A 144,179-nucleotide genomic window follows, 5' to 3' on the forward strand; every position below is an offset into this window, starting at 1 on the left:
TCAGTGTACAAGGTGACTGCAGCGCTCACACGCAGCACAGCCATCTCCTCTCCTGTCAGGTGTGTATTATGTCAGTGTACACGGTGACTGCAGCGCTCACACAGCACAGCCGTCTCCTCTCCTGTCAGGTGTGTATTATGTCAGTGTACACGGTGACTGCAGCGCTCACACACAGCACAGCCGTCTCCTGTCCTGTCAGGTGTGTGTTATGTCAGTGTACACGGTGACTGCAGCGCTCACACACAGCACAGCCATCTCTTTTCCTGTTAGGTGTGTATTATGTCAGTGTACAAGGTGACTGCAGAGCTCACACACAGCACAGCCGTCTCCTCTCTTGTCAGGTGTGTGTTATATCAGTGTACACGGTGACTGCAGAGCTCACACACAGCACAGCCGTCTTCTCTCCTGTCAGGTGTGTATTATGTCAGTGTACACGGTGACTGCAGCGCTCACACACAGCACAGCCGTCTTCTCTCCTGTCAGGTGTGTATTATGTCAGTGTACACGGTGACTGCAGCGCTCACACAGCACAGCCATCTCCTCTCCTGTCAGGTGTGTATTAAGTCAGTGTACACGGTGACTGCAGAGCTCACACACAGCACAGCCATCTCCTCTCCTGTCAGGTGTGTATTATGTCAGTGTACACGGTGACTGCAGCGCTCACACACAGCACAGCCGTCTCCTCTCCTGTCAGGTGTGTGTTATGTCAGTGTACACGGTGACTGCAGAGCTCACACACAGCACAGCCGTCTCCTCTCCTGTCAGGTGTGTGTTATGTCAGTGTACACGGTGACTGCAGCGCTCACACACAGCACAGCCGTCTCCTCTCCTGTCAGGTGTGTGTTATGTCAGTGTACACGGTGACTGCAGCGCTCACACACAGCACAGCCGTCTCCTGTCCTGTCAGGTGTGTGTTATGTCAGTGTACACGGTGACTGCAGAGCTCACACACAGCACAGCCGTCTCCTCTCCTGTCAGGTGTGTGTTATATCAGTGTACACGGTGACTGCAGAGCTCACACACAGCACAGCCGTCTTCTCTCCTGTCAGGTGTGTGTTATGTCAGTGTACACCGTGACTGCAGAGCTCACACACAGCATAGCCGTCTCCTGTCCTGTCAGGTGTGTGTTATGTCAGTGTACACCGTGACTGCAGAGCTCACACACAGCATAGCCGTCTCCTGTCCTGTCAGGTGTGTGTTGTCAGTGTACACGGTGACTGCAGCGCTCACACACAGCACAGCCGTCTCCTGTCCTGTCAGGTGTGTATTATGTCAGTGTACACGATGACTGCAGAGCTCACACACAGCACAGCCGTCTCCTCTCCTGTCAGGTGTGTGTTATGTCAGTGTACACGGTGACTGCAGCACTCACACACAGCACAGCCATCTCCTGTCCTGTCAGGTGTGTGTTATGTCAGTGTACACGGTGACTGCAGAGCTCACACACAGCACAGCCGTCTCCTCTCCTGTCAGGTGTGTATTATGTCAGTGTACACGGTGACTGCAGAGCTCACACACAGCACAGCCATCTCCTCTCCTGTCTGGTGTGTATTATGTCAGTGTACACGGTGACTGCAGCGCTCACACACAGCACAGCCATCTCCTCTCCTGTCAGGTGTGTATTATGTCAGTGTACACGGTGACTGCAGCGCTCACACACAGCACAGCCATCTCCTCTCCTGTCAGGTGTGTATTATGTCAGTGTACACGGTGACTGCAGAGCTCACACACAGCACAGCCATCTCCTCTCCTGTCAGGTGTGTATTATGTCAGTGTACACGGTGACTGCAGCGCTCACACACAGCACAGCCGTCTCCTCTCCTGTCAGGTGTGTATTATGTCAGTGTACACGGTGACTGCAGAGCTCACACACAGCACAGCCGTCTCCTGTCCTGTCAGGTGTGTGTTATGTTAGTGTACACGGTGACTGCAGCTCTCACACACAGCACAGCCATCTCCTCTCCTGTCAGGTGTGTATTATGTCAGTGTACACGGTGACTGCAGCGCTCACACACAGCACAGCCGTCTCCTCTCCTGTCAGGTGTGTATTATGTCAGTGTACACGGTGACTGCAGAGCTCACACACAGCACAGCCGTCTCCTGTCCTGTCAGGTGTGTGTTATGTCAGTGTACACGGTGACTGCAGCGCTCACACACAGCACAGCCATCTCCTCTCCTGTCAGGTGTGTATTATGTCAGTGCACACGGTGACTGCAGCGCTCACACACAGCACAGCCGTCTCCTCTCCTGTCAGGTGTGTGTTATGTCAGTGTACACGGTGACTGCAGAGCTCACACACAGCACAGCCGTCTCCTCTCCTGTCAGGTGTGTGTTATGTCAGTGTACACGGTGACTGCAGCGCTCACACACAGCACAGCCGTCTCCTCTCCTGTCAGGTGTGTGTTATGTCAGTGTACACGGTGACTGCAGCGCTCACACACAGCACAGCCGTCTCCTGTCCTGTCAGGTGTGTGTTATATCAGTTTACACGGTGACTGCAGAGCTCACACACAGCACAGCCGTCTCCTCTCCTGTCAGGTGTGTGTTATATCAGTGTACACGGTGACTGCAGAGCTCACACACAGCACAGCCGTCTTCTCTCCTGTCAGGTGTGTGTTATGTCAGTGTACACCGTGATTGCAGAGCTCACACACAGCATAGCCGTCTCCTGTCCTGTCAGGTGTGTGTTATGTCAGTGTACACGGTGACTGCAGCGCTCACACACAGCACAGCCGTCTCCTCTCCTGTCAGGTGTGTGTTATGTCAGTGTACACGGTGACTGCAGCGCTCACACACAGCACAGCCGTCTCCTGTCCTGTCAGGTGTGTATTATGTCAGTGTACACGATGACTGCAGAGCTCACACACGGCACAGTCATCTCCTCTCCTGTCAGGTGTGTGTTATGTCAGTGTACACCATGACTACAGCGCTCACACACAGCACAGCCGTCTTCTGTACTGTCAGGTGTGTGTTATGTCAGTGTAGACGGTGACTGCAGAGCTCACACACAGCACAGCCATCTCCTCTCCTGTCAGGTGTGTGTTATGTCAGTGTACACGGTGACTGCAGAGCTCACACACAGCACAGCCGTCTCCTCTCCTGTCAGGTGTGTGTTATGTCAGTGTACACGATGACTGCAGAGCTCACACACAGCACAGCCGTCTCCTCTCCTGTCAGGTGTGTGTTATGTCAGTGCACACGGTGACTGCAGAGCTCACACACAGCACAGCCGTCTCCTCTCCTGTCAGGTGTGTCTTATGTCAGTGTACACCGTGACTGCAGCGCTCACACACAGCACAGCCGTCTCCTGTCCTGTCAGGTGTGTGTTATGTCAGTGTACACCGTGACTGCAGCGCTCACACACAGCACAGCCGTCTCCTGTCCTGTCAGGTGTGTGTTATGTCAGTGTACACGGTGACTGCAGAGCTCACACACAGCACAGCCGTCTCCTCTCCTGTCAGGTGTGTGTTATGTCAGTGTACACGGTGACTGCAGCGCTCACACACAGCACAGCCGTCTCCTGTCCTGTCAGGTGTGTGTTATGTCAGTGTACACGGTGACTGCAGAGCTCACACACAGCACAGCCGTCTCCTCTCCTGTCAGGTGTGTGTTATATCAGTGTACACGGTGACTGCAGAGCTCACACACAGCACAGCCGTCTCCTCTCCTGTCAGGTGTGTGTTATGTCAGTGTACACGGTGACTGCAGCGCTCACACACGGCACAGCCGTCTCCTGTCCTGTCAGGTGTGTGTTATGTCAGTGTACACCGTGACTGCAGCGCTCACACACAGCACAGCCGTCTCCTGTCCTGTCAGGTGTGTGTTATGTCAGTGTACACGGTGACTGCAGAGCTCACACACAGCACAGCCATCTCCTCTCCTGTCAGGTGTGTATTATGTCAGTGTACACGGTGACTGCAGCGCTCACACACGGCACAGCCGTCTCCTCTCCTGTCAGGTGTGTGTTATATCAGTGAACACGGTGACTGCAGAGCTCACACACAGCACAGCCGTCTCCTCTCCTGTCAGGTGTGTGTTATGTCAGTGTACACGGTGACTGCAGCGCTAACACACAGCACAGCCGTCTCCTCTCCTGTCAGGTGTGTGTTATGTCAGTGTACACGGTGACTGCAGAGCTCACACACAGCACAGCCATCTCCTCTCCTGTCAGGTGTGTGTTATGTCAGTGTACACGGTGACTGCAGAGCTCACACACAGCACAGCCGTCTCCTCTCCTGTCAGGTGTGTATTATGTCAGTGTACACGGTGACTGCAGAGCTCACACACAGCACAGCCATCTCCTCTCCTGTCAGGTGTGTATTATGTCAGTGTACACGGTGACTGCAGCGCTCACACACACCACAGCCATCTCCTCTCCTGTCAGGTGTGTATTATGTCAGTGTACACGGTGACTGCAGCGCTCACACACAGCACAGCCATCTCCTCTCCTGTCAGGTGTGTATTATGTCAGTGTACACGGTGACTGCAGCGCTCACACACAGCACAGCCGTCTCCTCTCCTGTCAGGTGTGTATTATGTCAGTGTACACGGTGACTGAAGCGCTCACACACAGCACAGCCGTCTCCTCTCCTGTCAGGTGTGTATTATGTCAGTGTACACGGTGACTGCAGAGCTCACACACAGCACAGCCGTCTCCTCTCCTGTCAGGTGTGTGTTATGTCAGTGTACACGGTGACTGCAGCGCTCACACACAGCACAGCCATCTCCTCTCCTGTCAGGTGTGTATTATGTCAGTGTACACGGTGACTGCAGCGCTCACACACAGCACAGCTGTCTCCTCTCCTGTCAGGTGTGTATTATGTCAGTGTACAAGGTGACTGCAGCGCTCACACACAGCACAGCCATCTCCTCTCCTGTCAGGTGTGTATTATGTCAGTGTACACGGTGACTGCAGCGCTCACACAGCACAGCCGTCTCCTCTCCTGTCAGGTGTGTATTATGTCAGTGTACACGGTGACTGCAGCGCTCACACACAGCACAGCCGTCTCCTGTCCTGTCAGGTGTGTGTTATGTCAGTGTACACGGTGACTGCAGCGCTCACACACAGCACAGCCATCTCTTTTCCTGTTAGGTGTGTATTATGTCAGTGTACAAGGTGACTGCAGAGCTCACACACAGCACAGCCGTCTCCTCTCTTGTCAGGTGTGTGTTATATCAGTGTACACGGTGACTGCAGAGCTCACACACAGCACAGCCGTCTTCTCTCCTGTCAGGTGTGTATTATGTCAGTGTACACGGTGACTGCAGCGCTCACACACAGCACAGCCGTCTTCTCTCCTGTCAGGTGTGTATTATGTCAGTGTACACGGTGACTGCAGCGCTCACACAGCACAGCCATCTCCTCTCCTGTCAGGTGTGTATTAAGTCAGTGTACACGGTGACTGCAGAGCTCACACACAGCACAGCCATCTCCTCTCCTGTCAGGTGTGTATTATGTCAGTGTACACGGTGACTGCAGCGCTCACACACAGCACAGCCGTCTCCTCTCCTGTCAGGTGTGTGTTATGTTAGTGTACACGATGACTGCAGAGCTCACACACAGCACAGCCATCTCCTCTCCTGTCAGGGGTGTGTTATGTGAGTGTACACGATGACTGCAGAGCTCACACACAGCACAGCCGTCTTCTCTCCTGTCAGGTGTGTATTATGTCAGTGTACACGGTGACTGCAGAGCTCACACACAGCACAGCCGTCTCCTCTCCTGTCAGGTGTGTGTTATGTCAGTGTACATGGTGACTGCAGCGCTCGCACACAACACAGCCGTCTCCTCTCCTGTCAGGTGTGTGTTATGTCAGTGTACACGATGACTGCAGCGCTCACACACAGCACAGCCATCTCCTCTCCTGTCAGGGGTGTGTTATGTTAGTGTACACGATGACTGCAGAGCTCACACACAGCACAGCCGTCTCCTCTCCTGTCAGGTGTGTGTTATGTCAGTGTACACGGTGACTGCAGAGCTCACACACGGCACAGCCGTCTCCTCTCCTGTCAGGTGTGTGTTATGTCAGTGCACACGGTGACTGCAGCGCTCACACACAGCACAGCCGTCTCCTCTCCTGTCAGGTGTGTATTATGTCAGTGTACACGGTGACTGCAGAGCTCACACACAGCACAGCCGTCTCCTCTCCTGTCAGGTGTGTATTATGTCAGTGTACACGGTGACTGCAGCGCTCACACACAGCACAGCCGTCTTCTCTCCTGTCAGGGGTGTGTTATGTCAGTGTACACGGTGACTGCAGAGCTCACACACAGCACAGCCGTCTTCTCTCCTGTCAGGTGTGTGTTATGTCAGTGTACACGGTGACTGCAGCGCTCACACACAGCACAGCCGTCTCCTCTCCTGTCAGGTGTGTGTTATGTCAGTGTACACGGTGACTGCAGCGCTCACACACAGCACAGCCGTCTCCTCTCCTGTCAGGTGTGTGTTATGTCAGTGTACACGGTGACTGCAGCGCTCACACACAGCACAGCCGTCTCCTCTCCTGTCAGGTGTGTATTATGTCAGTGTACAAGGTGACTGCAGCGCTCACACACAGCACAGCCGTCTCCTCTCCTGTCAGGGGTGTGTTATGTTAGTGTACACGATGACTGCAGAGCTCACACACAGCACAGCCGTCTCCTCTCCTGTCAGGTGTGTGTTATGTCAGTGTACACGGTGACTGCAGAGCTCACACACGGCACAGCCGTCTCCTCTCCTGTCAGGTGTGTGTTATGTCAGTGTACACGGTGACTGCAGCGCTCACACACAGCACAGCTGTCTCCTCTCCTGTCAGGTGTGTGTTATGTCAGTGTACACGGTGACTGCAGAGCTCACACACAGCACAGCCGTCTCCTCTCCTGTCAGGTGTGTGTTATGTCAGTGTACACGGTGACTGCAGCGCTCACACACAGCACAGCCGTCTCCTCTCCTGTCAGGTGTGTGTTATATCAGTGTACACGGTGACTGCAGCGCTCACACACAGCACAGCCGTCTCCTCTCCTGTCAGGTGTGTGTTATGTCAGTGTACACGGTGACTGCAGAGCTCACACACAGCACAGCCGTCTCCTCTCCTGTCAGGTGTGTGTTATGTCAGTGTACACGGTGACTGCAGAGCTCACACACGGCACAGCCGTCTCCTCTCCTGTCAGGTGTGTGTTATGTCAGTGTACACGGTGACTGCAGCGCTCACACACAGCACAGCCGTCTCCTCTCCTGTCAGGTGTGTGTTATGTCAGTGTACACGGTGACTGCAGAGCTCACACACGGCACAGCCGTCTCCTCTCCTGTCAGGTGTGTGTTATGTCAGTGTACACGGTGACTGCAGCGCTCACACACAGCACAGCCGTCTCCTCTCCTGTCAGGTGTGTGTTATGTCAGTGTACACGGTGACTGCAGAGCTCACACACAGCACAGCCGTCTCCTCTCCTGTCAGGTGTGTGTTATGTCAGTGTACACGGTGACTGCAGCGCTCACACACAGCACAGCCGTCTCCTCTCCTGTCAGGTGTGTGTTATGTCAGTGTACACGGTGACTGCAGCGCTCACACACAGCACAGCCGTCTCCTCTCCTGTCAGGTGTGTGTTATGTCAGTGTACACGGTGACTGCAGCGCTCACACACAGCACAGCCGTCTCCTCTCCTGTCAGGTGTGTATTATGTCAGTGTACACGGTGACTGCAGAGCTCACACACAGCACAGGCGTCTCCTCTCCTGTCAGGTGTGTATTATGTCAGTGTACACGGTGACTGCAGAGCTCACACACAGCACAGCCGTCTCCTCTCCTGTCAGGTGTGTGTTATGTCAGTGTACACGGTGACTGCAGCGCTCACACACAGCACAGCCGTCTCCTCTCCTGTCAGGTGTGTATTATGTCAGTGTACACGGTGACTGCAGAGCTCACACACAGCACAGGCGTCTCCTCTCCTGTCAGGTGTGTATTATGTCAGTGTACACGGTGACTGCAGAGCTCACACACAGCACAGCCGTCTCCTCTCCTGTCAGGTGTGTGTTATGTCAGTGTACAAGGTGACTGCAGCGCTCACACACAGCACAGCCGTCTTCTCTCCTGTCAGGGGTATTAATGTTTTGGCTGACCGTCACCACAGAGGTCTCATCACGTGACTGCTGCGGAGAATGACGGCGCTCACAGGGTTAATATCTGAGGATCCGCGCGCTCTGCCTGCAGCTCGTGAGACTACAACTCCCACAATGCATTGCCCCGGGAACAGACGGTGCCGGAAGTGAAGTGACCTTGCCGGTCACTCAGTAGGACAGCTATGATAATGCTACCGGCCGCGGTGTCCCGAGGTTTTCTCCGTCATATCGCCTGCAGGTAAGAGACTCCCGGGACCGGGGAAGATAACATGTCTGATGATTATCTGACCCCTAGATAGTGTAAAGTGGTACAGTCTGCGCGGTTTGCCTAATGCGCGATATATGATGTTGACTCTGCCATTGTCCTGGGGCGGGTGTGGTAAAGAGATTTATAGAGCGCTTATATTTCACCCCTCTAAATATTTATGGGTTTACCCGCTAATGTACAGTGTGTATGCGAGATCAAACCAATATACAGCGTGTACGGGGGAGGAACCATCCAATATACAGCGTGTACGGGGGGGGGGGGAACCATCCAATATACAGCGTGTACGGGGGGGAGGAACCATCCAATATACAGCGTGTACGGGGGAGGAACCATCCAATATACAGCGTGTACGGGGGAGGAACCATCCAATATACAGCGTGTACGGGGGGAGGAACCATCCAATATACAGCGTGTACGGGGGGGGGGGGAACCATCCAATATACAGCGTGTACGGGGGGGAGGAACCATCCAATATACAGCGTGTACGGGGGAGGAACCATCCAATATACAGCGTGTACGGGGGAGGAACCATCCAATATACAGCGTGTACGGGGGGAGGAACCATCCAATATACAGCGTGTACGGGGGGGGGGGGAACCATCCAATATACAGCGTGTACGGGGGGGGGGGGGAACCATCCAATATACAGCGTGTACGGGGGGGGGGGAAGAGGAACCATCCAATATACAGCGTGTACGGGGGGGGGGGGGAAGAGGAACCATCCAATATACAGCGTGTACGGGGGGAGGAGGAACCATCCAATATACAGCGTGTACGGGGGGGGGGGGGGAACCATCCAATATACAGCGTGTACGGGGGAGGAACCATCCAATATACAGCGTGTACGGGGGGGGGGGAACCATCCAATATACAGCGTGTACGGGGGGGGGGGAACCATCCAATATACAGCGTGTACGGGGGGGAGGAGGAGGAACCATCCAATATACAGCGTGTACGGGGGGGAGGGAACCATCCAATATACAGCGTGTACGGGGGGGAGGAGGAGGAACCATCCAATATACAGCGTGTACGGGGGGGGGGGGGAAGAGGAACCATCCAATATACAGCGTGTACTGGGGAGGAACCATCCAATATACAGCGTGTACGGGGGGGGGGGGAACCATCCAATATACAGTGTGTACGGGGGGGGAGGAGGAACCATCCAATATACAGCGTGTACGGGGGGGGGGGAAGAGGAACCATCCAATATACAGCGTGTACTGGGGAGGAACCATCCAATATACAGCGTGTACGGGGGGGGGGGAACCATCCAATATACAGTGTGTACGGGGGGGGGAGGAGGAACCATCCAATATACAGCGTGTACGGGGGGGGGAAGAGGAACCATCCAATATACAGCGTGTACGGGGGGGGGAAGAGGAACCATCCAATATACAGCGTGTACGGGGGAGGAGGAACCATCCAATATACAGCGTGTACGGGGGGGGGGGAACCATCCAATATACAGCGTGTACGGGGGGGAGGGAACCATCCAATATACAGTGTGTACGGGGGGGGGGGGGGGGGAAGAGGAACCATCCAATATACAGCGTGTACGGGGGGAGGAGGAACCATCCAATATACAGCGTGTACGGGGGGGGGGGGAACCATCCAATATACAGCGTGTACGGGGGGGGGGGGGGAAAGAGGAACCATCCAATATACAGCGTGTACGGGGGGAGGAGGAACCATCCAATATACAGCGTGTACGGGGGGGAGGGAACCATCCAATATACAGTGTGTACGGGGGAGGAACCATCCAATATACAGCGTGTACGGGGGGGGGGGAAGAGGAACCATCCAATATACAGTGTGTACGGGGGGGGGGAAGAGGAACCATCCAATATACAGTGTGTACGGGGGGGGGGAAGAGGAACCATCCAATATACAGCGTGTACTGGGGGAGGAACCATCCAATATACAGCGTGTACGGGGGAGGAACCATCCAATATACAGCGTGTACGGGGGGAGGAACCATCCAATATACAGCGTGTACGGGGGGGAGGAGGAACCATCCAATATACAGCGTGTACGGGGGAGGAGGAACCATCCAATATACAGCGTGTACGGGGGAGGAGGAACCATCCAATATACAGCGTGTACGGGGGGGGGGGGGAACCATCCAATATACAGCGTGTACGGGGGAGGGGGAACCATCCAATATACAGCGTGTACGGGGGAGGAACCATCCAATATACAGCGTGTACGGGGGGGGGAGGAACCATCCAATATACAGCGTGTACGGGGGGGGGGGGAACCATCCAATATACAGCGTGTACGGGGGGGGGATCCATCCAATATACAGCGTGTACGGGGGGGGGAGGAGGAACCATCCAATATACAGCGTGTACGGGGGGGGGAAGAGGAACCATCCAATATACAGCGTGTACGGGGGAGGAACCATCCAATATACAGCGTGTACGGGGGGGGGGGAAGAGGAACCATCCAATATACAGCGTGTACGGGGGAGGAACCATCCAATATACAGCGTGTACGGGGGGGGGGGAAGAGGAACCATCCAATATACAGCGTGTACGGGGGGGGGGGGGAGAAGGAACCATCCAATATACAGCGTGTACGGGGGAGGAACCATCCAATATACAGCGTGTACGGGGGGGGGGAAGAGGAACCATCCAATATACAGCGTGTACGGGGGAGGAACCATCCAATATACAGCGTGTACGGGGGAGGAACCATCCAATATACAGCGTGTACGGGGGGGGGGGGGGGAAGAGGAACCATCCAATATACAGCGTGTACGGGGGGGGGGGAAGAGGAACCATCCAATATACAGCGTGTACTGGGGAGGAACCATCCAATATACAGCGTGTACGGGGGGGGGGGGGGAAGAGGAACCATCCAATATACAGCGTGTACGGGGGGGGGGGGGGAAGAGGAACCATCCAATATACAGCGTGTACGGGGGAGGAACCATCCAATATACAGCGTGTACGGGGGAGGAACCATCCAATATACAGCGTGTACGGGGAGGCACCATCCAATATACAGCTTGTGCGGGGGAGGAACCATCCAATATACAGCGTGTACGGGGGGAGGAGGAACCATCCAATATACAGCGTGTACGGGGGGGGAACCATCCAATATACAGCGTGTACGGGGGGGGGGGGAGAGGAACCATCCAATATACAGCGTGTACGGGGGAGGAACCATCCAATATACAGCGTGTACGGGGGAGGAACCATCCAATATACAGCGTGTACGGGGAGGAACCATCCAATATACAGCTTGTGCGGGGGAGGAACCATCCAATATACAGCGTGTACGGGGGGAGGAGGAACCATCCAATATACAGCGTGTACGGGGGAGGAACCATCCAATATACAGCTTGTGCGGGGGAGGAACCATCCAATATACAGCGTGTACGGGGGGAGGAGGAACCATCCAATATACAGCGTGTACTGGGGAGGAACCATCCAATATACAGCGTGTACGGGGGGGGGGGAGAGGAACCATCCAATATACAGCGTGTACGGGGGAGGAACCATCCAATATACAGCGTGTACGGGGGAGGAACCATCCAATATACAGCGTGTACGGGGGGGGGGGGGGAAGAGGAACCATCCAATATACAGCGTGTACGGGGGGAGGAGGAACCATCCAATATACAGCGTGTACGGGGGGAGGAGGAGCCATCCAATATACAGCGTGTACGGGGGGGAGGAGGAACCATCCAATATACAGCGTGTACGGGGGGGAGGAGGAACCATCCAATATACAGCATGTACGGGGGGAGGAACCATCCAATATACAGCGTGTACGGGGGGGAGGAGGAACCATCCAATATACAGCGTGTACGGGGGGAGGAGGAACCATCCAATATACAGCGTGTACGGGGGAGGAGGAACCATCCAATATACAGCGTGTACGGTGGGGGGGGGGAACCATCCAATATACAGCGTGTACGGGGGAGGGGGAACCATCCAATATACAGCGTGTATGGGGGGGGGGAAGAGGAACCATCCAATATACAGCGTGTACGGGGGAGGAACCATCCAATATACAGCGTGTACGGGGGAGGAACCATCCAATATACAGCGTGTACGGGGGAGGAACCATCCAATATACAGCGTGTACGGGGGGGGGGGAGGAACCATCCAATATACAGCGTGTACGGGGGGGGGGAACCATCCAATATACAGCGTGTACGGGGGGGGGGGAAGAGGAACCATCCAATATACAGCGTGTACGGGGGAGGAACCATCCAATATACAGCGTGTACGGGGGAGGAACCATCCAATATACAGCGTGTACGGGGGGGGGGGGGAAGAGGAACCATCCAATATACAGCGTGTACGGGGGAGGAACCATCCAATATACAGCGTGTACGGGGGGGGGAAGAGGAACCATCCAATATACAGCGTGTACGGGGGGAGGAGGAACCATCCAATATACAGCGTGTACGGGGGAGGAGGAACCATCCAATATACAGCGTGTACGGGGAGAGGAACCATCCAATATACAGCGTGTACGGGGGGGAGGAACCATCCAATATACAGCGTGTACGGGGGGGAGGAGGAACCATCCAATATACAGCGTGTACGGGGGGGAGGAGGAACCATCCAATATACAGCGTGTACGGGGGAGGAACCATCCAATATACAGCGTGTACGGGGGGAGGAACCATCCAATATACAGCGTGTACGGGGGAGGAACCATCCAATATACAGCGTGTACGGGGGAGGAACCATCCAATATACATCGTGTACGGGGGAGGAACCATCCAATATACAGTGTGTACAGGGGGAGGAGGAACCATCCAATATACAGCGTGTACGGGGGGAGGAACCATCCAATATACAGCGTGTACGGGGGAGGGACCATCCAATATACAGCGTGTACGGGGGAGGAACCATCCAATATACAGCGTGTACGGGGGGAGGAGGAACCATCCAATATACAGCGTGTACGGGGGGAGGAGGAACCATCCAATATACAGCGTGTACGGGGGAGGAACCATCCAATATACATCGTGTACGGGGGAGGAACCATCCAATATACAGCGTGTACGGGGGAGGGACCATCCAATATACAGCGTGTACGGGGGAGGAACCATCCAATATACAGCGTGTACGGGGGAGGGACCATCCAATATACAGCGTGTACGGGGGAGGAACCATCCAATATACAGCGTGTACGGGGGGAGGAACCATCCAACATACAGCGTGTACGGGGGGAGGAGGAACCATCCAATATACAGCGTGTACGGGGGAGGAGGAACCATCCAATATACAGCGTGTACGGGGGAGGAGGAACCATCCAATATATATCGTGTACGGGGTAGGAGGAACCATCCAATATACATCGTGTACGGGGGGAGGAGGAGCCATCCAATATACAGCGTGTACGGGGGAGGAACCATCCAATATACAGCGTGTACGGGGGAGGAGGAACCATCCAATATATATCGTGTACGGGGTAGGAGGAACCATCCAATATACATCGTGTGCGGGGGAGGAACCATCCAATATACAGCGTGTACGGGGGAGGAACCATCCAATATACAGCGTGTACGGGGGAGGAGGAACCATCCAATATATATCGTGTACGGGGGGAGGAGGAACCATCCAATATACAGCGTGTGCGGGGGAGGAACCATCCAATATACAGCGTGTACGGGGGAGGAGGAACCATCCAATATACAGTGTGTACGGGGGGGGAGGAACCATCCAATATACAGCGTGTACGGGGGAGGAACCATCCAATATACAGCGTGTATGGGGGGGGAAGGAACCATCCAATATACAGCGTGTACGGGGGAGGAACCATCCAATATACAGCGTGTACGGGGGGGAGGAACCATCCAATATACAGCGTGTACGGGGGGAGGAGGAACCACCCAATATACAGCGTGTACGGGGGGGGAGGAACCATCCAATATACAGCGTGTACGGGGGAGGAGGAACCATCCAATATACAGCGTGTACGGGGGGGGAGGAACCATCCAATATACAGCGTGTACGGGGGAGGAGGAACCATCCAATATACAGCGTGTACGGGGGGGGGGGGGAGGAGGAACCATCCAATATACAGCGTGTACGGGGGGGGGGGGGGAGGAGGAACCATCCAATATACAGCGTGTACGGGGGAGGAACCATCCAATATACAGCGTGTACGGGGGGGAGGAGGAACCACCCAATATACAGCGTGTACGGGGGGGGGGGGAGGAACCACCCAATATACAGCGTGTACGGGGGGGGGGAGGAACCATCCAATATACAGCGTGTACGGGGGAGGAGGAACCATCCAATATACAGCGTGTACGGGGAGGCACCATCCAATATACAGCGTGTACGGGGGGGAGGAGGAACCATCCAATATACAGCGTGTACGGGGGAGGAGGAACCATCCAATATACAGCGTGTACGGGGGAGGGACCATCCAATATACAGCGTGTACGGGGGGAGGAACCATCCAATATATAGCGTGTACGGGGGGAGGAGGAATCATCCAATATACAGCGTGTACGGGGGAGGAACCATCCAATATACAGCGTGTACGGGGGGAGGATCCATCCAATATACAGCGTGTACGGGGGAGGGACCATCCAATATACAGCGTGTACGGGGGAGGAACCATCCAATATACAGCGTGTACGGGGGGAGGAGGAACCATCCAATATACAGCGTGTACGGGGGAGGAGGAACCATCCAATATACAGAGTGTACAGGTGAGGAGGAAGCATCCAATATACAGCGTGTACGGGGGAGGAGGAACCATCCAATATACAGCGTGTACGGGGGAGGAACCATCCAATATACAGCGTGTACGGGGGAGGAGGAACCATCCAATATACAGCGTGTACGGGGGAGGAGGAACCATCCAATATACAGCGTGTACGGGGGGGAAGGAACCATCCAATATACAGCGTGTACGGGGGGAGGAGGAACCATCCAATATACAGCGTGTACAGGGGGAGGAACCATCCAATATACAGCGTGTACGTGGGGGGGGGGGGAGGAACCATCCAATATACAGCGTGTACGGGGGGGAGGAACCATCCAATATACAGCGTGTACGGGGGAGGAGGAACCATCCAATATACAGCGTGTACGGGGGGAGGAGGAACCATCCAATATACAGCGTGTACGGGGGGAGGAACCATCCAATATACAGCGTGTACGGGGGAGGAACCATCCAATATACAGCGTGTACGGGGGAGGAACCATCCAATATACAGCGTGTACGGGGGAGGAACCATCCAATATACAGCGTGTACGGGGGGAGGAACCATCCAATATACAGTGTGTACGGGGGGGGGGGGAGGAACCATCCAATATACAGCGTGTACGGGGGAGGAACCATCCAATATACAGCGTGTACGGGGGAGGAACCATCCAATATACAGCGTGTACGGGGGGAGGAACCATCCAATATACAGCGTGTACGGGGGGGGGGGAGGAACCATCCAATATACAGCGTGTACGGGGGGAGGAACCATCCAATATACAGCGTGTACCGGGGGAGGAACCATCCAATATACAGCGTGTACGGGGGGAGGAACCATCCAATATACAGCGTGTACGGGGGAGGAGGAACCGTCCAATATACAGCGTGTACGGGGGGGGGGAGGAACCATCCAATATACAGCGTGTACGGGGGGGGAACCACCCAATATACAGCGTGTACGGGGGGGAGGAACCATCCAATATACAGCGTGTACGGGGGGAGGAACCATCCAATATACAGCGTGTACGGGGGAGGAGGAACCATCCAATATACAGCGTGTACGGGGGAGGAACCATCCAATATACAGCGTGTACGGGGGAGGAACCATCCAATATACAGCGTGTACGGGGGAGGAACCATCCAATATACAGCGTGTACGGGGGGGAGGAACCATCCAATATACAGCGTGTACGGGGGAGGAGGAACCATCCAATATACAGCGTGTACGGGGGGGAGGAACCATCCAATATACAGCGTGTACGGGGGAGGAGGAACCATCCAATATACAGAGTGTACAGGTGAGGAGGAAGCATCCAATATACAGCGTGTACGGGGGAGGAGGAACCATCCAATATACAGCGTGTACGGGGGAGGAACCATCCAATATACAGCGTGTACGGGGGAGGAGGAACCATCCAATATACAGCGTGTACGGGGGAGGAGGAACCATCCAATATACAGCGTGTACGGGGGGGAAGGAACCATCCAATATACAGCGTGTACGGGGGGAGGAGGAACCATCCAATATACAGCGTGTACAGGGGGAGGAACCATCCAATATACAGCGTGTACGTGGGGGGGGGGGGAGGAACCATCCAATATACAGCGTGTACGGGGGGGAGGAACCATCCAATATACAGCGTGTACGGGGGAGGAGGAACCATCCAATATACAGCGTGTACGGGGGGAGGAGGAACCATCCAATATACAGCGTGTACGGGGGGAGGAACCATCCAATATACAGCGTGTACGGGGGAGGAACCATCCAATATACAGCGTGTACGGGGGAGGAACCATCCAATATACAGCGTGTACGGGGGAGGAACCATCCAATATACAGCGTGTACGGGGGGAGGAACCATCCAATATACAGCGTGTACGGGGGGGGGGGAGGAACCATCCAATATACAGCGTGTACGGGGGGAGGAACCATCCAATATACAGCGTGTACCGGGGGAGGAACCATCCAATATACAGCGTGTACGGGGGGAGGAACCATCCAATATACAGCGTGTACGGGGGAGGAGGAACCGTCCAATATACAGCGTGTACGGGGGGGGGGAGGAACCATCCAATATACAGCGTGTACGGGGGGAGGAACCATCCACTATACAGCGTGTACGGGGGGGGGGAGGAACCGTCCAATATACAGCGTGTACGGGGGGAGGAACCATCCAATATACAGCGTGTACGGGGGGGAGGAACCATCCAATATACAGTGTGTACGGGGGGGGAGGAACCATCCACTATACAGCGTGTACGGGGGGGGGGAGGAATCATCCAATATACAGCGTGTACGGGGGGGGAGGAACCATCCAATATACAGCGTGTACGGGGGGGAGGAGCCATCCAATATACAGCGTGTACGGGGGAGGAGGAACCATCCAATATACAGCGTGTACGGGGGAGGAGGAACCATCCTATATACGGGGGGGGAGGAGCCATCCAATATACAGCGTGTACGGGGGAGGAGGAACCATCCAATATACAGCGTGTACGGGGGGGGAGGAGCCATCCAATATACAGCGTGTACGGGGGAGGAGGAACCATCCAATATACAGCGTGTACGGGGGAGGAGGAACCATCCAATATACAGCGTGTACGGGGGAGGAACCATCCAATATACAGCGTGTACGGGGGAGGAGGAACCATCCAATATACAGCGTGTACGGGGGAGGAACCATCCAATATACAGCGTGTACGGGGGAGGGGAGGAACCATCCACTATACAGCGTGTACAGGGGAGGGACCATCCAATATACATCGTGTACGGGGGAGGAACCATCCAATATACAGCGTGTACGGGGGAGGGACCATCCAATATACAGCGTGTACGGGGGGAGGAACCATCCAACATACAGCGTGTACGGGGGGAGGAGGATCCATCCAATATACATCGTGTACGGGGGAGGAGGAACCATCCAATATACATCGTGTACGGGGGGAGGAGGAACCATCCAATATACAGCGTGTACGGGGGAGGAGGATCCATCCAATATACATCGTGTACGGGGGAGGAGGAACCATCCAATATACATCGTGTACGGGGGGAGGAGGAGCCATCCAATATACAGCGTGTACGGGGGAGGAACCATCCAATATACAGCGTGTACGGGGGAGGAGGAACTACCCAATATACAGCGTGTGCGGGGGAGGAACCATCCAATATACATCGTGTACGGGGGGGGGGGGGGAGGAGGAACCATCCAATATACAGCGTGTACGGGGGAGGAACCATCCAATATACAGCGTGTACGGGGGAGGAACCATCCAATATACAGCGTGTACGGGGGGGGGGGGGGGAGGAGGAACCATCCAATATACAGCGTGTACGGGGGAGGAACCATCCAATATACAGCGTGTACGGGGGAGGAACCATCCAATATACAGCGTGTACGGGGGGGGGGGGGAGGAGGAACCATCCAATATACAGCGTGTACGGGGGAGGAACCATCCAATATACAGCGTGTACGGGGGAGGAACCATCCAATATACAGCGTGTACGGGGGGGAGGAACCATCCAATATACAGCGTGTACGGGGGGGGAGGAACCATCCAATATACAGCGTGTACGGGGGGGGGGAGGAACCATCCAATATACAGCGTGTATGGGGGGGGGAGGAACCATCCAATATACAGCGTGTACGGGGGAGGAGGAACCATCCAATATACAGCGTGTACGGGGGAGGAACCATCCAATATACATCGTGTACGGGGGGGGGGGGGAGGAGGAACCATCCAATATACAGCGTGTACGGGGGGGGAGGAGGAACCATCCAATATACAGCGTGTACGGGGGAGGAACCATCCAATATACAGCGTGTACGGGGGGAAGGAACCATCCAATATACAGCGTGTACGGGGGGAGGAGGAACCACCCAATATACAGCGTGTACGGGGGGGGGGAGGAACCACCCAATATACAGCGTGTACGGGGGGGGGGAGGAACCATCCAATATACAGCGTGTACGGGGAGGCACCATCCAATATACAGCGTGTACGGGGGGAGGAGGAACCATCCAATATACAGCGTGTACGGGGGAGGAGGAACCATCCAATATACAGCGTGTACGGGGGAGGAGGAACCATCCAATATACAGCGTGTACGGGGGAGGAGGAACCATCCAATATACAGCGTGTACGGGGGAGGGACCATCCAATATACAGCGTGTACGGGGGGGGGGGGGGAGGAACCATCCAATATACAGCGTGTACGGGGGAGGAACCATCCAATATACAGCGTGTACGGGGGAGGAACCATCCAATATACAGCGTGTACGGTGTTATGGCTGGCAATCGGGCAACACAGCGTGCAGTAATCAGCGCACATACAGAGATCTGGCAATAACCAAAAACAATAGGACGAGCTCTGAGACGTGGAATCTCTGTAGACTGCAGTACCTGATCTATCCTCACACAACTATAAGCAGCAGTGGATTGCGCCTATCAACTACCTATGCAACTCGGCACTGCCTGAGGAGCTGACTAGCCTGAAGATAGAAATACAAGCCTGACTTACCTCAGAGAAATCCCCCAAAGGAATAGGCAGCCCCCCACATATAATGACTGTTAGCAAGATGAAAAGACAAACGTAGGAATGAAATAGATTCAGCAAAGTGAGGCCCGATATTCTAGACAGAGCGAGGATAGCAAAGAGAACTATGCAGTCTACAAAAAACCCTAAAACGAAAACCACGCAAAGGGGCAAAAAGACCCACCGTGCCGAACTAACAGCACGGCGGTACACCCCTTTGCTTCTCAGAGCTTCCAGCAAAAGTTAATAGCAAGCTGGACAGAAAAAACAGAAAACAAACTAGAAGCACTTATCTAGCAGAGCAGCAGGCCCAAGGAAAGATGCAGTAGCTCAGATCCAACACTGGAACATTGACAAGGAGCAAGGAAGACAGACTCAGGTGGAGCTAAATAGCAAGGCAGCCAACGAGCTCACCAAAACACCTGAGGGAGGAAGCCCAGAGACTGCAATACCACTTGTGACCACAGAAGTGAACTCAGCCACAGAATTCACAACAGTACGGGGGAGGAATCATCCAATATACAGCGTGTACGGGGGGGAGGAACCATCCAATATACAGCGTGTACGGGGGAGGAGGAACCATCCAATATACAGCGTGTACGGGGGGGAGGAGCCATCCAATATACAGCGTGTACGGGGGAGGAGGAACCATCCAATATACTGCGTGTACGGGGGAGGAGGAACCATCCTATATACAGCGTGTACGGGGGGGGAGGAGCCATCCAATATACAGCGTGTACGGGGGAGGAGGAACCATCCAATATACAGCGTGTACGGGGGGGGGGAGGAGCCATCCAATATACAGCGTGTACGGGGGAGGAGGAACCATCCAATATACAGCGTGTACGGGGGGAGAAACCATCCAATATACAGCGTGTACGGGGGAGGAACCATCCAATATACAGCGTGTACGGGGGAGGAGGAACCATCCAATATACAGTGTGTACGGGGGAGGAACCATCCAATATACAGCGTGTACGGGGGAGGAGGAACGATCCAATATACAGCGTGTACGGGGGGGGGGGGAGGAACCATCCAATATACAGCGTGTACGGGGGGAGAAACCATCCAATATACAGCGTGTACGGGGGAGGAACCATCCAATATACAGCGTGTACTGGGGGAGGAACCATCCAATATACAGCGTGTACGGGGGGGAGGAACCATCCAATATACAGCGTGTACCGGGGGAGGAACCATCCAATATACAGCGTGTACGGGGGAGGAGGAACCATCCAATATACAGCGTGTACGGGGGGGGGGAGGAACCATCCAATATACAGCGTGTACGGGGGGAGAAACCATCCAATATACAGCGTGTACGGGGGAGGGACCATCCAATATACAGCGTGTATGGGGGATGAACCATCCAATATACAGCGTGTACGGGGGAGGAACCATCCAATATACAGCGTGTACGGGGGATGAACCATCCAATATACAGCGTGTACGGGGGAGGAACCATCCAATATACAGCATGCACGGGGGGAGGAACCATCCAATATACAGCGTGTACGGGGGGGAGGAACCATCCAATATACAGCGTGTACGGGGGAGGGACCATCCAATATACAGCGTGTACGGGGGAGGAACCATCCAATATACAGCGTGTACGGGGGGAGGAACCATCCAATATACAGCGTGTACGGGGAGGAACCATCCAATATACAGCGTGTACGGGGGGAGGAACCATCCAATATACAGCGTGTACGGGGGGAGGAGGAACCATCCAATATACAGCGTGTACGGGGGGGGGGTGAAGGAACCATCCAATATACAGCGTGTACGGGGGGGGGGAGAAGGAACCATCCAATATACAGCGTGTACGGGGGGGGGAGGAACCATCCAATATACAGCGTGTACGGGGGGAGGAACCATCCAATATCCAATATACAGCGTGTACGGGTGGGGAGGAACCATCCAATATACAGCGTGTACGGGGGGTGGGAGAAGAAACCATCCAATATACAGCATGTACGGGGGGGGGGGGGGAGAAGGAACCATCCAATATACAGCGTGTACGGGGGGGGAGGAACCATCCAATATACAGCGTGTACGGGGGTGGGGGAGGAACCATCCAATATACAGCGTGTACGGGGGAGGAACCATCCAATATACAGCGTGTATGGGGGGGAAGGAACCATCCAATATACAGCGTGTACGGGGGAGGAACCATCTAATATACAGCGTGTACGGGGGAGGAACCATCCAATATACGGCTTGTGCGGGGGAGGAACCATCCAATATACAGCGTGTACGGGGGGGAGGAGGAGCCATCCAATATACAGCGTGTACGGGGGGAGGAGGAACCATCCAATATACAGCGTGTACAGGGGGAGGAGGAACCATCCAATATACAGCGTGTACGGGGGAGGAACCATCCAATGTACAGCGTGTACGGGGGAGGAACCATCCAATATACAGCATGCACGGGGGGAGGGACCATCCAATATACAGCGTGTACGGGGGAGGAACCATCCAATATACAGCGTGTACGGGGGGGAGGAACCATCAAATATACAGCGTGTACGGGGAGGAACCATCCAATATACAGCGTGTACGGGGGGAGGAACCATCCAGTATAAAGCGTGTACGGGGGAGGGACCATCCAATATACAGCGTGTACGGGGGGAGGAACCATCCAATATACAGCGTGTACGGGGAGGAACCATCCAATATACAGCGTGTACGGGGGAGGAGGAACCATCCAATATACAGCGTGTATGGGGGAGGAACCATCCACTATACAGCGTGTACGGGGGAGGAGGAACCATCCAATATACAGCGTGCACGGGGGGAGGAACCATCCACTATACAGCGTGTACGGGGGGAGGAGGAACCATCCAATATACAGCGTGTACGGGGGGAGGAGGAACCATCCAATATACAGCGTGTACGGGGGGAGGAGGAACCATCCAATATACAGCGTGTACGGGGGGGGTGGGGAGAAGAAACCATCCAATATACAGCGTGTACGGGGGGGGGGAGGAGAAGGAACCATCCAATATACAGCGTGTACGGGGGGGGGGGGAGAAGGAACCATCCAATATACAGCGTGTACGGGGGGGGGAGGAACTATCCAATATACAGCGTGTACGGGGGGGGAGGAACCATCCAATATACAGCGTGTACGGGGGGGGGGAGGAACCATCCAATATACAGCGTGTACGGGGGGGGGAGGAGGAACCATCCAATATACAGCGTGTACGGGGGGGGGAGGAGGAACCATCCAATATACAGTGTTTAGCTTTTCTTCTCAATGCCTGCCCTGCCCCTGGGTTTGCCAGGAAGGTTTATTGCGCTGGTAGAGGCCCAAAGCACCCTCCAGCAGAAACTGGTCTGATAAAGACATGTGGTTCTTTGTTCTGTTATAGTAAGATATTGGGCCTCCGATTGGGGCTAGAAAAATAATGATATATTGTGAATCTCCATCGACGGATTTATCTGCCACTGTAAGCACTAGCCTCTAATTCCACCAGGTAAAAAAGTACTGATTTCTCTGGAACTGCATGTCCCAACTAGCCCAAATTTGGTTTCATTGGAAAGCCAATTTTAAAATAAGCTGAATTAGGGGTGTTCTGGGATTCTGGCATGTTCTGGAGCAGAGATACGAGCATTCTAAAACTTTGTTAAATTTGGTATGTTTGAAGGAATTGGGAGGGTCCGAGGAAACCAACCCCTTTTGTTAGGTCACGAGGCTGGAGTATCTAAGCCCCACACTTAACTCAGCCTGCAGTCTGTGTTTTTTTTTTTTTTTTGCCTGAGGACTGGGCTGTGCTATGCATTGGGACATCTGGGGTCTGCCTGCAGCATGGTTTGGCCTGACATGAACTGAGAACATGTAAGTGTTGATTTTCTCATTTAATCCCTTTATTTTATAATTTCCTTGTACATATTTCAATTGTCTCATATTGTAACATCCTTCCTTTTATGGAGTATAATATTTAATATACTAGATTCGTTCTTCCTGTTCTAAAACGTACCCTAAGTCTTCTGAAGGGAATTACGCTACTTTTTTGGGTTAGCTTCGGACCCGTTTAAATGAAGCTGGTGGCAGCATACCGTGTGCGGGCCTTTGGGTGTCGTTGTAGCGACTACGGCATTGATAATTATTGTTCCTGCCTGAGTGGGAGTAGTTATATCGCCTTGCTGCAGCGTGCCCAATAGCCAGTACATAGCAGGCAACCTTTCTGGCGACTAATTACCCTAGGTGCAGTCCCTAATCTGACCTGAGGGTAAGGGGGCGCCAGAGAGCTGCAAGTTCAAGCAGAACTGTAAAGCGGGATATACATAAATCCCTGCAGTTCGTGGCACATTGAAGAGCAGTGGGATCACTAGAATAAGCCCCTGCTGTAAACTAAGAGGTCAATAGCCTTGTGTGTGTTTTCATCACATTGTAGCAGTGGAGGGATAACTAAGATAAGACCCCTGCACATGTGATAGCCGTCTATTGGCCTAAAGTCACCCCGATCCGTGACGTGGGGGTGACGGTCACGGTGTGAATCGTGACAGCATCAATGATTGGTACAGTCTGAAGCATTCTTTCATACACTAACCAGGTTTATCGGGGCAAGTGTCGCATTGATAAATGGCGTCATGGTTCACATGGAGGATACCTTTATCATCCCCACCACTTACACCAATTTGTCATGAACTGGGGTTCGGTTGCCCCTGGTTCTTTCTGAAGGGGATTTATCTATATCCCAGTTCTCGTTTGGAACTTGCAGCTCTCTGGTGCCCCGCTTACCCTCAGGTCATACAGGGTACTGCACCTAGGATAATTAGTTACCAGAAAGGCTGTCTTACTATGTACTGGCTAATGGGCACACTGCAGCAATTCCGATTATAACTACTCACACTCAGACGGGAACATGTTATGGACCTGGTGGTTAGGAGCACACGGAACGAACTGATGGTTAAACTAACACTGGACCAGCTCTGGGAAGTGGGAGCTCTGCTGACCGCAACCCCTAATCCTATCATACACACTAGAAATAGCGGTGGAGCGTACCTAACACGACCTAGACGCCTCTTCACAGCCTGAGAGCTAACTAGCCCTAGAGATAGAAAATAAAGCCTACCTTGCCTCAGAGAAATTCCCCAAAGGAAAAGGCAGCCCCCCACATATATTGACTGTGAGTTAAGATGAAAGTCACAAACACAGAAATGAAAGAGGTTTCAGCAAAGGAGGCCGGACTCACTAAACAGACTGAGGATAGGAAAGGTATCTTTGCTGTCAGCACAAAAACTACAAAAAGACCACGCAAAGTGTGCAAAAAGACCTCCGCACCGACTCACGAAAGAAGAAAATTATTGTATGTACAATACAATTATAAATAAAATGGGATTAAAGTTGAAAAAACACTTACGTTTCGTTATGTCATATTTCATGGCTGACCATGTGCTGTGGGGGGAAGGACGAGCATATATCCAGATGCATCACCCCTGTCTCTCAGCAGGACTCTGGACCAAAGACACGTGAAGACTGCTGCTTCACTTACATATTTCCTAGCCTAAAACCAAGGCACTCCCCCTGTGGTGACCTCACTTAGAGGCTAAATCCTCCCCTTTTCTTAGAGTTATGGCACCCATTTTTATGCCTAGCTCGCTGTACGAACCTCGTATATGAAAGACATAATGATCAACATTCAACACGTCAAAGGGATTCTTTTAAGTGTAAACACGGCGTAGTTACATGACCCGCTTATTTAACTTCTAGCGATATCAAGGAGTTATAGATCTCTCGATGGACATCCGGAATTTATAATCCTTATATCTCTAGCCCTACTCGGTGCCACTATATAATCTTAAAAGAACAATAGAAGCTCATGGTTTCTATACCAGTTTTAACTAGTACCAGGTGGGAGGGGGAATGAGTAGGGTTCGGAGACTTGTCTGCCGCAGCATAGAGCCATATAAATTCTTGAGGGAGGGGGAAAAATAGAATTATTCTTACCGTTAATTCGGTTTCTAGGAACCTTCCACGACGGCATACGGAGGTTGCCTCTTTGCCCTAATGGGGAACAGGAAATGGAGGGGTTAAAAGGCCCTCCCACCTCCCCCTCACCAGTGACTTATAACTGAAAACCATAGCACCGGTTTACCTTGAATCCCAGATTTAAATCCAGGAGTATAGGGAGGGAACTAGCGCAGTCGTGGAAGGTTCCTAGAAACCGAATTAATGGTAAGAATAATTCTATTTTCTCTAGTCACCTTCCACGACGGCATACGGAGGAATACCAACTAAGTTGGCGCTAGGGAGGGACAACGGCATGGAGTACTTTCCGGCCGAAGGCTAAATCCTTGTTGGGCATTACGTCCAATCTGTAATGTCTGGAGAAAGTATGCAACGAAGACCATGTAGCTGCCCTGCAGATTTGTTCTGCTGATGCACCTTTTCTTTCTGCCCAGGAGACTGAGGTTGATCTAGTCGAATGAGCCTTGATCCCTACTGTAGGGATTTTATCTTGAGCAAGATATGTTTCTGCTATCACTTTCTTGATCCAGTTGGCAATAGTACTTTTTGCTACTTTCTTTCCTTTGTTTTGTCCCGATGGATGGACAAATAGATTCTGATCAATTCTGTAAGAGCTGGTTTGCTCTAGGTAAAATAATACAATGCGTCTGACATCCAGCGTATGAAATCTCTCTTCTTTTGGATTTGTTGGATTTTGGCAAAAAGAAGGTAGAACAATTTCCTGAGAGCGGTGGAAATCTGATACGACCTTTGGAAGAAAGGAAGGGTCAAGGCGCAGTATTATAGAGTCATCCCGAATAGATAAGTATGGTTCTCTCATTGAGAGGGCCTGTAATTCTCCCACCCTCCTTGCTGAGGTAATGGCCACTAGAAAAATTGTTCTATACATAAGATTTTTCTGAGAGCTGGAGGATAATGGTTCAAAGGGTGGACCTCTAAGCCCTTGTAATACTAGATTGAGGTCCCATAATGGTACCTCAATATCATGAGCTGATATCATGAACCTCTTAATCCAGTGATGATTTGCCAGATCCTGATCAAATATAGAACTTAGGGCAGAAACTTGGACTTTAGGGTGCTAGGCCTGAGACCCATTTCTAAGCCTTTTTGCAGAAAGTCTAGAATTTGTGATAAATTCGGATTGAACGGATCTGGTACTTCAGGAATACAAAATGATGAGAATTTCTTCCAGACCAGCTGTGCTGGGGGAGAGAATGGCTAGAAGGTTGGAGGAGTGTTTAATCTAGGGATTGGGGGGGGGGGGGGTATTCATTTTATAGGAGGGGAAGATAGTGCAGACAGAGACCTGGGCACAAATAAGGAAGTTGGGGGTGGCGGTGGCATGGGGGGTGGGGTCAGAACAGTTAATAATTTAAGAAATAGAAGTACAGAGAGGAACATAAAGTGCATGTATACTAATGCCAGAAGCCTCGCCAACAAAATGGACGAATTAGAACTAATGTTGGAGCATAATTATGACATGGTGGGGATATCTGAGACATGGCTGGATGAGAGCCATGACTGGGCTGTTAACTTGCAGGGCTACAGCCTGTTCAGAAATGACCGTACAGATAAGCGAGGGGGAGGGGTGTGTCTATATGTAAAATCGTCCTTAAAACCCATCCTGCGCGATAATATAGGTGAATTTAATGAAAATGTAGAATCCCTGTGGGTGGAGATAAGGGGAGGGGGGGAAAATAATAAATTACTGATAGGGGTTTGTTATAAATCTCCAAAAATAATGGAAGCAATGGAGAATATCCTCGTAAAGCAAATAGATGAAGCTGCGAGAAGTCATTATTATGGGGGACTTCAACTACCCTGAAATAGATTGGGGAACAGAAACCTGCAGTTCCAGCAAAGGTAATCGGTTTTTGACAATTATGAGAGACAATTACCTTTCACAACTGGTTCAGGACCCAACAAGAAGGGGGGCACTGCTAGACCTAATATTAACCAACAGGCCAGACCGCATATCAAATATAAGGATTGGGGGTCACTTGGGAAATAGCGATCACAAAATAATAAGTTTTCAAGTATCCTTTAAAAAGATGTGTAATAGAGGGGTTACAAGGACACTAAACTTCAGGAGGGCAAATTTCCAACGGATGAGAGATGATCTTGGTGCAATTAACTGGGACGATATCCTGAGACACAAAAATACACAAAGAAAATGGGAGACATTTATTAGCATCCTGGATAGGACCTGTGCACAGTATATACCGTATGGGAATAAACATACTAGGAATAGGAGGAAACCAATATGGCTAAATAGAGCTGTAAGGGGAGCAATAAGTGACAAAAAGAAAGCATTTAGAGAATTAAAGGAAGTAGGTAGTGAGGAGGCATTAAATAAATACAGAAAATTAAATAAATTCTGTAAAAAGCAAATCAAGGCAGCAAAGATTGAGACAGAGAGACTCATTGCCAGCGAGAGTAAAAATAATCCTAAAATATTCTTTAACTACATAAATAGTAAGAAACTAAAAAATGATAGTGTTGGCCCCTTAAAAATAGTCTGGGTGAGATGGTGGATGAGGATGAGGAAAAAGCCAATATGCTAAATGACTTTTTTTCATCAGTATTTACACAAGAAAATCCCATGGCAGACAAAATGTCTAGTGATAAAAATTCCCCATTAAATGTCACCTGCTTAACCCAGCAGGAAGTGCGGCGGCGTCTAAAAATCACTAAAATTGACAAATCTCCGGGCCCGGATGGGATACACCCCCGAGTACTGCAGGAGTTAAGTACAGTCATTGATAGACCATTATTTTTAATCTTTAAAGACTCGATAATAACAGGGTCTGTGCCACAGGACTGGCGTATAGCAAATGTGGTGCCAATATTCAAAAAGGGAACAAAAACTGAACTCGGAAACTATAGGCCAGTAAGCTTAACCTCTACTGTGGGTAAAATCCTGGAGGGCATTCTAAGGGACGCTATACTGGAGTATCTGAAGAGGAATAACCTCATGACCCAGTATCAGCACGGGTTTACTAGGGACCGTTCATGTCAGACTAATCTGATCAGCTTCTATGAAGAGGTAAGTTCCGGATTGGACCAAGGGAACCCAGTGGATGTAGTGTATATGGACTTTTCAAAAGCTTTTGATACGGTGCCACACAAAAGGTTGATACATAAAATGAGAATAATGGGGATAGGGGAAAATATGTGCAAGTGGGTTGAGAGCTGGCTCAGGGATAGGAAACAAAGGTGGTTATTAATGGAGCACACTCGGACTGGGTAGAGGTTAGCAGTGGGGCACCACAGGGGTCAGTATTGGGCCCTCTACTTTTTAACATATTTATTAATGACCTTGTAGGGGGCATTCAGAGTAGAATTTCAATATTTGCAGATGACACTAAACTCTGCAGGGTAATCAATACAGAGGAGGACAATTTTATATTACAGGATGATTTATGTAAACTAGAAGCTTGGGCTGATAAATGGCAAATGAGCTTTAATGGGGATAAATGTAAGGTCATGCACTTGGGTAGAAGTAATAAGATGTATAATTATGTGCTTAATTCTAAAACTCTGGGCAAAACCGTCAATGAAAAAGACCTGGGTGTATGGGTGGATGACAAACTTAAATTCAGTGGCCAGTGTCAGGCAGCGGCTACAAAGGCAAATAAAATAATGGGATGCATTAAAAGAGGCATAGATGCTCATGAGGAGAACATAATTTTACCTCTATACAAGTCACTAGTGCGACCACACTTAGAATACTGTGCACAGTTCTGGTCTCCGGTGTATAAGAAAGACATAGCTGAACTGGAGCGGGTGCAGAGAAGAGCGACCAAGGTTATTGGAGGACTGGGGGGTCTGCAATACCAAGATAGGTTATTACACTGGGGCTATTTAGTTTGGAAAAACGAAGACTAAGGGGTGATCTTATTTTAATGTATAAATATATGAGGGGACAGTACAAAGACCTTTCTGATGATCTTTTTAATCATAGACCTGAAACAGGGACAAGGGGGCATCCTCTGCGGTTGGAGGAAAAAAGGTTTAAGCATAATAACAGACGTGGATTCTTTACTGTAAGAGCAGTGAGACTATGGAACTCTCTGCCGTATGATGTTGTAATGAGTGATTCATTACTTAAATTTAAGAGGGGACTGGATACCTTTCTGGAAAAGTATAATGTTACAGGGTATATACACTAGATTCCTTGATAGGGCGTTGATCCAGGGAACTAGTCTGATTGCCGTATGTGGAGTCGGGAAGGAATTTTTTTCCCCAATGTGGAGCTTACTCTTTGCCACATGGGTTTTTTTTGCCTTCCTCTGGATCAACATGTTAGGGCATGTTAGGTTAGGCTATGGGTTGAACTAGATGGACATATAGTCTTCCTTCAACCTTAATAACTATGTAACTATGTAATAACTATGTAACTATTGTATATAGCATTGGTTACCGGTTTCCTTGATTTTTGAAGTGTGGAAACCACTGTTTCTGATAGTCCTTTGGCTCTCAACACCTGGGCTTCAGTAGCCATGCCGCCAGATTCCATTTGTGGGCATCTAGGCGATGGATTGGTCCTTGAGAAAGAAGGTTTTCTTCCATCGGAAACTGGAACGGGCCATCCACCTGTAAATCCACTATCAGGTTGTACCAACTCCTCTTTGGCCACAACGGGGCTACCAATATAGTTGGTGTCTGTTCTTCCCGAACTTTCTGCAAGACTTTTGCCAATATCAGAATTGGTGGAAACGCATAGGCCAGCTGAAAATTCCATTTGTGTGCCAGTGCATCCGCTCCTCTGGAGCCATCTCTGGGGTTTAGGGAGAAGAAGGTTTCGACTTTCGCGTTTTGCCGGGATGCAAAGAGGTCGATTTCTGGAAGACCCCATTTGTTCACCAACATTTCGAAACTTCGGTTGCTCAAACACCATTCCCCCGGATGTATGTCCTGGCGACTTAGATAGTCTGCTTGAGTGTTGGACGAGCCTTTCAGGTGAACTGCTGTCAGGGATAATAGATGTCTTTCTGCCCAAGAACATAGTCTGGCAGATATGTTCTTCAGGTTGTTGTTCTTTGAACTGCCTTGATGTCTGATGTGAGCTACCGTGGTCACATTGTCCGAATATACTCGGACGTGATGTCCCTTGATAAGATGACCCCCTACTAGCAGGGCTTCCTCTACAGCTTTTAGTTCTCTGTAGTTGGATGACTTCCTGCTTGTTGACTGGTCCCAGAGACCTTGGAAAGGGGTGTGATTTATCATGGCCCCCCAGCCCCTTTTGCTGGCATCTGTTGTAACTGTAGTCAGTGGGACTTGTGTCCAACTGACTCCCTTTTGTAAGTTTTTTTGAGATTATCCACCACGCCAGGGAGGCCTTGACACGACCCGGTGTGTACAACCTCTTGTTCAAAGAACTGGGATGACCGTTCCAATTCTGCAGGATATGTGCCTGAAGAATTCTGGAATGGGCTTGGGCCCATGGTGCGGATTGGATGCAGGCTGTCATCGATCCTAGAAGAGACATGCCTTCTCTGATTGTAGGGGATCTGGTGTCTCTGAACGTCTTGACCTTTGATAGTAGTGTTAGACGATGTTCCAATGGAAGGAAGGACATTTGTCTTGCAGAGTCCAGAAGAACTCCCAGGAATTTCCTGCATTTGGAGGGTCGTAGGTGTGATTTTTTCCAAATTTGGAACCCATCCAAGAGACTTCAGAATATTGAGAGTCTTTGATACATGAGACTCCAAGGTTTGTTTGTTTGGTGGGAGCCACTAACAAAAGGTCGTCTAGATAGGGCACTATACAGACGCCTTGCCTCCGGATAAAGGAGACTACTTCCCCCATTATTTTGGAAAATACTCTTGGAGCTGAGGAGATCCCAAACGAAAGGACATGAACTGATAGTGTTCTATCAGACGTCCCTTCTGTACTGCAAATTTGAGATATTGGCGATGTCTCTGGTGAATGGGGATGTAAAAGTATGCGTCTTTCAGATCGATAGTAGCCATGAAGGAGTGTGGGCTTATCAAGGGAATGGCATTTTTTACAGATTCCATCTTGAATCTTCGGTATTTGACATGCCGGTTGAGGCCCTTTAGATTTATAATAATATGGGACTCGCCCGATGGTTTGGGAACCAGAAACAGACGGGAGTAATGCCCCCGATCTCTCTTTCTGATTCCGGAACCTGAGATATCACATTTGACATCTTTAGGGCCCAGAGACCCGACTCTAAAATGGACTGGTCTTTCAAGGAGGGAAGGGAGGTAATCTTTAGACCCCGAGGGGGGAGGAAATGAATTCTATTAGAAGACCCTCTTTGATGACGTTGAGGACCCAGGGGCAATTGGTGATGTTTTGCCACTGGAGTACAAAATTTGAGTCCAAACCCCCCCCCCTCCCACCCCCACCGGGTCGAAGTCACCGCTTCTCCTGTTGAGACTGCAGCTGCTGTTGTTGAGGGATAAGGATATTTCTCCCCCCTCCCTTCGGGTAACTCCACCTCCCGGACTTGCCTTTCCTTCTCTGAGAGGTTTGGGCCTGAAAGGGACGAAAACTTCTTTTTGGGAGTTTTTTGTTCTGGGAGGGCTTTCTTTTTATCGGTTGCCTTTTCCAAGATGTCATCTAGGGAAGGCCCGAAGACATAGTTACCCTTAAACGATATGGCGCACAATTTGGCCTTGGAGGTGATATCACCAGACCACATCTTTAACCAAAGCGCCCTTCTAGCCGAATTAGTCTGTACTAATGACCTAGCAGCAATTCTGATAGTTTCCATAGATGCATCTGCTAGGAAACCCGTGGCTCTAAGGAGACTGGGTAGAGAGTCTAACAATTCAGCTCTATACGTACCCTGGGATATGTGGGATTCCAGTTCACCTATCCAGCGGAAAAGTGCTCTAGCCACACAAGTTGAAGCAATATTGGCTTTGAGGGCTACCGTGGAGGTCTCCCATGATTTTTTTTTTCAACAGACTTTCTATTTTCCTGTCCATTGGATCTTTTAATTGTGACGAGTCTTCGAACGGAAGAGCCGTTCTCTTAGCCACCCTTGCCACCTGTGAATCAACCTTGGGGACATCCCATTTGGCCGAATCCCCATCTAAGGGGGTACTCAGTACCCCACCTTCATCTCGGATGGGGTACTGAGACGTTTTTCAGGTAGTTCCCACTCTTGATCAATCATATCAGATATATTCGAATGAATTGGGAACCCCACGCGTTTACCCTTAGTTATTCCACCAAACATCTGGTCCTGTATGGACTGTGGTTCTGGCTCTTCCTCCAGCCCCATAGTACTGCGCACGGCGGCCACTAAATCCTCAACCCATTCTGAAGAAAAAAGATATTTCCTAGCTTCAGAGGTTATAGGGGACGTAGGTTCCTCCCGTCGACCCGAGGATGAGGCATAGGAGAGGTCTGATTCAGAATCCTCCTCCTGGATTTTCCTTTTTTTAGCTGGAGAAAGTAGCAGTGGGGGTGCAGGGGTAAAGGCCGCTAGGGAAGATTGCACCTCTTGTTTGACCAAGGAGCAGATTTCTTCTAATAAAGAAGGTTGCTCTGCCCTGACAATCTTGTCAGTACAGGTCCTGCAGAGTTTTTTTTTCTCCCATAATGGTGGCAACTTAATGTTACAGATGGCACACTTCTTTTTAGTAGTAGTTTTGGGGGCAGACTTTTCTCCCTGGAACGAGAGGGGAGAGAGAGTCATGACTAATAAAATCCCAATATCACTAGCTAAGTACCCCTGTCCCTGCAGCACTTACTGTGGCACGGGCAGCACTGGGCTCTGCAGACACAGGGCAGGTACTGCTCTCCATGACAGGACAGTCTTACCTGCGACGTTTTCTGGCAGCTTTTATGCTCTGCAGCATGTCCCTGCCCCCAGCGATTGCGAAATCCTCCTCCCCTCCATGGTCCTGGGTGGAGGAACAGCGTCCTGCACGAGGCGCCGCCGGCGGAAGTGCCTCCAGGGAGCGCAGAAAAGACCAGAAGTGACGCGCGCGATCACTTCCGGGTCGCCAGCGGCATGCAGAGGAGAGGAAACCGGAGAGCTCCAGGAGGACTCCGGTCAGGATCGCTGGCCTGCTTTGCCCTCACGGGGGCGCAGGAAGGCCAGGAACTGGTCCCGAGGACACCGCAGCGCGACGGGAGCAGCATAAGGGGGAGGCAAGATACAACCCCATGCTGCCCGGTTTCATATAAGCCAGAGCCTAGTAGGTGCAGTAGTTACCGGCCACCACAGCACATGAAGTAAACCTCTCCTGTCCCATGGGGAAAAGGAAAGACACTGGTGAGGGGGAGGTGGGAGGGCCTTTTAACCTCTCCATTTCCTGTTCCCCATTAGGGCAAAGAGGCAACCTCCGTATGCCGTCATGGAAGGTGACTAGAGAAAGAGGGGTTTATAATTACACACAGGCAGAGGGAGAAAGAGTGGCTCAGAATTCCAGCCTTGTGTTGGCAAGCAGAGGAAACTGCAGCTGAAAGCTTTGTATGTGTAACTGAAGTCAGAAGTTTCCTATTTCCTGACAGGTGTCCTTGTGTATTCCCCTTCTGTAACACACTCTGCACCTTTTTTGCGACTTACCTTTTTTTCCACTTTGAGAGACCTCTCCCGGGAAATGTTGACCTGGTACGATACGAGCACCATCCGTTCCGGAAGTACTGGGCCCGCTCATTCCTGAACTCCAAAGATTAAGTCCTTGATCATTACCTCCTGGGACTGAAGGTATGACGTTGCATTCTGGCCTGCACATCGTGACGGCAGCAAAGCGTTGAGCATTGCCATCTGTACGATGTGCACAGCCGGCTTCTTGTACCACTCCTTGGCCGTTTCTCAAAGCACTGTTCGGTTGGAGGAGTTCATCAGAGAGATCAATACCCCCCATGTTTTTGTTGTACCCCAGTACACAGTCCGGTTTGCAGACCTGTGTAGCAATACCTCGTACAGTGCCGAGGGCGCTGCCATCACCATGTACGGTGGTAAAGAGAAGGACATCCCTCTTGTACTTTATCATCAGCAGGTGGTCACTACATTGGACTCTGCTGTCACCCCATCTGAGCATCTGCCCAAGTAGCGTTTTCGGGAGGCGTCTCTCTGATTTCTTCGGACAGTAACGCAGGCTGTGGTACCCCGCACATAGAGGGATCTGAAGAGTGGGATGCTGGAATAAAAGTTATTGGTGTAGAGGTGATAACCTTTATCAGTGTGAATGTACAATTTTCATAGTGATGAAAATACAGAAAAATCTTTAAATGAGAAGGTGTGTCCAAACTTTTGGTCTGTGCTGTGTATTGGGAATACTTTCGATACATGTATCCAGGGTGGGAATGTCTGAGGAGGTGATGGGGTGCACTTTATTATCATTACACCCCATTATTCCTTGTTGCCCTGTGAGTTTTGAGCTCTGGGTGTCAAAGATGAGATACCCTCACTGTGTTGAGGGAGGATGTAAATTGATCCTTCACGGTTAACTCTGTGATTTCCAAATTTATCTACAGGGCGTTGCTGGCAACTGAAAATGACCAGACGGAGACGTTTGCCTCTGTATGGGGGATCGAGCAGATCTCTGGGCCCCCGTTTATTGTGTATCACTCTTCATAGTCATAGAAATTATACTTCAACCAATCAGCATAAGAACACGCTCACAGTTCTTAACCTATAAGAATGCAGGAAAAACTTAACCCATGAGGATACAGAAAAAATGGAAACTACAGATATGGTCATGACTTCTTGGCATAAAAAAGACATACTAACAGGTGCCTCAGTCTTGTATAGCGATACACCCCCGAGTCCCCTCCCTGGCTCGAGTTAGAATACTCAAGGTCTTTATACCAATTATGAACCATAGCCTAGTTAAATAACAGACTTATGAAAAACAAGGTAAAATTACTTCACGGCAGCTGTAACCTTCTACCTAATTAAATAACAGAATTTATCTTTAACCAACAAGAAAATGGAGTCAAAGCACAAAATGGAGAATCTTAATTTGTTCCTTCACAACTGTCCGTTATTTAACCCTTTATGGACTGTGGGCATTTTCAGGGGTCCCTCCTTATTCCACGTAGGACATAGATGTATGACCTCAGCATTGGGCAGAGCTTCTAGAGACGCACTCACACGAGAGCGCTCTACTGGAGCAGCACACACATCAGTACAAGCTTCTGGGGGTGCCTGGAACAATATGACCCGGGCGGGAGTCGTCCGTGTCCCCCACTGATTAGTTGGGGGTAAATATTTCATTATGCTTGGTGTCTCCCTTTGGGGTCATAGCTCTGTATCTGACTGTATGTGTTTTACACAGGACCCAGGCTGGATGTGTCCGGGGGTACGCCCAATCTGCAGAGGTAATCGCTGTCTATCACTCGTCTGTGCCCCTCACACATTCCCCCCTTGTGATACTCAAATTGTGCATTTCAATGCTTTCTTCAGACTGTTTTGGATAAAGATGGCGTGTCCGCTTCAGCGACCTCCTCCGGACATGTCCATGTGGCACAGAAGAGCTCTCCAGTAAGTTTTGCTCCAAAGATTGACTCCTATATATCATGTTCGGTTGTGTATGAGGTTTCACAGTGCGTACAGACTACTGGTGGGTGTAGTGTACAGTGGGAGCAGTCGTACACCTGGGTATATAGTACTGGTGGGTGTAGTGTACAGTGGGAGTAGTCATACACCTGGGTATATAGTACTGGTGGGTGTAGTGTACAGTGGGAGCAGTCATACACCTGGGTATATAGTACTGGTGGGTGTAGTGTACAGTGGGAGCAGTCATACACCTGGATATATAGTACTGGTGGGTGTAGTGTACAGTGGGAGCAGTCGTACACCTGGGTATATAGTACTGGTGGGTGTAGGGTGTACAGTGGGAGCAGTTGTACACCTGGATATATAGTACTGGTGGGTGTAGTGTACAGTGGGAGCAGTCGTACACCTGGGTATATAGTACTGGTGGGTGTAGTGTACAGTGGGAGCAGTCGTACACCTGGGTACATAGTACTGGTGGGTGTAGGGTACAGGGGGAGTAGTCATACACCTGGGTATATAGTACTGGTGGGTGTAGTGTACAGTGGGAGCAGTCGTACACCTGGGTACATAGTACTGGTGGGTGTAGGGTACAGGGGGAGTAGTCATACACCTGGGCACATAGTACTGGTGGGTGTAGGGTGTACAATGGGAGTAGTCATACACCTGGGTATATAGTACTGGTGGGTGTAGTGTACAGTGGGAGCAGTCGTACACCTGGGTATATAGTACTGGTGGGTATAGTGTACAGTGGGAGCAGTCGTACACCTGGGTATATAGTACTGGTGGGTGTAGTGTACAGTGGGATCAGTCATACACCTGTGTATATAGTACTGGTGGGTGTAGGGAGTACAGTGGGAGCAGTCATACACTTGGGTATATAGTACTGGTGGGTGTAGTGTACAATGGGAGTAGTCATACATCTGGGTATATAGTACTGGTGGGTGTAGTGTACAGTGGGAGTAGTCATACACCTGGGTATATAGTACTAGTGGGTGTAGTGTACAGTGGGAGCAGTCATACACTTGGGTATATAGTACTGGTGGGTGTAGGGTGTACAGTGGGAGTAGTCATACACCTGGGTATATAGTACTGGTGGGTGTAGTGTACAGTGGGAGTAGTCGTACACCTGGGTATATAGTACTGGTGGGTGTAGTGTACAGTGGGAGTAGTCGTACACCTGGGTATATAGTACTGGTGGGTGTAGTGTACAGTGGGGGCAGTCGTACACCTGGGTATATAGTACTGGTGGGTGTAGTGTACCGTGGGAGCAGTCATACACCTGGGTATATAGTACTGGTGGGTGTAGTGTACAGTGGGATCAGTCATACACCTGTGTATATAGTACTGGGGGGTGTAGGGAATACAGTGGGAGCAGTCATACACTTGGGTATATAGTACTGGTGGGTGTAGTGTACAATGGGAGTAGTCATACATCTGGGTATATAGTACTGGTGGGTGTAGTGTACAGTGGGAGCAGTCATACACCTGGGTATATAGTACTAGTGGGTGTAGTGTACAGTGGGAGCAGTCATACACTTGGGTATATAGTACTGGTGGGTGTAGGGTGTACAGTGGGAGTAGTCATACACCTGGGTATATAGTACTGGTGGGTGTAGTGTACAGTGGGAGTAGTCATACACCTGGGTATATAGTACTGGTGGGTGTAGTGTACAGTGGGAGCAGTCTTACACCTGGGTATATAGTACTGGTGGGTGTAGGGTGTACAGTGGGAGCAGTCATACACCTGGGTACATAGTACTGGTGGGTGTAGTGTACAGTGGGAGTAGTCATACACCTGGGTATATAGTACTGGTGGGTGTAGTGTACAGTGGGGGCAGTCGTACACCTGGGTATATAGTACTGGTGGGTGTAGTGTACCGTGGGAGCAGTCATACACCTGGGTATATAGTACTGGTGGGTGTAGAGTACAGTGGGAGCAGTCATACACCTGGGTATATAGTACTGGTGGGTGTAGTGTACCGTGGGAGCAGTCATACACATGGGTATATAGTACTGGTGGGTGTAGGGTGTACCGTGGGAGCAGTCATACACCTGGGTATATAGTACTGGTGGGTGTAGGGTGTACCGTGGGAGCAGTCATACACCTGGGTATATAGTACTGGTGGGTGTAGGGTGTACAGTGGGAGCAGTCATACACCTGGGTATATATTACTGGTGGGTGTAGTGTACCGTGGGAGCAGTCATACACCTGGGTATATAGTACTGGTGGGTGTAGAGTACAGTGGGGGCAGTCGTACACCTGGGTATATAGTACTGGTGGGTGTAGTGTACAGTGGGAGCAGTCATACACCTGGGTATATAGTACTGGTGGGTGTAGGGTGTACAGTGGGAGCAGTCATACACCTGGGTATATAGAACTGGTGGGTGTAGGGTGTACAGTGGGAGCAGTCGTACACCTGGATATATAGTACTGGTGGGTGTAGGGTGTACAGTGGGAGCAGTCATACACCTGGGTATATAGTACTGGTGGGTGTAGAGTACAGTGGGAGCAGTCATACACCTGGGTATATAGTACTGGTGGGTGTAGGGTGTACCGTGGGAGCAGTCATACACCTGGGTATATAGTACTGGTGGGTGTAGGGTGTACCGTGGGAGCAGTCATACACCTGGGTATATAGTACTGGTGGGTGTAGGGTGTACAGTGGGAGCAGTCATACACCTGGGTATATAGTACTGGTGGGTGTAGGGTGTACCGTGGGAGCAGTCATACACCTGGGTATATAGTACTGGTGGGTGTAGTGTACCGTGGGAGCAGTCATACACCTGGGTATATAGTACTGGTGGGTGTAGGGTGTACCGTGGGAGCAGTCATACACCTGGGTATATATTACTGGTGGGTGTAGTGTACAGTGGGAGCAGTCATACACCTGGGTATATAGTACTGGTGGGTGTAGGGTGTTTCGTGGGAGCAGTCATACACCTGGGTATATAGTATTGGTGGGTGTAGGGTGTCCCGTGGGAGCAGTCATACACCTGGGTACATAGTACTGGTGGGTGTAGTGTACCGTGGGAGCAGTCATACACCTGGGTATATAGTACTGGTGGGTGTAGGGTGTTTCGTGGGAGCAGTCATACACCTGGGTATATAGTACTGGTGGGTGTAGTGTACCGTGGGAGCAGTCATACACCTGGGTATATAGTACTGGTGGGTGTAGTGTACAGTGGGGGCAGTCGTACACCTGGGTATATAGTACTGGTGGGTGTAGTGTACAGTGGGAGCAGTCATACACCTGGGTATATAGTACTGGTGGGTGTAGTGTACAGTGGGAGCAGTCATACACCTGGGTGCATAGCACTGGTGGGTGTAGTGTACAGTGGGAGCAGTCATACACCTGGGTATATAGTACTGGTGGGTGTAGGGTGTACAGTGGGAGCAGTCGTACACCTGGGTATATAGTACTGGTGGGTGTAGTGTACAGTGGGAGCAGTCGTACACCTGGGTATATAGTACTGGTGGGTGTAGTGTACAGTGGGAGCAGTCGTACACCTGGGTATATAGTACTGGTGGGTGTAGTTTACAGTGGGAACAGTCGTACACCTGGTTATATAGTACTGGTGGGTGTAGGGTGTACAATGGGAGTAGTCGTACACCTGGGTATATAGTACTGGTGGGTGTAGTGTACAGTGGGAGCAGTCATACACCTGGGTATATAGTACTGGTGGGTGTAGTGTACAGTGGGAGCAGTCGTACACCTGGGTATATAGTACTGGTGGGTGTAGTGTACAGTGAGAGCAGTCGTACACCTGGGTATATAGTACTGGTGGGTGTAGTGTACAGTGGGAGCAGTCGTACACCTGGGTGCATAGCACTGGTGGGTGTAGTGTACAGTGGGAGCAATCGTACACCTGGGTATATAGTACTGGTGGGTGTAGGGTGTACAGTGGGAGCAGTTGTACACCTGGGTATATAGTACTGGTGGGTGTAGTGTACAGTGGGAGTAGTCCTACACCTGGGTATATAGTACTGGTGGGTGTAGGGTGTACAGTGGGAGCAGTCGTACACCTGGGTATATAGTACTGGTGGGTGTAGGGTGTACAGTGGGAGCAGTTGTACACCTGGGTATATAGTACTGGTGGGTGTAGTGTACAGTGGGAGCAGTCGTACACCTGGGTGCATAGCACTGGTGGGTGTAGTGTACAGTGGGAGCAATCGTACACCTGGGTATATAGTACTGGTGGGTGTAGGGTGTACAGTGGGAGCAGTTGTACACCTGGGTATATAGTACTGGTGGGTGTAGTGTACAGTGGGAGTAGTCGTCCACCTGGGTATATAGTACTGGTGGGTGTAGGGTGTACAGTGGGAGCAGTCGTACACCTGGGTATATAGTACTGGTGGGTGTAGGGTGTACAGTGGGAGCAGTCGTACACCTGGGTATATAGTACTGGTGGGTGTAGTGTACAGTGGGAGCAGTCGTACACCTGGGTATATAGTACTGGTGGGTGTAGTGTACAGTGGGAGTAGTCGTACACCTGGGTATATAGTACTGGTGGGTGTAGGGTGTACAGTGGGAGCAGTCGTACACCTGGGTATTTGGTACTGCCGGGTGTAGTTTGTGAGCGAGTGCTCATCTGTTGTAATCATATACTCTGTTCTCTCTGCTGATTGACTGCTGTTCTTCGTTCGTCCGCAGGAATCGCTGTCATTTGCGGTGGGGATGTTCAGTGGATTGATTCACACACAACAAGTCTTCCCATATCCATCAGGTAAGATACTGGGAGAACTGTGGATGTCAATGTATCTGATTCTCCACACCCCACCGTCCACATCTGTCCTGTGTGAGTCCTGTCCACCCTCATTGTATCTTCTCTACTTGTAGTGTTGAGTGAGGATCAGGCGCAGTTCCTCAGTGAGTTGGTCAGTCCGGTGTCCAGATTCTTTCAAGTAAGGAAATTGCATAATATGTAGATTATATAGGAAAGGGGGATGAAACCGAAAAAGACCTAGGACAACGGGGGACTAGGTAGGGACGGGGGAGGGGCAAGGACAGGAGAAGATGGGACACGGAGGGGCAGTGACGGGAGCCGACGGAGGGGCAGGGATGGGAGACGACGGAAGGGACGGGAACCGAAGGGGGTACCGGGTGGCAGGGACGGGAGACGACGGAGGGGCAGGGACAGGAGATGACGGAGGGGCAGGGACGGGAGATGACGGAGGGGCAGGGGGGGACAGGGAGGAGCAGGAATGGAAGACGGATGGGTGGGAGACATGTGGCAGGGACGAGAGACGACGGACAGGGAGGGGCAGGGACAGGAGACGATGGGGGAGGCTATGTAGAATAGTAAGTAGAACGGTTAGTAAAGTTGTGAAGACTAAATGCCAGAATTGTCGTGTGTTGGGGTAATGGCTGCTTTTGATCATTGGGGATGGGACATTAATTTCTGCAGCTCGTCCCGGAGAATATCTTATGTAAGGTGTCTTTCTGTATCTTCCTATTTTAGGAGGTTAACGATCCTGCCCTGAATGACGACCTCCAGAGAGTGGATGACAAGTCCATGTCTGCCCTGAAAGAGCTTGGGGCGTTTGGTCTGCAAGTGCCCGCTGAACTGGGAGGCTTAGGACTGAATAACACTCAGGTACTGGGCTGTGGTGGGGACCGGTGGAGAGAGTGCTGCAGTTACAGGCTCACCTGGACATGTTAAATGTGTTACTGTGTGCTAATTGTATTACCGGAGGAGGAGCTGAGCCTTGTCCTTGCTGCAGGTCCTTGCTGCAGGTCCTTGCTGCAGGTCCTTGCTGCAGGTCCTTGCTGCAGGTCCTTGCTGCAGGTCCTTGCTGCAGGTCCTTGCTGCAGGTCCTTGCTGCAGGTCCTTGCTGCAGGTCCTTGCTGCAGGTCCTTGCTGCAGGTCCTTGCTGCAGGTCCTTGCTGCAGGTCCTTGCTGCAGGTCCTTGCTGCAGGTCCACAGTGGTCAGGGCACCGTGTACAGAGGTCTCAGCAGTGCAGAGGTCACCAGATCGGCATTCTCTGCAGATTTCCTGCCTTCACCTGTATACTCCTGAATGCTGTTTGGATGACGTTGATCAGGTGATTTGTTTGTATAAGGGGTGTGGCCTCAGAATGCCCCACCCTTTAGCGAGTGTGAACGGAATTATTAGCAGCTCATTCTCCTCAAGCAAAATGGTCAAAAAGATATTTCCGGCCTCTTGAGACGTCCTAGATTATTCCCGGTCTACAGAGTACGCAGCTCACAGAACTAGCACCACAACAAGGCTGCAGTGAGGAGGCCGAGCCCGACCACCACTGAACAAGACATATAAGTGGAATCATCAGGCCTGGGCCCAGAAATCTGATCCAGGTTGTTCACAGATTTCATGGACTGATGAGATGATAGACTCTGGACGGAGCAGGTGGCTGGGCAGACCTTCACATTCCCTCAGACCCCAGCAAGGTGTGCACTGCTATATTATGGGTGGGATAAGAGCTCGTTGGACCATTTTTTTTTTAGGTTGAAGATGGATCACAATCACCTCCCAAACCTGCTGCAATGGAGCAGGAAAAAGCTGAAGATTTCACAATGGCCCTACAGTCCCCTGATCTGATCACCATTGAGAATCTGTGGCTAGAAGTCAAAATAGCAGGAGATGCGAGACTCCCCAGGAATCTCAGAGCCGGAGGAATTCTCCAAGGAATAATCAATGAAAATCCCTCATACAAAAATTGAAAGACTCCTGTCTGGCTACAAAAAACATTTACAAGCTGTGATACTATGAAAACGGGGGGTGGAGGGTTACTACAGTGGGGGAAATAAGTATGTGATCCCTTGCTGATTTTGTACGTTTTCCACTGACAAAGACATGAAAAGTCTATCATTTTAAGGGAAGGTTAATTTTAACATTGAGAGATAGAATATCAAAAATAAAACCCAGAAAATCACATTGTAAAAATTATATAAATTTATTTGCGTTTTGCAGTGAGAAATAAGTATTTGATCCCTCTGGCAAACAAGACTTAATACTTGGTGGTAAAACCCTTGTTGGCAAGCACAGCAGTCAGACGATTTTGTAGTTGATGATGAGGTTTGAGCACATGTCAGGAGGAATTTTGCTCCACTCCTCTTTGCAGATCATCTCTAAGTCACTAAGATTTTGGGGCTGCCGCTTGGCAACTCGGAGCTTCAACTCCCTCCATAGGTTTTCTATGGGATGAAGCTCTGGAGATTGGCTAGGCCACTCCATCACCTGTATGTGCTTCTTTTTGAGCTACTCCTTTGTTGCCTTGGCTGTATGTTTTGGGACATTGTCTTGCTGGAAGACCCATCCATGACCCATTTTTAATGTCCTGGCGGAGGGAAGGAGGTTGTCACTCAGGATTTTACAGCACATGGCTCCATCCATTCTCCCATTGATGCGGTGAAGTAGTCCTGTGCCCTTAGAAGAGAAACACCCCCAAAACATAATGCTTCCACCTCCATGCTTGACAGTGGGGATGGTGTTCTTTGGGTCATAGGCAGTATTTCTCTTCCTCCAAACACGGCGAGGTAAGTTAATGCCAAAGAGCTCAATGTTTGTCTCCTCTGACCACAGCACCTTCCCCAATCACTCACAGAATCACCTAGGTGTTCATTGGGAAACTTCAGATGGACCTGCACATGTGCCTTCTAGAGCAGTTTTGTAAACCTTTACAGTGTAATGTGTTACCAATGGTTTTCTTGGTGACTGTGGTCCCAGCTGCCTTGAGATCATTAACAAGTTCCCCCCGTGTAGTTTTAGGCTGATCTCTCACCTTCCTCATGATCAAGGATACCCCACGAGGTGAGATTTTGCATAGTCGACTGACAGTCATGTTGTATTTCTTCAATATTCTTACTATTGCACTAACAGTTGTCTCCTTCTCACCCACCATCTTACTTATGGTTTTGTAGCCCATTTCAGCTTTGTGCAAGTCTATTATTTGTGAAAAAATCTGAAATTTGGCGAAAATTTTGAAAATTTCACAATTTTCAAATTTTGAATTTTTATTCTGTTAAACCAGAGAGTTATGTGACACAAAATAGTTAATAAATAACATTTCCCACATGTCTACTTTACATCAGCACAATTTTGGAAACAAATTTTTTATTTTGCTAGGAAGTTATAAGGGTTAAAATTTGACCAGCGATTTCTCATTTTTAGAACAAAATTTACGAAACCATTTTTTTTAGGGACCACCTCACATTTGAAGTCAGATTGAGGGGTCTATATGGCTGAAAATACCCAAAAGTGACACCATTCTAAAAACTGCACCCCTCAAGGTGCTCAAAACCACATTCAAGAAGTTTATTAACCCTTCAGGTACTTCACAGCAGCAGAAGCAACATGGAAAGAAAAAATGAACATTTAACTTTTTAGTCGCAAAAATGATCTTTTAGCAACAATTTTTTTTTTTTTTCCCCAATGGTAAAAGGAGAAACTGAACTACGAAAGTTATTGTACAATAAGCAGAGGGTATCAGGCACCATCTCGCTGACAGGTCTCAGGTCTGCAGGTCATGAGTACAACGTCGCATGAGACCAGCGATCAAGAAAAATAGGTGCGTCCCACCGTGGGGCAGCATGAAAACGGAGAGAGCGTGAAATAAAATGTGTAAAAATTCACAAACCAACCGCCAGAAAAGCTGTCTCGCCAGTAAAAAATAAAGGAACGTACACATTGGTATCGCTACAACCCGCGCTTTAAGCGCCTGTGCGCACATTGCTGGTTCGTTACACAACCTGTAAAATAAGATTATTTATTATTACCTGAAGGGTTTCCTGGTGCAGCAACGTGCATGAGAGTCCTGAAGTCTTGTTCACACGGTGCAGGTATAATTCTGCATCACGTCCATTCTTTCAGTGTTTTTGCTGCAGATTTCATTTTATGCGCTCTTCACATAATAATAATATTATCAATCACGTTTCTTGCTGAAATGTCTGCACCAAATATTTAACATGGGCACATAACCTAAAACCGTCACATTATTCTGTACAGAGAACACCAAACACAGAATTAATAAAACTCGCCAAAAATTTTGCTTTTTCAACGCACAAAAAATGGAACGGAAAGCTGTCAAGTGTAAAAAATATATTTATACACACACACACACACACACACACACACACACACACACACACACACACACACACACACACACACACACACACACCAATTCGTACCACAAGAAAACAAATCCTAATGTGGCTCATAAGGCAAAAAAGCTCCAGCTCTCAGAATATGGGGATGCAAAAAAGTATTTATAAAAAGTGTCTTAGTGTGTGTGACAGCAGCCAAATCTGAGATAAATCTGGTATTGCAGTAATCGCACCAAATAAAAGAATAAAGTCACATAATCACTTACATCGCTCGATAATAAGTATTCTTATTTTGCTGTCTGCTTATTCTACCTCCCAAACATTGGGACAAGGATCGGCTCGCACTTATCTTGCACTCTCCGCTGAGCGCTTACATCAAAGTCTCCGTGTAAATTCCCAAAACTTCAATTCGGACAAAACCTCGGACAGAACCACTGACTTATGAGGCAGATGGAGTCACTTTGGACTGGTTTGGGTGACCACAGACCTATGTGCGCCTAAGATGATGAAGACCTCCGGAGCAGACACCAAACAAAGTATGAAGTGTCTCGATCTGCCTCATTATGGTGGGTGGCTCTGTTGGGGGTTTCGTCTGAATCGCATTTTTGTGGGTTTTACAGAGACTGTTACCAGTGATCGGCTCCAGGATGATCACAGTCTCACGTTACCAGTGATCGGCTCCAGGATGATCACAGTCTCACGTTACCAATGATCGGCTCCAGGATGATCACAGTCTCACGTTACCAGTGATCGGCTCCAGGATGATCACAGTCTGTGTCACGTTACCAATGATCGGCTCCAGGATGATCACAGACAGTCTCACGTTACCAATGATCGGCTCCAGGATGATCACAGACACTCACGTTACCAATGATCAGCTCCAGAATGATCACAGTCTGACGTTACCAATGATCGGCTCCAGGATGATCACAGACAGTCTCACGTTACCAATGATCGGCTCCAGGATGATCACAGACAGTCTCAAGTTACCAGTAATCGGCTCCAGGATGATCACAGTCTCACATTACCAATGATCGGCTCCAGGATGATCACAGACAGTCTCACGTTACCAGTGATCGGCTCCAGGATGATCACAGACAGTCTCACGTTACCAATGATCGGCTCCAGGATGGTCACAGTCTCATGTTACCAGTAATCGGCTCCAGGATGATCACAGACAGTCTCACGTTACCAGTGATCGGCTCCAGGATGATCACAGACAGTCTCACGTTACCAGTGATCGGCTCCAGGATGATCACAGACAGTCTCACATTACCAATGATCGGCTCCAGGATGATCACAGACAGTCTCACATTACCAATGATCGGCTCCAGGATGATCACAGTCTCACGTTACCAGTGATCGGCTCCAGGATGATCACAGTCTCCCGTTACCAATGATCGGCTCCAGGATGATCACAGTCTCACGTTACCAGTGATCGGCTCCAGGATGATCACAGTCTCACGTTACCAATGATCGGCTCCAGGATGATCACAGTCTCACGTTACCAATGATCGGCTCAAGGATGATCACAGTCTCACGTTACCAATGATCGGCTCCAGGATGATCAGTCTCACGTTACCAATGATCGGCTCCAGGATGATCACAGACAGTCTCACGTTACCAGTGATCGGCTCCAGGATGATCACAGTCTCACGTTACCAGTGATCGGCTCCAGGATGATCACAGTCTCCCGTTACCAATGATCGGCTCCAGGATGATCACAGTCTCACGTTACCAGTGATCGGCTCCAGGATGATCACAGTCTCACGTTACCAATGATCGGCTCCAGGATGATCACAGTCTCACGTTACCAATGATCGGCTCAAGGATGATCACAGTCTCACGTTACCAATGATCGGCTCCAGGATGATCAGTCTCACGTTACCAATGATCGGCTCCAGGATGATCACAGTCTCACGTTACCAATGATCGGCTCCAGGATGATCACAGTCTCACGTTACCAATGATCAGCTCCAGGATGATCACAGACAGTCTCACGTTACCAATGATCGGCTCCAGGATGATCAGACAGTCTCACGTTACCAGTGATCGGCTCCAGGATGATCACAGTCTCACGTTACCAATGATCGGCTCCAGGATGATCACAGACAGTCTCACGTTACCAGTCATCGGCTCCAGGATGATCACAGACAGTCTCACATTACCAATGATCGGCTCCAGGATGATCACAGACAGTCTCACGTTACCAATGATCGGCTCCAGGATGATCACAGACAGTCTCAAGTTACCAATGATCGGCTCCAGGATGATCACAGTCTCACGTTACCAGTGATCGGCTCCAGGATGATCAGACAGTCTCACGTTACCAATGATCGGCTCCAGGATGATCACAAGACCGTCTCACGTTACCAATGATCGGCTCCAAGATGATCACAGTCTGTGTCACGTTACCAATGATCGGCTCCAGGATGATCACAGTCTCACGTTACCAATGATCGGCTCCAGGATGATCACAGACAGTCTCACGTTACCAATGATCGGCTCCAGGATGATCACAGTCTCACGTTACCAATGATCGGCTCCAGGATGATCACAGACAGTCTCACGTTACCAATGATCGGCTCCAGGATGATCACAGTCTCAAGTTACCAATGATCGGCTCCAGGATGATCACAGTCTCACGTTGCCAGTGATCGGCTCCAGGATGATCACAGACAGTCTCACGTTACCAATAATCGGCTCCAGGATGATCAGTCTCACGTTACCAATGATCGGCTCCAGGATGATCACAGACAGTCTCAAGTTACCAATGATCGGCTCCAGGATGATCAGTCTCACGTTACCAGTGATCGGCTCCAGGATGATCACAAGACCGTCTCACGTTACCAATGATCGGCTCCAGGATGATCACAGACAGTCTCAAATTACCTGTGAGGACCGTGACAGAAGACGCCTGTGTGACACTAATCTCTTACCAAGAAGTCCCTGCAAAGTCCCACTGATAAAAAATGACATGTACTGAAGCGGATACAATTTGCCAGAAAACCCATCAACTGGCCTAAAGAGAAATAGAGAAACATGTTGTGGTCTGATGAAAGAAAAATTGTTATTGTTGGGTCCAAGGGCCGCAGACAGTGCATCAGATGACCCCCTATCTCTGCAGCCACAGTCCACTCTGAAGACCGTGAAGCATGGTGGTGAAGCATCATGATATGGGCAGGTTTATCTTACTATGGTGCCGGACCTATGGACCAGTTTGCAGATATTACAATACTTGAAGAGGTCATGTTGCCTTACACTGAAGAGGATATGCCCTTGAAATGGGGTTTCAACAAGACAATGACCCTAAACACCAGTGAACTAGCAAAATCTTGGTTCCAGTCCAGCAAAATTGAGGTTATGGAGCGGCCGGCCCAATCCCCGGACCTTAATCCGATAGAGCACTTGTGGGGTGACATCAAAAATGCCGTTTCTGAGGCAAAGCCGAAAAATGCCAGAAAATAGTGGATGTAATCCGAGCATCCTGGGCTGGAATAACAGGTGACCGGGGCCAGAAGGTGGTGACTCCATGCTACATAGATGTGAAGCTGATCTAAATAACTGCGGGCAACAACTAAATATCAGGTCAGTGATTCACAGGAAGGATAAATCCTCATAAAGAATAGAAAAGACAAAATGCCGGCACTGCTGATTATTAGAACAGACAATGGTCATTTCTTGTTATTTTTTGTGAAGTAGTTATAAATTACGGTATCTACATTTCTCTTTATATTTTTAATTAGAAAACAGCGAGCGATGGTTCCCAATGCTGGAAATAACAAGTAGGAGAAAGATTTCGTGATGTACTCGTGTTTCTGAACACACTGCTATTATTTTGAACACTACTGTACTTACCTTCTCTTCTCTGTCCTCTTCTCCTTACCCGAAGTCAAGCTCATATCTTACCCCTGTGGAAACCTCAATCCCTCACACTCTCCAACTCTGTTCTAATGCTGTCCTCCGTATCTTCACTTCTTGACATAAACTGTGACACGGCTTCCTACAATGCTACACTCACATCAGCTATTGACTCAGTCTTCCCTTCTGTTCATGGCAAAGTGCGACAAATCAATAGACAACCCTGGCACACAACCTCAATAACAAGGTTCGGCGAGTGTACAGGGTTGCAGAGCCGTGTTGCAAGAAAACAAACTCACAGGAAGACTTCACCACATTCAAAAAAGCAACTTTCACATTCAAGTCAACCCTCAAATCTGCTAAACAGGTCTACTTCACAACCCTCGTATTCTCTGTATCCCACAACCCCAAGCAGTTATTTATTAACACCTTTAACTCCTGCCTCTGCGCACCACTACCCCCACCGACCTCCCTCATCTCTGTCGACTTCGCTTTTCACTTCAACAACATGATCAATCATTTCAGGCAAGTCTTTATTACTCAACCACCACAACCCCTATGTATACCAGACCGCTACCCACCCCCACTATTCTTTCTCCCCACCATCACTGAAAGAGCGCTTACTCATCTTCTCTCCAAATCACACCTCACCACCTGTGCCCTTGACCTTATCCCACCTCCTCCCCTACCTCACCACCAGGCTTATCCCACCCCTAACCCATCTCTTCAAATTATCATTAACTTGTGATACCTTCCTTTATGCTTTCAAACATGCCACAATTACACCTATCCTGAAGAAGCCATTCCTTGACCTAACCCCTACATCCAGCTATCGGCCCATATCACTGCTCCCGTTCGCCTCCAAACTTCTTGAAAAGCACATCCACACTCTACTTTCCTCTCCCCTGTCATCTAACGTACTCTTTGACAATGTTTAACTTGGATTCCGCCCTCGTTACTCCACCAAAACTACCCTAACCAAAATCACCAATGACTTACTCTCTGCCAAAGCTAACAAACATTTCTCTATACTCCTCCTTCTAGACCTGTCCTCTGCCTTTGACACAGTTGACCACTGCCTCCTAGTACAGATACTTTCTTCCATTGGTATCGCAGACCTTGCCCTCTCTTGGATCTCCTCCTACCTCTCTAACTGCACATGTAGCATCTCCCACAATACGTCCATCTCATGCTTTCTCTGTCTGAGTCCCTCCAGGCTCTGTCTTAGGACCCCTACTCTTCTTCATGTATATCTTTGGCTTGGAACAACTCATAAATACCATCTTTATGCTGATGACACTCAGATCTACCTATCTGGCCGAGACATTACCTTTCTGGTTGCCATAATCCCGGTTTTTGACAACAAAACTTAACTCCTTCTTTCCTCCATCTCACCTACCAACCCTACCTGATCTGTCTATCACAATAAATGACACCACGCTTTCCCCTGTACCTGAATTTCGCTGCCTCTGAGTAACCCTTGACCCTGCCTTGTCCTTCAAACCACATATCCAAGCTCTCGCCACCTCCTGTCACCTCCAACTCAAAAATATTTCCAGAATCCATCCTTTCCTCAACCCTCAATCTTCTAAAATAATAGTGCCCTCATCATTACCCACCTCGGCCATAACACTATCCTCCTCTGTTGCCTTCCTGCCAAAACTATTGCAGCTCTCCAACCTGTCCTTAACTCTGCTGCATAACTAGTCCACCTTCTCCTTACTGTTCCTTCACTTCTTACTTTTGCAAATCCCTTCACTTGCTCCCAGTTTCCTTCCGCTTCACACTGCTAATTCTGACCTACAATCCTGTCCATAACCTATCTTCTCCATATATCTAACTAATCTTCCACCACATAATCTCTGGTCTTCCCATGACCTCCTTCTCTCCTCCACACTCGTAAGTTCCTCACCCAATCGCCTGCAAGGTTTCTCCCAGTTATCCACCCTTCCTGTATAATTCTGTGGCCCAACTCATCCGATTATCCCCTACATTCGGAACTTGAAAACCCATGTCTTAAGAACAATTTACAGCCTGAAATGACCACGCTGCCATCTCACCAACACCGGAGCTGCCTAATCCCCAACCTACTGTCTCCTTCCCCATCATCCTGTAGAATGTAAGCCCCCAAGGGCAGGGTCCTCTCCCTTCTGTACTGTCTGTCACTATTAGTGTGTTCATTGTAATTTCTATTTGGAATTTTTATGTAACCTCCTCATGTAGCGCACCATGGAACCAATGGTGCTATAAAAATAATAATCATAATCTCATACCTGTGACCCCCCTGGCCGAGCCTGGCCACCACTACTGCTCTATGGTGGTCAAGTACTGTGATAGATCACAAAAAAGAAGACTGAGACAAGACTTAATAGCTGTCTACAAATATCTCAAGGGCTGTCACATTGTAGATGGATCATCATAATTCTCATTTGCTCAAGGAAAAACTAGAAGCAATGGGATGAAACTGAATGGGAGGAGAAACAGATTAGATATTAGAAAAAACATTTTGATAGTGAAGGTGATCAATGAGTGGAACATGCGGCCACGGGAGGTGGCGAGTTCTCCTTCAATGGAAGTCTTCAGAGGCTGGACAGACATCTGTCTGGGATGGTTTAGTGAATCCTGCTTTGAGCCGGGGGTTGGACACGATGACCCAGGAGGTCCCTTCCAACTCTTTCATTCTATGATTCTATGACCCTTTCTTGAGTTGATGGGTTCTTCTTTTCTTTCCTGCTCAGTATGCCCGGTTGGTGGAGATCGTGGGGCAGCACGACCTTGGTGTTGGTATCACTTTAGGTGCTCATCAATCAATTGGCTTTAAAGGGATCCTCTTGTATGGCACTGAGGAGCAGAAGAAGAAGTACCTGCCGCGTCTTGCTTCAGGTGAGGATGGAGGATGAGCGCTTGGAGGATCTCCAAGTTGTGGAAGCGTTACACTAATTTTTTATCCTATTAAATGATCCAGGTGAAATTATTGCTGCGTACTGTCTCACCGAGCCAACCAGTGGATCCGATGCCGCCTCTATCAGATCCACTGCCAAGAAGAGCCCCTGTGGAAAGTTTTACACCCTGTCTGGTGGCAAGCTATGGATCAGGTGAATCCGGGAGAGAGTAAAACCCCTGAGAACAAGCAGAGATCCCCATATTACCTGCACTCTGTTGTCATGTGGGGCTGGAAATGAACAGATTATATGAGGATCTCGATGTGACCAACGGCAGTAGGATCTGGAGACACACACCCACATCATTCCCAGTTATCCCAGCCTCCACGTGACCGAAGAGATCCCCTTATTGTCCTGCCCCCAGAATAACATCTGTCTGTTGTTTTGCAGTAATGGGGGCATCGCGGAATTGTTCACAGTGTTTGCAAGAACTGAGGTTCGGGACGCAACGACCGGAGAGATGAAAGATAAGATCACGGCATTTATCGTGAAGCGAGGAGAAGGGGTGAGCAGGTGAGGATCGGGATGGCATGGTGTGGATCGGGTAGATGAGGAGCAGAATAGGATCTGGGAGGGGATGAGAAGGTGAGGATTGGGGAGGGAGAGAAGCAGGTGAGGATCGGGAAGGCATGGTGTGGAGAGGATGAGCAGAATAGGGTCTGGGAGGGGAATGAGCAGGTGTGGATCGGGGAGGGGGAATGCAGGTATGGATTGGGGAGAAGATGAGCAGAATAGGATCTGGGAGGGGAATAAGCAGGTGTGGATTGGGGAGGGAGGGAAGCAGGTGAGGACCGGGGAGGCATGGTGTGGATCGCGGAGAGGATGAGCAGAATAGGATCTGGGAGTGGATGAGAAGGTGTGGATCGGGGCGGGGGGAGAGCAGGTATGGGTTGGGGAGAAGATGAGCAGAATAGGGTCTGGGAGGGGATGAGAAGGAGAGGATGAGGGAGGGGGTTGAGAAGATGAGGATCGGGGAGTAGGGTGAGCAGGTGAAGATCAGGAAGGCAGGGTGTGGAACGTGGAGAGGATGAGCAGAATAGGGTCTGGGAGGGGATGCAAGGTGAAGCTCAGGGAGGTGGTTTGCAGGTATAGATGGTGGAGGTGGGTGAGCAGGTGAGGATCGTGGAGGTGGGAGAGCAGGTCAGAATTGCAGAAGGGGATGAACAGGTGAGGATCAGGTAGGGGGTGAGCCAAGCACGTCTGCTGCTGTGGGTCCAGAACGTCTCCCCTCTTCATGTCTTCCACTACAGCGGGCCCCCAGATAAGAAACTAGGCATTCGGGCGAGTAACACGGCTCCCGTGTACTTTGATGAGGTCCGTGTCCCTGCAGAGAATGTCCTGGGGGGCGAAGGCAACGGCTTTAAGGTGGCCATGAACATCCTGAACAATGGGCGGTTTGGGATGGCTGCGGCCATGTCTGGCACCATGAAGGGCCTGATCCAGAAAGCTGTAAGTGCACGGACCGTTACTAGAGGGGGGACAGAGCACTATGGAGTCGTGAACCATGCCTCACGCTGCAGTCCTATCTCACGTCAGGTGGAGCACGCCACAAATCGCTCCCAGTTTGGAAATAAACTTCATAACTTTGGCGTCATCCAGGAGAAGCTGGCCCGCATGGCCGTCCTGCAGTATGTGACGGAGGTAACCTGGGGCAGGATGTGAAGCGGTGTCATGGGGAAGATGCTCCATGTAATCGGCGTTGCTTTTTATTGTCTAGTCAATGGCGTACATGATCAGCGCAAACATGGACTCTGGGGCCAAGGACTTTCAGGTAGAAGCTGCCATTAGCAAAATCTTTGGCTCGGTGAGTATGACTCTCTGCTGACAATCAGTGGTCCTTGATGGTGCTCTCGCCTCCCGGCGGTCATGTCATCGGCAGCTGGATGGTTATGGTCTCTCTGACGTCCATTTTTCCCCCTCAGGAGGCGGCCTGGTCAGTGGCCGATGAATGTATCCAGATTCTGGGAGGAAACGGCTTCATGAAGGTAACGAGCACTGGTTCCTGCACTGGTGCCCGGGGTGTGAGGTAGCGCCATTTGTCGCGGGCGTGGTAATGGCGCCACACCTGACTGACCTAGGCTGCTGGTAACGCTGGTTTCTCTAATGGCCAGGACACAGGGGTGGAGCGCGTTCTCAGAGACCTGCGCATTTTCCGCATCTTTGAAGGCGCCAATGATATTCTTCGCCTCTTCGTGTCCCTGTACGGACTGCAGGTACCTCTTCCGGATGGGCGCTCTGACTGGGCGTGAACGTGAATATGTGCAGAAAGGGGGTCTGTACAACTAACTCGGCTTCGCCTAAAAGCAGAGCATTGACTAAAGGACATGCAACACTAGAACTGACAACTCTCGCCTTACTACAGAGTGCCGGGAAGGAGCTGAAGTCCCTGCAGAAAGCGCTGAGCAGCCCCCTGAGCAACACGCCACTACTGGTAAAGGAAGGTCTACGGAGAGCAAGGAGGTGAGTGGTCTGGTGGGGCTGAGAGGGGGAGACTGAGCAGATGGGACTAAAGGGTGAAGACTGTAAATGGGGCCAGGGGGCATGAGAGGCACAAGACTGAGCACATGGGACTAAAGGGTCAAGACCGTAGATGGGGCCAGGGGGGATGAAACGGGTGAGACTGAGCAGATGGGCTGAGAGGGTCGAGATAGTAGATGGAGTCAGGGCGTATGAAAGGGGCGAGACTCAGCAGATGGGACTAAAGGGTGAAGACCGTAGATGGGGCCAGGGGGGATGAGAGGTGTAAGACTGAGCAGATAGAACTAAAGGGTGAAGACTGTAGATGGGGCCAAGGACTGAGCAGATGGGACTAAAGGGTCAAGACCGTAGATGGGGCCAGGGGATGAGAAGAGCGAGACCGTAGATGAAGCCAGTGCTGAGACTGAGCAAATGAGGGGACAAGAGAGTCAAGACAGTAAATGGTGTCAGGGGATGAGAGGGGTGAGACTGAGCAGATGGGACGAGAGGGTCGAGATAGTAGAAGGTGCCAGGGGGGATGAGAGGCACAAGACTGAGCAGATGAGACTAAAGGGTCAAGATAGTAGATTGGGCCAGGGGGGATGAAAGGGGCGAGATTCAGCAGATGAGACTAGATGGTCAAGACAGTAGATGGAGTCGGGGATAAGAGGGGTGAGACTGAGCAGGTAGGACGAGAGGGTCAAGACAATAGATGGGGCCAAGGGGACGAGAACTGCAAGACTGAACAGATGGTTCAGAGTGTCGAGATAGTAGATTGGGCCAGTGGGGATTTGGGGGGTGTGAGACCGAGCAGATGGGATGAGAGGTTCACGACTGTAGATTGCGCCAGGGGGATGAGAGGGGTGAGGTGGGATAAGAGATGAGACTGAGCAGACGGGGGTACAAGACTGTCAAAACTGAGTAGACGGGGGGTACGAGAGGGGCAAGACTGAGCAAATTGGGGTACGAGAGGGGAGAGACAGCAGACGGAGGTACGAGAGGGGCGAGACTGAGCAGACGGGGGGTACGAGAGGGGCGAGACTGAGCAGACGGGGGTACGAGAGGGGTGAGACTGAGCAGACGGGGGTACGAGAGGGGTGAGACTGAGCAGACGGGGTTACGAGGGGGGTGAGACTGAGCAGACGGGGGTACAAAAAGGGTGAGACTGAGCAGATGGTACAAGAGGGGCGAGACTGAGCAGATGGGGCAACGAGAGGGGTGAGACTGAGCAGACGGAGGTACGAGAGAGGTGAGACAGCAGATGGGGGAACGAGAGGGGTGAGACTGAGCAGACGGGGGAACGAGAGGGGCGAGACTGAGCAGAGTAGACAGGTGAGATAGATCGGGTGAGAGACTGAGCAAATGAGGGGACGAGAGGGTGAAGACTGAGAAAGCAAGAAGAGTATGACGGAGTATATGGGGTGAAGCCGAGCAGATGGAGGGACGAGAGGTGAGGGGTGAGACTGGGCAGACAGGATGTGGAGGGACGAGAAGTGTGGGGTGGGACTGGGTAGACAGGATATGTAGGGACGAGAGGTTAGGGGTGGGACTGGGCAGAGCAGATGGAGGGACGAGAGGTGAGGGGTGAGACTGGGCAGACAGGATGTGGAGGGACGAGAAGTGTGGGGTGGGACTGGGCAGACAGGATATGTAGGGACGAGAGGTTAGGGGTGGGACTGGGCAGAGCAGATGGAGGGACGAGAGGTTAGGGGTGGGACTGGGCAGAGCAGATGGAGGGACGAGAGGTGAGGGGTGAGACTGGGCAGACAGGATGTGGAGGGACGAGAAGTGTGGGGTGGGACTGGGCAGACAGGCTATGTAGGGACGAGAGGTTAGGGGTGGGACTGGGCAGAGCAGATGGAGGGACGAGAGGTGAGGGGTGAGACTGGGCAGACAGGATGTGGAGGGACGAGAAGTGTGGGGTGGGACTGGGTAGACAGGATATGTAGGGACGAGAGGTTAGGGGTGGGACTGGGCAGAGCAGATGGAGGGACGAGAGGTGAGGGGTGAGACTGGGCAGACAGGATGTGGAGGGACGAGAAGTGTGGGGTGGGACTGGGCAGACAGGATATGTAGGGACGAGAGGTTAGGGGTGGGACTGGGCAGAGCAGATGGAGGGACGAGAGGTTAGGGGTGGGACTGGGCAGAGGAGATGGAGGGACGAGAGGTGAGGGGTGAGACTGGGCAGACAGGATGTGGAGGGACGAGAAGTGTGGGGTGGGACTGGGCAGACAGGCTATGTAGGAACGAGAGGTTAGGGGTGGGACTGGGCAGAGCAGATGGAGGGACGAGAGGTGAGGGGTGAGACTGGGCAGACAGGATGTGGAGGGACGAGAAGTGTGGGGTGGGACTGGGCAGACAGGATATGTAGGGACGAGAGGTTAGGGGTGGGACTGGGCAGAGCAGATGGAGGGACGAGAGGTTAGGGGTGGGACTGGGCAGAGCAGATGGAGGGACGAGAGGTGAGGGGTGAGACTGGGCAGACAGGATGTGGAGGGACGAGAAGTGTGGGGTGGGACTGGGCAGACAGGATATGTAGGGACGAGAGGTTAGGGGTGGGACTGGGCAGAGCAGATGGAGGGACGAGAGGTGAGGGGTGAGACTGGGCAGATAGGCTGTGGGTGGACGTGAAGTTAGAGACTGGAACCATACGGTTGGAAGGGTGGTGTAGAGAGGTGGGGGATGAGCAGATGTAGGTGGGGTGGACACGGTTGGAGGGGGGGATACGGGCAGAGTGTGGACAGAGTGGGGAAGGATGTGTTGGGTTCAGGTGCAGACTGTTAGTCCCCAGTGTTTTCCCTCCTGTCTGCAGGAAGGCCGGCCTGGGCACAGGGCTCACACTGAAAGGCCAGGTGCACCCGGAGGTGGAGAAGAGCGCGGAGCTGGTGAGTTGGGTGCAGGCATCGTAGTCTGTGCCGCCATATGCCATGGTGAGTAGAGTTCACGTCTGCTGCTTCACTTACACTGCAGGCAGTTGGCGCCATTGAAGATTTCGGCAGTGCTGTAGAGGAGCTGCTTATCAAGTACGGCAAGAGGATTGTGGGTAAGACGACGTCCCTGCCCCCACTGCCCGCTGTCTGTGCTGTGCCACCTGTAATGTCTCGTGCTTCTTCCAGATGAACAGTACGTGCTGCAGAGGGTGGCAGACTGCGCCATCGACCTCTACGCCATGGTGGTGGTGTTATCCAGGTGAGGACTGGCTGCAATCTGTCTGCACCCACCTGGCACACAACAGGCAACTTCTGGTCCGATAACCCATTCATTGCTCATGAAGTGTATGGACTACCTCTGCCCATTGGGGGAGCCAGCGAATGAGCGCGACTGAGGGGATCTCGCAGCATTAAGGGTTAATGTCGGAGCCACACCAGGATACGGACTTCTGCTCCGAGTTATTCCTTCTGCTTTCTCTGGCAGGTCCTCCAGTGCTCTGTCCCAGGGACTCCCAACGTCCGCTCACGAGAAGATCCTGTGTGACATCTGGTGCGCTGAAGTAAGTGAAGCCTTGTGTGACTACTTGTCTACACGCAGGATCAATGCTCACGGATCTGTGTTACAGGCGTCCACCCGCGTGCACGACAGACTGAGGACCTTACGGAGCGGAGGAACTGGAGCAACTTTATTCAGGAACCTGCGCTCCGCGTCTGCGGCCCTGGTGGAGAACGGTGGCGTGGTGGCCTCACATCCATTGGGGTTCTAGGTTTACCCTCACCATAGAAGCCTCCAGCGATTGTAACCCTGCCTTACACCAAGGTGCCAGAAATAAAGGTGTGAATGACGTCTGTGGATGTGTCCTCATTACAGCAGTCACGACATTGGAGGACAGGGTCAAAAGTATCATATTGGTTTCTTTTGATGACCTCTTGATGACCTCTTGAACGGTTTGTGTCTCGGGGTCTTTGGATCGCGGACGTTAATCTCAGGCCACTGTGATAATTAGTCGCCAGGTGAACAATTACAGGAAAACTCCTTAAGGCCATCTTCATACGTTGCAGATTTCCCTGCGGATTTTTCTGCACTAAAAACCACAGCTCTTGGCAGAAAACGCAGGTGCGGGTTTTGGTGCGTTTTTTGATGCGGTTTTTAGTGCGTTTTTTTATGCAGTTTTCTCTGCAGATTGTCTGTGTGTTTGCTAGGAAGTTTTTTTGCTAGGAAGTAAGGGTTAAAATGGCTGAAAATACCCTAACCCTAACCCTAGTTCTAACTGTAGTGGGGGGAAAAAAAAAAATTCTTTATTTTATTATTGTTACTACCTATGGGGGTGATAAAGGGGGGGGGGGTCATTTACTTTTTTTTTTTATTTTGATCACTGTGAGGTTATCACAATGATCAAAATATGCCTGGAACGAATCTGCCGGCCGGTAGATTCGGCAGGCGCACTGCGCATGCGCCCGCCATTTTGGAAGATGGTGGCGCCCAGGGAGAAGACGGACGGACACCGGGAGGCCCGGTAAGTATAAGGGGGGGAGATGAGGGCAATGGGGGGGGGGGGGAGGTGTCGGAGCACGGGGGCGGCATCGGAGCATGGGGGGGTGGGATTGAAGCACGGGGGGGCAGCCACACTGCAGCGGTTCTGCACCACAAACCGCAGAAAACCCGCAGATATTTTTTCATCTGCGGGTTTTACTGCGGGTTTGACCTCACAATGGAGGTCTATGGGTGCAGAACCGCTGCAGCTCTGCACAAAGAAGTGACATGGTCCTTCTTTTTTCCCGCAGCTATTCAGCGCGGTTTTTTTCGGGATTTTCCACAGTGTGGGCACAGCAGTTCTTGTTTTCCATAGGGTAACATTGTACTGTACCCTGCATGGAAAACAGCTGCGGACCCGCAGCGGGAAAATCGCGGCGATTCCGCAGTTAAAAACGTATAGTGTGAACATGGCTAAGAAGGACGTTCCACATTATTAAGGAGACTGGAAAAAAGGATCTTTGCTGCTGGAAAGCCTTGGACAAGGGATGAAAACATTTGATGCTTCATGGAAACTTAAGTGCGATATTATCTTCTGAAGAGATTTGTGGCGGATACAGAGCACGCTCCTATACAGAAAAGAAATTCCAAAATAATAATTTTATATAGTCCACGAATACAACCAAAATATATCACCTCCCAAAAATTCATCAGACCAAATTAGATAATAAATAATATTTTATTTATACATAATCATAATATCACCTGATTTAAAAATGGAAACTTTATTGATGCTGATATAAATAAATAAAAAATTATATTTATTATTAAAAATTTAAAACAAAAATAATTAAAATAAATATCACCGAATATGGGGGTCAACCACAAAAACGATGTATGCACAGGGCAGGGCATACTGAAACTGATTGGCACAAAATAAACTGGCAATCCGTGTACTTAATCAATGTGCATGATATATATATATATATATATAGACAAATTATACTGTGAATCACATATAATCTATTAGTAAACATTCATTACATAACCAGAATAAAAGTGCTAATAAAATAAAACCACAAATCACATACAATACAGTGAATAAATCGCGCCAACAAAGATTGAGTGCAAAAAATATGTATAAAAAGTTTTTTTGTGCAAAGTGCAACCATATATAATGGATAATTATTATTGCCTCAAACCACAATAATTAATATCAAAACCAAAATAATTTGTGCCAATCTGTCAAATATATAGATCAAGTGCCACAGAAAAGTAACCACAATACCAACCAGTATCAGGACGCCACTGCCCTGCACACACCACTCCAACGCACGTTTGGCTTTCCGCTTCGTCAGGGAGTGATGTGTGCAGGTACAGAGGCGATATATAGCAGGAGCGCAGCTGCAAACTAACAATCAGGAGACGCCATGTGTATATGGCGCCGCGACTACTCATGCAGCAAACCGCCGTCACCGAGTGCGTCACATGACACAGCGCCGCGTCTCCCAGAACCCATCAAAGGACGGAGGCAGCGCATGCGCATCATCGCACAGCAGCCATATTAGAAAAGGGAGGCTGTGTAACATAGTAACATAGTTAGTAAGGCCGAAAAAAGACATTTGTCCATCCAGTTCAGCCTATATTCCATCATAATAAATACCCAGATCTACGTCCTTCTACAGAACCTAATAATTGTATGATACAATATTGTTCTGCTCCAGGAAGACATCCAGGCCTCTCTTGAACCCCTCGACTGAGTTCGCCATCACCACCTCCTCAGGCAAGCAATTCCAGATTCTCACTGCCCTAACAGTAAAGAATCCTCTTCTATGTTGGTGGAAAAACCTTCTCTCCTCCAGACGCAAAGAATGCCCCCTTGTGCCCGTCACCTTCCTTGGTATAAACAGATCCTCAGCGAGATATTTGTATTGTCCCCTTATATACTTATACATGGTTATTAGATCGCCCCTCAGTCGTCTTTTTTCTAGACTAAATAATCCTAATTTCGCTAATCTATCTGGGTATTGTAGTTCTCCCATCCCCTTTATTAATTTTGTTGCCCTCCTTTGTACTCTCTCTAGTTCCATTATATCCTTCCTGAGCACCGGTGCCCAAAACTGGACACAGTACTCCATGTGCGGTCTAACTAGGGATTTGTACAGAGGCAGTATAATGCTCTCATCATGTGTATCCAGACCTCTTTTAATGCACCCCATGATCCTGTTTGCCTTGGCAGCTGCTGCCTGGCACTGGCTGCTCCAGGTAAGTTTATCATTAACTAGGATCCCCAAGTCCTTCTCCCTGTCAGATTTACCCAGTGGTTTCCCATTCAGTGTGTAATGGTGATATTGATTCCTTCTTCCCATGTGTATAACCTTACATTTATCATTGTTAAACCTCATCTGCCACCTTTCAGCCCAAGTTTCCAACTTATCCAGATCCATCTGTAGCAGAATACTATCTTCTCTTGTATTAACTGCTTTACATAGTTTTGTATCATCTGCAAATATCGATATTTTACTGTGTAAACCTTCTACCAGATCATTAATGAATATGTTGAAGAGAACAGGTCCCAATACTGACCCCTGCGGTACCCCACTGGTCACAGCGACCCAGTTAGAGACTATACCATTTATAACCACCCTCTGCTTTCTATCACTAAGCCAGTTACTAACCCATTTACACACATTTTCCCCCAGACCAAGCATTCTCATTTTGTGTACCAACCTCTTGTGCGGCACGGTATCAAACGCTTTGGAAAAATCGAGATATACCACGTCCAATGACTCACCGTGGTCCAGTCTATAGCTTACCTCTTCATAAAAACTGATTAGATTGGTTTGACAGGAGCGATTTCTCATAAACCCATGCTGATATGGAGTTAAACAGTTATTCTCATTGAGATAATCCAGAATAACATCCCTCAGAAACCCTTCAAATATTTTACCAACAATAGAGGTTAGACTTACTGGCCTATAATTTCCAGGTTCACTTTTAGAGCCCTTTTTGAATATTGGCACCACATTTGCTATGCGCCAGTCCTGCGGAACAGACCCTGTCGCTATAGAGTCACTAAAAATAAGAAATAATGGTTTATCTATTACATTACTTAGTTCTCTTAGTACTCGTGGGTGTATGCCATCCGGACCCGGAGATTTATCTATTTTAATCTTATTTAGCCGGTTTCGCACCTCTTCTTGGGTTAGATTGGTGACCCTTAATATAGGGTTTTCATTGTTTCTTGGGATTTCACCTAGCATTTCATTTTCCACCATGAATACCGTGGAGAAGAAGGTGTTTAATATGTTAGCTTTTTCCTCGTCATCTACAACCATTCTTTCCTCACTATTTTTTAAGGGGCCTACATTTTCAGTTTTTATTCTTTTACTATTGATATAGTTGAAGAACAGTTTGGGATTAGTTTTACTCTCCTTAGCAATGTGCTTCTCTGTTTCCTTTTTGGCAGCTTTAATTAGTTTTTTAGATAAAGTATTTTTCTCCCTATAGTTTTTTAGAGCTTCAATGGTGCCATCCTGCTTTAGTAGTGCAAATGCTTTCTTTTTACTGTTAATTGCCTGTCTTACTTCTTTGTTTAGCCACATTGGGTTTTTCCTATTTCTAGTCCTTTTATTCCCACAAGGTATAAACCGCTTACACTGCCTATTTAGGATGTTCTTAAACATTTCCCATTTATTATCTGTATTCTTATTTCTGAGGATATTGTCCCAGTCTACCAGATTAAGGGCATCTCTAAGCTGGTCAAACTTTGCCTTCCTAAAGTTCAATGTTTTTGTGACTCCCTGACAAGTCCCCCTAGTGAAAGACAGGTGAAACTGTACAATATTGTGGTCGCTATTTCCTAAATGCCCAACCACCTGCAGATTTGTTATTCTGTCAGGTCTATTAGATAGTATTAGGTCTAAAAGTGCTGCTCCTCTGGTTGGATTCTGCACCAATTGTGAAAGATAATTTTTCTTGGTTATTAGCAGAAACCTGTTGCCTTTATGGGTTTCACAGGTTTCTGTTTCCCAGTTAATATCCGGGTAGTTAAAGTCCCCCATAACCAGGACCTCATTATGGGTTGCAGCTTCATCTATCTGCTTTAGAAGTAGACTTTCCATGGTTTCTGTTATATTTGGGGGTATGTAACAGACCCCAATGAGAATTTTGTTACCATTTTTCCCTCCATGAATTTCGACCCATATGGACTCGACATCCTCATTTCCTTCGCTAATATCCTCCCTTAAAGTGGACTTTAGACAAGACTTTACATAGAGACAAACCCCTCCTCCTCTCCAATTTTTACGATCCTTTCTAAACAGACTGTAACCCTGTAAGTTAACTGCCCAGTCATAGCTTTCATCTAACCATGTCTCGGTTATTCCCACTATGTCAAAGTTACCTGTAGATATTTCTGCTTCTAGTTCTTCCATCTTGTTTGTCAGGCTTCTGGCGTTTGCGAGCATGCAGTTTAGAGGATTTTGTTTTGTTCCAATCTCCTCACTGTGGATTGTTTTAGAAATGTTCTTACCTCCCTTCTGAGTATGTTTTCCTGGGTCGTCTTTGTTCGAGTCTAATGTTTTTCTTCCCGTCCCCTCTTCTTCTAGTTTAACGCCCTCCTGATGAGTGTAGCGAGTCTTCTGGCGAATGTGTGTTTCCCAGGTTTGTTGAGGTGTAGTCCGTCTCTGGCGAGGAGTCCATCATACCAGTAATTCACACCGTGGGTAATGCTGGGATTCCCCATATAACCACCACAGTCACCAAGACAGGGATCAGGGAATGCACACCGATCGCGGAAAAGAACACCATCGGCAGCACCCCACCGAAAACCCACCAAAAGACAGCAGCCGTCTCCGAGCATCACATAACTCACATAATATTAAAGAAAATTTGTTTGCAAAACTATATTCTACCAATATCAATAATAAAATATGCACTTTATACTCAACCTTTAAGAAATTATTATATATATATGCGCATAATAATAAAATAGGTTTAAATAAAAAGTATATGATAAAAAAAATATATACACAACCTATACATACAAAAAATCATATATACTAACCACAAAAATAATAATAAAAATTAATAAAAAAATGATAATGAAAAAATATATATATACATATGCGTACATACACATGAACATATCAAACAAACCCTTAAACTAATAATCTCCCAAACTAATATAATATGAATATAAAATAATACACACTCATACATATCAGTGCCATACCCCAACCTCCATTATTACGAACCACCCAAGCTGAATAATATTGACTAAAAAACTACAGAAAGCTAGAAAAACCCCACTGTTCATTCAAATCCCTGGGATCCATGCTTTGTAGACGTGTAATCCACGTACACGCTTTCTGCGCCAAAATACGATTAAAATCCCCTTTTCTATTACCCACCTGTATACGATGTATACAAAGCATGGATCCCAGGGGTATGAATGAACAGTTGGGTTTTTCTAGTTTTCTGTAGTTTTTTTAGTTGGCTTGGGTGGTTCGTAATAATGGAGGTTGGGGTATGGCACTGATATATATGAGTGTGTATATTATATTTTATATTCATATAATATTAGTTTGGGAGATTATTAGTTCAAGTTTTTTTTATATGTTCATGTGAATGTATGCATATGTACCGTATATATTTTTTTTCATTATCTTTTTTTATTATAATTATTATTTTTGTTGTTAGTATACACTGTGTTCCAAATTATTATGCAAATTGGATTTAAGTCATAAAGATTTAATTCTTTTGTTTTTCAAATAAACTCGTGGATGGTATTGTGTCTCAGGGCTCAATGGATCACTGAAATCAATCTTAACCCCTTCATGACCCAGCCTATTTTGACCTTAATGACCTGGCCGTTTTTTGCAATTCTGACCAGTGTCCCTTTATGAGGTAATAACTCAGGAACGCTTCAACGGATCCTAGCGGTTCTGAGATTGTTTTTTCGTGACATATTGGGCTTCATGTTAGTGGTAAATTTAGGTCAATAAATTCTGCGTTTATTTGTGATAAAAACGGAAATTTGGCGAAAATTTTGAAAATTTCGCAATTTTCACATTTTGAATTTTTATTCTGTTAAACCAGAGAGTTATGTGACACAAAATAGTTAATAAATAACATTTCCCACATGTCTACTTTACACCAGCACAATTTTGGAAACAACATTTTTTTTTGCTAGGAAGTTATAAGAGTTAAAATTTGACCAGCGATTTCTCATTTTTACAACGAAATTTACAAAACCATTTTTTTTAGGGACCACCTCACATTTGAAGTCAGTTTGAGGGGTCTATATGGATGAAAATACCCAAAAGTGACACCATTCTAAAAAATGCACCCCTCAAGGTGCTCAAAACCACATTCAAGAAGTTTTTTAACCCTTCAGGTGCTTCACAGCAGCAGAAGCAACATGGAAGGAAAAAATGAACATTTAACTTTTTAGTCACAAAAATTATCTTTTAGCAACATTTTTTTTATTTTCCCAATGGTACAAGGAGAAACTGAACCACGAATGTTGTTGTCCAATTTGTCCTGAGTACGCTGATACCTCATATGTGGGGGTAAACCACTGTTTGGGCGCACGGCAGGGCTTGGAAGGGAAGGAGCGCCATTTGACTTTTTGAATGAAAAATTGGCTCCACTCTTTAGCGGACACCATGTCACGTTTGGAGAGCCCCCGTGTGCCTAAAAATTGGAGCTCCCCCACACGTGACCCCATTTTGGAAACTAGACGCCCCAAGGAACTTATCTAGATGCATAGTGAGAACTTTGAACCCCCGGGGGCTTCACAAATTGATCCGTAAAAATGAAAAAGTACTTTTTTTTCACAAAAAAATTCTTTTAGCCTCAATTTTTTTCATTTTCACATGGGCAACAGGATAAAATGGATCCTAAAATTTGTTGGGCAATTTCTCATGAGTACACCGATACCTCACATGTGGAGGTAAACCACTGTTTGGGCACATGGTAAGGTTCGGAAGGGAAGGAGCGCCATTTGACTCTTTGAATGAAAAATTATCTCCATCGTTAGCGGATACCATGTCGTGTTTGGAGAGCCCCCGTGTGCCTAAACATTGGAGCTCCCCCACAAATGACCCCATTTTGGAAACTAGACCCCCCAAGGAACTTATCTAGATGCATATTGAGCACTTTAAACCCTCAGGTGCTTCACAAATTGATCTGTAAAAATGAAAAAGTACTTTTTTTTTCACAAAAAAATTCTTTTCGCCTCAGTTTTTCATTTTCACATGGGCAATAGGATAAAATGAATCCTAAAATTTGTTGGGCAATTTCTCCCGAGTACGCCGATACCTCATATGTGGGGGTAAACCACTGTTTGGGCACACGGCAGGGCTCGGAAGGGAAGGCGCGCCATTTGACTTTTTGAATGGAAAATTAGCTCCAATTGTTAGCGGACACCATGTCGCGTTTAGAGAGCCCCTGTGTGCCTATGCATTGGAGCTCCCCCACAAGTGACCCCATTTTGGAAACTAGACCCCCCAAGGAACTTATCTAGATGCATATTGAGCACTTTAAACCCCCAGGTGCTTCACAGAAGTTTATAATGCAGAGCCATGAAAATAAAAAATAATTTTTCTTTCCTCAAAAATGATTTTTAGCCTGGAATTTCCTATTTTGCCAAGGGTAATAGGAGAAATTGGACCGCAAATGTTGTTGTCCAGTTTGTCCTGAGTACGCTGATACCCCATATGTGGGGGTAAACCACTGTTTGGGCGCACGGCAGGGCTCGGAAGGGAAGGCACGCCAATTGGCTTTTTAAATGGAAAATTAGCTCCAATCATTAGCGGACACCATGTCACGTTTGGAGAGCCCCTGTGTGCCTAAACATTGGAGATCCCCCACATATGACCCCATTTTGGAAACTAGACCCCCAAAGGAACTAATCTAGATGTGTGGTGAGGACTTTGAACTTCCAAGTGCTTCACAGAAGTTTATAACGCAGAGCCATGAAAATAAAATAAAAATTTTATTTTCTCTAAAATGATTTTTTAGCCTGCAATTTATTATTTTCCCAAGGGTAACAGGAGAAATTTGACCCCAAAAGTTGTTGTACAGTTTCTCCTGAGTACGCTGATACCCCATATGTGGGGGTAAACCACAGTTTGGGCACATGTCGGGGCTCGGAAGTCAAGTAGTGACATTTTGAAATGCAGACTTTGATGGAATGCTCTGCGGGCGTTACGTTGCGTTTGCAGAGCCCCTGATGTGGCTAAACAGTAGAAACCCCCCACAAGTGACCCCATTTTAGAAACTAGACCCCGAAAGGAACTTATCTAGATGTGAGGTGAGCACTTTGAACCCCCAAGTGCTTCACAGAAGTTTATAACACAGAGCAGTGAAAATAATAAATACGTTTTCTTTCCTCAAAAATAATTTTTTAGCCCAGAATTTTTTATTTTCCCAAGGGTTACAGGAGAAATTGGAACCCAAAAGTTGTTGTCCAGTTTCTCCTGAGTACGCTGATACCCCATATGTGGGGGTAAACCACTGTTTGGGCACACGTCGGGGCTCAGAAGGGAAGTAGTGACTTTTGAAATGCAGACTTTGATGGAATGGTCTGCGGGCGTCACGTTGCGTTTGCAGAGCCCCTGGTGTGCCTAAACAGTAGAAACCCCCCACAAGTGACCCCATTTTGGAAACTAGACCCCCCAAGGAACTTATCTAGATATGTGGTGAGCACTTTGAACCCCCAAGTGCTTCACAGACGTTTACAACGCAGAGCCGTGAAAATAAAAAATCATTTTTCTTTCCTCAAAAATGATGTTTTAGCAAGCAATTTTTTATTTTCTCAAGGGTAACAGGAGAAATTGGACCCCAGTAATTGTTGCCCAGTTTGTCCTGAGTACGCTGATACCCCATATGTGGGGGTAAACCACTGTTTGGGCACATGTCGGGGCTCGGAAGTCAAGTAGTGACGTTTTGAAATGCAGACTTTGATGGAATGGTCTGCGGGCGTCACGTTGCGTTTGCAGAGCCCCTGGTGTGCCTAAACAGTAGAAACCCCCCACAAGTGACCCCATTTTGGAAACTAGACCCCCCAAGGAACTTATCTAGATATGTGGTGAGCACTTTGAACCCCCAAGTGCTTCACAGACGTTTACAACGCAGAGCCGTGAAAATAAAAAATCATTTTACTTTCCTCAAAAATGATGTTTTAGCAAGCAATTTTTTAATTTCTCAAGGGTAACAGGAGAAATTGGACCCCAGTAATTGTTGCCCAGTTTGTCCTGAGTACACTGATACCCCATATGTGGGGGTAAACCACTGTTTGGGCACACGTCGGGGCTCGGAAGGGAAGGAGCACCATTTGACTTTTTGAATAAAAGATTGGCTGGAATCAATGGTGGCGCCATGTTGCGTTTGGAGACCCCCTGATGTGCCTAAACAGTGGAAACACCTCAATTCTTACGCCAACACACCCCTAACCCTTATCCCAACTGTAGCCGTAACCCTAACCACAACCCTAACCGCAACACACCCCTAACCACAACCCTAACCCCAACACACCCCTAACCCTAACCACAACCCTAATTCCAACCCAACCCTAACCCTAAGGCTATGTACCCACGTTGCGGATTCGTGTGAGATTTTTCCGCACCATTTTTAAAAAAATCCGCGGGTAAAAGGCACTGCGTTTTACCTGCGGATTTCACCTGCGGATTCCACCTGCGGATTCCTATTGAGGAATAGGTGTAAAACGCTGCGGAATCCGCACAAAGAATTGACATGCTGCGGAAAATACAACGCAGCGTTTCCGTGCGGTATTTTCCGCACCATGGGCACAGCGGATTTGGTTTTCCATAGGTTTACATGGTACTGTAAACCTGATGGAACACTGCTGCGGATCCGCAGCGGCCAATCCGCTGCGGATCCGCAGCCAAATCCGCACCGTGTGCACATAGCCTAATTCTAAAGGTATGTGCACACGCTTTGGAAAACGCTGCGGATCCGCAGCAGTTTCCCATGAGTTTACATTTCAATGTAAACCTATGGGAAACAAAAATCGCTGTACACATGCTGCGGAAAAACTGCACGGAAACGCAGCGGTTTACATTCCGCAGCATGTCACTTCTTTCTGCGGATTCCACAGCGGTTTTACAACTGCTCCAATAGAAAATCGCAGTTGTAAAACCGCAGTGAAATGCGCAGAAAAACCGCGGTAAATCTGCCATAAATCCGCAGCGGTTTAGCACTGCGGATTTATCAAATCCGCTGCAGAAAAATCCGCAGAGGACCAGAATACGTGTGCACATACCGAAACCCTAATCCTAACCCCTACCCCTAACCCTACCCCTAACCCTAACCCTACCCCTAACCCTAACCCTACCCCTACCCCTAACCCTACCCCTAACCCTAACCCTACCCCTAACCCTACCCCTAACCCTAACCCTAACCCTAGTTCTAACTCCAACCTTAGTGAAAAAAAAAAAAATTCTTTATTTTATTATTGTCCCTATCTATGGGGGACAAATGGGGGGGGTCATTTACTGTTTTTTTTATTTTGACCACTGTGATAGATTATATCACAGTGATCAAAATTCACATTGGAACGAATCTGCCGGCCGGCAGATTCGGCGGGCGCACTGCGCATGCGCCCGCCATTTTGGAACATGGCGGCGCTCGGGGAAGAAGACTGACGGACCCCGCCAGGATCGGTAAGTATAAGGGGGGGAGATCAGGGCACAGGGGGGGGAGATCAGGGCACGGGGGGGCGTCGGAGCATGGGGGAGAGTGATCGGTGTGCGGGCGGGTGGATCGGTGTGCAGGGGGGGGGGGATCGGTGTGCAGGGGGGGTGGTTCGGAGCACGGGGGGGGATCGGAGTGCGGGGGGGTTTGATTGGAGCACGGGGGGGTGTGATTGGAGCACGGGGGAGCGGACAGGAGGACAGGAGAGCGGAGCACAGGACGGAGGAGAGCGGGCCACAGATCGGGGGGCTGGGGGGGCGATCGGAGGGGTGGGGTGGGGGCACATTAGTATTTCCAGCCATGGCCGATGATATTGCAGCATCGGCCATGGCTGGATTGTAATATTTCACCATTTTTTTAGGTGAAATATTACAAATCGCTCTGATTGGCAGTTTCACTTTCAACAGCCAATCAGAGCGATCGTAGCCACGAGGGGGTGAAGCCACCCCCCCTGGGCTAAACTACCACTCCCCCTGTCCCTGCAGATCGGGTGAAATGGGAGTTAACCCTTTCACCCGATCTGCAGGGACGCGATCTTTCTGTGACACAGCATATGCGTCACAGGTCGGATTGGCACCGACTTTCATGACGCATACGCTGTGTCACAGGTCGGGAAGGGGTTAAACACGTGATAATTCATTTTCCAGGTGATTCTAATTAAAGGAAAATTACTTAAAAATTATGTTCCACATTATTACACAGGCCACAGGTTTCAAGTAATATGGGAACTAAAAAGGATCTCTCTGCTGCTGAAAAGCGTTAAATAGTGCAATGCCTTGGATAAGGTATGAAAACATTAGATATTCCACGAAAACTTAAGAGTGGTCATCATACTGTGAAGAGATTTGTGACTGAAACAGAGCACAGGCAGAGTTCATGCAGAAAAAGGCATAATGAGGAAGTTTTCTGCCAGACAAATTCATGGGATTAAGAGAGCAGCTGCCAAAATGCCATTACAAAGCATCAGACAGTTATTTGAAGCTGCTGGTGCCTCTGGAGTCCCTCAAACCTCAAGGTGTAGGATCCTTCAAAGGCTTGCTGTGGTGCATAAACCTAATATTCAGCCACCTTTAAACAGTGTTCAGAAGCAGAAATTATTAAAGTGGGCCCAGACATACATGAAGACTAATTTCCAAACAGTCTTGTTTACTGATGAGTGTCAAGCAACCCTGGATGGTCCAGATGGATGGAGTAGTGGATGGTTGGTGGATGGCCACCATGTCGCAACAAGGCTGCAACGTCAGCAAGGAGGTGGATAAATCATGTTTTGGGCCGGAATCATGGGGAGACAGCTGGTAGGGCCCTTTAAGGTTCCTGAAGATGTGAAAATGACCTCTGTAAAGTATGTAGAGTTTCTGACTGACAACTTTCTTCCATGGTCTAAAAGCATAACCGTGCCTTCAGGAGCAAAATCATCTTCATGCTGACAATGCCCCATCTCCTGCTGCAAATAATACCTCTGAGTCATTGGTTGCTATGGGCATAAAAAGAGATAAACTCATGGTGCGGCCGCCATCTTCTCCTGACCTCAACCTTATAGAGAACCTTTGGAGAATCATCCAGCACAAGATCTATGATGGTGGGAGGCCGTTCACATCAAAACAGCAGCTCTGGGAGGCTATTCTGACTTCATGAAAGAAATACAAGGAGAAACTCTCCAAAAACTCACAAGTTCAATGGATGCAAGAATTGTGAAGGTGATATCAAAGAAGGGTCCTATGATAACATGTAACTTGGCCTGTTAGGAGGTTTTGGAGTTAATAGTAGAGTTGAGCGGTGTTTGAGTCAAACTGGTCGCCAATCTCAAATTCGAGCTGTTTTGGGCGGTGTTCGAGTCGTTCGACGAACCCGAACAATTTGCTTAACATTCAGCTGTTCGAGTTTCTGTTCCATAACTGTTCGTTCACCAAAATCCTTGCTTAATTTGCACATTAAAAGTGTTTATCATTGTTAATAGACTGTTTCCGTGTATAGGGGGCGGGGGATAGATCTGTCCTGAAATAACGCCGACCTCCATTTTTTCCCCCCCCCCCCGCATTTACAGTGGGGCGGTGCAGTCTCTCAGCCTATCAGCAGTGCACACACACAGCAATGTGCATGGGATGCTCACAAGCATGGGCATGTGTCATTGGCTGTGTATGTCACATGTCCTTGCCCTATAAGAACCAGCCATTTGCTTCGTCGTCGCCATTTCCTCACTGCTGCAGCTTAGTGTTAGACGGCACCGCTGCTGCTGTGGCCGCTATACAGACTAAGAATGTTTTTTTTTGGAGCGAATTGTCAGGGAGATAGGTTTAGGGAGTCGGGACTAGTTGTAATATCAGCCCTTTTCAGGGTAAGTTACAGCAGTTCATAGCACTGTTTGCCAGGCAGGTCTGTGCCAGTGCTGTGCAAGTGTTTGTCACAGCATTTGGTGTAATCTAGATCAGCCAATCCTTTTGGGCTAGTAGCATTGTCTGATAGTCATCTGAGTAGCCCACCTGTGAAGCTAGCTACACCGCCTGTGTATCTAAATTTTTACTGCACCTAATCCACTATCCTAATCCAATTATTAGTTTAGGGCCTAGGAGCAGTATCTGCACGTCAGCAGAGTAGCCAGCCTGTGAAGCTAGCTACACCGCCTGTGTTTCTCTATTTTTACTGCATCTAATCCAGTTAAAGGGAACCTGTCACCCCGTTTTTTCAAGAAGAGCTAAAAATAGCGTTAAATAGGGGCAGAGCTGTGCTTTACATTAGTGTATTTTGGAGCCTTTATTCCCCACCTATGCTGCCGAAATACCTTTGTAAAGTCGCCGTTTTGGGCTGTCACTCACGCTGGTCAGGTCATATGGGCGTGGTGACAGCGCTGTTTCTCCCCCAGATCTCCGTTGGTGGCGTAGTGGTGTGCGCATGTCCAAGTGGCGAATCCACTGCGCAGCTTCAAGGAAAATATCTGCGCTATTCAGCCGTTTATCGGTGGGCGCGGCCATCTTTGTGAGGCTGCGCGTGCGCAGATGGTTCTTCTCGGCTTCCCGGGGCTTCAGGAAAATGGCCGTGGGATGCCGCGTGTGCGCAGATGGAGATCGCGGCGGCCATTTTCCTGCAGCCGAGATGCGAACTCTGCTTCAGGAAAATGGCCGTCGAGATTGCCATCTGTGCACGCGCGGCATTCCGCGGCCATTTTCCTGAAGCCCCGGGAAGCCGAGAAGAACCATCTGAGCACGCGAGGCCTCACAAAGATGGCCGCGCCCACCGATAAACGGCTGAATAGCGCAGATCGCGCTATTTTCCTTGAGAAACTCTGTGTGACAGGGTGCATTTCACCACAGACACTTGGACGAGTAGACATGGACAGGGGCGTTACATGTCGGTGACTGGGCACTGGGTAACTACGGCAACATCAGGAGAATGGGCTGCTGTCCAAGTCTTGTCGTCCCCACGAGTTGCTCGTCGATCCTCTGTATCTAGAAGTTCCTCCACTGCTTCTGCCTCCTCAACCTCCTCTCGGTCCTCCACCTACACCCAAAGCCTGTCTGGTAATGCAACCCACGTTGTAACTGCGCAGAAGGAATCCTGCACACCTCCTCACTATGCTGTCACCAGGGCTCAACGGCATCAGGTAGTTTTTACATTGAAATGTCTGGGAAATGTGAGTCACACAGCTGAGGAGTTGTGGTCAGCTCTGGAGACCGAGTTCCATCAATGGTTGTCTCCACTCAACCTGCAGCCAGGGAAGGCTGTGTGCGACAATGCTGCAAACCTGGGTGCGGCCCTTCCCCGGGGCAATGTCACACACGTGCCTTGTATGGCTCACGTTTTGAACCTGGTTGTCCAGCAATTTTTATCCCACTATCTTGGGCTTCTGCAGAGGGCACGGTTGCTGTGTGCTCACTTCCGCCGTTCGCATCCCGCAGCTCGACGACTTGCATCTCTACAGAAGTCGTTGGACCTGCCAGTTCGCCAGCTGAAATGCGATGTGCCCACACGGTGGAATTCAACTCTGCACATGTAGCAGCGACTGTGGCAGCACCGACGAGCCCTGGTGCAATACGTTATGATGTATAGCCTGGGCCAACGAGATCAAAAGGTGGGGCAAATCACGCTGCAGGAGTCGTCTCAGATCAGGGACCTATGCACCCTTCTGCACAGTTTTGAAATGGCAACGAAGATGTTTAGTGCTGACGATGCCATTATCGGCATGACCATTCCGGTGATTTACATGCTGGAGCACACCTTACACAGTGTTTGGAGTCAGGTGGTGGAACAAGAGGAGGAGGAACATCTCACCAAGGTCAAGAAGGTTGGCAGCACCAAGGCGGCTGGCATTGGAGGCTGGGGGAGAGGGATTACCGAGGGCGCATGGTAGCAGCCAAACTGTTGAGGAAGGTGCAGGAGGTGAGGAAGAAGTGGAGGACGAACTGGCGCTGGGCATGGAAGACTCATCAGATGAGGGAGACCTTGATCAAATTTCTGTTGTGCGAGGTTGGGGGGAGAGGGCAGACGAAGGAAGCATGATTCTCACCTCGCCAGCACCAAGACGACAAAGATTTGGTCCTCCTGGATGCGCAAGACAAGTGCCTTCTTGCTGCACTACCTGCAACATGACCCTCGGATTGTCAGAATCCGAAGTAATGCCAACTACTGGGTTGTCACACTCTTAGATCCCCGGTACAAAAGCAAATTTGGCAAAATAATTCCTGCCATAGAAAGGGATTCACGCATGCATGAGTATCAGCAGAGACTGTTACAGAATCTAACATCTGCTTTTCCACAAAACACCACTGGTGCACGTAGTGAATCTCTGAGTTCTAACTTGCCAACCGTGGGACTATCGAGTCATCACTCAAACCGTAACAGTAACATCGTATCTGGTAGTAACAGCAACTTTTTCCAATCGTTTCAAGATTTTTTTATACCATCCTTTGCAAGGTCACAGGAGACAAGAAGTCTGACGCACAGCCAACGCCTAGAGAGGATGGTACAAGAGTATCTCCAAGTTAACATCGATGCCATGACTGTGGAACTGGACCCTTGCTCATTTTGGGCTTCCAATCTTGAAAAATGGCCTGAGCTCACCACTCACGCCTTGGAGATCTTGTCGTGCCCCGCAGCCAGCATTCTCTCTGAACGTGTGTTCAGCGCTGCTGGTGGTGTGCTGACAGATAAGCGCACACGGCTGTCCAGTGACAATGTAGACAGACTAAAGGTACCGTCACACTAAGCGACGCTGCAGCGATACCGACAACGATCCGGATCGCTGCAGCGTCGCTGGAGAGCTGTCACACAGACCGCTCTCCAGCGACCAACGATCCCGAGGTCCCCGGTAACCAGGGTAAACATCGGGTTACTAAGCGCAGGGCCGCGCTTAGTAACCCGATGTTTACCCTGGTTACCATCCTAAAAGTAAAAAAACAAACGCTACATACTTACCTACCGCTGTCTGTCCCCGGCGCTCTGCTTCTCTGCTCTGGCTGTGAGCGCCGGGCTGCCGGAAAGCAGAGCGGTGACGTCACCGCTCTGCTTTCCGGCCGCTGTGCTCACAGCCAGACCAGAGAAGCAGAGCGCCGAGGACAGACAGCGGTAAGTATGTAGCGGTTGTTTTTTTTTACTTTAACGATGGTAACCAGGGTAAACATCGGGTTACTAAGCGCGGCCCTGCGCTTAGTAACCCGATGTTTACCCTGGTTACCAGCGAAGACTTCGCTGAATCGGTGTCACACACGCCGATTCAGCGATGTCTACGGGGAGTCCAGCGACGAAACAAAGTTCTGGACTTTCTTCCCCGACCAGCGACAGCACAGCAGGGGCCTGATTGCTGCTGCCTGTCACACTGGACGATATCGCTAGCGAGGACGCTGCAACGTCACGGATCGCTAGCGATATCGTCTAGTGTGACGGTACCTTTACGTTCATCAAGATGAACAAATCCTGGATCCGCAAGGACTTTTCTACCCCTGTGTCATCTTGGGGAGACTAAAAGCTTGATGATTTTTCAAAATCACCTCACCAACCGTTTTAAAAAAACTCTGGCGAAATTGATGCCACTTAAGTGGTGTCTGTGGCCGAATTTTTGAAAAAAATGGAGACTCTTTTATTTAGTCCCCTTGCTGAGTTTTACATGACGTTGCCATCGTCAATTCCAGGTGGGTGGGGTCGTCTGCAGAGTTGTTTCCTCATACTATGGCCTGGGATTCAGAGGTCTGCTCCAAAGCTTCATTGTCTGCTAGTCAGCAGAGTAGCCCAGCCACCCACCACCTGTTTACCTAAGTACTATTTATAACGGCATCTGGACCAGGAAATCCTTTTGGGCCTAATAGAATTTGGTGCAACTCAGCAGCGTACCCCACCCATGATTAAGGGAGCTTAGTCTCCAGAAACGCGTTGAGATTCTTACCCATATGGTTCGAGCTGAGGTCTGTATCCTCTATGTTCAAAGTTTGTGAATAAAGAAAACTTTTTTTTACGGATTTGGTGAAGCTGGACATTCTTTTCTTTTTTGGACTCAGCAGAGTACCCCACCCATGAAGCAAGCTACACCGCCTGTTTACCTAAGTACTATTTTTTAACGGCATCTGGCCCAGGAAATCCTTTTGGGCCTAGTAGCAATTTCTGCTACTCAGCAGAGTACCCCACCCATGAAGCAAGCTACCCCGCCTTCTTCCTTTCTCAATCTAACCCCTCGGCTCTGGGGTGTCCACTCTCCCTCTAGCTCTCTCCTTCTCACAGGTGGATTACCGCGTGTTTTCACATTGTGGTGAATCTTTTGGGCCCAGGCATAAGAAGTCTTCGAGGTAATGGATAATATGTGCCGCCTTACAAAGGTCCATGACGACACATTCGAGGAAGCAACTAAACGCCTCAAATAGTGAGCAGGATATGGAGCACCCCATGGGCAAACAGCGATCTATGTAGTATGCTCCTTCACATAAGCAGCCCAATGGGAGGACACTATTCGGAGGCACAGGTAGTAACCGGAACACCCCCTCAATGTCTGTTTTGGCCATTAGGGTGCCCGTTACCAACTTCTTCACCCGCCTGATTGCCTCGTCAAAGGAGGTACAGTACATAGTACAGTACTTGGTTCTGTGTCGATGTTGTCGTTTACTGACCTGCCCCTTGGATATGACAAATGGTGGATTAGTCTGAATGTATTGGGTTCATTTTTTGGCACAACTCCCAACGGGGGGTACCACTACATCTTCTAAGGAAAGTGTTCTGAATGGACCCGCAGCCATTCTACCTAAAGATATTTTTTTTTTTTTTTTTGTCAAGACGTCTGGGTGTTGGTAGAGTGATTTTAGATATTTACTCCAGCCTTTCTTGACTTTAGAAGGGCATGACATGCCTATATCTGTGTCTCCTCCTCCTTTTACTCCTCCACCTCTTTTCTTTTCGCATTACTATATGTTTGTTGTGTCTTCTGAGCAGTTTGTCAGCTTTTGGACACCTTTTAAGGTATTTTCTATGTGTTTTCCATGTGTTTGTATGTGTTTGTGTTCGCCTGCCATTGGTTTCAATGGGGTTCGACGAACAATTCTTTGAACACGTCCCTGTTCGACGAACCGAACCCGAACACTAGGGAGGTGGCTCATCTCTAGTTAATAGCTTTTTTGTTCAGTGAATGTGACCTCCTAATGCTGCAAATTCCACAAATGAGACTTTTCAGTTCTTTATATCAAATGTATAGAAATTCTACTGGGCCTAATAATTTGGAGCAGTGCATTTTGAGTTTTTATTCATTTTGGAGATTATACTGTTATCATTGGGAGGTTTCTTCAATAAAATTCAATGTATTCTCTAACGGGTGATGACTTTTATTAGACTGACTGTCATTTGCACCGACCATTTAGGAAAATCCGAAAAAAATATCATTTGCATAATAATTTGGAACACAGTGTATATGATTTTTTTGTATGTATAGGTTGTGTATATATATATTTTTTATCATATACTTTTTATTTAAACCTATTTTAATATGCGCATATATATAATAATTTCTTAAAGGTTGAGTATAAAGTGTATATTTTATTATTGATATTGCTAGAATATAGTTTTGCAAACAAATTTTCTTTAATATTATTTGAGTTATGTGATGCTCAGAGACGGCTGCTGTCTTTTGGTGGGTTTTCGGTGGGGTGCCGCCGATGGTGTTCTTTTCCGCGATCGGTGTGCATTCCCTGTCTTGGTGACTGTGGTGGTTATATGGGGAATCCCAGCATTACACAGCCTCCCTTTTCTAATATGGCTGCCGTGCGATGCGCATGCGCTGTCTCCGTCCTTTGATGGGTTCTTTTTACTAATATCTAATCTGTATCTTCTCCCTTTCAGTTTCATCCCATTGTTTCTCGTGTTTCCATGTGTAGATGAGAATAATGATGATCCTTCTACAATGTGACAGACCTCCAGATATTTGTAGACACCTATTAAGTCTCCTCTTGTCCTTATTTTGAGAACCTTTGGGGTATCCTTAGCAGAAGATTTATCAGGGTGGGGGGCCGATCATATCAGAACAGCAGCTCTGGGAGCGATTCTGACATCCGGCAAAGAAATTCAAGCAGAAATTTTCCTTAAACTCACAAGTTCGATGGAGGCAGAATTGTGAAGGTGAAATCGCAGAAGCTCGGATGTTACATGGACTCGGCCTAGTAGGAGGTTTGTAATTAGTTACAAGCGAATATACTCGTTGCTCGGGTTTTCCCCACCACGCTCAGGTCTCCGAGTAAGGTTTTCCTTACCTCAGCTGAATGATTTACATCTGATAGCCAGCATAAGTACATGTGGGGGTTGCCAGGGAATCCCCACATGTAATCAGCCTGGGTAACAGATGTAAATCATTCAGATGAGGTGATGAAAACTAAATCTCCGAGCACTAAAAAAGTACTCAGAGGACATCCGAGCGTGCTCTGGGAATCTCAAGTAACGAGTATATTCGCTCATCACTATTTCTAATCAAAACAACTTCTGATGTCAGTAGTGTGACCTAATGCCGCAAATCCCACAAGTGTTTGGAAACTGTTGTGCAGAATCATTTGCTGCATTTTAACTTTTGAAATAGATCTTGTCCAATAAAATCTGATATCTAGGACAGGGAAAATAAACCACGTAAAATGGCAAGTGTACCTTTAAGAGGAGCCAAGCGCTAGAACTGTGTGCATTGTCTTTGGCGCGGTGGACAGGAATCACTGTGGCCAGTGATGTCGCCCTGCAGCATGCACCACTACTGAGAGCATCCTGGATCAGCCACGTTGTTGTCTGGATAATCCCATGGTTTCCTGTGATCTGCTCCATACCCAGCTCTGTTGGCTCTGGATGAAGGCAGCATTGCCAAGATGGGAAGATGAAATGGGGTGAGAAGAATCTGCCTGCGCACTCAAAGTGGGGATTGAGCAGTGGCTGGAGAATCTGAACTGCAGAGATCCATTGAAAAAGTGGAGTAATGCTTCCCTGGCTTCTGTTCATGTAGCCCGAGCTATCGGCGTGCTGTGTAGCCAGACAGCGTCCACAGGAAAGACTTGATGGCTTCCCAATTACTCCTAAACACCTGCAATCCCTGACTTAAGTCTGAATGTCAGCATTGACTGATTTACACTCCCTCAGGTCTTGGGTAGTCACTCGAGCACCCACTCAGGACTGATTTGTGGCTCCATCACTGACTTGTTCAGGACTGGGGTTGTCACCAAGCATGGTGTCACTCAGGACTGGGGTTGTCACCAAGCATGGTGTCACTCAGGACTGGGTTGTGGCTCAAGCACTGTCTCGCTCAGGACTGGGTTGTGGCTCCAGCTGTGACTCGATCAAGACTGGCTTGTGGCTCGAGCACCAACTTGATCAGGACTGGGTTGTGGCTCCAGCACCGACTCGCTTATGACTGGGTTGTGGCTTCAGAACTGACTCGATCAGTACTGGTGTTACGGTTCGCGGGGAGGATACTCTTCTCTTCCCCACCACTCACACCAATTTGTCATGAACCGGGACGGTTTGGTTGCCCCTGTGTGATACGCACTCGATACCAGATGCTTCACCTGCATTCTTTTACAGAGAGCATCCACTAGGCGAGAAATGAATTGGGACCCTTGATCGGTAAGCATCGCCCTGTGAAATCCAACCTGAGAAAAGATAGCCAACATTGCATCTGCCACCTTATTGAGGACAGAGCTACTGCCTCTGGGTACCGGGTAGCGTAGTCTACCACAGTAAGGATGTATTGCTTTCCAGAGCTGCTGGGGACGGCCAGTGGGCCCACAATGTCCACCGCGATCCTCTGGAAAGGCTCCTCTATCACTGGCAAAGGGATCAGGGGAGCCTTAAGAGCAGGCCCCGCCTTCCCCACTCTTTGACAAGTGATACAGGAGCGGCAGTAGTTTGACACATCTGTCCCCATCTTAGGCCAATAGAAGTGTTGATAATACAAAACCCGGCACTCAACTTTGTGGTGTGAAGAAACGAAAGATTTATTATCCCAAATCAGAAAAAGTTTCGGTCCCACAGCTGGACCTTCATCAGTAACGTTTACTGGGACAATGTATAGATTCAAGTGGCTATATGGCCTGCCCGGAGGTTGCTACCAATATAGTATTGGATATCCAGAGAGAAAAGTTACAGCCTATATGGGTGCTGTCATCGCGGCGTCCACCGCTGATTAGCAGGTCACTGCTAATCAGCGGTGGACGCCGCGATGACAGCACCCATATACAGTGGGGCAAAAAAGTATTTAGTCAGTCAGCAATAGTGCAAGTTCCACCACTTAAAAAGATGAGAGGCGTCTGTAATTTACATCATAGGTAGACCTCAACTATGGGAGACAAACTGAGAAAAAAAAATCCAGAAAATCACAGTCTGTTTTTTAACATTTTATTTGCATATTATGGTGGAAAATAAGTATTTCGTCAGAAACAAAATTTCATCTCAATACTTTGTAATATATCCTTTGTATTATTTGCTGATTACGGTTTGGGAACCTACCTGTGCACCTCATACGGTTGTGCACACGTGTTTCTAACTAAATAGAAGTGTTGAGACAGCCGGGCCTTAGTTTTTCTGATCCCCAAGTGTTCAGCGAGTGGGATCTCGTGGGCAATCCGCAACAAATAACCCCTGAATTGGTACGGGACGACCAGCTGTCTTTCCCTCAACCACTCCTTTTTTGATTCTCCGGGAACCGTCTCCCGGTATAACCTGCCTCGTTCCCAGAACACCCTCTCTGGGTCCATCTCTGGTTCAGTCACACCTGTGACTGCGGAGGGTCCAGAAGGCAGAACATTATCTGCTTTCCGGGCACTCTGTGGGTGACAGCAGCTACATAGGCTGTTGCAAACCACCCTTGGGGTAAAGGGGTTAAACAGGCTAATAGGAGGTCTAAGAAATTTTTTTACAAGAGAAGAAGGGAGGCGAGGTTTTTTGTTGGGGACATGGTTTGGTTATCCTCTAGGAATCTGTGTTTGAAGATCCCTTCTAAAAAGTTGGGGCCGAAGTTTGTTGGACCTTTCAAAGTGGTTCTCATTGTCAACTCGGCAGCGGTGAGATTAGACATTCCTTCGTCCTGGAAAATTAATTCAGTTTTCCAGGTCACCACCTGACAGCACCATGGAGGACGTCCTTCTTATTCGCAGTGGGACAGGAAACACGAGAGTTTAAAAGGACCCTCCCCCTTCCACCCTTCAGTGTTTTTCCTGTCCCACTGTGGATAGGAACGACGAGAGATCGCTGTCCCTACAGAGCGTGCGGATCGGGGGGGCTCAGCCTCTTCCTTCCCACGGGCCGAATCTCTGTATCGCCGACACCCAATTAAGCGGGTCCCTCAGCGACGCCAGTGCAGCGCTGCTCCTGGCGAGGAGGTCGCTTCCCCCTGGGGGGGGCTCTCGACCTCGGATGACTACCCCAAGCATACCTGCGCATGGTCTCTGCAGGGTGATCCCTTCGCAGATAGTCCGGCAAGGAGAGGCAGGTTCGGCAGAATGCTGGAGAGAACGCTGGACTCCATGTGTTCCTCGGCGGTAAATGGGCTTTGAACTTCCGGTTCACCGCTGCCGCATCACTTCCGGGTCAGGGCGGCAGCAAGGGGGCGGTCTTCCTCTTCGCTCCTGTAGGAGGACTGGGACACAAGCAAAAGGATTTAAGGTAAGTGGCTAGAGAGCGCTAGGCACCGCAGCTGTAATGGACCCAGGTGCTATACCGGCTGTCAGCGTAGAAGCCTCGGGGAAACAGGATTCCCTGACGCATGGGCGTCCTTCATCTGGGGATAAGAAGACGGGCAGAACTAAGAGATGTCCAATATGTGCTACAAAACTTGTTGCCTCATGGCAGAAGCCTCTGTGCGAGTCCTGCACCGCTCGTATTGTAGGAGAGGAACAGGCCTCTCTATTAACAAGCATGAGAGCTATGGTTAGAGAAGAAGTGCAGGCTTCTATATCTAACATATCCGCCTCCCAGCCGATCCAGCCTGAGTTCCAGGATCCTCCCAGGTCTAGGAAGAGGCAGAGAGAGTCAGATTCATCGTCTGAGGACAGTCCATCAGAATCTGATATAGAGGAAGAGGAGGAAGTATGTAGAGACCCTCCTCAGAAGGGGAAAAAGTATCTTTTCTCTTCCAACGATATTGATGAACTGCTGGGTGCGGTCAGGCAAACTATGCAGGTTGAAGAACCTTCTACCTCTCTCTCCGTACAAGATGAGATGTTCGGGGGGCTGCGTTCGCAGACTTCAAAAGTCTTTCCAGTTAATGCCCACATTCGGTGAGTCCGAGTTCAGTCTCGGCTTTTGCTCAGAGATTGCAGCTACTGACCCCTTCTTAACCTCTTCCCGCAGCTCAATGATTTTGGAAGAGTGGAAGGAGGCAGAGAAGAGGATATCGATCCCGAGAGACTTTAGACTCCGTCTTCCCTTTGACCATGAGGAGGTCAAAGACTGGGAAGATATACCAAAAATTGACATCCCAATAGCGAAAGTGTCCAAGAGAACTGCCATTCCGTTCGAGGACTCCTCGAATTTAAAGGAGCCCATGGACAGAAAGGCAGATGGCCTCCTTAAGAAAGCTTGGGAAAGTTCGGCCGCTGTGATCCGCACAAATATTGCGGCGACTTCTGTGGCGAGAGCCATGCATCTGTGCAGGGCCGGCGTCAGCACCCGGCACAGCGGGCAAATGCAGGGGCCTTGGGAAGAAAGGGGGGCCCACTAGCAGCTGGGAGAGCAGAGCAGGAGATAACATGCTCTCTCCGCCCACAAAGTCACTGCTGGCTGCGTTCTCTTAACCCCTATGTGCCAGCTCTGACACAAGCATCTTCTCACTCAGTCAGTGCAGCCAGGCAGGCACACATAGGGGTTAAGAGAAGGCAGCCAGTGTGACTGTTTGCCCCTGGCTGGCTGCAGACAGTGCTGCTGAGCTGAACTTATCAGGAAGATTCCGGAGGAGCTAGTCCTACCAGAGTGCAAAGGTATCCAGCAATAATTGCAGTTGGTCCTGTGGCTCAGTCTGCTGCTGTCTGTCTCTGCTGCCTAAAAATGTGGGTGATGTCTGGAGGAGCAGCTGGTGGGGTGCAGCCTGCAGCCACCCAGCTCTCCCAGAACCCCAGAATACATGCATGCTGCACCAAACCTGCACCAGTGGGGTAGGAAGAAGCTTAACCCCTTCCCATCTGTATGAAGGTTATTGCTAAACCTTAAAGGGAACCTGTCACCCCGTTTTTTCAGATTGAGCTATAAATACTGTTAAATAGGGCCTGCGCTGTGCGTTACTATAGTGTATGTAGTGTACCCTGATTCCCCATGTATGCTGAGAAATACATTACCAAAGTCGCCGTTTTCGCCTGTCAATCAGGCTGGTCTGGTCAGGTGGGCGTGTTCACAGCGCTCTTTTCTTCTCCAGCTTTCCGTTGGTGGCGTAGTGGTGTGCGCATGTCCAAGGTCCGAGTTTGCATCTCGGCTTTGGAAAAATGGCCGCCGCGATCTCTAATGCGCACGCGCGGCATCCCGCGGCCATTTTCCTGAAGCCCCGTGCAGCAGAGCACTCCATCTGCGCACGCGCGGCCCCAGGAAGATGGCCGCCCCCACCGATGCAAGGGATTACAGCGCAGATCGCGCGCTGTGTCTTCACGTGGGCGCAGGGAATTCGGACCTTGGACATGCGCACACCACTACGCCACCAACGGAAAGCTGGAGAAGAAAAGAGCGCTGTGAACACGCCCACCTGACCAGACCAGCCTGATTGACAGGCGAAAACGGCGACTTTGGTAATGTATTTCTCAGCATACATGGGGAATCAGGGTACACTACATACACTATAGTAACGCACAGCGCAGGCCCTATTTAACAGTATTTATAGCTCAATCTCAAAAAACGGGGTGACAGGTTCCCTTTAATTATAACAATCTGACCCGCATAAATGGGGTTAACCAGATGCCAGGAGGAAGGGGAGCTGCTGCCATGTGGGCTGTAGGTTGGGGCCCCGTGGCCCCATGCTGGTGACTGGAGGGACTCTGCCCAGTGCTGGCATGTGGGTGATTTCTGCTCCGGAGTCTCAGTTTCTCTCCTCCAGGTCACACTGTGCAGTCACAGCAACATTGGTTGTGTCTGTCCAGGTCCCAGCAGCTGCCACTGCTCCCACCAAGGACATGGCATCACTTAACCCTTCCCCTGCAGCCACCGGCAACAAATCCACATTATTCCTTGATTAAATCAGGTTCCAACCCAATAGAGGAGCAGACATTTCCTGCTGCCATTAGGGTCCGGGAGGGGGTGACATTGGCTGCCCTGCTACTCTGTAGTGGGGGGTGACAAGTGTAACATGGGGTAACAATGAAGGAGAAATGCACAGGATAATAGTGAGAGCGACAGAGGGCAGTGTATGGTATGGAGCAGTCACGGGTGGGCTGCAGGATCCCCCCATACTGTACATGATTGCTCGGGACAGGGAGGCGTTTAATGAGCTTCTAATGACGGGGCACTAATTGGGTCATTAGGGTTTGTGGAAAGGATTCAGCATCAGGTCCCTCATTAATGCCCGAGCGATGTTACTTTGTAGCACAGATCTGTTAGGGCCGCAAAACCAAACAACGTTGTTTATGTAGAAAAGTCTTTGTTTCATAGAAAAACTCAAAACAGAAAAGATTTTCTGATACAACAACGCCCTGCTCACGACACTGCACAGCACCTCTCCTGTATATATACACTGCACAGCACCTTTCCCCCTGTATATATACACTGCACAGCACCTTTCCTCCTGTATGTATACATTGCACAGCACCTCTCCTGTATATATACACTGCACAGCACCTTTCCTCCTGTATATATACACTGCACAGTACCACTCCTCCTGTCCTGTATATATACACTGCAGAATTTACAATAGCTGTCACTCATGTAAGAAGTGAAATCTGGCATTGTACTATACATTTCTCTGCCATATCTGTGCATCATAAATCGGGTATGTGTTAAAGGGGGGGGGCCCACTGAGACTCTTTCGCCCGGGGACCTCAAAAACCTGGAGCCGGCCCTGCATCTGTGGGTTGACGATTTAAAGGATCAATTGTCAGCCAAGACTTCTAGGGAAACTATCATCAATGCCGTCCCTTTACTTAAACTAGCCACAGGTTTCCTTGCAGATGCTACGGCAGAATCTGTCAGGTTCACAGCCAGGGGGCAATCACTATCTAATGCAGCCCGTAGGGCCATTTGGTTAAAAAGCTGGTCGGGGATGTTCCTTCTAAGAACAAACTATGTTCCATTCCCTTTTCAGGTGGCCGTGTTTTTGGGCCTGTATTAGATGACATTCTGGAGAAAGCTTCTGATGAAAAGAAGGGGTTTCCAGAAGAGAAAAAGAAAAAATTCCAGCCCTTTCGTAGACCCTATTACAGTCAGAGATCAGACTATAGGGGTAAAGGTAAACAGGGGAGATGGAGTTATCAGAAAGGGGGAGAAAATAGGAACCGAAATAGAGATCCAGGTCCCTCAAACCCCAGGTCTGAGTTCCGAAGGAAATGACGCCACCAGGATAGGGGGTCGGTTGTTGAATTACCTGGAGGAGTGGAAAAAAATTACCTCAAATCCTTGGGTCCTTCAGGTTATATCTCAGGGGTACAGGATAGAGTTTGTATCTCGTCCCCCAGAGAGATTTTTCATTTCCAACGCCCGTCTCTCTTCAGTCTCACCAATGTGGTCAGACATTCAGGATCTCCTCCGGATGGAGGCAATAACTCCCGTACCTCCTCACCAAATGGGAACAGGTCACTACTCGGGTCTTTTCTCTATAATAAAACCGTCAGGAGAATCCCGAACCATCATAAATCTCAGGCCGCTAAACAGATGGTTGTCGTACAAGAAATTCAAGATGGAGTCCATTCGCTCCACAATTCCCCTATTAGGGAAGGACGTGGTAATGTGCACTTTGGATCTAAAAAGTGCGTATTACCACGTTCCAATTTCTTCACAACATCAAAAGTACCTAAGATTCGCGATAGAGAAAGAGGGTTCAGTCCTCCACTATCAATTCCGTTGCCTTCCATTTGGACTGGCATCGGCTCCGAGAGTTTTCACAAAACTCATCATAGAGATCGTGTCTTACCTAAGGAAGCGAGACATCATTATAGTACCATATCTAGATGATTTCCTGTTAGTGGCAGACTCAGAGTCCCAACTCAGGATCGACTCTCGATTGGTGATCTCCACACTGCAGAATCTAGGTTGGGTGTTGAACTGGAAGAAATCACACTTAACCCCAAGATCAAGGAGACAGTTTCTGGGTGTAATACTAGACTCGAACATCAGGAAGTCTTTTCTTCCAGACAGAAGACGGTCAGACCTGATAGAGAAGGTTCGACAGTTTGCAAGAACTCGGGTGACGATAAGAGATGCAATGAAGATCCTAGGCCTAATGACAGCCTGTATCCCATGCGTCAGCTGGAGCCAATTCCATTCCCGTCAACCACAAAGAGCGGTTCTAACAACATGGGACAGAAGACAGTCTTCGTTGGACAGACAGTTTGTCCTATCCTATCGAGTCAAGAAATCCCTGCGATGGTGAACGGTGTCAGAGAACCTTCAGGTGGGGGTCCCATGGATCCAGACCCCGGCCGTCACGGTAACAACGGACGCGAGTCAACAAGGTTGGGGCGGCCAGGTTCTCGGAAGATACTACCAGGGACAATGGAATTCGGAAGAGAGCAACAATTCCTCAAACCACAGAGAGCTACAGGCGGTTTGGAAGGTTCTGTGTTCAGCCCGGACCCTATTAAGGAACAGACATCTAAAGATCCTATCGGACAACACGACGGCGGTAGCTTTCCTTCGCCATCAAGGGGGCCCGAGACATCCAAAGCTACAACATCTGGCGGATCAGATCTTCGAATGGGCAGAAAGATCGGTACTTTCAATTTCAGCAGTCCACTTAGAAGGCTCAAGGAACCAGGCTGCGGATTTCCTGAGCAGAGAAAAGCTATCACCCATAGAGTGGGAACTGAACAGCAGAATTTTCGATACCCTATGTCAGCGCTGGGGAACCCCGACCGTGGATCTTTTCGCAACCAGAAAGAACGCAAAAATAAGAACCTTCTTCTCACTAAATCCTCAGGAGAATCCAGCAGGGGTAGATGCCCTTTCTCAGTCATGGAGCTCGGGTCTGCTATACGCCTTTCCCCCTCTGGCATTAGTACCAAGGGTACTCAGAAAAATTTGCGAGGACAGAGCTCAGGTGATCCTGGTGGTCCCTTTCTGGGCCGGAAGGAGCTGGTTCCCCCTTCTAAAGAAGCTGGCAGTGGACAGTCCTTACCATCTTCCAGTCAGGGGGGACTTACTTTCTCAGGGTCCGATCTTCCATCAGAACCCAGAGAAGCTACGGTTAACAGCTTGGATCCTGAACGGCAGATCCTGAGGGCAAGAGGCCTTTCAGAAGGAGTGATTTCTATTCTACAAGCAAGTAGGAAACCAGTGACCTCAGCAATATACCTTAGAACCTGGAAGAAATTCTGCAGTTTTTGTGGAGACACAACAGTCGATGTTGATCATCCTAACATACCCAGGATTCTTGATTTCTTACAACAGGGATTCATGAAGGGGCTCAAACCGAGTACTTTGAGGATTCAAATTGCAGCACTCAGTGTATTTTATGACTCTTCCCTTGCCGCCCACCCTTGGATCGCTCGGTTCTCTAGAGCGGTCTCGAGGCTCAAACCTCTAATCAGGAAGTCTGTCCCTCCCTGGGACCTTAATTTAGTCCTTAATGTATTATGCGAAGTGCCCTTTGATATAGAGAAGGATATAAATATCGCTAATCTTTCCCTAAAAGCAGTATTTTTAGTGGCCATTACATCAGCCAAAAGATTGGGGGAACTTCAGGCCCTATCCATCCAGAACCCTTATCTGCAGATATTTGATGATAGGTTGGTTTTGAGGCTTGACCCAGGGTTTCTTCCCAAGGTAGCCTCAGTATCAAATATTAACCAAGAGGTCGTTCTTCCGTCTTTTTGCCAGTTTCCTAAAAATCAAAAAGAAGCTTTCTTCCATAACTTAGATGTTAGGGAGACGGTGTTGAAATACTTGGATATGACTAGGGCCTGGAGACAGGATAGTAATCTCTTCATCCTGTACGGGGGTCCTAATAGGGGTAAAAAGGCATCAAAATCCACTATTGCCAGGTGGATTAGATCCACTATTACCATGGCCTATCAGGCGCGGGGAAAAGTTCCTCCTGATAGCCTTAAAGCTCATTCATCCAGGGCTATGGCCGCGTCTTGGGCTGAAAAAGGGGGGGCCTCAATAGATCAGATTTGTAAAGCGGCATCTTGGTCTAACATTAGCACCTTTTCAAAACACTACAAATTAGATGTATTCTCTTCTCAGATAGCTTTTGGCAGGAAGGTGCTTCAAGCGGTAGTCCCACCCTAGAACCAGGAAGTCTCCTTTGGTACTTCTCCATGGTGCTGTCAGGTGGTGACCTGGAAAACGGTAATTAATCTTACCGATAATTGTATTTCCAGGAATCCATCCTGACAGCACGGATAGTTCCCTCCCTAATACAAATACGTGTTATACTTATGTGAAGTAACATTGGTGTTAATCTTGTTATGTTCAAAATAAATTTTCTGTTTGCATCCATCCAGATGTGTTACTTTGGAAAATCACTGAAGGGTGGAAGGGGGAGGGTCCTTTTAAACTCTCATGTTTCCTGTCCCACTGCGAATAAGAAGGACGTCCTCCATGGTGCTGTCAGGATGGATTCCTGGAAATACAATTATCGGTAAGATTAATTACCGTTTTTCATGTATCTTTGCTGAAGAAGGTTGACACGCCAGATAATGTGGCTATGCCGTCTGCTCCTCCAATTGATGAGGACTGCGAGTTTGAGATTTCATGCATTCTTGATTCCAGGTGGCTTAGAGGAGGGTTACTTTATCTTGTGTCCTGAAAGGGTTTCGGTCCCGGAGGACAATTCCTGGGTGAAAGCTGTGGACGTATCAGCCTCAAAGTTAAGGCTTTTCACAGGAGATTTCCGAATAAGGCCCAGCCTAGAGGATCCGGGGATCCTCGTCAAAGGTGAAGTACTGTTAGAATCTGTTTAGTTTGTTACTATCCACCATTTTCTTGTAGAGTTCTGGCTGCTGGTCTTTTTTCTCTGGTGCTGGGTTTGTCTTGGGTCAGGTGTTTGTTTCACTCTTTATTAACCAGCACCTGCCTCCCAGTCCTTGCTGGACAACAGTGTTTATCTGCTTGAGCTCTGGCTTGGTGCTTTGCTTTGTGTTCTGTGTGTGTGTTATTTGTGCAGTGCTGGTACCTCTGCTTCTGCTAGCCTTAGTTTATGTTTTCTATTGGTTTCTACAGCCTTCTCTTTGTTTTCTATTAGGAGGTGACCCGTTTTTGTACCCAGTCCTTAGTTCTTTTAGGGAACCCCTTGCCCTTATCTATAGGTTTTCGCTTGAGATTAACGTAGGATCGTCGGTGGGTCTATTCGTAAGGAATGGGTCGCCCACTCCATCGTAGGGTTTCAGCCTAGTCATAGTGCAGGGTCAGTTCTCCCCCTTCTACCTTAGTCCTGTTTTGCAGATCCGTAACAACCACAAGGCTCTGTCCTGACCCCAGTGTTACAAGTGGGGTCCACAAAGCTCTGTTCTAGCCCTATGTTATAAGTGGGGTACCACAAGGCTCTGTCCTAGCCCCAGTGTTACAAGTGTGGTGCCACACGGCTCTGTCCTAGACCCAGTGTTACAAGTGGGTACCACAAGGCTCTGTCCTGGCCACCGTGTTACAAGTGGAGTACCACAAGGCTCTGTCCTAGCCCCAGTGTTACAAGTGTGGTGCCACACGGCTCTGTCCTAGACCCAGTGTTACAAGTGGGGTGCCACAAGGCTCTGTCCCGGCCCCTGTGTTACAAGTGGGGTGTCACAAGGCTCTGTCCCGACCCGTGTTACAAGTGGGGACCACAAGGATCTGTCCCGGCCCCTGTGTTACAAGTGGAGTACCACAAGGCTGTCCCGGCCCCGTGTTACAAGTGTTGTACCACAAGGCTCTGTCCCGACCCCAGTATTACAAGTGGGGACCACAAGGCTCTGTCCTGGCCCCAGTGTTACAAGTGGGGTCCACAAAGCTCTGTTCTAGCCCTGTTACAAGTGGGGTACCACAAGGCTCTGTCCTGGCCACCGTGTTACAAGTGGAGTACCACAAGGCTCTGTCCTAGCCCCAGTGTTACAAGTGGGGTGCCACAAGGCTCTGTCCCAGCCCCTGTTACAAGTGGGGTACCACAAGGCTCTGTCCCAGCCCCTGTTACAAGTGGGGTACCACAAGGCTCTGTCCCGGCCCCGTGTTACAAATGGGGTACCACAAGGCTCTGTCCCAGCCCCTGTTACAAGTGGGGTACCACAAGCATCTGTCCCGGCCCCATGTTACAAGTGGGGTACCACAAGGCTCTGTCCTGGAACCAGTGGTATAAGTGGGATACCACAAGGCTCTGTCCTGGCCCAGTGTTACAAGTGGGGTACCACAAGGCTCTGTCCTGGCCCAGTGTTACAAGTGGGATACCACAAGGCTCTGTCCTGGCCCAGTGTTACAAGTGGGGTACCACAAGGCTCTGTCCTGGCCCAGTGTTACAAGTGGGATACCACAAGGCTCTGTCCTGGCCCAGTGTTACAAGTGGGATACCACAAGGCTCTGTCCTGGCCCAGTGTTACAAGTGGGATACCACAAGGCTCTGTCCTGGCCCAGTGTTACAAGTGGGGGACCACAAGGCTCTGTCCTGGCCCAGTGTTACAAGTGGGATACCACAAGGCTCTGTCCTGGCCCAGTGTTACAAGTGGGAGACCACAAGGCTCTGTCCTGGCCCAGTGTTACAAGTGGGATACCACAAGGCTCTGTCCTGGCCCAGTGTTACAAGTGGGGGACCACAAGGCTCTGTCCTGGCCCAGTGTTACAAGTGGGGGACCACAAGGCTCTGTCCTGGAATTAGTGGTATAAGTGGGATACCACAAGGCTCTGTCCTGGAATTAGTGGTACAAGTGGGGTACCACAAGGCTCTGTCCTGGCCCCAGTGTTGTTCAATATTTTAATACGTGATCTAGATAAGGGAACTGAAGGTGAACTAATCGAATTTGCAGATTACGTAAAGCTAGGAGGGATAGCGAACACACAAGACCCTGAAGAGGGTGAGAATCGCTTGGTTTTGTTACCCTATATATGTCAGAGAGTGGGCAGGACCATTAAGTACCGGGAAAGCTGGGTGGTGGCCCTAGTGTGTGACCCAGTGGAGGTGTCCTGATGACCGAACAAAACGGTAAATGATGGCAGCAGAAAGTGTGATGTGAACCCAGCTGTGGGGGCGCTCAGCTCAATGTCAGGCTATTGTGACAGGTGAGTGGATGAGCCAGGGTGGGATGTGGGGTCCCCACCGCAACGAGTGCTGTGCACAACAATTTGGTGGAATTGGTAGTTGTGATGTTGACACGGAGTATTTCAGGAAGAGACATGAACTCCTCATTATAATCCTGCAGATGTCCATGTTGGCTGGATGCTGTGAAGAAGACACTTGACAGTCTGGCTGCGCCCACTCGTGCTGTACAGTTAGATGCACACAGTGTCCGTGGTCGCCTCCACCGCGCTGTCACAGAGGAGCCAGTCAGACATGACACGAGGGAGAGCAGAAAAAAACCCAGAAGGCCGAGACGGGCAAGGTCAGATTCCTCACCTACAGTAATGAGCGGCAGACACCGACGAGTCCACGGCCGACAGACGACTCCGCACACTGAGTTTATAAAATACTTTTTTTTTTACATTTTATTGTTGGGTTTATACACTAAAAAAGTAATAAATACCATAAAAAGCAAGTAATAGAGGCACTTATTCCTCCGCGGCGGAGGCCCACCCCGTGGGGTCACATACTTATTCCTTCACTTGCACAAGGCACAGGTCACATCCTGAGGATCGAAGAGCACAAAGATCCAGCCATCGGTGATCAGCTTATCATGCTGCAGGCAGTCGAGTCTGCTCATCAGTGATTGATGGGAGCAGGATCAATGAGCAAGCACACTCAACCAGCTGTCGATCGGCTTGTCGTTCTCCGGGCTGATTACTGATCCAGCCATTGATGATAGACTCGTCGTATGCCATACAGATCCCTTTTATCCGGCCATCGATGACCAGCTCGTACTCCAGGCCGATCGGTGATGAGCACTGATCTGGCCATCCATGATGGTCTCATTGTACTCCATGCTGATCACTGATGAGCACTGATACGGCCATTGATGATCGGCTTGTGCTCCAGGCCGAACACTGATCCGGCTGTCAATGATTAGTTTGTCATACTGCAGGCGGATGAGTCTGCTCATCAGTGATCGCTGGAAGGATCGGTTGGGTTCACAGCCACAGCATTACATGGATTTATAACATAGTAACATAAGCTTACAAGCTCGTACGCGTCCCCCCCTCCTGAAGCCGTACACCGGTCACAGAAGGGAGGAATAAAACAAACACTGCTAATATGGAGAAACAATAAAACAATACTTCATAATCACGGCGGTGGCGCCCGTACCGTCTGCTCTACATCATACATGTGCATGGATACAGTTAGTGTCTGAGGCAAAGTTCGATATTCGGGGGTCTGCCCCCCACACGTACCATGTAAGAAGCCAACATCTCCTCACCATCGGGATACTAGTTTTGGTCATAATTGGCAGACTCCTCCGCCCTGGACTCCACGCCATCGGCCTCTGCGCTCGACTAGGAGATCACTGAAATGTATTAGTGTTAAGAAGTGCACACCACTCGGCATCACATGACGTCCACAAAGAACTCGCTGGGGTTACCCATGGCCATGTGGAAAGACTGACGGCTGGCCGTCAGCTCTGGAGGTACGGAGGCCAGGTCACGCATGAGAGGTGGAGCTCCGGGAGGAACAGATGACGGAGGACATGACTGCGGCGGCAGAGGAGGTGGCGGCATCATCATCAGCATCATGGGGTTGTAGGAGAGTGGGACCCCCGGGGCAGGATACGAGTGCACCGATGGAGGGTGGTGAGATGCTACTTGTGAGCGGGTGGATGTGGAGCGTTCACTGGGGGGGCCCGCTTCTCCACTTCTCCTCAGGCTGCTCCGGGTGGAGTATTCAGACTCACTACCTGAGCCAGACTTGGAGTCTCCACCACCTCCAGAACGATCTTCCTTCTGAACCCCACGACCCCCATCACTGCGCGTAGAGCCGCTGCTCCTGCTCCCTGCAGAGGAAAGGAAAATTGTGGGTAAGATCTCAGTTACTCCCCAGCGGACGCAGTGATGTCTCCAGCATGGGGCGGACACTCACCTTCACTGTGCTGGCTCCCGGCACTGCCAAGGCCGTAGCTATAGGAGGAGAGCTCGTGGTAAGCGGGTGGCTGGGCGCTGTATGGATGAGGTGCCGGATACTGGTAGGAAAAGGTGGGAAGCAGAGGCCACGGAGACGCTCCAGGAAGTGGCAGGGGAGCCAGGGTGTCCTGATCAGAAGCTCCACTCGAGCCATCATTGTCATTCAGGGAGAGATTGGCCATGTCTGCAAGAAAAGACAACAGAGTGACGAGAGCGCCCCCTGCAGGCACTGTGCGCTAATGCTCCCCTTGCAGGCCCCCCCCACCCCCGTGGCACCATACTGTCACCCAGGGCTGAGGAGTCAGTAAGCCAAAGCGCCGACTCACCCTTACTCCGACGCCACAGACCCGGTCACTACTGAGCATGTGCATAAAGTGCAGCACAGACTCATCTCCACTAACAGCCGAGACCCTCAGATCAGAAACAGAACTTTCCCAAATTCTGAAGGGAACATTTACAGCACATCATGCAGTGTACTACTGCACCCAATGTATTATTAACGACAGGAGTCGCTCCATTTTATACCAAGTCCAGAGCCCTGATGCCACCTATCAGACACTTACAGTTTTCGCAGCTGGTCAGGTCCCCGAAGATGTAGTAGCATTGCTCCGAGAAGGTGATCTTATTGACAGTGTGACGGATGAATCCGGCCTTCAGCAAGTTACTGGCAAATTTTCGAGCCTCTCGCCTGTCCTGAAAGCCTTCAACATGGTGATAGAGCCAGTCCACCACATCTGAACCTAGAAGAGGAGAGTGGACTAGCTGCAGGAAGGATTGCCTACACCATGGTTCCATCCCCACCCTCCTAGCCTACATCACTGACCACACAAGACAGGTAGGAGATTCCCAAAATATTGTGAAACAGCCCTGAGGTGCAACCACCATCGTACCATTGCTGTAAGCTCCCCCACTTCATCTTGCTGTGGCATCCCACCCCAATCATGCCACCTTGGACAAGACTCCTCACCCTCGGTCCAGCCTTCCCCATCCACTCCGCGCCCTCGGTCCAGCCTTCCCCATCCACTCTGCGCCCTCGGTCCGGACCTTCCCCATCCACTCCGTGCCCTCGGTCCGGCCTTCCCCATCCACTCCGCGCCCTCGGTCCGGCCTTCCCCATCCACTCCGCGCCGTCGGTCCGGCCTTCCCCATCCACTCCGCGCCGTCGGTCCGGCCTTCCCCATCCACTCCGCGCCCTCGGTCCAGCCTTCCCCATCCACTCCCCGCCCTCGGTCCGGGACTTCCCCATCCACTCCGTGCCGTCGGTCCGGCCTTCCCCATCCACTCCGTGCCGTCGGTCCGGCCTTCCCCATCCACTCCGTGTCGTCGGTCCAGCCTTCCCCATCCACTCCCCGCCCTTCCCCATCCACTCCCCGCCCTTCCCCATCCACTCCCCGCCCTAGGTCCGGCCTTCCCCATCCACTCCCCGCCCTCGGTCCGGCCTTCCCCATCCACTCCCTGCCCTCGGTCCGGCTTTCCCCATCCACTCCCCGCCCTCGGTCCAGCCTCCCGCAACCCACTCGATTCCGGTATTCTGGTTGTACTGTACCTAGGAAAGCGTTGGGGATAGTGATCTTCAGCCACATGCGATCTCGGACTTCAAGGCCAGATTCTGGAGATGCCATAACCTTCACCACAGAAGCCAAGTCTGTATGAATGGAGAGGCTGAAGAGAGACACCGGGGGAAGAGCATGAGAAACTGCAAAGAAAGAGAAAGTGAGGAGGGACCACTCACAGACCACCTAAGCAGTCATGACCACCACCCATATGGCACTCACGCTCAGTCTCTGTCACCGATGTGCTGGAGGTCATGCTGCTCATGGACGCACTGCCCGGATACACGGGGAACGAGCCGCTCATGGCTGCGGAGTGAGACACCCAGGCCGCAGGGTCAATTGGCTGAATGGGTTCATCTACAGAAAGAACAGAGTGAGAGGCAGCACAGGAAAACAAGGGCAAAAGCGGTGAAGGGGAATGCGGCACGGCAAACCCAGGGCCGAGGTGGAGAAGGCGTGGCAAACCAAGAGCTCACGTAGAGGAGAAGGCGTGGCAAACCTAGTGTCAGGAACATGAGGTATTTGATTGTCTATTATCACGTACACTGAGCTCTGCAACATCCAAGAGCTGAGGACAGACACACGCTGCAGATTCGACCACCCTTCTTTTCTCTGCCTGCTAGCACAGTGAAATTCTAAGCCACTCTTTTCCCCCTCCCTCAGGAATGTCTTTGTTTGCAACTGTGAAGCCAAAAGTAAAAAGTAGCAAAGCATGGCAATTCCTTTGTGTAGCTACAGTCATCCGTTAAGACCAAATATATCAAAACAGGATAGTCACAGAAATGGGCAGTTCAAATTTCCGGAAACCGCAGGGACAGGCCTCCTAACTGGTGGGGTTGGGGAGCCCAGCGCTTAGCCGAAAGTGAGAAACGCAGTACTGCTTAACTGGGGCTCCTAGCTAAGACATGTTTCCACTTAAATTAACCTTCAGGACTTGCTGAGCATAGTGATAACGCTTTCTTTCTGTTACAAGGTTCATACGCCAAAATATGTGTAAAAAATGGCTTTTCATAATGTTAAGGTGAGTATTCAGCCTCTGAGTGAGGTCATCACAGGGGGAGTGCCTTGGGTTTGGGCACGTAGATAAGTGAGACATCAGTCTTCACCAGTCTTTTGTCCAAGGAACGAGCTGAGAGTCCGATCTGTCATATACTGGGATATATGCCCTTCTCCCGCAGCACATGGCCAGCCATGATATGAAAGAACCATAAGTCGATTTTCTTCTGTTAATCCTTTTTTATTTTTAATTATACTGCACATACGATACTTGTCTTCTTTTATATCCTTTCTAAACACTGCCTACCTGTGGTGAAATATGTGTGTGTGTGTATATATATATATATATATATATATATATATATATATATATATATATATATATATATATATATATATATATATATATATATATATATGTGTGTGACTAGTGATAATGTAACATCTGTCCTGAAGGCAAGTTGCACCTAGGTGTTAATAGGTACTTCCTTAGGACTAGTAGAAATTGTGTCTCCATATCTCACCAGGAGGTCTAGCTAGAGCCAAGAAGAAGGTAACATTTGGCACCTCTGAGGTCTTGGGGGGGAGATGCTAATTGCGGCCTGAGGTAATCTATTACTGAGAACCTTTTCACAAGAGAAAATAATATATTCATTGGGGGCGCGTCCGTGGCCCAATCAAACAGGCAGCAGTTATGATAATGATCTGAGGGGCCGGTCTAGAAACCTGACCTCCAGACCAAAGTTATAAATTTAGGCTGCAGACAGAGACTTGTGTTCACATGATGGGGGCAGCCTGAGAAGCTGGTGTGATCCAATCTACATTCTTCCTACCCTCAGGGGATGCAGAAGCAACTACCAGTTAGATAATTTCTGTAAGTTTTCTCCTGTTTATTTTATACTGTTTTGCATAAGTTGTATGTCTTTTTATTATATTTTTATACCTTTTTCTTATTGTAAGCATTGAACTTTTTGTTATTAAAGTATAAGTATAAACCTTTAACAAGTTGAATCTTGAATGTTCTAAAAGAATCCATAGCCTAAGGTGTGTGAGCCTTATGAGTGATCGACTTGACTAGTATTAATAGTTTGGAACTCATCGCCCGTGTATTCGGTGAGTGGTGGCAGCGTGCATGAGCGGGTGTGTGGCCTGGGTCGGTGTGTGATTTATGCTCCCATTACAGCATAGGACAGAGGTTGAATGCTGGACTGAGAGTGGGGAGATAGATTAACCCTTGCAGGCACAACCCCAAGTCACGTGTGAGAGCAGGCACGTGTTGAATAAGTGACACCACGGAGAAGGGATCCGTGACACTACCTTTTTGGAGTAAAATATATAAAATTACTAGCTTTGCTTCTCCTTGCTCCAAAACGTACTGTCACATCCTCTGAATTGAATTACGCTACTAATTTAGGTTGGCTCCGGACCAGTTATTCATTAAGTAATCGGAGCTGGTGGCAGCGGATTTGTCCTGTGCGTTTGGAAGACCTGGTAGCGATGGACGGCGTTGATAATGTTCCCGCCTGAGTGGGAGTAGCTATATCGCCCTCGCTGCAGTGTGCCCATTAGCCAGTACAAAGTAAAGCAAGGCAGCCTTTCTGGTGACTAATTATCCTAGGTGCAGTACCCTGTCTGACCTGAGGATAAGGGGGGCTCCAGAATGCTGCAAGTTCCAAACCGGAACTGAGATATAGATAAATCCCCTTCAGAAAGAACTGGGGCAACCAAACAACCCTGATTCATGACATATTAGTGTGAACGGTGGGGATGATAAATATACCCTCCTTGTGACTCGTGACACCTAGACAGAGAAAACCGAGGGCAGAGGCAGAGAACAGGGAGGGTGCGCAACAAACGAAGGGCCAAGGCGGAGGAAAAGGGGGAGCAGTGTGGCAAACCGAGGCGGACAAGGGGGCGCAGAAAACCGGAGTGGACAAAAAGGGGGAAGCAGCACAGAAAGCAAAGGCCGAGGTGCAGGAGGTAGAGAAGGGGGAGGCAGTAAGCAAACCGAAGCCGGGGAGAAGGAGGAAGTGGGGCACAGAGGGTAGAGGTGGAGAAGGGTGGGGAGGAGACAACATGCCAAACAGAGGGCCAAGATGGACAACGGGGGAGGCGGAGCAGCAAAGAGAGGGCTAAGGCAGAGAAGGTAGACAAGGGGGGAGGCAAAGTAGCAAACTGAAAGCCGGGGCGAAGAAGGGAGAGGAGTGGCAATCCAAGGTGGAGAAGGGAAAGCAGTGCAGCAAACTGAGGGCCAAAGAGGAAGCGGCGCAGAAAACCAGAGTTGATGAAAAGAGGAAGGCAGCGCAGAAAGCAAAGGCCGAGGCGCAGGAGGTAAAGGGGGAGGCAAACCGAAGCCGAGGAGGAGGCACACTGAAGGCAAAGGCGGAAAAGAAGGGTAAGGAGGAGACAGCAGTGCAGCAAACAGAGGGCCAAAGCAGATGAAGCAGAGAAGGGGGAGGCAAAGTCACAAACTGAGGGAAGAGGCGAAGAAAAGGGAGGTGGAGGGGCAAGTCAAGGTGAAGGGAAAGCGGCGCAGCAAACCAAGGGCCAAGGAGAAAGGGTGGCAGAGGAGATGGACAAGGGGCATGCAAACAGAAAGAGATAGAGAAAGGGGAGGCAGCAAGCAAACCGAAGGCCGAGGTAGAGAAGGGAGAAGCGGCCCAGTGTCATGCGTCAGGATTCGACCAATTGATCCTGTGTTCTTTGGTCGGCGTCTCTTTCCGCTGGGCCACAACCAATTCACCTCTTCTTTTGGGTGCTTTAGTTCTGTTATCTTTGCTTTTGTCAGTTTTGGGTAACAGGAATTTTCCATTTACTCTGTCTCTCCTATCACCATTTGGATGCAGCTTTAAATACCTTCCCCTACTGGCGTTTCCTGCTGGTGATGGACTTTGTTGGATTCACTTTGCTGTAGTTTGTGTTGTTTGCAGCGGTTTCATGTGCGATTCCTTTATTCCTTAGGGAACTGCTACTCTAGGGATCCTAGGTCACACAAGGTTTTCCACCTCAACAGTAGCAAGGGGAATTTTCTTTGTTAAGAAAACAGATGGAGGTTTAAGTCCTTGTTTGGATTTTAGAGAGATTAATGAGATTAAGGTACATAAATGTACCGTTACACTAAACGACTTACCAACGATCACGATTAGCGATACGACCTGGCCGTGATCGTTGGTAAGTCGTTGTGTGGTCGCTGGAGAGCTGTCACACAGACAGCTCTCTCCAGCGACCAACGATCAGGGAAAAGACTTTGGCATCGTTGAAGACAGTTTCAACGATGCCAAAATCCCCGGGTAAACATCGGGTTACTAAGTGCAGGGCCGCGCTTAGTAACCCGATATTTATCCTGGTTACCATTGTAAAAGTAAAAAAAAAAAAAACAGTACATACTCACATTCCGATGTCTGTCACGTCCCCCGCCGTCAGCTTCCCGCACTGACTGGGTCAGCGCCGGCCGTAAAGCAGAGCACAGCGGTGACGTCACCGCTGTGCTCTGCTTTACGGCCGGCCCGGCGCTGACAGTCAGTGCAGGAAGCTGACGGCGGGGGGCGTGACAGACATCGGAATGTGAGTATGTACTGTTTTTCCTCTTTGGGGAGTATATTTGATTTACTCAGGTTCTCGTGAGGAGCTTAATTGGCAGGTGCTTCAGGTTCTTCGTGAGAATCATTTATTTGCCAAACTAGAGAAGTGTCAGTTTGAGGTGCAGCAGATTCAGTTTTTGGGTCATTAGGTTTCTGCTGAAGGTTTTCAAATGGATCCCAATACGGTACAGGCCATCGTTGATTGGGTGCAACCTACTAATCTTAAAGCTCTACAGAGCTACTTCGGTTTCGCTATTATCATAATTTTATTCTAAACTTCTGAGTCATAGTCAAATATGTCAAATGTGATATGACCAAGAAGGGAGCCGACTTGACCTCTTGGTCTTCAGAGGCTGTTGATGCTCTTGCTGCTCTCAAGTTAGGTTAGCCTTTTCTAAAGTTCTGGTCCTCAGTCAACCCGATGATTATTAGTCCACTATACCAGAGGATGAAAAATACTCTTCATTTGATTAAGGTCTGCAGAGTACTTAAGAGGTCTTCTGATAACTTGTGATCATCCCAAAAGAACGGAGAACCGCAAACGTTGGAGGGCTCCTCAATCAAATAATTGATAGAACACAGCACCACATGAAAACATAGGGTTAAGTTTACTCACAGTTGCAGGGCACGTCATATCCCAGGAGTCCCTCTTGGAATACGTCCAAACATCATAGAAAGAATGGAAAGGACAGCGCCTCAGTGGTTGGTGACTATAAGTCACATTTATTCCACCTTCTGTGGCGACGTTTCGATTCCAAATGATCTTTACCAAGCACTTGATACAGATCATTTGGGATAGAAATGTCACAACAGTTGGAGGGCTCCTGTCTTTGAGGTTCGAGATTTTGTCTGGTTATCCTCTAAAATTCTCAGTCTCAAAGTTCCAGCTGGAAAATTTGCTAAATTTGTAGGACCGTATTAGATAATCAAGATCATTATTCAGGTGACTATTAAACTCCAACTCCCGGTTGCATGGAGGTTTAATAATTCCTTCCCAGTCTCTTAAGTTTGAAGGGGCACCGGGTCCTCAGGGCAGTGCTGAGATACATGTGGAGGAGGACAAGCAGTATGAGGTGGAACGAGTCTAGAAATCTAAAGACCTACAGGCCGATGGCCTAATGAGGTAGTTCTATCTGCGAAGTCAGCAGTTGGGGGGATCTCGGTGGGTCCAGAGGCCCCTCGTGGAAGGTGGGATTCTGTTATGTGTCTGGACTCAACCCCATGATCCTGTGTTCGGTGGTCGGCGTCTCTTTCCGCCCAGCCACAACAGATTCACCTTTTCTTCAGGTGTTTTAGTTGTTTCTTTGCTTCTGTCGGTTTGGGGTAACAGGCGTTTTTCATTTACTCTGTTTGTCTGCCCTATCACCTCTCGGGGGCAGCTGTATATACCTTCCCCAGCTGGGGTTTCCTGCTGGTGATACTTTGTTGGATTCATTCACTTTGTTGTAGGTTATGTTGGTTGCAGCGGTTTCGAGTGCGATTCCTTTATTCCTAGGGGAATTGCTACTCTAGTGATCCTAGGAGCTGCTAAGGACATTCAGGGTAAGCCGCTGTCGAGTACGGGTGCCATTGTGTTACCTTAGGGTGCCAACCTCCGCGGTCAGGAAGACCAGGGATAGAGAAGGGCTTTTCCTAGTCTGAACAGGGATTTGTCAGGTTCAAATTTGTCTCCCAGGTTTGTACATTACCCATGTCAATGTGCTTTGGCAGTCATAACTAGTGGCAACCCGAGGGCAGGAGAGGGGGAAGGCGGCAGGCAAACCGAAGGCAGAGGCGGAGGAGGTAGAGATGGGGGAGGTAGCAGGCAAACCGAAAGCCGAGGTAGAGAAGGGGGAGGTGCCAGGCAAAACGAGGGTCGAGGTGGACGAGGTAGAGAAGGGGGGGGAGGTGCCAGGCAAACCGAAGGCCGAGGCAGAGGAGGTAGAGAAGGGGGAGGTGCCAGGCAAAACGAGGGTCGAGGTGGAGGAGGTAGAGAAGGGGGGGGAGGTGCCAGGCAAACCGAAGGCCGAGGCAGAGGAGGTAGAGAAGGGGGAGGTGCCAGGCAAAACGAGGGTCGAGGTGGAGGAGGTAGAGAAGGGGGGGAGGTGCCAGGCAAACTGAAGGCCGAGGCAGAGGAGGTAGAGAAGGGGGAGGTGCCAGGCAAAACGAGGGTCGAGGTGGAGGAGGTAGAGAAGGGGGGGAGGTGCCAGGCAAACTGAAGGCCGAGGCAGAGGAGGTAGAGAAGGGGGAGGTGCCAGGCAAAACGAGGGTCGAGGTGGAGGAGGTAGAGAAGGGGGGGAGGTGCCAGGCAAACCGAAGGCCGAGGCGGAGGAGGTAGAGAAGGGGGAGGTGCCAGGCAAAACGAGGGTCGAGGTGGAGGAGGTAGAGAAGGGGGGGAGGTGCCAGGCAAACTGAAGGCCGAGGCAGAGGAGGTAGAGAAGGGGGAGGTGCCAGGCAAAACGAGGGTCGAGGTGGAGGAGGTAGAGAAGGGGGGGAGGTGCCAGGCAAACCGAAGGCCGAGGCGGAGGAGGTAGAGAAGGGGGAGGTGCCAGGCAAAACGAGGGTCGAGGTGGAGGAGGTAGAGAAGGGGGGGAGGTGCCAGGCAAACTGAAGGCCGAGGCAGAGGAGGTAGAGAAGGGGGAGGTGCCAGGCAAAACGAGGGTCGAGGTGGAGGAGGTAGAGAAGGGGGGGAGGTGCCAGGCAAACCGAAGGCCGAGGCGGAGGAGGTAGAGAAGGGGGAGGTGCCAGGCAAAACGAGGGTCGAGGTGGAGGAGGTAGAGAAGGGGGGGAGGTGCCAGGCAAACTGAAGGCCGAGGCAGAGGAGGTAGAGAAGGGGGAGGTGCCAGGCAAAACGAGGGTCGAGGTGGAGGAGGTAGAGAAGGGGGGGGAGGTGCCAGGCAAACCGAAGGCCGAGGCGGAGGAGGTAGAGAAGGGGGAGGTGCCAGGCAAAACGAGGGTCGAGGTGGAGGAGGTAGAGAAGGGGGAGGTGCCAGGCAAAATGAGAGTCGAGGTGGAGGAGGTAGAGTAGGGGGAGGTGCCAGGCAAACCAAAGGCTGAGGCGGAGGAGGTAGAGAAGGGGGAGGTGCCAGACAAAATGAGGGTCGAGTCGGAGGAGGTAGAGATGGGGGAGGTGGCAGGCAAACCAAAGGCCGAGGAGAATGAGGTGGAGCCGGCGCAACAAACTAAGGGCCAAGGAAGAGGAGAAAGGGGAGGCAGCGCGGCAAACAAAAGGGCCATGGTGGAGGAGAAACAGGAGGTGTTGCGACAAATTGAGGGATACGCCAGACGAGAAGGGAGAGGCAGCTCGGCAAACCGAGGGCTGACTGGGAGTGGGTTGGCACTTACTGCGTGGCAGTGTGAAGTAACCCTGTGGAGAAGGATCCCAGCACTTCGCAACAGTCAATACAATTGGCCTGAAAGAGAATCACAGGAATGTTTCAGACACCTACCTGCCTGCCCTGCCCCCACACCCCATGCCCCCAAACCCTGTACACCCGCTGCCCACCACCTCCTGCTGGCTCTCTTACCCGGGTTTATGGACGATGTCTCGCAGGACCCGCACCGCGTCATCATTGCTCATGTTCTCAAAGTTAATGTCATTCACCTGTACGAGATACAAGATCTCATTGAAGGATGTAAAGACAAGCGGAGCAAGGCGAGGGGCGCGGAAGGAAGGACGGAGGGAGGCGCGGAAAGATGGACGAAGGGAAGCGCGAAAGGAGGGAGGTGCGACAGGACGGACGGAGGCATGAAAAGACGAAGGGATGGAGGCGCGGAAAGACGGACGGAGGGATGCGCGGAAAGACGGACGGATGCGAGGAAAGAGATGGAGGGAGGCGCGGAAAGACGGACAGAGAGAGGCGCGAAAGGAGGGAGGTGCGACAGGACGGACGGAGGTGTGAAAAGACGAAGGGAGGGAGGCGCGGAAAGACGGACGGAGGGAGGCGCGGAAAGACGGACGGAGGGAGGCGCGGAAGGACAGACGGAGGGAGGTGTGAAAGGACGAAGGGAGGGAAGTGTGACAGGACGGACAGAGGCGTGAAAAGACGAAGGGAGGGAGGCGCGAAAAGACGAAGGGAGGGAGGCGCGGAAAGACGGATGGAGGGAGGCGCGGAAAGACGGACGGAGGGAGGCGCGGAAAGAGACGGAGGGAGGCGCGGAAAGAGACGGAGGGAGGCGCGGAAAGAGACGGAGGGAGGCGCGGAAAGACAGACGGAGGGAGGCGCGGAAAGACAGACGGAGGGAGGCGCGGAAAGACAGACGGAGGGAGGCGCGGAAAGACAGACGGAGGGAGGCGCGGAAAGACAGACGGAGGGAGGCGCGGAAAGACAGACGGAGGGAGGCGCGGAAAGGCAGACGGAGGGAGGCGCGGAAAGACAGACGGAGGGAGGCGCGGAAAGACAGACGGAGGGAGGCGCGGAAAGACAGACGGAGGGAGGCACGGAAAGACAGACGGAGGGAGGCGCGGAAAGACGGACGGAGGGAGGTGTGAAAGGACAAAGGGACGGAGGCGCAGAAAGACGAAGGGGGACGCAGAAGGAAGAGAGGATGCCGAAGAAAAAGGGGACGCGGAAGGAAGAGGGGACGCGGAAGGAAGAGGGGACGCCGAAGAAAGAGGGGAGGCGAGGCTGGCAGGTCGGAAGGGTTAGATAATTGGTGTAGGGGGGGAGAAGATAATTGGTGTGGGTGGAGTAGATAATTGGTGTAGGGGGGGAGAAGATAATTGGTGTGGGGGGGGGAGTAGATAATTGGTGTGGGGGGGAGTAGATTATTAGTGTAGGGGGGAGAAGAGAACCAGTGTAGTGGGGGGGTGGGGGAGTAGATAATTGGTGGGGGGGGAGTAGATAATAGGTGTAGGGGGGAGTAGATAATTGGTGTAGGGGGAGTAGATAATAGGTGTAGGAGGGGGAGTAGATAATTGGTGGGGGGGGGGGGGGAGTAGATAATAGGTGTAGGGGGGAGTAGATAATTGGTGTAGGGGGGAGGAGGGGAGATGTAGGGAAAGGGGAGTAGATAATTGTGAGGGCGCCAAGATGGGGACTGGGGGGTCGGAAGGATGCCAGCGTGGGGAGAGAGACTGTGTGCTCACCTGCAGCAGCATGTCCCCTGGCTCAATCCTCCCATCAGCTGCCACAGCTCCACCCTTCATAATGGATCCAATGTAGATGCCTCCGTCCCCGCGCTCATTACTCTGCCCCACGATGGAGATGCCCAAGAAGTTGTATTTCTCTGTGAGCACAATGAGGAAATATCAGAGAGAAGCACCGAGTACACAACCGCACCCACCACATACACGAGCCCCCTGCTGGCAACCTCCACACCACATAGACCCCTCTCACCCATATTCAGAGTCACTGTGATTATGTTCAGGGACATGGTGGAGTCGGTCACACTGCTGAGCGAGGAGGCCTGAAAGACAGAACAACAGCGGTTATGGAGGAGCGCGGGGCAGGGGCTATGGAGGAGCGCGGGGCAGGGGCTATGGAGGAGCGCGGGGCAGGGGCTATGGAGGAGCGCGGGGCAGGGGCTATGGAGGAGCGCGGGGCAGGGGCTATGGAGGAGCGCGGGGCAGGGGCTATGGAGGAGCGCGGGGCAGGGGCTATGGAGGAGCGCGGGGCAGGGGCTATGGAGGAGCGCGGGGCAGGGGCTATGGAGGAGCGCGGGGCAGGGGCTATGGAGGAGCGCGGGGCAGGGGCTATGGAGGAGCGCGGGGCAGGGGCTATGGAGGAGCGCGGGGCAGGGGCTATGGAGGAGCGCGAGGCGGGGGCTATGGAGGAGCGCGGGGCAGGGGCTAAGGAGGAGCGCGGGGCAGGGGCTATGGAGGAGCGCGGGGCAGGGGTTATGGAGGAGCGAGAGGCGGGGGCTACGGAGGAGCGAGGGGCGGGGGCTACGGAGGAGTGAGGGGCGGGGGCTATGGAGGAAGGTGGGGCAGGGGCTATGGAGAAGCGAGGGGCAGGGGCTACTGAGGAGCGAGGGGCAGGGGCTATGGAGGAGTGAGGGGCAGGGGCTATGGAGGAAGGTGGGGCAGGGGCCATGGAGGAAGGTGGGGGAGGAAGGTGGGGCAGGGGCTATGGAGGAAGGTGGGGCAGGGGCTATGGAGAAGCGAGAGGCGGGGGCTACGGAGGAGCGAGGGGCAGGGGCTATGGAGGAGTGAGGGGCAGGGGCTATGGAGGAAGGTGGGGCAGGGGCCATGGAGGAAGGTGGGGGAGGAAGGTGGGGCAGGGGCTATGGAGGAGCGAGGGGCAGGGGCTACTGAGGAGCGAGGGGTAGGGGCTACGGAGGAACGCGGGGTAGGGGCTAAGGAGGAACGCGGGGCAGGGGCTATGGAGGAGCGAGGGGCAATGGAGGAACGAGGGGCGGGGGCTATGGAGGAGCGAGGGGCAATGGAGGAGCAAGGGTCAGGGGCTAAGGAGGAGCGAGGGGCAGGGGCTATGGAGGAGCGCGGGACGGGCTATGGAGGAGCGCGGGGCAGGGTCACAGGGGCTATGGAGGAGCGAGGGGCAGGGTCACAGGGGCTATGGAGGAGCGAGGGGCAGGGTCACAGGGGCTATGGAGGAGCGTGGGGCAGGGGCTATTGAGGAGCGCGGGGCTAAGGAGGAGCGAGGGGCAGGGGCTATGGAGGAGCGCGGGACGGGCTATGGAGGAGCGAGGGGCAGGGTCACAGGGGCTATGGAGGAGCGAGGGGCAGGGTCACAGGGGCTATGGAGGAGCGTGGGGCAGGGGCTATTGAGGAGCGCGGGGCTATGGAGGAGCGCGGGGCAGGGGCTATGGAGGAGCGCGGGGCAGGGGCTATGGAGGAGCGCGGGGCAGGGGCTATGGAGGAGCGCGGGGCAGGGGCTATGGAGGAGCGCGGGGCAGGGGCTATGGAGGAGCGCGGGGCAGGGGCTATGGAGGAGCGCGGGGCAGGAGCTATGGAGGAGCGCGGGGCAGGGGCTATGGAGGAGCGCGGGGCAGGGGCTATGGAGGAGCGCGGGGCAGGGGCTATGGAGGAGCGCGGGGCAGGGGCTATGGAGGAGCGCGGGGCAGGGGCTATGGAGGAGCGCGGGGCAGGGGCTATGGAGGAGCGCGGGGCAGGGGCTATGGAGGAGCGCGGGGCAGGGGCTATGGAGGAGCGCGGGGCAGGGGCTATGGAGGAGCGCGGGGCAGGGGCTATGGAGGAGCGCGGGGCAGGGGCTATGGAGGAGCGCGGGGCAGGGGCTATGGAGGAGCGCGGGGCAGGGGCTATGGAGGAGCGCGGGGCAGGGGCTATGGAGGAGCGCGGGGCAGGGGCTATGGAGGAGCGCGGGGCAGGGGCTATGGAGGAGCGCGGGGCAGGGGCTATGGAGGAGCGCGGGGCAGGGGCTATGGAGAAGCGCGGGGCAGGGGCTATGGAGGAGCGCGGGGCAGGGGCTATGGAGGAGCGCGGGGCAGGGGCTATGGAGGAGCGCGGGGCAGGGGCTATGGAGGAGCGCGGGGCAGGGGCTATGGAGGAGCGCGGGGCAGGGGCTATGGAGGAGCGCGGGGCAGGGGCTATGGAGGAGCGCGGGGCAGGGGCTATGGAGGAGCGCGGGGCAGGGGCTATGGAGGAGCGCGGGGCAGGGGCTATGGAGGAGCGCGGGGCAGGGGCTATGGAGGAGCGCGGGGCAGGGGCTATGGAGGAGCGCGGGGCAGGGGCTATGGAGGAGCGCGGGGCAGGGGCTATGGAGGAGCGCGGGGCAGGGGCTATGGAGGAGCGCGGGGCAGGGGCTATGGAGGAGCGCGGGGCAGGGGCTATGGAGGAGCGCGGGGCAGGGGCTATGGAGGAGCGCGGGGCAGGGGCTATGGCTATGGAGGAGCGCGGGGCAAGGGCTATGGAGGAGCACGGGGCAGGGGCTATGGAGGAGTGAGGGGCAGAGGCTTTGAAGGAGCTCGGGGCAGGGCCTATGGAGGAGCGAGGGGCAGGGGCTATGGAGGAGCGCGGAGCAGGGGCTATGGAGGAGCGAGGGGCAGGGGCTATGGAGGAGCGAGGGGCAGAGGCTTTGAAGGAGCTCGGGGCAGGGGCTATGGAGGAGCGCAGGGCAGGGGCTATGGAGGAGCGCGGGGCAGGGGCTATGGAGGAGCGCGGGGCAGGGGCTATGGAGGAGCGCGGGGCGGGGGCTATGGAGGAGCGCGGGGCGGGGGCTATGGAGGAGCGCAGGGCGGGGGCTATGGAGGAGCGCGGGGCGGGGGCTATGGAGGAGCGCGGGGCAGGGGCTATGGAGGAGCACGGGGCGGGGGCTATGGAGGAGCGCGGGGCAGGGGCTATGGAGGAGCGCGGGGAAGGGGCCCAGCGGCCTCATCACACTCTGCTCACCCTCTCAAGGCGCGGGGGCCGCTGCTTACGCCTCCGGCGGTGACGCTTCAGCAGACGAGATGCACTGCTCTGCTCGGTGGAGCTGCTGAACCTAAACATTATGGAACAAGAGACCCCATAAAAAGGATGGTACAGGATCACATGATGAGAGCCCCCATATACACAGGACACACAGCCCCCCGTGCATACACAGAGCCCCCCCAACATACACAGGACACAGAGGCCCCCCCCTTACATACACAGGACATAGCCCCCCCACATACACAGAGCCCCCCTACATACACAGGACACACAGCCCCCCTACATACACAGGACACACAGTCCCCCCTACATACACAGGACACACAGCCCCCCTACATACACAGGACACACCGCTCCCCTACATACACAGGACACACAGCCCTCCCTACATACACAGGACACACAGCCCCCCTACATACACAGGACACACCGCTCCCCTACATACACAGGACACAGCCCCCCTACATACACAGGACACACAGCCCCCTACATACACAGGACACACAGCCCCCCTACATACACAGGACACAGCCCCCTACATACACAGGACACACAGCCCTCCCTACATACACAGGACACACAGCCCCCCTACATACACAGGACACACAGCCCCCCTACATACACAGGGCACAGCCCCCCCCTACATACACAGGACACACAGCTCCCCCTACATACACAGGACACACAGCCCCCCTACATACACAGGACACACAGCTCCCCTACATACACAGGACACACAGCCCCCTACATACACAGGACACACAGCCCCCCCTACATACACAGGACACACAGCCCCCCCTACATACACAGGACACACAGCCCCCCTACATACACAGGACACACAGCCCCCTACATACACAGGACACACAGCCCTCCCTACATACACAGGACACACAGCCCCCCTACATACACAGGACACAGCCCCCCCTACATACACAGGACACACAGCCCCCCTACATACACAGGACACACAGCCCCCCCTACATACACAGGACACACAGCCCCCCCTACATACACAGGACACACAGCCCCCCCTACATACACAGGACACACAGCCCCCCTACATACACAGGACACACAGCCCCCTACATACACAGGACACACAGCCCTCCCTACATACACAGGACACACAGCCCCCCTACATACACAGGACACAGCCCCCCCTACATACACAGGACACACAGCCCCCCTACATACACAGGACACACAGCCCCCCCTACATACACAGGACACACAGCCCCCCTACATACACAGGGCACAGCCCCCCTACATACACAGGACACACAGCCCCCCTACATACACAGGACACACAGCCCCCCTGCATACACAGGACACAGACCCCCCTACATACACAGGACACACAGCCCCCCTACATACACAGGACACACAGCCCCCCTACATACACAGGACACACAGCCCCCCTACATACACAGGACACACAGCCCCCCTACATACACAGGACACACAGCCCCCCCTACATACACAGGACACAGACCCCCTACATACACAGGACACACAGCCCCCCTACATACACAGGACACACAGCTCCCCTACATACACAGGACACACAGCCCCCCTACATACACAGGACACACAGCCCCCCTACATACACAGGACACACAGCCCCCCCTACATACACAGGACACACAGCCCCCCTACATACACAGGACACACAGCCCCCCTACATACACAGGACACACAGCCCCCCTACATACACAGGACACACAGCTCCCCTACATACACAGGACACACAGCCCCCCTACATACACAGGACACACAGCCCCCCTACATACACAGGACACACAGCCCCCCTACATACACAGGACACACAGCTCCCCTACATACACAGGACACACAGCCCCCCTACATACACAGGACACAGCCCCCCTACATACACAGGGCACAGCCCCCCTACATACACAGGACACACAGCCCCCCTACATACACAGGACACACAGCCCCCCTACATACACAGGACACACAGCCCCCCTACATACACAGGACACACAGCTCCCCTACATACACAGGACACACAGCCCCCCTACATACACAGGACACACAGCCCCCCTACATACACAGGACACAGCCCCCCTACATACACAGGACACACAGCTCCCCCTACATACACAGGACACACAGCCCCCCTACATACACAGGACACAGCTCCCCTACATACACAGGACACACAGCGCCCCTGCATACACAGGACACACAGCCCCCCTGCATACACAGGACACACAGCCCCCCTACATACACAGGACACACAGCCCCCCTACATACACAGGACACACAGCCCCCCTACATACACAGGACACACAGCCCCCCTACATACACAGGACACACAGCCCCCCTACATACACAGGACACACAGCTCCCCTACATACACAGGACACACAGCCCCCCTACATACACAGGACACACAGCTCCCCTACATACACAGGACACACAGCCCCCCCTACATACACAGGACACACAGCCCCCTACATACACAGGACACACAGCTCCCCTACATACACAGGACACACAGCCCCCCCTACATACACAGGACACACAGCCCCTCCTACATACACAGGACACACAGCCCCCCTACATACACAGGACACACAGCCCCCCTACATACACAGGACACACAGCTCCCCTACATACACAGGACACACAGCTCCCCCTACATACACAGGACACACAGCTCCCCCTACATACACAGGACACACAGCCCCCCCTACATACACAGGACACACAGCCCCCCTACATACACAGGACACACAGCTCCCCCCTACATACACAGGACACACAGCCCCCCTACATACACAGGACACACAGCCCCCCTACATACACAGGACATAGCCCCCCCTACATACACAGGACACACAGCCCCCCTACATACACAGGACACACAGCCCCCCCTACATACACAGGACATAGCCCCCCCTACATACACAGGACACACAGCCCCCCTACATACACAGGACACACAGCCCCCCTACATACACAGGACACACAGCCCTCCCTACATACACAGGACACACAGCCCCCCTACATACACAGGACACACAGCCCTCCCTACATACACAGGACACACAGCCCTCCCTACATACACAGGACACACAGCCCCCCTACATACACAGGACACACAGCCCCCCTACATACACAGGACACACAGCCCCACACACAGGTCGCACCTGCTCATGGCGTCCTCTTCCTCGGAGTCACAGATGCTGGTCTCTATCTCACTGGTCAGGAGGGTGGAGGACGACTCGTATCCAGAGAGGTGACGCTCTGCACGGCCATTCAGGGCCCGACCACCGCCTGCAACACGACCAACACAGACCAATAGAGAGGAGGGGGAGACCCTATACAGAATGTGCAAGACCTCCGCCTGCCCCTCAGAAAGAGCGCGCGTCCCTCCACACCCCCATAATACGCATCCACATCGCCTCCTGGCTAGCGACGCACGCTCATGACGCCCTCACCTAGGTCTCCACTCTCTCTCCGCCGCGGCGGCCGCTCTCGCCGTACGGACACCACAGACTCGGTCTCGGTCTCCTGGTCCAGGTTCTCAGCACTGTCGCACACATTAGGACTAAGACAGAAAAATAATATTTACCTATAACGATATTTCCCCGTGGTGCGGGAAAGGGCAGGCGAGGCAAGGGGGACACACTCACTGGAAGGAGGGAGGCCGGGAATCCCCAATGCCGCTGGTTCTCTCCGCAGGCGGTGGGGGGAGTGGAGGAGGAAGCGGGGAAGGTTCAGGCCGCAGGTCTGGAGGAGGGGGAGGAGCCTGCTCAGGAGGCGTGTTCTCAGCGGACACCAACTACCAGGGAAAAGGTATATGATGTCACAGACCCAGTGGTCCACAGCAATCCCACCGCACCCCCGACAGCCAGAGCCGGAGCAATCCCACCGCACCCCCGACAGCCACAGCAATCCCACCGTACCCCTAACAGCCACAGCAATCCCACCGTACCCCCGACAGCCACAGCAATCCCACCGTACCCCTAACAGCCAGAGCCGGAGCAATCCCACCGCACCCCCGACAGCCACAGCCGGAGCAATCCCACCGCACCCCCGACAGCCACAGCAATCCCACCGCACCCCCGACAGCCAGAGCCGGAGCAATCCCACCGTACCCCCGACAGCCGGAGCAATCCCACCGTACCCCCGACAGCCACAGCAATCCCACCGTACCCCTAACAGCCACAGCAATCCCACCGCACCCCCGACAGCCACAGCAATCCCACCGCACCCCCGACAGCCACAGCAATCCCACCGCACCCCCGACAGCCACAGCAATCCCACCGCACCCCCGACAGCCAGAGCCGGAGCAATCCCACCGTACCCCCGACAGCCGGAGCAATCCCACCGTACCCCCGACAGCCACAGCAATCCCACCGCACCCCCGACAGCCAGAGCCGGAGCAATCCCACCGTACCCCCGACAGCCGGAGCAATCCCACCGTACCCCCGACAGCCACAGCAATCCCACCGTACCCCTAACAGCCACAGCAATCCCACCGTACCCCTAACAGCCACAGCAATCCCACCGCACCCCCGACAGCCACAGCAATCCCACCGCACCCCCGACAGCCAGAGCCGGAGCAATCCCACCGTACCCCCGACAGCCGGAGCAATCCCACCGCACCCCCGACAGCCAGAGCCGGAGCAATCCCACCATACCCCCGACAGCCGGAGCAATCCCACCGTACCCCTAACAGCCACAGCAATCCCACCGCACCCCCGACAGCCACAGCAATCCCACCGCACCCCCGACAGCCAGAGCCGGAGCAATCCCACCGTACCCCCGACAGCCGGAGCAATCCCACCGCACCCCCGACAGCCACAGCCGGAGCAATCCCACCGTACCCCCGACAGCCGGAGCAATCCCACCGTACCCCCGACAGCCACAGCAATCCCACCGCACCCCCGACAGCCAGAGCCGGAGCAATCCCACCGTACCCCCGACAGCCACAGCAATCCCACCGCACCCCCGACAGTCACAGCAATCCCACCGTACCCCTAACAGCCAGAGCCAGAGCAATCCCACCGCACCCCCGACAGTCACAGCAATCCCACCGCACCCCCGACAGTCACAGCAATCCCACCGTACCCCTAACAGCCACAGCAATCCCACCGTACCCCTAACAGCCAGAGCCAGAGCAATCCCACCGCACCCCCGACAGCCACAGCCGGAGCAATCCCACCGCACCCCCGACAGTCACAGCAATCCCACCGTACCCCTAACAGCCACAGCAATCCCACCGTACCCCTAACAGCCAGAGCAATCCCACCGCACCCCCGACAGCCACAGCCGGAGCAATCCCACCGCACCCCCGACAGCCACAGCCGGAGCAATCCCACCGCACCCCCGACAGCCACAGCAATCCCACCGTACCCCTAACAGCCACAGCAATCCCACCGTACCCCTAACAGCCAGAGCAATCCCACCGTACCCCCGACAGCCAGAGCCGGAGCAATCCCACCGTACCCCCGACAGCCACAGCTGGAGCAATCCCACCGCACCCCCCCAAAAGCCAGAGCAATCCCACCGTACCCCTAACAGCCACAGCAATCCCACCGTACCCCTAACAGCCAGAGCCAGAGCAATCCCACCGCACCCCCGACAGCCACAGCAATCCCACCGTACCCCCGACAGCCACAGCAATCCCACCGCACCCCCGACAGCCACAGCCGGAGCAATCCCACCGCACCCCCGACAGCCACAGCAATCCCACCGTACCCCTAACAGCCACAGCAATCCCACCGTACCCCTAACAGCCAGAGCCAGAGCAATCCCACCGCACCCCCGACAGCCACAGCCGGAGCAATCCCACCGCACCCCCGACAGCCACAGCCGGAGCAATCCCACCGCACCCCCGACAGCCACAGCCGGAGCAATCCCACCGCACCCCCGACAGCCACAGCAATCCCACCGTACCCCTAACAGCCACAGCAATCCCACCGTACCCCTAACAGCCAGAGCAATCCCACCGTACCCCCGACAGCCAGAGCCGGAGCAATCCCACCGCACCCCCGACAGCCACAGCCGGAGCAATCCCACCGTACCCCTAACAGCCAGAGCCAGAGCAATCCCACCGCACCCCCGACAGCCAGAGCCAGAGCAATCCCACCGCACCCCCGACAGCCACAGCAATCCCACCGTACCCCCGACAGCCACAGCAATCCCACCGCACCCCCGACAGCCACAGCCGGAGCAATCCCACCGCACCCCCGACAGCCACAGCAATCCCACCGTACCCCTAACAGCCAGAGCCGGAGCAATCCCACCGTACCCCCGACAGCCACAGCAATCCCACCGCACCCCGACAGCCACAGCCGGAGCAATCCCACCGTACCCCCGACAGCCAGAGCAATCCCACCGTACCCCTAACAGCCACAGCAATCCCACCGTACCCCTAACAGCCAGAGCCAGAGCAATCCCACCGTACCCCCGACAGCCACAGCAATCCCACCGCACCCCCGACAGCCACAGCAATCCCACCGCACCCCCGACAGCCACAGCCGGAGCAATCCCACCGTACCCCCGACAGCTACAGCAATCCCACCGTACCCATAACAGCCACAGCAATCCCAACGTACCCCTAACAGCCAGAGCCAGAGCAATCCCACCGTACCCCCGACAGCCACAGCAATCCCACCGCACCCCCGACAGCCACAGCAATCCCACCGTACCCCTAACAGCCACAGCAATCCCACCGTACCCCTAACAGCCACAGCAATCCCACCATACCCCCGACAGCCAGAGCCGGAGCAATCCCACCGTACCCCCAACAGCCACAGCAATCCCACCGTACCCCTAACAGCCAGAGCAATCCCACCATACCCCCGACAGCCAGAGCCGGAGCAATCCCACCGTACCCCCAACAGCCACAGCAATCCCACCGTACCCCTAACAGCCACAGCAATCCCACCGTACCCCTAACAGCCAGAGCAATCCCACCGTACCCCCGACAGCCACAGCCAGAGCAATCCCACCGCACCCCCGACAGCCACAGAAATCCCACCGCACCCCCAACAGCCACAGCAATCCCACCGTACCCCTAACAGCCACAGCAATCCCACCGTACCCCTAACAGCCAGAGCCAGAGCAATCCCACCGCACCCCCGACAGCCACAGCAATCCCACCGTACCCCCGACAGCCAGAGCAATCCCACCGTACCCCCCGACAGCCAGAGCCGGAGCAATCCCACCGCACCCCCGACAGCCAGAGCAATCCCACCGTACCCCCGACAGCCACAGCAATCCCACCGTACCCCCCAAGAGCCAGAGCAATCCCACCGTACCCCCGACAGCCACAGCAATCCCACCGCACCCCCGACAGCCACAGCAATCCCACCGCACCCCTGACAGCAACAGCAATCCCACCGCACCCCCGACAGCCAGAGCAATCCCACCGTACCCCCGACAGCCACAGCAATCCCACCGCACCCCCGACAGCAACAGCAATCCCACCGCACCCCCGACAGCCAGAGCAATCCCACCGTACCCCCAACAGCCAGAGCAATCCCACCGCACCCCCGACAGCCAGAGCAATCCCACCGCACACCCGACAGCCAGAGCAATCCCACCGTACCCCCAACAGCCACAGCAATCCCACCGTACCCCCCCAAGAGCCAGAGCAATCCCACCGCACCCCCGACAGCCAGAGCAATCCCACCGCACCCCCGACAGCCAGAGCAATCCCACCATACCCCCCCCAAGAGCCAGAGCAATCCCACCGTACCCCGACAGCCAGAGCAATCCCACCGTACCCCGACAGCCAGAGCAATCCCACCGCACACCCGACAGCCAGAGCAATCCCACCGTACCCCCAACAGCCAGAGCAATCCCACCGTACCCCCCCAAGAGCCAGAGCAATCCCACCGCACCCCCGACAGCCAGAGCAATCCCACCGCACACCCGACAGCCAGAGCAATCCCACCGTACCCCCCCAAGAGCCAGAGCAATCCCACCACACCCCCGACAGCCAGAGCAATCCCACCGTACCCCCCAACAGCCACAGCAATCCCACCATACCCCCCCCAAGAGCCAGAGCAATCCCACCGCACCCCCGACAGCCAGAGCAATCCCACCGTACCCCCCCCAAGAGCCAGAGCAATCCCACCGTACCCCCCCCAAGAGCCAGAGCAATCCCACCATACCCCCGACAGCCACAGCCGGAGCAATCCCACCGTACCCCCGACAGCCACAGCTGGAGCAATCCCACCGCACCCCCCCAAAAGCCAGAGCAATCTCACTGCACCCCTGACAGCCACAGCCGGAGCAATAATAATAATAATCTTTATTTATATAGCGCCAACATATTCCGCAGCGTTTTACAGTTTAACAGTTTCATACACAACAGTCATAAGTAACAACGTTAACAATACAATAATTAAAGCACAATAAGCCGCCCCTGCTCGTGAGAGCTTACAATCTACAATGAGGAGGGGGAGATACAAAGTACAGGTGTGTATTTACAATGATGTATTTACAATGAGGGTCCGGCCATCTTCAGGGGGTGGGGAATAGATGGGGATAGTGAATGGGCTACACACGAACAAACATAAAATGAGTTTGATTAGTGAACGTGATAGGCCACTCTGAACAAATGTGTTTTGAGTGAGCGCCTAAAACTATGCAAATTGTGGATGGTCCTAATATCTTGGGGTAGAGCATTCCAGAGGATTGGCGCAGCACGGGAGAAGTCTTGGAGTCGGGAGTGGGAGGTACGGATTAGTGCAGAGGTTAGTTGAAAGTCATTTGCAGAGTGCAGCGGCCGGTTAGGCTGATAGACAGAAATGAGGGAGGAGATATAAGGGGGGCCGCACTGTGGAGAGCTTTGTGGGTGAGAACAAGTACTTTGAATTGTATCCTGTAATGAATGGGTAGCCAGTGTAACGACTGGCGAAGAGCGGACGCGTCCGAGTAACGATTAGCCAGATGGACGACCCTGGCTGCTGCATTAAGGATAGACGGGAGAGGGGAAAGTCGCGTGAGGGGGAGACCAATTAATAGAGCGTTACAGTAGTCCAGGCGGGAGTGGATCAGGGCGACAGTGAGGGTTTATTGTCTCCATGGTGAGAAAAGGGCGGATTCTAGAGATGTTCTTTAGGTGTAAGCGGCACGAGCGGGCAAGAGATTGTATATGGGAGGTGAAGGAGAGATCGGAGTCAGACATAACACCCAGACAGCGCGCCTGCTGCCGGGGTGTTATTATGGTGCCACCCACGGAGAGGGAAATGTCAGATTTAGGGAGGTTAGTAGATGGTGGGAGCAGAAGAAGTTCAGTTTTGGAGAGGTTGAGTTTCAGATAGAGAGCGGACATGATGTTGGAGACTGCAGACAGACAGTCAGTGGCGTTCTGTAGTACAGCGGGGGTAAGGTCAGGGGATGACGTATATAGTTGTGTGTCATCAGCATAAAGATGGTACTGAAAGCCAAATCTACTGATGGTCTGTCCAATTGGGGCTGTGTAGAGGGAGAAGAGAAGGGGGCCAATGACTGAGCCCTGAGGTACCCCAACAGTAAGACGAAGAGGAGATGAAGTGGAGCCGGAGAACAGAACACTGAAGGAGCGGTCAGAAAGATAGGAGGAGAACCAGGAGAGAGCAGTGTCCTTAATGCCTAGTGACTGGAGCCTAGAGAGAAGGAGAGGGTGGTCAACAGTGTCGAAGGCTGCAGAAAGGTCGAGAAGAATGAGCAGAGAGTGGTCACCGTTACGTTTTGCTGTCAGAAGGTCATTGGTCACCTTGATGAGTGCAGTTTCTGTCGAATGTAGGGGGCGGAAACCGGACTGTGAAGGGTCTAGGAGGGAGTGAGTGGAGAGGTAACGGGTAAGGCGGGAGTATATCAGGCGCTCCAAGAGTTTAGAGATGAAGGGGAGATTGGAGACCGGTCTGTAGTTGTTTGTGCAGGATGGGTCAAGGGTGGGTTTCTTTAGTAATGGAGTAATGATAGAGTGTTTGAAGGAGGAGGGGAAAATGCCAGAGGAGAGGGAGAGATTAAAGATTGTAGTTAGGTGACTTGTGACGACTGGAGAGAGAGACTGGAGGAGATGTGAGGGAATGGGGTCGGTGGTGCATGTAGTCGGACGAGAAGAGGAGAGGAGCTTGGAGACGTCTTCTTCTGTGATGGGATCGAATGTGGAGAGTGAGCCAGGGGCAATGAGGGAAGGGATGGGAGTCACTGAACTTACTGGTTGGGAGCGGATTTCCTGACGGATATTGTCTATTTTCTCTACAAAGTGGGAGGCCAGGTCATCAGCACAGATGTCTGTGATAGGGGCTTGTTCTTTTGGCCTGAGGAGGGAGTGAAAGGTGTCAAAAAGTTTCTTGGGGTTGTTGGATAGTGAGGAGATCAGGGTGGTGAAGTAGGTCTGTTTGGCGAGGTGAAGGGCAGAATTTTAGGTTTTTCACATAAATTTGAAGTGTATGAAGTCTTCTGGTGTGCGAGTTTTCCTCCATAAGCGTTCAGCACACCTAGAGCATCGCTGGAGAAATCGGGTTTGCGATGTGAGCCAGGGCTGTTTCACTCTGTGTTTGGAGGTTCTGAGGGTGAGGGGAGCTACTTGGTCAAGGGTGCTTCTAAGAGTGTCATTGTAGTGATGTACCGCCAGATCAGGACAGGAAAACGAAGAGATTGGGGACAATGATGAGCGTAGGGAGTGAAAGTGTGTGAGGGTTAATGGCTTGTAGATTTCTGACTGAATGGTAGGTAGGAGGGTGCTGGGGTGAGCGAGGATTTGTGAGTGTGAAGGAGAGAATGTTGTGGTCAGAGAGGGGAAGCGGTGAGTTATCTAGGTAGGAGATTGAGCAGAGGCGGGTGAAAACCAGGTCCAGGGATTTACCGTCTGTGTGTCTCAGAGGTTGAGAGCTGTGAGAGGCCGAGAGAAGTGGTTAGGCTACGTTCACATTAGCGTTGCGCCGCTGTTGCGTCGGCGACGCAGCGGCGACGCAGCGGCGACGCGCCCCTATGTTTAACATAGGGGACGCGTGCGTTTTTTGGGTGGCGTTTTTCGCCACGTGCGTCGTTTCCGACGCTAGCGTCGGACGCAAGAAAATGCAACAAGTTGCATTTTCTGTGCGTCCGATTTTCGTCAAAAACGACGCACGCGTCGCAAAACGCGCGCGTTTTTGCGCGCGTTTGCGCGCGTTTTTCCGTGCGTCGCGCGTTGCGTCGCCGACGCAGGGCGGCGCAACGCTAATGTGAACGTAGCCTTAGTGATAGAAGCTGGGATGTAGATGTGGAAGTGGGGCTGTTAATGGGGATATTGAAGTCTCCCAGGATAAGGGTTGGGAGTTCTGAGGACATGAAGTGCAGCAGCCAGGCAGAGAAGTGGTCCAGGAAGTGGGATGGTGAGCCTGGGGGCCGGTATATGACCGCTACTCTGAGGGAGAGGGGACGAAAGAGCCTGATGGTGTGGACCTCAAAAGAAGGTAATGAGAGTGATGGAACAGGGGGGATGACCTGGAAAGTGCATTGTGGGGACAGGAGTATGCCAACTCCACCACCAGGTCTGTTTGTGGGCCTCAGGGAATGTGAGAATTGTAAGCCACCATGGGAAATGGCCGCAGGGGAGACAGTGTCAGAATCCTGAATCCAGGTTTCCGTGAGGGCCAACAGATTCAGAGAGTTTTTCAGAAAGTAATTGTGTAGGAAAAGAAGCTTGTTGCATACAGACCGTGGATTCCAAAGGGCAGAATTAAAAGAAGGAGATGAAGGAGGGCAAATAATATTAGTAAGATTATTAAGGTTTCGATGTGAGGTAGGGTAGGGGTTGAGGTTGGTGGATGGTGGACCGGTGTTTGGGGAGATGTCCCCTGATATCAGCAGGAGTAGGAACATGAAAAGCAAATAGCTTTTGGAATTGAATGAAGTTTTTTGTGGTGTGTTTGGGCAACATGGGCTGCGGTTTTTCAGGAAGGTGAGAAGTGCATGGGAGCTGTACATGGGACATGGAAGGAGAGAGGAGCTGATGTAAATGAGTCGTGGTGGAGGGGGGATTGGGCGGTGTAAGTGGACTGTAAGGGAACATAGGAGGATAGGAATAAAGCACATGGATAGCAATCCCACCGCACCCCCCCAAGAGCAAGAGCAATCCCACCGCACCCCCGACAGCCAGAGCCGGAGCAATCCCACCGCACCCCCGACAGCCACAGCCGGAGCAATCCCACCGCACCCCCGACAGCCACAGCCGGAGCAATCCCACCGCACCCCCGACAGCCACAGCCGGAGCAATCCCACCGCACCCCCGACAGCCACAGCCGGAGCAATCCCACCGCACCCCCGACAGCCACAGCAATCCCACCGCACCCACGACAGCCACAGCCGGAGCAATCCCACCGCACCCCCGACAGCCACAGCAAACCCACCGCACCCCCGACAGCCACAGCCGGAGCAATCCCACCGCACCCCCGACAGCCACAGCAATCCCACCGCACCCACGACAGCCACAGCCGGAGCAATCCCACCGCACCCCCGACAGCCACAGCAATCCCACCGCACCCCCGACAGCCACAGCCGGAGCAATCCCACCGCACCCCCGACAGCCACAGCTGGAGCAATCTCACCGCACCCCCGACAGCCACAGCAATCCCACCGCACCCACGACAGCCACAGCCGGAGCAATCCCACCGCACCCCCGACAGCCACAGCAATCCCACCGCACCCCCGACAGCCACAGCCATCCCACCGCACCCCCGACAGCCACAGCTGGAGCAATCTCACCGCACCCCCGACAGCCACAGCAATCCCACCGCACCCCCGACAGCCACAGCTGGAGCAATCTCACCGCACCCCCGACAGCCACAGCAATCCCACCGCACCCACGACAGCCACAGCCGGAGCAATCCCACCGCACCCCCGACAGCCACAGCCGGAGCAATCCCACCGCACCCCCGACAGCCACAGCCGGAGCAATCCCACCGCACCCACGACAGCCACAGCAATCCCACCGCACCCCCGACAGCCACAGCAATCCCACCGCACCCACGATCCCACCGCACCCCCGACAGCCACAGCCGGAGCAATCCCACCGCACCCCCGACAGCCACAGCCGGAGCAATCGCACCGCACCCTCGACAGCCACAGCAATCCCACCGCACCCACGACAGCCACAGCCGGAGCAATCCCACCGCACCCCCGACAGCCACAGCCGGAGCAATCCCACCGCACCCCCGACAGCCACAGCAATCCCACCGCACCCCCGACAGCCACAGCAATCCCACCGCACCCCCGACAGCCAGAGCCGGAGCAATCCCACCGCACCCCCGACAGCCACAGCAATCCCACCGCACCCCCGACAGCCACAGCCGGAGCAATCCCACCGCACCCCCGACAGCCACAGCTGGAGCAATCTCACCGCACCCCCGACAGCCACAGCAATCCCACCGCACCCACGACAGCCACAGCCGGAGCAATCCCACCGCACCCCCGACAGCCACAGCAATCCCACCGCACCCCCGACAGCCACAGCCATCCCACCGCACCCCCGACAGCCACAGCTGGAGCAATCTCACCGCACCCCCGACAGCCACAGCAATCCCACCGCACCCCCGACAGCCACAGCTGGAGCAATCTCACCGCACCCCCGACAGCCACAGCAATCCCACCGCACCCACGACAGCCACAGCCGGAGCAATCCCACCGCACCCCCGACAGCCACAGCCGGAGCAATCCCACCGCACCCCCGACAGCCACAGCCGGAGCAATCCCACCGCACCCACGACAGCCACAGCAATCCCACCGCACCCCCGACAGCCACAGCAATCCCACCGCACCCACGACAGCCACAGCCGGAGCAATCCCACCGCACCCACGACAGCCACAGCCGGAGCAATCCCACCGCACCCCCGACAGCCACAGCAATCCCACCGCACCCCCGACAGCCACAGCCGGAGCAATCCCACCGCACCCCCGACAGCCACAGCCGGAGCAATCCCACCGCACCCCCGACAGCCACAGCCGGAGCAATCGCACCGCACCCTCGACAGCCACAGCAATCCCACCGCACCCACGACAGCCACAGCCGGAGCAATCCCACCGCACCCCCGACAGCCACAGCCGGAGCAATCCCACCGCACCCCCGACAGCCACAGCCGGAGCAATCCCACCGCACCCCCGACAGCCACAGCCGGAGCAATCCCACCGCACCCCCGACAGCCACAGCTGGAGAAATTTCACCACATAGATGTCTCCAGCACACTTACCCACGATACTACACGACCATTGAAACACGGCAGCTTAGCATTATCATCCGAGATCTCCTCCTTCACCACCCTACAGGGGCACAGAGAAAGCATCAAAAGATGGCTGCCAAGGGGGCGGAGCCACCATGTCACCAGGCAAACACCAGACATCAAATCAACATGAAGGGGGAAGGAGGAGGGGTGAGGGGGAAATAGGAGGAGGGGTGAGGGGGAAGGAGGAGGGGTGAGGGGGAAGGAGGAGGGGTGAGGGGGAAGGAGGAGGGGTGAGGGGGAAGGAGGAGGGGTGAGGGGGAAGGGTGAGGGGGAAGGAGGAGGGGTGAGGGGGAAGGAGGAGGGGTGAGGGGGAAGGAGGAGGGGTGAGGGGGAAGGAGGAGGGGTGAGGGGGAAGGGTGAGGGGGAAGGAGGAGGGGTGAGGGGGAAGGGTGAGGGGGAAGGAGGAGGGGTGAGGTGGGAGGGGGAAGGAGGAGGGGTGAGGTGGGAGGGGGAAGGAGGAGGGGTGAGGTGGGAGGGGGAAGGAGGAGGGGGAAGGAGGAGGGGTGAGGTGGGAGGGGGAAGGAGGAGGGGTGAGGTGGGAGGGGGAAGGAGGAGGGGTGAGGTGGGAGGGGGAAGGAGGAGGGGGAAGGAGGAGGGGTGAGGTGGGAGGGGGAAGGAGGAGGAGTGAGGTGGGAGGGGGAAGGGGGAGGGGGAAGGAGGAGGGGTGAGGTGGGAGGGGGAAGGAGGAGGGGTGAGGTGGGAGGGGGAAGGAGGAGGTGTGAGGTGGGAGGGGGAAGGAGGAGGGGTGAGGTGGGAGGGGGAAGGAGGAGGGGTGAGGTGGGAGGGGGAAGGAGGAGGGGTGAGGTGGGAGGGGGAAGGAGGAGGGGGAAGGAGGAGGGGTGAGGTGGAAGGGTGAGGTGGGAGGGGGAAGGGTGAGGTGGGAGGGGGAAGGGTGAGGTGGGAGGGGGAAGGAGGAGGTGGGAGGGGGAAGGAGGAGGTGGGAGGGGGAAGGAGGAGGTGGGAGGGGGAAGGAGGAGGTGGGAGGGGGAAGGAGGAGGTGGGAGGGGGAAGGAGGAGGTGGGAGGGGGAAGGAGGAGGTGGGAGGGGGAAGGAGGAGGTGGGAGGGGGAAGGAGGAGGTGGGAGGGGGAAGGAGGAGGTGGGAGGTGGGAGGGGGAAGGAGGAGGGGTGAGGTGGGAGGGGGAAGGAGGAGGGGTGAGGTGGGAGGGGGAAGGAGGAGGGGGAAGGAGGAGGGGTGAGGTGGGAGGGGGAAGGAGGAGTGGTGAGGTGGGAGGGGGAAGGAGGAGGGGTGAGGGGGAAGGAGGAGGGGTGAGGTGGGAGGGGGAAGGAGGAGGGGTGAGGTGGGAGGGGGAAGGAGGAGGGGTGAGGTGGGAGGGGGAAGGAGGAGGGGTGAGGTGGGAGGGGGAAGGAGGAGGGGTGAGGTGGGAGGGGGAAGGAGGAGGGGTGAGGTGGGAGGGGGGAGGGAGGAGGGGTGAGGTGGGAGGGGGAAGGAGGAGGGGTGAGGTGGGAGGGGGAAGGAGGAGGGGTGAGGTGGGAGGGGGAAGGAGGAGGGAAGGCGGAGGGGTGAGGTGGGAGGGGGAAGGAGGAGGGGTGAGGTGGCGGAGGAGGGTGAGTGGGAGGGGGAAGGAGGAGGGGTGAGGTGGGAGGGGGAAGGAGGAGGGGTGAGGTGGGAGGGGGAAGGAGGAGGGGTGAGGTGGGAGGGGGAAGGAGGAGGGGTGAGGTGGGAGGGGGAAGGAGGAGGGGTGAGGTGGGAGGGGGAAGGAGGAGGGGTGAGGGGGAAGGAGGAGGGGTGAGGTGGGAGGGGGAAGGAGGAGGGGTGAGGTGAGAGGGGGAAGGAGGAGGGGTGAGGTGGGAGGGGGAAGGAGGAGGGGTGAGGTGGGAGGGGGAAGGAGGAGGGGTGAGGTGGGAGGGGGAAGGAGGAGGGGTGAGGGGGAAGGAGGAGGGGTGAGGGGGAAGGAGGAGGGGTGAGGGGGAAGGAGGAGGGGTGAGGGGGAAGGAGGAGGGGTGAGGTGGAAGGAGGAGGGGTGAGGTGGGAGGGGGAAGGAGGAGGGGTGAGGTGGGAGGGGGAAGGAGGAGGGGTGAGGTGGGAGGGGGAAGGAGGAGGGGTGAGGTGGGAGGGGGAAGGAGGAGGGGTGAGGTGGGAGGGGGAAGGAGGAGGGGTGAGGTGGGAGGGGGAAGGAGGAGGGGTGAGGTGGGAGGGGGAAGGAGGAGGGGTGAGGTGGGAGGGGGAAGGAGGAGGGGTGAGGTGGGAGGGGGAAGGAGGAGGGGTGAGGTGGGAGGGGGAAGGAGGAGGGGTGAGGTGGGAGGGGGAAGGAGGAGGGGTGAGGTGGGAGGGGGAAGGGAGGGAGGGGGAAGGAGGAGGGGTGAGGTGGGAGGGGGAAGGAGGAGGGGTGAGGTGGGAGGGGGAAGGAGGAGGGGTGAGGTGGGAGGGGGAAGGAGGAGGGGTGAGGTGGGAGGAGGGGTGAGGTGGGAGGGGGAAGGAGGAGGGGTGAGGGGGAAGGAGGAGGGGTGAGGGGGAAGGAGGAGGGGGAAGGAGGAGGGGTGAGGTGGGAGGGGGAAGGAGGAGGGGTGAGGTGGGAGGGGGAAGGAGGAGGGGTGAGGTGGGAGGGGGAAGGAGGAGGGGTGAGGTGGGAGGGGGAAGGAGGAGGGGTGAGGTGGGAGGGGGAAGGAGGAGGGGTGAGGTGGGAGGGGGAAGGAGGAGGGGTGAGGTGGGAGGGGGAAGGAGGAGGGGGAAGGAGGAGGGGTGAGGTGGGAGGGGGAAGGAGGAGGGGTGAGGTGGGAGGAGGGGTGAGGTGGGAGGAGGGGTGAGGAGGGAGGAGGGGGAAGGAGGAGGGGTGAGGAGGGAGGAGGGGGAAGGAGGAGGGGTGAGGGGGGTGGGAAGGAGGTATACAGGCGGTACATAGATGGTGTAGGGCGGTATATAGAGGGTGTGGGGGGATACAGCGGTCGGTTGGGGAGACGTCAGCGGTTCCGGTACCCGAAGTCCTGGTCCATGGCTTTGAAGAAATACTTCGCGTGTCCCCGTCCCAGCGCCGCCTTGAAGTCCCGCAGGCGGATGTCGGAGGCCGGCACGGGCACCTTCACCAGGTACGGCGTCTCCTCCTCGTCCAGGTGGTAGATCACCTTGGTCTCCGCCATCGTGCGGCCTAGAGGAGCCCAAAGCCGCGGACTCGAGTACCTGCAGCAGCGCCGCGTCCGGGGAACTACGTCTGACGTCACAGCGTACACGCTGGAGGAAGGGAAAGCACGCAGCAAGCACGCCCCCTCACAGCTAACCCCGCCCCCTCACAGCTAACTCCGCCTCCGTGCACTGCAGGGATCCACCCACCGCGCTGACGGCTGTGTGAAGAGAAATGTCCGCCCACAACATTGAAGCCACGCCCACAGAGAAACACGCCCACTGCACACTGCCCCGTATAATAACTGTACCGTCCTCATATAATATACCCCCAGTATCTGTACCGTCCTCATATAATATACCCCAGTATCTGTACTGTCCTCATATAATATACCCCAGTATCTGTACTGTCCTCATATAATATACCCCCAGTATCTGTACCGTCCTCATATAATATACCCCAGTATCTGTACCGTCCTCATATAATATACCCCCAGTATCTGTACTGTCCTCATATAATATACCCCAGTATCTGTACCGTCCTCATATAATATACCCCCAGTATCTGTACTGTCCTCATATAATATACCCCAGTATCTGTACCGTCCTCATATAATATACCCCAGTATCTGTACTGTCCTCATATAATATACCCCAGTATCTGTACTGTCCTCATATAATATACCCCAGTATCTGTACCGTCCTCATATAATATACCCCAGTATCTGTACTGTCCTCATATAATATACCCCAGTATCTGTACCGTAGTCATATATACCCCAGTATCTGTACCGTCCTCATATAATATACCCCCAGTATCTGTACCGTCCTCATATAATATACCCCAGTATCTGTACCGTCCTCATATAATATACCCCCAGTATCTGTACCGTCCTCATATAATATACCCCCAGTATCTGTACGTCCTCATATAATATACCCCAGTATCTGTACCGTCCTCATATAATATACCCCCAGTATCTGTACCGTCCTCATATAATATACCCCAGTATCTGTACCGTCCTCATATAATATACCCCAGTATCTGTACCGTCCTCATATAATATACCCCAGTATCTGTACCTGTCCTCATATAATATACCCCAGTATCTGTACTGTCCTCATATAATATACCCCAGTATCTGTACCGTCCTCATATAATATACCCCAGTATCTGTACCGTCCTCATAATATACCCCAGTATCTGTACCGTCCTCATATAATATACCCCCAGTATCTGTACCGTCCTCATATAATATACCCCCAGTATCTGTACCGTCCTCATATAATATACCCCAGTATCTGTACCTGTCCTCATATAATATACCCCAGTATCTGTACCTGTCCTCATATAATATACCCCCAGTATCTGTACCTGTCCTCATATAATATACCCCCAGTATCTGTACCGTCCTCATATAATATACCCCAGTATCTGTACCGTCCTCATATAATATACCCCCAGTATCTGTACCGTCCTCATATAATATACCCCAGTATCTGTACCGTCCTCATATAATATACCCCAGTATCTGTACTGTCCTCATATAATATACCCCAGTATCTGTACCTGTCCTCATATAATATACCCCAGTATCTGTACCGTCCTCATAATATACCCCAGTATCTGTACCGTCCTCATATAATATACCCCAGTATCTGTACCGTCCTCATATAATATACCCCCAGTATCTGTACCGTCCTCATATAATATACCCCAGTATCTGTACCGTCCTCATATAATATACCCCAGTATCTGTACCGTCCTCATATAATATACCCCAGTATCTGTACCGTCCTCATATAATATACCCCAGTATCTGTACCGTCCTCATAATATACCCCAGTATCTGTACCGTCCTCATATAATATACCCCAGTATCTGTATATAATATACCCCAGTATCTGTACCGTCCTCATAATATACCCCAGTATCTGTACCGTCCTCATATAATATACCCCAGTATCTGTATATAATATACCCCAGTATCTGTACCGTCCTCATATAATATACCCCAGTATCTGTACCGTCCTCATATAATATACCCCCAGTATCTGTACCGTCCTCATATAATATACCCCAGTATCTGTACCGTCCTCATATAATATACCCCAGTATCTGTACCGTCCTCATATAATATACCCCCAGTATCTGTACCGTCCTCATATAATATACCCCAGTATCTGTACCGTCCTCATATAATATACCCCAGTATCTGTACCGTCCTCATATAATATACCCCAGTATCTGTACTGTCCTCATATAATATACCCCCAGTATCTGTACCGTCCTCATATAATATACCCCAGTATCTGTACCGTCCTCATATAATATACCCCAGTATCTGTACTGTCCTCATATAATATACCCCAGTATCTGTACCGTCCTCATATAATATACCCCAGTATCTGTACCGTCCTCATATAATATACCCCAGTATCTGTACCGTCCTCATATAATATACCCCAGTATCTGTACTGTCCTCATATAATATACCCCAGTATCTGTACCGTCCTCATATAATATACCCCAGTATCTGTACCGTCCTCATATAATATACCCCAGTATCTGTACTGTCCTCATATAATATACCCCAGTATCTGTACCGTCCTCATATAATATACCCCAGTATCTGTACTGTCCTCATATAATATACCCCAGTATCTGCACCGTCCTCATATAATATACCCCAGTATCTGTACCGTCCTCATATAATATACCCCAGTATCTGTACTGTCCTCATATAATATACCCCAGTATCTGTACCGTCCTCATATAATATACCCCAGTATCTGTACTGTCCTCATATAATATACCCCAGTATCTGTACCGTCCTCATATAATATACCCCAGTATCTGTACTGTCCTCATATAATATACCCCAGTATCTGTACCGTCCTCATATAATATACCCCAGTATCTGTACCGTCCTCATATAATATACCCCAGTATCTGTACTGTCCTCATATAATATACCCCAGTATCTGTACCGTCCTCATATAATATACCCCAGTATCTGTACTGTCCTCATATAATATACCCCAGTATCTGTACCGTCCTCATATAATATACCCCAGTATCTGTACCGTCCTCATATAATATACCCCAGTATCTGTACTGTCCTCATATAATATACCCCAGTATCTGTACCGTCCTCATATAATATACCCCAGTATCTGTACTGTCCTCATATAATATACCCCAGTATCTGCACCGTCCTCATATAATATACCCCAGTATCTGTACCGTCCTCATATAATATACCCCAGTATCTGTACCGTCCTCATATAATATACCCCCAGTATCTGTACCGTCCTCATATAATATACCCCAGTATCTGTACTGTCCTCATATAATATACCCCAGTATCTGTACTGTCCTCATATAATATACCCCAGTATCTGTACCGTCCTCATATAATATACCCCAGTATCTGTACTGTCCTCATATAATATACCCCAGTATCTGTACTGTCCTCATATAATATACCCCAGTATCTGTACCGTCCTCATATAATATACCCCAGTATCTGTACTGTCCTCATATAATATACCCCAGTATCTGCACCGTCCTCATATAATATACCCCAGTATCTGTACCGTCCTCATATAATATACCCCAGTATCTGTACTGTCCTCATATAATATACCCCAGTATCTGCACCGTCCTCATATAATATACCCCAGTATCTGTACCGTCCTCATATAATATACCCCAGTATCTGTACCGTCCTCATATAATATACCCCAGTATCTGTACCGTCCTCATATAATATACCCCAGTATCTGTACCGTCCTCATATAATATACCCCAGTATCTGTACTGTCCTCATATAATATACCCCAGTATCTGCACCGTCCTCATATAATATACCCCAGTATCTGTACCGTCCTCATATAATATACCCCAGTATCTGTACCGTCCTCATATAATATACCCCAGTATCTGTACCGTCCTCATATAATATATCCCAGTATCTGTACCGTCCTCATATAATATACCCCAGTATCTGTACCGTCCTCATATAATATACCCCAGTATCTGTACCGTCCTCATATAATATACCCCAGTATCTGTACCGTCCTCATATAATATACCCCAGTATCTGTACTGTCCTCATATAATATACCCCAGTATCTGTACTGTCCTCATATAATATACCCCAGTATCTGTACCGTCCTCATATAATATACCCCAGTATCTGTACCGTCCTCATATAATATACCCCAGTATCTGTACCGTCCTCATATAATATACCCCAGTATCTGTACCGTCCTCATATAATATACCCCAGTATCTGTACCGTCCTCATATAATATACCCCAGTATCTGTACTGTCCTCATATAATATACCCCAGTATCTGCACCGTCCTCATATAATATACCCCAGTATCTGTACCGTCCTCATATAATATACCCCAGTATCTGTACTGTCCTCATAATATACCCTGTATCTGTACCGTCCTCATATAATATACCCCAGTATCTGTACCGTCCTCATAATATACCCCAGTATCTGTACCGTCCTCATATAATATACCCCAGTATCTGTACTGTCCTCATATAATATACCCCAGTATCTGTACTGTCCTCATATAATATACCCCAGTATCTGTACCGTCCTCATATAATATACCCCAGTATCTGTACTGTCCTCATAATATACCCTGTATCTGTACCGTCCTCATATAATATACCCCAGTATCTGTACCGTCCTCATATAATATACCCCAGTATCTGTACCGTCCTCATATAATATACCCCAGTATCTGTACTGTCCTCATATAATATACCCCAGTATCTGTACCGTCCTCATATAATATACCCCCAGTATCTGTACTGTCCTCATATAATATACCCCAGTATCTGTACCGTCCTCATATAATATACCCCAGTATCTGTACCGTCCTCATATAATATACCCCAGTATCTGTACCGTCCTCATATAATATACCCCAGTATCTGTACCGTCCTCATATAATATACCCCAGTATCTGTACCGTCCTCATATAATATACCCCAGTATCTGTACTGTCCTCATATAATATACCCCAGTATCTGTACCGTCCTCATATAATATACCCCAGTATCTGTACCGTCCTCATATAATATACCCCAGTATCTGTACTGTCCTCATATAATATACCCCAGTATCTGTACCGTCCTCATATAATATACCCCAGTATCTGTACTGTCCTCATATAATATACCCCAGTATCTGTACCGTCCTCATATAATATACCCCCAGTATCTGTACCGTCCTCATATAATATACCCCAGTATCTGTACCGTCCTCATATAATATACCCCAGTATCTGTACCGTCCTCATATAATATACCCTGTATCTGTACCGTCCTCATATAATATACCCCAGTATCTGTACCGTCCTCATAATATACCCCAGTATCTGTACCGTCCTCATATAATATACCCCAGTATCTGTACTGTCCTCATATAATATACCCCAGTATCTGTACCGTCCTCATATAATATACCCCAGTATCTGTACTGTCCTCATAATATACCCTGTATCTGTACCGTCCTCATATAATATACCCCAGTATCTGTACCGTCCTCATATAATATACCCCAGTATCTGTACCGTCCTCATATAATATACCCCAGTATCTGTACTGTCCTCATATAATATACCCCAGTATCTGTACCGTCCTCATATAATATACCCCCAGTATCTGTACTGTCCTCATATAATATACCCCAGTATCTGTACCGTCCTCATATAATATACCCCAGTATCTGTACCGTCCTCATATAATATACCCCAGTATCTGTACCGTCCTCATATAATATACCCCAGTATCTGTACCGTCCTCATATAATATACCCCAGTATCTGTACCGTCCTCATATAATATACCCCAGTATCTGTACTGTCCTCATATAATATACCCCAGTATCTGTACTGTCCTCATATAATATACCCCAGTATCTGTACCGTCCTCATATAATATACCCCAGTATCTGTACCGTCCTCATATAATATACCCCAGTATCTGTACTGTCCTCATATAATATACCCCAGTATCTGTACCGTCCTCATATAATATACCCCAGTATCTGTACTGTCCTCATATAATATACCCCAGTATCTGTACCGTCCTCATATAATATACCCCCAGTATCTGTACCGTCCTCATATAATATACCCCAGTATCTGTACCGTCCTCATATAATATACCCCAGTATCTGTACCGTCCTCATATAATATACCCCAGTATCTGTACCGTCCTCATATAATATACCCCAGTATCTGTACCGTCCTCATATAATATACCCCAGTATCTGTACTGTCCTCATATAATATACCCCAGTATCTGTACCGTCCTCATATAATATACCCCAGTATCTGTACCGTCCTCATATAATATACCCCAGTATCTGTACCGTCCTCATATAATATACCCCAGTATCTGTACCGTCCTCATATAATATACCCCAGTATCTGTACCGTCCTCATATAATATACCCCAGTATCTGTACTGTCCTCATATAATATACCCCAGTATCTGTACCGTCCTCATATAATATACCCCCAGTATCTGTACTGTCCTCATATAATATAATGGAGAAATCACCAACCACACAACTGAAGAACCGATATCAAATCTTTGTAGAGGATGAAGATGGCACACCTAAGAATGAAGCAATACCAGCAAGCAAAAAAGAAAAGGGCACACAGCAACAAGTGACAGCAAAAAGTACAGCCAAGAAGCAACGAAGAGTGGTGGTGGTGGGAGACTCACTACTGAGAGGCACCGAAGCAGCCATCTGCAGACCGGACATAACTGCAAGAGAAGTATGCTGCCTTCCAGGTGCGATGATCAAGGATGTGACCGATAGGATACCAAAGCTCTTCAGCTCCAAGGACGTCCACCCATTTCTTCTGATACATGTTGGCACCAATGACACGGCAAGGAAGGACCTACCGACAATCTGCAAGGACTTTGAAGAGTTGGGGAAGAAAGTAAAGGAACTGGATGCACAGGTAGTTTTTTCTTCTATCCTTCCAGTAGACGGGCATGGCACCAGGAGATGGAACAGGATCCTTGATGCAAACAACTGGCTAAGACGATGGTGCAGACAACAAGGATTTGGATTCCTGGACCACGGTGTGAATTACTGGTATGATGGACTCCTCGCCAGAGACGGACTACACCTCAACAAACCTGGTAAACACACATTCGCCAGAAGACTCGCTACACTCATCAGGAGGGCGTTAAACTAGAAGAAGAGGGGACGGGAAGAAAAACATTAGACTCGAACAAAGACGACCCAGGAAAACATACTCAGAAGGGAGGTAAGAACATTTCTAAAACAATCCACAGTGAGGAGATTGGAACAAAACAAAATCCTCTAAACTGCATGCTCGCAAACGCCAGAAGCCTGACAAACAAGATGGAAGAACTAGAAGCAGAAATATCTACAGGTAACTTTGACATAGTGGGAATAACCGAGACATGGTTAGATGAAAGCTATGACTGGGCAGTTAACTTACAGGGTTACAGTCTGTTTAGAAAGGATCGTAAAAATCGGAGAGGAGGAGGGGTTTGTCTCTATGTAAAGTCTTGTCTAAAGTCCACTTTAAGGGAGGATATTAGCGAAGGGAATGAGGATGTCGAGTCCATATGGGTTGAAATTCATGGAGGGAAAAATGGTAACAAAATTCTCATTGGGGTCTGTTACAAACCCCCAAATATAACAGAAAGCATGGAAAGTCTACTTCTAAAGCAGATAGATGAAGCTGCAACCCATAATGAGGTCCTGGTTATGGGGGACTTTAACTACCCGGATATTAACTGGGAAACAGAAACCTGTGAAACCCATAAAGGCAACAGGTTTCTGCTAATAACCAAGAAAAATTATCTTTCACAATTGGTGCAGAATCCAACCAGAGGAGCAGCACTTTTAGACCTAATACTATCTAATAGACCTGACAGAATAACAAATCTGCAGGTGGTTGGGCATTTAGGAAATAGCGACCACAAAATTGTGCAGTTTCACCTGTCTTTCACTAGGGGGACTTGTCAGGGAGTCACAAAAACATTGAACTTTAGGAAGGCAAAGTTTGACCAGCTTAGAGATGCCCTTAATCTGGTAGACTGGGACAATATCCTCAGAAATGAGAATACAGATAATAAATGGGAAATGTTTAAGAACATCCTAAATAGGCAGTGTAAGCGGTTTATACCTTGGGGGAATAAAAGGACTAGAAATAGGAAAAACCCAATGTGGCTAAACAAAGAAGTAAGACAGGCAATTAACCGTAAAAAGAAAGCATTTGCACTACTAAAGCAGGATGGCACCATTGAAGCTCTAAAAAACTATAGGGAGAAAAATACTTTATCTAAAAAACTAATTAAAGCTGCCAAAAAGGAAACAGAGAAGCACATTGCTAAGGAGAGTAAAACTAATCCCAAACTGTTCTTCAACTATATCAATAGTAAAAGAATAAAAACTGAAAATGTAGGCCCCTTAAAAAATAGTGAGGAAAGAATGGTTGTAGATGACGAGGAAAAAGCTAACATATTAAACACCTTCTTCTCCACGGTATTCACGGTGGAAAATGAAATGCTAGGTGAAATCCCAAGAAACAATGAAAACCCTATATTAAGGGTCACCAATCTAACCCAAGAAGAGGTGCGAAACCGGCTAAATAAGATTAAAATAGATAAATCTCCGGGTCCGGATGGCATACACCCACGAGTACTAAGAGAACTAAGTAATGTAATAGATAAACCATTATTTCTTATTTTTAGGGACTCTATAGCGACAGGGTCTGTTCCGCAGGACTGGCGCATAGCAAATGTGGTGCCAATATTCAAAAAGGGCTCTAAAAGTGAACCTGGAAATTATAGGCCAGTAAGTCTAACCTCTATTGTTGGTAAAATATTTGAAGGGTTTCTGAGGGATGTTATTCTGGATTATCTCAATGAGAATAACTGTTTAACTCCATATCAGCACGGGTTTATGAGAAATCGCTCCTGTCAAACCAATCTAATCAGTTTTTATGAAGAGGTAAGCTATAGGCTGGACCACGGTGAGTCATTGGACGTGGTATATCTCGATTTTTCCAAAGCGTTTGATACCGTGCCGCACAAGAGGTTGGTACACAAAATGAGAATGCTTGGTCTGGGGGAAAATGTGTGTAAATGGGTTAGTAACTGGCTTAGTGATAGAAAGCAGAGGGTGGTTATAAATGGTATAGTCTCTAACTGGGTCGCTGTGACCAGTGGGGTACCGCAGGGGTCAGTATTGGGACCTGTTCTCTTCAACATATTCATTAATGATCTGGTAGAAGGTTTACACAGTAAAATATCGATATTTGCAGATGATACAAAACTATGTAAAGCAGTTAATACAAGAGAAGATAGTATTCTGCTACAGATGGATCTGGATAAGTTGGAAACTTGGGCTGAAAGGTGGCAGATGAGGTTTAACAATGATAAATGTAAGGTTATACACATGGGAAGAGGGAATCAATATCACCATTACACACTGAACGGGAAACCACTGGGTAAATCTGACAGGGAGAAGGACTTGGGGATCCTAGTTAATGATAAACTTACCTGGAGCAGCCAGTGCCAGGCAGCAGCTGCCAAGGCAAACAGGATCATGGGGTGCATTAAAAGAGGTCTGGATACACATGATGAGAGCATTATACTGCCTCTGTACAAATCCCTAGTTAGACCGCACATGGAGTACTGTGTCCAGTTTTGGGCACCGGTGCTCAGGAAGGATATAATGGAACTAGAGAGAGTACAAAGGAGGGCAACAAAATTAATAAAGGGGATGGGAGAACTACAATACCCAGATAGATTAGCAAAATTAGGATTATTTAGTCTAGAAAAAAGACGACTGAGGGGCGATCTAATAACCATGTATAAGTATATAAGGGGACAATACAAATATCTCGCTGAGGATCTGTTTATACCAAGGAAGGTGACTGGCACAAGGGGGCATTCTTTGCGTCTGGAGGAGAGAAGGTTTTTCCACCAACATAGAAGAGGATTCTTTACTGTAAGGGCAGTGAGAATCTGGAATTGCTTGCCTGAGGAGGTGGTGATGGCGAACTCAGTCGAGGGGTTCAAGAGAGGCCTGGATGTCTTCCTGGAGCAGAACAATATTGTATCATACAATTATTAGGTTCTGTAGAAGGACGTAGATCTGGGTATTTATTATGATGGAATATAGGCTGAACTGGATGGACAAATGTCTTTTTTCGGCCTTACTAACTATGTTACTATGTTACTATGTTAATATACCCCAGTATCTGTACCGTCCTCATATAATATACCCCAGTATCTGTACCGTCCTCATATAATATACCCCAGTATCTGTACCGTCCTCATATAATATACCCCAGTATCTGTACCGTCCTCATATAATATACCCCAGTATCTGTACTGTCCTCATATAATATACCCCAGTATCTGTACTGTCCTCATATAATATACCCCAGTATCTGTACCGTCCTCATATAATATACCCCAGTATCTGTACCGTCCTCATATAATATACCCCAGTATCTGTACCGTCCTCATATAATATACCCCAGTATCTGCACCGTCCTCATATAATATACCCCAGTATCTGCACTGTCCTCATATAATATACCCCAGTATCTGTACTGTCCTCATATAATATACCCCAGTATCTGCACCGTCCTCATATAATATACCCCAGTATCTGTACCGTCCTCATATAATATACCCCAGTATCTGTACCGTCCTCATATAATATACCCCAGTATCTGCACCGTCCTCATATAATATACCCCAGTATCTGTACCGTCCTCATATAATATACCCCAGTATCTGTACTGTCCTCATATAATATACCCCCAGTATCTGCACCGTCCTCATATAATATACCCCAGTATCTGCACCGTCCTCATATAATATACCCCAGTATCTGTACCGTCCTCATATAATATACCCCAGTATCTGCACTGTCCTCATATAATATACCCCAGTATCTGCACTGTCCTCATATAATATACCCCAGTATCTGTACCGTCCACATATAATATACCCCAGTATCTGCACTGTCCTCATATAATATACCCCAGTATCTGTACTGTCCTCATATAATATACCCCAGTATCTGCACCGTCCTCATATAATATACCCCAGTATCTGTACTGTCCTCATATAATATACCCCAGTATCTGTACCGTCCTCATATAATATACCCCAGTATCTGTACTGTCCTCATATAATATACCCCAGTATCTGTACCGTCCTCATATAATATACCCCAGTATCTGTACTGTCCTCATATAATATACCCCCAGTATCTGTACTGTCCTAATATAATATACCCCAGTATCTGCACCGTCCTCATATAATATACCCCAGTATCTGTACTGTCCTAATATAATATACCCCAGTATCTGCACCGTCCTCATATAATATACCCCAGTATCTGTACTGTCCTCATATAATATACCCCAGTATCTGTACCGTCCTCATATAATATACCCCAGTATCTGTATATAATATACCCCAGTATCTGTACCGTCCACATATAATATACCCCAGTATCTGCACTGTCCTCATATAATATACCCCAGTATCTGTACCGTCCTAATATAATATACCCCAATATCTGCACCGTCCTCATATAATATACCCCAGTATCTGTACTGTCCTCATATAATATACCCCAGTATCTGTACCGTCCTCATATAATATACCCCAGTATCTGTATATAATATACCCCAGTATCTGTACCGTCCACATATAATATACCCCAGTATCTGCACTGTCCTCATATAATATACCCCAGTATCTGTACTGTCCTCATATAATATACCCCAGTATCTGCACCGTCCTCATATAATATACCCCAGTATCTGTACTGTCCTCATATAATATACCCCAGTATCTGCACCGTCCTCATATAATATACCCCAGTATCTGTACCGTCCACATATAATATACCCCAGTATCTGCACTGTCCTCATATAATATACCCCAGTATCTGTACTGTCCTCATATAATATACCCCAGTATCTGCACCGTCCTCATATAATATACCCCAGTATCTGTACTGTCCTCATATAATATACCCCAGTATCTGTACCGTCCTCATATAATATACCCCAGTATCTGTATATAATATACCCCAGTATCTGCACCGTCCTCATATAATATACCCCAGTATCTGTACCGTCCTCATATAATATACCCCAGTATCTGCACTGTCCTCATATAATATACCCCAGTATCTGTACTGTCCTCATATAATATACCCCAGTATCTGCACCGTCCTCATATAATATACCCCAGTATCTGTACTGTCCTCATATAATATACCCCAGTATCTGTACCGTCCTCATATAATATACCCCAGTATCTGTACTGTCCTCATATAATATACCCCAGTATCTGTACTGTCCTCATATAATATACCCCAGTATCTGTACCGTCCTCATATAATATACCCCAGTATCTGCACCGTCCTCATATAATATACCCCAGTATCTGTACCGTCCTCATATAATATACCCCAGTATCTGCACCGTCCTCATATAATATACCCCAGTATCTGTACCGTCCTCATATAATATACCCCAGTATCTGCACCGTCCTCATAATATACCCCAGTATCTGTACTGTCCTCATATAATATACCCCAGTATCTGTACCGTCCTCATATAATATACCCCAGTATCTGTACTGTCCTCATATAATATACCCCAGTATCTGTACCGTCCTCATATAATATACCCCCAGTATCTGTACCGTCCTCATATAATATACCCCAGTATCTGTACTGTCCTCATATAATATACCCCCAGTATCTGTACTGTCCTCATATAATATACCCCAGTATCTGTACCGTCCTCATATAATATACCCCAGTATCTGTACTGTCCTCATATAATATACCCCAGTATCTGTACTGTCCTCATATAATATACCCCAGTATCTGTACCGTCCTCATATAATATACCCCAGTATCTGTACCGTCCTCATATAATATACCCCAGTATCTGTACCGTCCTCATATAATATACCCCAGTATCTGCACCGTCCTCATATAATATACCCCAGTATCTGCACTGTCCTCATATAATATACCCCAGTATCTGTACTGTCCTCATATAATATACCCCAGTATCTGCACCGTCCTCATATAATATACCCCAGTATCTGTACTGTCCTCATATAATATACCCCAGTATCTGTACTGTCCTCATATAATATACCCCAGTATCTGTACCGTCCTCATATAATATACCCCAGTATCTGCACCGTCCTCATATAATATACCCCAGTATCTGTACCGTCCTCATATAATATACCCCAGTATCTGTACTGTCCTCATATAATATACCCCCAGTATCTGCACCGTCCTCATATAATATACCCCAGTATCTGCACCGTCCTCATATAATATACCCCAGTATCTGTACCGTCCTCATATAATATACCCCAGTATCTGCACCGTCCTCATATAATATACCCCAGTATCTGTACCGTCCACATATAATATACCCCAGTATCTGCACTGTCCTCATATAATATACCCCAGTATCTGTACTGTCCTCATATAATATACCCCAGTATCTGCACCGTCCTCATATAATATACCCCAGTATCTGTACTGTCCTCATATAATATACCCCAGTATCTGTACCGTCCTCATATAATATACCCCAGTATCTGCACCGTCCTCATATAATATACCCCAGTATCTGTACCGTCCTCATATAATATACCCCAGTATCTGCACTGTCCTCATATAATATACCCCAGTATCTGTACTGTCCTCATATAATATACCCCAGTATCTGCACCGTCCTCATATAATATACCCCAGTATCTGTACCGTCCTCATATAATATACCCCAGTATCTGTACCGTCCTCATATAATATACCCCAGTATCTGTACTGTCCTCATATAATATACCCCAGTATCTCTACTGTCCTCATATAATATACCCCAGTATCTGTACCGTCCTCATATAATATACCCCAGTATCTGCACCGTCCTCATATAATATACCCCAGTATCTGTACCGTCCTCATATAATATACCCCAGTATCTGCACCGTCCTCATATAATATACCCCAGTATCTGTACCGTCCTCATATAATATACCCCAGTATCTGCACCGTCCTCATAATATACCCCAGTATCTGTACTGTCCTCATATAATATACCCCAGTATCTGTACCGTCCTCATATAATATACCCCAGTATCTGTACTGTCCTCATATAATATACCCCAGTATCTGTACCGTCCACATATAATATATCCCAGTATCTGTACTGTCCTCATATAATATACCCCAGTATCTGTACCGTCCTCATATAATATACCCCAGTATCTGCACCGTCCTCATATAATATACCCCAGTATCTGTATATAATATACCCCATTATCTGTACCGTCCTCATATAATATACCCCAGTATCTGTACCGTCCTCATATAATATATCCCAGTATCTGCACCGTCCTCATATAATATACCCCAGTATCTGTATATAATATACCCCATTATCTGTACTGTCCTCATATAATATACCCCAGTATCTGCACCGTCCTCATATAATATACCCCAGTATCTGCACCGTCCTCATATAATATACCCCAGTATCTGTATATAATATACCCCATTATCTGTACTGTCCTCATATAATATACCCCAGTATCTGTATATAATATACCCCAGTATCTGTACTGTCCTCATATAATATACCCCAGTATCTGTATATAATATACCCCAGTATCTCTACCGTCCTCATATAATATACCCCAGTATCTGTATATAATATACCCCAGTATCTGTACTGTCCTCATATAATATACCCTAGTATCTGTATATAATATACCCCAGTATCTCTACCGTCCTCATATAATATACCCCAGTATCTGTATATAATATACCCCAGTATCTGTATATAATATACCCCAGTATCTCTACCGTCCTCATATAATATACCCCAGTATCTGTATATAATATACCCCATTATCTGTACTGTCCTCATATAATATACCCCAGTATCTGTATATAATATACCCCATTATCTGTACTGTCCTCATATAATATACCCCAGTATCTGTATATAATATACCCCATTATCTGTACTGTCCTCATATAATATACCCCAGTATCTGTATATAATATACCCCAGTATCTGTACTGTCCTCATATAATATACCCCAGTATCTGTATATAATATACCCCAGTATCTCTACCGTCCTCATATAATATACCCCAGTATCTGTATATAATATACCCCATTATCTGTACTGTCCTCATATAATATACCCCAGTATCTGCACCGTCCTCATATAATATACCCCAGTATCTGTACCGTCCTCATATAATATATCCCAGTATCTGTACTGTCCTCATATAATATACCCCAGTATCTGTACCGTCCTCATATAATATATCCCAGTATCTGTACTGTCCTCATATAATATACCCCAGTATCTGCACCGTCCTCATATAATATACCCCAGTATCTGCACCGTCCTCATATAATATACCCCAGTATCTGTATATAATATACCCCATTATCTGTACTGTCCTCATATAATATACCCCAGTATCTGTATATAATATACCCCAGTATCTGTACTGTCCTCATATAATATACCCCAGTATCTGTATATAATATACCCCAGTATCTCTACCGTCCTCATATAATATACCCCAGTATCTGTATATAATATACCCCAGTATCTGTACTGTCCTCATATAATATACCCCAGTATCTGTATATAATATACCCCAGTATCTCTACCGTCCTCATATAATATACCCCAGTATCTGTATATAATATACCCCAGTATCTGTATATAATATACCCCAGTATCTCTACCGTCCTCATATAATATACCCCAGTATCTGTATATAATATACCCCATTATCTGTACTGTCCTCATATAATATACCCCAGTATCTGTATATAATATACCCCATTATCTGTACTGTCCTCATATAATATACCCCAGTATCTGTATATAATATACCCCATTATCTGTACTGTCCTCATATAATATACCCCAGTATCTGTATATAATATACCCCAGTATCTGTACTGTCCTCATATAATATACCCCAGTATCTGTATATAATATACCCCAGTATCTCTACCGTCCTCATATAATATACCCCAGTATCTGTATATAATATACCCCATTATCTGTACTGTCCTCATATAATATACCCCAGTATCTGCACCGTCCTCATATAATATACCCCAGTATCTGTATATAATATACCCCAGTATCTGTACCGTCCTTATATAATATACCCCAGTATCTGCACCGTCCTCATATAATATACCCCAGTATCTGTATATAATATACCCCATTATCTGTACTGTCCTCATATAATATACCCCAGTATCTGTACTGTCCTCATATAATATACCCCAGTATCTGTATATAATATACCCCAGTATCTCTACCGTCCTCATATAATATACCCCAGTATCTGTATATAATATACCCCATTATCTGTACTGTCCTCATATAATATACCCCAGTATCTGTATATAATATACCCCAGTATCTGTACTGTCCTCATATAATATACCCCAGTATCTGTATATAATATACCCCAGTATCTCTACCGCCTCATATAACATACCCCAGTATCTGTATATAATATACCCCATTATCTGTACTGTCCTCATATAATATACCCCAGTATCTGTATATAATATACCCCAGTATCTCTACCGTCCTCATATAATATACCCCAGTATCTGTATATAATATACCCCATTATCTGTACTGTCCTCATATAATATACCCCAGTATCTGCACCGTCCTCATATAATATACCCCAGTATCTGTATATAATATACCCCAGTATCTGTACCGTCCTCATATAATATACCCCAGTATCTCTACCGTCCTCATATAATATACCCCAGTATCTGTATATAATATACCCCAGTATCTGTACCGTCCTTATATAATATACCCCAGTATCTGCACCGTCCTCATATAATATACCCCAGTATCTGCACCGTCCTCATATAATATACCCCAGTATCTGTATATAATATACCCCAGTATCTGTACCGTCCTTATATAATATACCCCAGTATCTGTACCGTCCTCATATAATATACCCCAGTATCTGTACCGTCCTCATATAATATACCCCAGTATCTGCACCGTCCTTATATAATATACCCCAGTGTCTGTATATAATATACCCCAGTATCTGTACTGTCCTCATATAATATACCCCCAGTATCTGTATATAATATACCCCAGTATCTGTACCGTCCTCATATAGTATACCCCCAGTATCTGCACCGTCCTTATATAATATACCCCAGTATCTGTACCGTCCTCATATAATATACCCCCAGTATCTGTACCGTCCTCATATAATATACCCCCAGTATCTGCACCGTCCTTATATAATATACCCCAGTATCTGCACCGTCCTTATATAATATACCCCAGTATCTGTACCGTCCTCATATAATATACCCCAGTATCTGTATATAATATACCCCAGTATCTGCACTGTCCTCATATAATATACCCCCAGTATCTGTATATAATATACCCCAGTATCTGTACCGTCCTCATATAATATACCCCCAGTATCTGTACCGTCCTCATATAATATACCCCAGTATCTGTATATAATATACCCCAGTATCTGTACCGTCCTCATATAATATACCCCCAGTATCTGTACCGTCCTCATATAATATACCCCAGTATCTGTACTGTCCTCATATAATATACCCCAGTATCTGTACCGTCCTCATATAATATACCCCAGTACCTGCACCGTCCTCATAATATACCCCAGTATCTGTACCGTCCTCATATAATATACCCCAGTATCTGTACCGTCCTCATATAATATACCCCAGTATCTGTATATAATATACCCCAGTATCTGTACTGTCCTCATATAATATACCCCCAGTATCTGTACCGTCCTCATATAATATACCCCAGTATCTGCACCGTCCTCATAATATACCCCAGTATCTGTACCGTCCTCATATAATATACCCCAGTATCTGTACCGTCCTCATATAATATACCCCAGTATCTGTACCGTCCTCATATAATATACCCCAGTATCTGTACCGTCCTCATATAATATACCCCAGTATCTGTATATAATATACCCCAGTATCTGTACCGTCCTCATATAATATACCCCAGTATCTGCACCGTCCTCATATAATATACCCCAGTATCTGTACTGTCCTCATATAATATACCCCCAGTATCTGTACCGTCCTCATATAATATACCCCAGTATCTGTACCGTCCTCATATAATATACCCCAGTATCTGTATATAATATACCCCCAGTATCTGTACTGTCCTCATATAATATACCCCAGTATCTGTATATAATATACCCCCAGTATCTGTATATAATATACCCCAGTATCTGTACCGTCCTCATATAATATACCCCCAGTATCTGTACCGTCCTCATATAATATACCCCAGTATCTGCACCGTCCTCATAATATACCCCAGTATCTGTACCGTCCTCATATAATATACCCCCAGTATCTGTACCGTCCTCATATAATATACCCCAGTATCTGCACCGTCCTCATAATATACCCCAGTATCTGTACCGTCCTCATATAATATACCCCAGTATCTGTACCGTCCTCATATAATATACCCCAGTATCTGTACCGTCCTCATATAATATACCCCAGTATCTGTATATAATATACCCCAGTATCTGTACTGTCCTCATATAATATACCCCCAGTATCTGTACCGTCCTCATAATATACCCCAGTATCTGTACCGTCCTCATATAATATACCCCAGTATCTGTACCGTCCTCATATAATATACCCCAGTATCTGTACCGTCCTCATATAATATACCCCAGTATCTGCACCGTCCTCATATAATATACCCCAGTATCTGTACTGTCCTCATATAATATACCCCCAGTATCTGTACCGTCCTCATATAATATACCCCAGTATCTGTACCGTCCTCATATAATATACCCCAGTATCTGTATATAATATACCCCCAGTATCTGTACTGTCCTCATATAATATACCCCAGTATCTGTATATAATATACCCCAGTATCTGTACCGTCCTCATATA

At 50.4% G+C, this 144,179-nt stretch overlaps 2 protein-coding genes across 3 annotated transcripts; one reads left to right on the forward strand and one right to left on the reverse strand.

Moving 5' to 3' along the window:
• The first annotated feature begins 8,018 nt into the window (after positions 1-8,018).
• On the forward strand, positions 8,019-58,160 carry ACADVL (acyl-CoA dehydrogenase very long chain). Of its 2 annotated transcripts, XM_069767626.1 has the most exons (20): positions 8,019-8,332; positions 35,835-35,877; positions 35,963-36,040; positions 40,708-40,780; positions 40,894-40,958; positions 41,516-41,650; positions 51,721-51,865; positions 51,948-52,077; positions 52,315-52,437; positions 53,175-53,373; positions 53,461-53,565; positions 53,642-53,728; positions 53,847-53,909; positions 54,036-54,137; positions 54,287-54,384; positions 57,194-57,266; positions 57,352-57,424; positions 57,498-57,570; positions 57,796-57,871; positions 57,938-58,160. In XM_069767626.1, exons 1-20 carry the CDS (start codon positions 8,277-8,279, stop codon positions 58,076-58,078), a joined length of 1,938 nt encoding a protein of 645 aa, XP_069623727.1. In that variant the 5' UTR covers positions 8,019-8,276; the 3' UTR covers positions 58,079-58,160. The 2 variants fall into 2 exon arrangements, with proteins under 2 accessions (XP_069623727.1, XP_069623726.1); XM_069767625.1 differs by having other exon boundaries at positions 8,150-8,332; positions 57,796-58,160.
• Positions 58,161-91,707: 33,547 nt separating this feature from the next.
• DVL2 (dishevelled segment polarity protein 2) lies at positions 91,708-125,160 on the reverse strand. Its single transcript, XM_069767627.1, has 15 exons — positions 124,915-125,160; positions 121,946-122,015; positions 111,404-111,552; positions 111,209-111,318; positions 110,918-111,044; positions 107,718-107,808; positions 104,746-104,815; positions 104,496-104,635; positions 102,934-103,010; positions 102,752-102,819; positions 95,073-95,207; positions 94,844-94,993; positions 93,861-94,037; positions 93,257-93,481; positions 91,708-93,170 (listed from the first exon to the last, which is right to left on the reverse strand). Exons 1-15 carry the CDS (start codon positions 125,073-125,075, stop codon positions 92,728-92,730), a joined length of 2,193 nt encoding a protein of 730 aa, XP_069623728.1. The 5' UTR covers positions 125,076-125,160; the 3' UTR covers positions 91,708-92,727.
• Positions 125,161-144,179: the final 19,019 nt, after the last annotated feature.

This window comes from Ranitomeya imitator, chromosome 4 (assembly GCF_032444005.1).
Source record: "Ranitomeya imitator isolate aRanImi1 chromosome 4, aRanImi1.pri, whole genome shotgun sequence".
NCBI classification, from domain to species: domain Eukaryota; kingdom Metazoa; phylum Chordata; class Amphibia; order Anura; family Dendrobatidae; genus Ranitomeya; species Ranitomeya imitator.

Bases quoted from the DNA above. Each gene is read 5' to 3' on its own strand.
- DVL2 (XM_069767627.1), bottom strand. From the start codon at position 125,075: ATGGCGGAGACCAAGGTGATCTACCACCTGGACGAGGAGGAGACGCCG. The intron at 111,045-111,208 runs GTGAGGGCGTCA...GTCGTGTTGCAG, and splicing joins GAGAGAGAGTGGAGACCTAG to GCGGTGGTCGGGCCCTGAAT. The intron at 102,820-102,933 runs GTAAGAGAGCCA...ATTCTCTTTCAG, and splicing joins GACATCGTCCATAAACCCGG to GCCAATTGTATTGACTGTTG.
- ACADVL (XM_069767625.1), top strand. From the start codon at position 8,277: ATGATAATGCTACCGGCCGCGGTGTCCCGAGGTTTTCTCCGTCATATC. The intron at 36,041-40,707 runs GTAAGTTTTGCT...GTTCGTCCGCAG, and splicing joins TGGCACAGAAGAGCTCTCCA to GAATCGCTGTCATTTGCGGT. The intron at 53,566-53,641 runs GTAACCTGGGGC...TTTATTGTCTAG, and splicing joins TCCTGCAGTATGTGACGGAG to TCAATGGCGTACATGATCAG.